Below are 139352 nucleotides of genomic sequence, written 5' to 3'. Positions count from 1 at the left end.
GCATAACAGTATTGCCTCATGAAGGATTTGTGACATTAGATAATCCACATAAAACATTTAGAGCCACTTCTGGCACAAAGGCTGTACGTGTGACAACGCTGATGACTGGCATTACTGTCACCTTTATCATTGTTGTTATCATTATCTGCATCCTGCAATTCTAGCAACTTGCTCCTAAGGAAATTTCTGAGGGACTGAGCCCTCCTGCACACTGTGGGTGTTGGCTTGAGGGCTACTACTGCCATTGTCCTTACCAATTATGCCCCAGCCCAGAGTGCACCTCGCATCTGCAGGGAGGAGCTTGGGCATGGTGGGTAGTTGGGACAGCCTTCCAGATTGTCCCACTCTGGGCAGGGCTTTTGGCATCCACAAGGTCTCAGGTGGCACAGGCCACCATCCTGGGCAGACGTCCTGGACTTACCTCAGAAAACATCCCTGTCCCTGGAGTTACCTGCAAAGAAGGTCAGGTTTAGAGGGTCCTCAGGCAAGGAGGAGTGGAAACATAGCCCCAGGCTAGTGTGATCTCCACTCAGTTCCCCAGCTAGAATACCCTGGTGGGTGGAAACAGCTTTTACCACATGTGGCTGTCGCATGTGGTTTTGGAATTTTCCAACACCCCCTACTATTGGCTGCCCCGCCCCTAACACCCTGCCCCAGGCCCAGATTGGCCACTTGGGGTGTCTGTCATCCTACCCGCTGCCCCCAGCGGGCAGGGTGAGGGGGTTGTCACTTGGCCACCTGTGTGGTGTGTAGCTTAAACCTCCCTGCCCAGAAGCACTGGGGGAGACCTAGGTGTGGAGCTTCAGGCTGAGGCACTGCTGAGAGGGCCTCATCCCACCTGCACCATCTGTGCCCCACTCCCGCACCACCCCTGCAGAGAAGGACTGGGAGCCAAGGCCAGCAAAGCCCAGGCTCAGTCATGAGAAGTAAGTGAAGGGGGCCATCTGGGTAGGGGGAGCTGGGATCCTGTCAATACGCCCGAGCCCTCTGGAAACCAGCATGTGCTGGGAACAATGTGAGCAAAACTGGGTGCTCCTCCCTGGCAGGGTGTGTCTGGTCCAGGTCCAGCAGGTGGGTGGGGTAGCTGGGTAGTCCTGCTCCCCAGGCAGGTCCTTACCCCAGCGATGGTGAAGGAACTGTTGAGAAACTGCTCTATCTTGAGTTCTGGAAAGAATCTCCAAAAGTACCTGAGATATCCACCCCACCCACCCCGATTTTACAAAAAGAGACTGCACCCAGGGAGGCTGAGCCCCTCACCCAAGATTACACAGCTGGGAGGTGATGAAGGCCAGTAATTACCCAGGGCCCAGAACTAACTCTCTGGCTGCCATTACAGTGTTTCCCTCTGTGCCTACAACCTGCCTATCAGTGGGGTGAAAAAGGGGGCCAGAGGAGTTGCTGTCCCTGGAGCAGTAGGACAATAAGAATGAACCGAGGTCAGCAGGCAGCAAGGCTCAGAATCGCAGCGTCCAGGCCTCAGGGGCGCTGTGCCTTCTGTCCAAGCCAGAACATGAGGGCTACATGGAATCCAGCTAGTGTTTCCCAAATGCACATGTGCACACGTGCGCACGCTCTTGTGTGGTCCTCCAGGTTCAGTCACCCCTTTGATGGCTTAGCTTCATGTACCAACAGCTGGTGGGCAGATGTCTGGTGTCCCTGTGCCTTCCAGCAGAGCAAGGGTGCCCTGCAAATCATACACCCCGCACTGTGTTAAGGAAGCCAAAGAACTCCTCAGAGCAGAGGGCAAAGGAGGGGAAGGGAAGCCCATGACCCTCTGGCTCGAGGTCTGAGGCAGCCTCAGCTTCAACCTAGAGTCTTCCCACAAACCACAGAAGGGAGGCCATACCGGGCCCTGGAAAGACCCAGAGATGGAGGGTCTGAAGACCAGCTCCTGGTGCCGCCTCTGTCACTGACTGGCCATGTAGTTGTAGACAAATCAAGTCACTGGGCTCTGGTCTACCATCCACAAAACCAGGGAGCTGAATTTTAAGATAAAACTACAAAACCAACCGTGGAGAATCTCCCAGTTCCAGGGATCCAGGACAAAAGAAAGAGCCCAGGTCCTAACCAGGTCCCTAACGGCAGCATCCCCCAAGGATGGTGAAGGAGGCACAGCTCACTCAGAGGACAGAGGGGAAAGGCAGCAGGGAAAGGAAAGAGCTCCTCTTCTGGAAAGGAAAGAGCTCCTCTTCTGGAAAGGAAAGAGCTCCTCTTCTGAAAGGAAAGAGCTCCTCTCCTCAGCCCAAGGGGAGTAATGGGGATGCACAGAGAGAGGTGGGGAAATGACCGAAAGCTTCCAAACAAAGGAGGGAGAGCCCCTTGGAACTACAGTCTCCTTTCCGGCTACTCCCCATTACCAAGCAAGGGTTGACAGGCCGATCTTCCCAGAAATGGCCCCAAACCAGCAAAATCAACCCAGGGAAGCAATGACTGGGTGTGCCTCATGCAGGAGTTTGGAGAATGGCTGATGGCCATGTGGGGGCAGCTGTCTATCATATCCCCCTGCACACACTCCACTCAGGCTGGCAGGAAGGAGAAGGGGTCTCCTCAATCTGGGCATCAGTGCCACTGCTCCTTCTCACTGGGACATTTCCAGGTATCTCATAGCCCCTGGTTATCTGACCGTGATGAGGAGAGTTAGAGGACCTGGGCCTTGGGATAGTACACCCAAAGACCATGGGCCAGACACACAGGAGCAGAAACAGCCCAAGGATGAGAGAGGCAGAGGCCAAACTCAAAAGTCAGATTTACAAGACTCGTGGGCTGAGGGAGGCACCCACAGGGAGGCATAGATGGAGAACTCCCAAGATAGCCAAAGACTTTGTGTGACGCCCAGAAGCAGTGGGAGTGTGGAGACCCCAGGCAGAGGTGCAGAGGGAGGGCCAGCTGTCCAGGGGAGACACAGAACTTGTCCTGACCGGCCTAATGAGCAGTTTGTGGGAAGGTTCTGACCAGGATGGCATGGGGTCCATGCTGTGATGGCTGCTGCTGTCAAGTAGGGAGGAAATGTCAGCCAGCCAGAGGGAAGGTGGCCCAGTCACCTCCCCCACCAAGGGATATGGCTGGTGTGGAGCAAGTGAGCGTGAAGCCCTGGCATTAGGCCTAGGTAGGGGTGGGAGGCCGAGGGGTACCCAGTCACTTGCCTGTCTTTGCTGTACCCTGATCTTTCTTAAGTCTGGTGGTAGTGATAACCGGAACAAATTCTAGATCCCCAGGGTGCCACAGATCTCAGTCTGAGAGCCCGGAGCCTCCTACAGACTCATCAAGGGCTTCCCCTTCCTTTCATGGCTCCTGTGCCCTTCTCTTTCCCTTTCCTCTTATTCCTAACAGAAAACCCCAAACAGCTAAAGCCCACAGCACTGGAATCTGAAGAGTCCCATCCTGTTCCGTCACAATGACGACATGTGCCTTGGTATTGCTGTCCTCCGCCCCTGCCTCTGTGCTGCTGGCCGAAACTGACCAGGGAACAAGGACTTCTAAGCCCTGGGTCTCTGGTCCCAAGTGGAGGGAGGACTAGTCTCCTCTCCTCCCGCTGCTGTAGTGCTCCCTTCCCTGGGGCTGTGAGGCTCAGAAAGGATGGGGGAGGGACAGTGACAGGGCAGTGAAGCAGCAGGGCCTAGGGTGAGGTCTTTCTCCTGCCCTCCTGGAGCAGAAAAGGCTGCTCAGGCTGTTGTCTGGGCTGCACTCCTCAGAGCTTCCTCTGGTGATTCATCCCCTCCCCCATCCACTGGTTGTTTTCACTCATTCTTTTGTTTCCCCTCCTTTCTCCTGTCCCAGACTGTGGGGGTGGCGGGGGCACCAGGAGGGGGTTTCGGGTGGCTGACTGTCTTTCGTGGCTTTTCAAAACCCCAGACTCTCCTTCGCCCACCTGAGTTTTAGCTTCACTATTTTCTCAGCCCCAGGATCTAGGTGTATCAGCAGAAAATTCTCCCCACAGCTGTGGGGAGGACCCTGGCCTGGGCTGGGGTAGTGTTCCTGGGTGGAACCGCTTCTCCCCTGGCGTCACCCAGCGCTTCCTCCCTCACTCCCCTGTGGTGGCATTGACCACCTTGGTTTCCAGATTTGCAGAAGCTGGGGGAACTGAAAGCTGAGAAAAGAGGGATGCTGGTGACAGGTGGGGGTGTGCAAGACCCCTGGCCAGGAGCTGTGGTCTCAGTGGGGAAGGGACTGAGAGTTCTGGCTGAGGAGAGAGGAGAAGCCTAAGCTAAGAAAAGAGACCATTTCTCTTTCTCATTCATTCGCTCTTTTCTGCAAGGAGATTGTGTTACCAGACTAAGAGGGTCCACGGCCTGTCACTGTCGGCCAATATGCATAGACGGAGATAGGCCCACCAAACTTTATTTGTCAGAAGGCCAGGATTCTGGGGAACGTTGACAGTAGCCTCTCCAAGACTGTTCTGTTCTTCCATTTCCAAAATCACAGTTCTATACATAAAAGTCCAAAGCAAAGACCACGCAAACCCCTATTCCAAATAATAGTCAGCATAACTCAGTGACCTAGTATAACATTCCAGTTCAAAATTAATCTCCTAAATCGATCCACCTAAACTACTCAAGATAGGCATCTCTAGGGTGGGAGCTAAATCTATAAAATTGTAAGAATGGGAGACGGTATGAAGGTCAGGCAGGACCTAAACTGACCAGACCAGCTGGGTCATGTCTGCCCCAGCCTGCCCAACTCCATCTCATTCTCATCACATTTTTTCATAGAAGAAAGCCCAGTTTACACCCTAAAGGGGCTGTAGTCTCCTGCAGGAAGTCTGCAGGATGGGCGTAGGGATGGATAAGTTGTCCTACCTTGGCCTTAGAGAAAGGAGGGGGGAGGGCAGAAAAAGCTGGGACCAGAGAGGAAGAGTTGGGATACAGGGAATCATAGCTCTCATGACTTTTATACAGACATGAGTCCTAGCTTTCGTTCTGTGAGTGTCCTCCCTGAATTCCATTCTTACTTCACCACACTCCCTTCATATGCTTTCCCTACCACCAATAACCTTGCACCCTACCCTTTGGGCAACTCATCCTCACAGGGTACAGAGCTTAGTGGTTGAGAGCGCTGGTTGCAGAGTTTCAGGGGTCTGGCTGTGCAGACTTACCCAGCCACTGTACTCTCACTAGTAGCATTTACTTCAGAAGGCTGTGATCATTAAATGAAAATGTATATAAAACCTGTCACAGAGTAAGAATTCAGCTATTACTTACGTCTATTATCATAACACCTCCTTAATCAATATCCCTTGGAGAAAAAGGAGAGAGACAGAGGAAAGGGCCCAGTCTAGACTGGCAAAGGAGATGAGGACTCCAGGCTTCTCTGTCTGAACCCATCCTCCACCAAACTAGGGGTTGTTCTGGGGTTTGAGGGGAGAGATCCCCTGGCTGCAGCCCCTCCTTTACCCCGACCACTTCCTCTCTGTGGACGGGGGCACCTGGACAGGGCCCAGAGTTGGTTTCCTAAGGTGGCACTGGGCCAGGCCCTGGCTGCATTGAAAAGGCGCTATCAATGAATCTTGCAGCTGTGCAGGTGTGCAAGAGAGGAGTTTGAAGGCAGAGGGACTACTTTGCCTCTACCATATTTCTCCTCATAGGGGTTCTTGTAGGATGCTCCTGGGGATACCTCAATTTCTGAAGCAATCCAGAGGAGGTCATCTTCTTTTCCTAGTACTTTATTGCAGTGAAGTTTTAGAGGTCCCTTTGAATAGCCAGGAAGATACAAGAATGAGCTCTGGGAGCCATCCAACCCTGCCTTCATCCCCTGGAATAAGCAGCATGGTGCAAGAGTGGGAAGAAGGGCTAAATCCCTGCTGCTCAAGCACAGGCTGAAGACAAGCAAGCTTAGGCACCAGCATCTAGACTGCACCTTAGATCCCATGGTTATCCTGTTTGGAGAGGCAAAAGGCAAGTCACTCAGTCACTCAGATGATTAAAGGAGCTAGCTTATGAGCTTGGCTGTTGCTCTCTCCTTTTGGACGCCTGTGAAATTAGAAGGTTTCTTTTGGTAAACCTCAGCAGAAAGTAGCAGGAGAGCTGCAAAGGTCTTCCTGACAGTGGGTGTGGGCAGAGCTAGGGCTGCCGCTGGAGCAGCAATTCAGGGGCTGGTGAGAGGTTCCTGACCTTGGCTTGGCTCTAGTTCCTGGCACCAGCAGACTCTTAGCTGGTAAGTTCCTGGCAGGCCAGGCTCTAGGGCAACAGTTTGAGTAATCCTGTGATTACTCAGTTCCCCCTCCCCAATCTGGGTTCCCACCACCTTCTGCTTCAGGGAGGTGGCTCCCAAGGGTAAATTTTGAAGGTGAGTTATCATCAGACTAGTCAGCTCCTCTCCCAGTTGGGCTCCTCTTGCTACACCCTCCTCTCTACCCAGTCCCCTTCTCGTTCTCCCTGCCCCTCCTCCACCAGCCGCACACACTAGCACCAGCACCTGCTCTCTGAGGCTCTGTAGAGCACTGGAGGGGTACAGGTGACAGGGGAAGGAGGGAGAGGTAGGACAAGAAGGCCTGACAGTGCTGAGGGCGCACTGGGTTGGGAGTGGGGCCAGGACACGAGTGTGGATTTTTCTGTTTGTGTCTCTATCCATCTCTGCTCTCTCCAGCTCAGAGAGGCTAGATTCCACACCCTGCGTGTGTCTGTCTGGGACTGAAGGTAGGAAGGACAAAGGAGGGCTGACTCCGTGACTGGGCTCCCAGGCTCTACCACCCCCCAGACGCAGGTCTGTGAAGGGGTCCTTGGCCGGCTGCATCTCCCAATGAGAAGGGCAGAGTTTTAGTAACACTGTTGTGAGGTTCTTAGGGCCAGCACCAGCAGGTCAGTCATGGGGCAGGGAGCTGTGTCTGGGGTCAGCTGTGGGGTCAGCCATGTGGTCAGCTTACACACGCACACGGATGTGGCTCTTGGAGAAGGGAAGAGGCAAGAGGCCTGTGGTTGGCTGCTGGGCCAGAGCCCAAGTTCCCACTGTGGCTTGGCCTAATCTCCCTCCAGCTTACATTTTTGGGTGACCCATGTTGGTTTCTCCCCTCTCCAGTCTTAGGGCCCCTGAAGAGAGAGACACCACAGCATGGGAGGAGAGGGTGTCAGCAGGACAGACACTGGGCCAGTGCTTCCGGGCCTCTCTAGGCTTTCCCCACTGCTCACCAGAGGCGAGCACACGTGTGCCTTCCTCAGCCAGTGTCACTCAACCCCTGCGCTACCTACAGCTACCCCAGGCACAGGCAATATTGTTTCTATCCTGGTCTTACTGACAGGGCATCTGAGGCACAGAGAGAGAAACTAAGTGATTAGAAATGTGAGAGCCCCACATTTCGCACCCTTCTTCCAGGCATCCAATCCCCTATCTTCCCCCCAACATGTGAAAATTGTTTCTTAATTTACTGGAAGAAATTTGAGAAACTCGCTGACCATCTCATCCTGTGTGACTGTGGCCAGTGAGCTGTGAGGCCTTGAAGCTGCTATTGCAGGCCAGTGCAGCTGGGGTGGGGTGAGAACCCAGTTCTGATGGAGAAACTCCAGACCCCAGGAGCCTGTCCCCATACAGCCACTTACTCCAACTCAGTTTTAGATTGGCCTGGTGGTTTAAGGACAATGGAAATCATATTTTGGAGAATGATGGGCAAGCTGTGGTCTCCTCCCGACCTCACGTCAGGGTCCCGGCCTGGGACCAGAGGGGAGCTCACTTCCCCTTTACCCCTTGGATGAGAGGCTTATCATAGATGAGAAGGGGCCTTAGCCCTAGATCACTTTTTGGACTCCTCCACCCCAGGACTCCCTCATCAGAGGGCAGGCAGCAGGTTAGTGATGAAGAGGGAAAAGATAATGTGCCGTGGAGGTGCTGCAAACACCTGGGGCAGCCAGGAACCCACCTCTGCCTAGCTGCCTCTCAGTGGTGTGCTGGGAGAAGTCCCCCTGTGGTCCCTGAAAACTCAGCAGAGTGTCTAGCATTGACGAGGACAGAGCAAAGCAGAGGAAATGACCTGGGGCCAGCAGCAAACTCCGGGGGGAGAAGGAGCAGGCACAGGTTACAGTGAGCTCAGTGGGAGAGAAAACCTGGGGGTCCTGGTGCCCCATGAGCAAATGCTAACTACCAATATGTACCAGTGACACCAGCTCTCACACACACCTGCTAGCTCACAAGTCACATGTGTGTTTCACACATACACACATGCAAGCACACCTTCAAACATGCCCACTGACATGCCTGCCCCGAAGCCAGGCCCACAGCATGGCATGCGGAAAGCTCAGGCAAACTAGCTCTGTGGACCTGGGCCAAGTGCCTTACCTACTCTGGCCTAGTCTTTCATCCGTGAAGTGAAGAGATTGAATGAGATGATCTCTAGTCTCAGCTAGTTTGGGGTTTTGTTGTTATTGTTTTGCTTTAAGAGACAAAGAGGTCTTGTTGTCTGCCCAGGCTGGACTCAAACTCCTGGGCTTAAGCAATCCTCCTGTCTCAGCCTCCTGAGCAGCTGCAACTACAGGTGTGAGCCACTGCACCTGGCTTAACCAGTTTTAACATTCGTGATTTGCATTCACACGGTTGGACATCGATGGCCTTGTACACGTAGGCATGCCGCTTTTACACACTGACAGAGACAGAGCCACCTTCCCTCTGCTTTGCAGTCAGGGGCCTAGGAGCCATGTCTGATTTCCTCCCTGGCTCTCAGGCACCTGGCAGAGCTGGGTTCTTTGTCCAGCCCCCTCTCCTGGGCTCTGTCTCTGGCTTCCCTGTGAGCTCTGCCCCTGGGCTACTGGTCTCTGTGCGCTCTGCCCCAGCCTTCACCTCCTGGCATCTCTGCCCAGCCCCAGGTGGCTCCCACCCAGTACCATGTCTTCCGGCCCCACACTCTGTCCATGGGAGCTGAACCCCGTGGGGGAGGGAGGCATAGAGGAAGCCCCTTGGGCGGGAAGCAGGTGTGGTGAGACAGTCAAGACTCCTACCTCCCAAGGCAGGAGGGAAGAAACTGGAGCTTTTCAACTTGAAGGGCTAAGCAGGTGGGCTCTCTGCAGCTGCTCTCTACCCCTGTAGAGCTGATACAACTCCCACCTGCCCCTCAACCCTCCTCTCCTTCTGTGAAACAAAAAACAGCTTCCTTAGATACTTTGCTGAGATGACTTTGGCACTTCACTTCCCCTTCCATTTTGCAAGAGGTTTAAAACAGCAAGCTGGAGCAGGCTGAGACGTGGGGGAGGCACCAGGCACCAGCACCTGCAGCCCAGGCTCCCGGTGGTGGGATACAGAGAAGGCTCCTGGGCTGACCTACTTCTCTCTTTCTTCCAGCACAAATTGAAGTGATCCCTTGCAAAATCTGTGGGGACAAGTCATCTGGGATCCACTACGGGGTTATCACCTGTGAGGGGTGCAAGGTGAGTTGTAGGCATATGTATGCTTGTGTGCGCGAGTGCACACACTCACACAGAGTCTCATTAGAAATGGAGAAGGGGCTGAAGCCCTTTGTTCTGACTCTAGGGAGGTCTCCACAGACGGCTGGGGAACTGCCTGGGCAGTGCCTCCCTGGAGGGCCCTGCACACAGGAAGGGCCTTGTCTTAAGCTAAGCAAGTGACTGCAGGAGGAGCAGGACAATTTGCAATTACACAAAGAGAAAGAAGAGAAAACTGTTAGGTCTCAGGATGTGGAAAAGCTGGGGTCAGAGGTGGGGCTGTAGGGGGCGGCAGGGGGTGGGTGGGTTGGAGGCCCTCAGGGGCAAGCTGGGCCTGGCCAGGACAAGCAGCCTTGGTTTCCACCTGCCTTCCCCAGGGTTTCTTCCGCCGAAGCCAGCACTGCAACGCGGCCTACTCCTGTACCCGCCAGCAGAACTGCCCCATCGACCGCACTAGCCGAAACCGGTGCCAGCACTGCCGCCTGCAGAAATGCCTGGCCCTGGGCATGTCCCGAGATGGTGAGGCCAAGCAGGCAGCTCCCTGGGGTTTTCCTGGAGTCTGTCGGAGAGGCCAGGCTGGCCTGCGGTGCTAGACAGGGGCCTGCTCTCTTCCTCCCTCCTCCTGACCACCCGTCTCTTCTACCCCTTTGTTGGGTCATCCCCATCAAAGCTCTTCCAAATTCCCATTAGGCTTTGCGAGAACCCACCTCCTTTGTCCAAGGTCCAGACCTCTTTGGCACTTCTTCCTTGGGACACCTTCCCACTCTGCTGCCCTCTGCCCAGCTCCACCAGTTACCACATTTTCCTTCCTTGTCCAATGGCTTCAGTCTCATTCCAACACTCATCCCAGACCCCCATTTCCATCCTGGGACATGGGGCCATGGCTAGCAGTGGAACCCTTTGAACCACCAGAAGGCGTGGGGTGGAGGCAGCTGGGGTTCCCGGGCCCTTATCCACCTTCCTCACCCACCACCTCCTCACTGGCCCCCCCTTCCCCCCCACAGAAGGAGCCAGGGCAGGGCTGAGGGAGGCATGAGGTGTCGAGGAGCCAGAAGGAGCCTGTCAGCACTTTCCAGTGCCCAAAATAACAAAGCAAAAGGAAGCACGCAGGGGTGCTGAGGGGCAGGCGGGGCAAGGGTCTGTGCCCCCACACTTGGGACGGGTGGGGGGAGTGAAAGGGCAGGAAAGAGAGAGCAGAAGAGGATGTTCAGAGACAAGCTGCGTAGCCTGGGTTGGGCTGTGGTGAGTATCTAGGTCACCAGGGAGCCTGTAGACCTGACCACAGGGAGACCTGTGTTCTCAGCCCTCCTCTTCCTCCGCCCCCCCAGTTAGGCGGGGTGACCCCAATACAGCTGAGGCCCTCTGCTCGACCACCCCAGCCCCAGCATCAGGAGGCCAGCATCCCCAGCCCAGACATAGTCCTTGGATTCTGTCACTGTTAGGAGCTGCTTTAGAACTTAGAAGAGTTTACGCAGGAGATGGAAACAGCATGCTGGACAGATCCCTGAAGCAAACAATAGTGACAGGTAGAGGGGACCCTGAACCTAAGTTCCCCACATGCTGGAGAAGCTGTACTTGGAGCCAGCTATTCAGGGAGCAGCAAGTTAGTCCTGTAATAACACAAATGCCTGCAGCCCCTACCCCAACCATGTTCTCTTGCCTCATAAACTCCTCACCCCTGCGCCTCTTTCAGCTGTCAAGTTCGGCCGCATGTCCAAGAAGCAGAGGGACAGCCTGCACGCAGAAGTGCAGAAACAACTGCAGCAGCAGCAGGAGCAGGCAGCCAAGACCCCTCCTGTGGGGGGCCAAGGCGCGGACACCCCCACCTGCACCCTGGGGCTCCCAGATGGGCAGCTGCCCCTAGACTCCTCACCTGACCTGCCTGAGGCCTCTGCCTGTCCCCCTGGCCTCCTGAGAGCCTCAGGCTCTGGGCCCTCCTATGCCAACAATTCAGCCAAAGCAGGGCTCAATGGGCCCTCATATCTCCTTGAATACAGCCCCCAGCGGGACAAGGCTGAGGGCAGGGGCAGCCTTTATAGTACCGGCAGCCAGCTGACCCTTGACAGATGTGGACTTCACTTTGAGGAATCCAGGCATCCCAGGCTTGGGGAGCCAGGACAGGGCCCAGACAGCTACTGCAGCCCCCGATTCCGCAGCATACCAGGGGCACCTTATGCCTCCTTGACAGAGATAGGTGAGCAGCTGGGGAGGGGTGGTGAGGACCAAGGAGAGGCTCCTGCCAGCACCCCATGTCAATCAAACATGATCCCAGGGGAGCAGATGGGTCCTGGACAAGAGTGGGAGGGACGAGGCATGCCCGCACATGGGTGAGAGAAGGAGCCAGCCGGGTCACCATGTCTGCCTCCTCCGGCCACAGAGCACCTGGTGCAGAACGTCTGTAAGTCCTACAGAGAAACGTGTCAGTTGCGGCTGGAGGACCTGCTACGGCAGCGGTCCAACATCTTCTCCCGGGAGGAGGTGACTGGCTACCAGAGGAAGGTGAGGCCAGGGGACCATGGTGAGGACATCCCCCACCACCAGGAGAGATGGCTACCTGTGCACGCACAGGGGCTGGGCACACAGGGCATCTCAGACAGGCTGGCTGTGTGCACCACTGTGAAGTATGGTTTTGAGTGTGTGCACACGCACCCACACCCTATTAGGCAGATGAGGACTTTTCCTTAGTCCTTGCCTATTGAAATTTTACCCAGCCTTCATCCCACCACGTCCACCACCCAGACTTGATGTACTTTCTTTCTTCCTCATCATCAATAGTAACAGTAGTCAGAACCCTGATGCCTATTTGTTAAACACCCCTTCTCTGCCAGGCATGGTACTAAATGCTTTATGGAAATTATCTTCAACCCTTACAACTACCAACCAATAAGAGTGACATTTATTCCTTTTTTTGTTTTGTTTCGTTTTTTGTTTTTGAGACAGAGTGTCACTCTATTGCCCAGGCTAGAGTGCTGTGGTGTCATCATAGGTCACAGCAACCTCAAACTCTTGACTTCAAGGGATCCTCCTTCCTCAGCCTCCCAGAGTGCTGGGATTACAGGCATGAGCCACCACCCCAGGCTTTTATTCCTACTTTTATTTTTCTTTTCTTTTCTTTTATGAGACAGAGTCTCACTCTGTTGCCCTGGGTAGAGTGCCGTGGTGTCATTATAGCTAACAGCAAACTGAAACTTTTGGGCTCAAGCAATCCTCCTGCCTCAGCTTCCCAAGTAGCTGGGTCTAGAGGTGCCCATCACAATGCTCAGATAGTTTTTCTACTTTTAGTAGAAACAGGGTCTCGCTCTTACTCAGGCTGGTCTCAAACTCTTTTTTTGGGGGGGGGGTTTTGCCAGGACTGGGTTTTGAACCCACCACCTCCGGCACATGGGACCAGCGCCCTACTCACTGAGCCATAGGCGCCGCCCTGGTCTCAAACTCTTGAGCTCAAGCAATCCTCCCACCTCGGCTTCCCCAAGTGCTAGGTATTACAGGCGTGAGCCACTGCACCCAGGCTTATTCCTATTTTTAACAGACTGGGAAACTGAGCTCGGAGGGGTAATAGACTTCCTCAAGGTCCCAGTATGGTGGAGCCAAAGTCAAATTCAGATCCATTGGCCCCCAAATTTATGCTATCTCTTCTGGCACACTCTGACAATACCACCTGCTCTAAAAACACTTCACATTTGCTTTTCTAGGTTATTAAGACCTTGGGCATGTCCTTAGTAGGGGGAAGGGAAGCAGCATGTCTTTTTCACCTCAAGATCAAATTGTTTGAGGGCAAAGCTTTCATTCCCCCACAACAGCTAATTCAGTGCCAGAAGCTAGTGGGTGTTCAGTGTGTGGGGACAACTGACAGGAATTGACATCTGAGTGCACTTGTGTGAAGAACAGGCTTTTACAAACACCAGTATTGAGAATGTGGGAGCTCAGAACCTATCCTGCAGTTTGTTACGCAGGGTCCCAGGGGCTTGGGAGGATCACAGGGCCATACAAAGGGCTGCAGTGAGACACCCCCTCCTTCCCCGCAGTCAATGTGGGAGATGTGGGAACGCTGTGCCCACCGCCTCACCGAGGCCATTCAGTACGTGGTGGAGTTCGCGAAGAGGCTGTCAGGCTTTATGGAACTCTGCCAGAATGACCAGATCGTACTTCTCAAAGCAGGTGCCCAGGGATATGTGGACAGGCCCTGGGGGCAGGGGCAGAGAGCATAGAATGGGATGGGGCCAAGTGGCGGGGGGTGGGGGGGTGGGGTTCGGCCAGGACACTGAAGGGGTCAGAGATGAATTCTAACTTGAACTAACACTGTCCCTGCGTCTTTTCTCCCACTCCCCAGGAGCAATGGAAGTGGTGCTGGTTAGGATGTGCCGGGCCTACAATGCTGACAACCACACAGTCTTTTTCGAAGGCAAATACGGTGGCATGGAGCTGTTCCGAGCCTTGGGTGAGGGGCACAGAGAAATGAGAGGGAGGATCCTGATCCAACCCCACATAAAGCTTCATGATCCAGGGCAGATTGCTCCCCTGCTCCAGACACCAAGGGGGTACATCTTCAGTTACTATGGTCTCACCCACTCATTCATTCTTCTCATTTCTGCTCCATCAGGCTGCAGTGAGCTTATCAGCTCCATCTTTGATTTCTCCCACTCTCTAAGTGCCTTGCGCTTTTCCGAGGATGAGATAGCCCTCTACACAGCCCTCGTTCTCATCAATGCCAGTGAGTATCACTGAGCTGGGGTAAAGGACATTCAGGTAGCAGAGTCATGGCAGATACTAAAGGGTCTGCAGGTTAAATCTGGGAAATTGCTTTAAATAGCAGAATGAGCCTGCTCATTTTATGGCAGAACATTGCCATAAAATAAAATGAGTTGAAGATTCAGAGAAGCCTCAGAGAGGGGTAGCCCAGAGTGGGATTGTAGAAGTGGAGAGCAGTGAGGTTGAGAGATGAGCCACCTCCCTGATGAAAATGTGTCTGGTTGGTAGTCTGTGTCAGTAATGCTGTTGTAGCAACACGTTGAACTCACCTGGAGAGCTTTAAAAACAATGGCAGGCTTGGCGCACACAGGTCAGCGCGGTGGTTAGGGCGCCAGCTAAACAACAATGACAACTACTACAACAACAACAACAAAAAACAGCCAGGCATTGTGATGGGCATCTGTAGTCCCAGCTACTTGGGAGGTTGAGGCAAGAGAATCGCTTAAGCCCTAGAGTTTGAGGTTGCTGTGAGCTGTGATGCCACAGTACTCTACCAAGGGCCATATAGTGAGACTCTGTCTCAAAAAAAAAAAAAGCTTTTTAAAAAAAGTTAAAAGGGTGGCGCCTGTGGCTCAAAAAAGTAGGGCCCAGCCCCATATACCAGAGGTGGGTTCAAACTCAGCCCCAGCCAAAAACTGCAAAAAAAAAAAAAAAAAAGAGTTAAAAACAATTGCAGCCTAGGTCCTGTTTCCAGACATTCTGAGGTGCAGAAGCTCCCCAACTACGGTAAGCCATTATAAACTGAAAAATATCGTATGCCAAAAATGCATTTAATACACCTGACCTACCAAACGTCATAGCTTAGCTTACCTTAAACATGCTCAGAACACTTACATTACCTATGGTTGGGTAAAATCATCTAACACAAAGCCTATTTTGTAATAAAGTGCTGAATATCTCATGTAATTTATCAAATACTGTACTAAAAGTGAAAAACAGAATGGTTGTTGTAGGCACTTAGAGTACAGTTTCTACTGAATTCGTATTGCCTTTGGACCATCATAAAGCCAAAAAATTGTTAAGTCAAATCATCACAAGTTGAGAACCATCTATAACTGAGCAGGGGCGCACTCAAATTTCTCAATTTTAACAGTCTCCTCCAGGCCACTGGATTGAGAGTCAGTGCTCTGTGTGAACTCATGTTAAGACTGCATGTCCAGAGTGTTGGCTCAAAGTGTAGGGCGCCAGCCCCATATGCTGGAGATGGCAGGTTCAAACCCAGCCCTGGCCAAAAACTGCAAAAAAAAAAGATTGCATGTCTAAAGCCAGGCACCGTGGTTGTCACCTGTAATCCCAGCGCTCTGGGAGGCTGAGGCAGGTGGATTGCTAGAGCTCAGGAGTTTGAGCCTGAGCAAGAGCAAGACCCTGTCTCTCAAAAAAAAAAAGCTGGGCATTGTGGTAGGCACTTATAGTCCCAGCTATTCAGGAGGCTGAGGCAAGGAGATTTCTTCAGCCCAAGAGTATGAGGTTGCTGTGAGCTATGACACCACGATACTCTACTGAGAGTGACAAAGTAAAACTCTGTCTCAAAAAAAAAAAAAAGACTGGGCAGCGCCTGTGGCTCAGTGAGTAGGGCGTTGGCCACATATACTGAGGGTGGCGGGTTCAAACCCAGCCCCGGCCAAACTGCAACAAAAAAATAGCCGGGCATTGTGGCGGGCGCCTGTAGTCCCAGCTGCTTGGGAGGCTGAGGCACGAGAATCACGGAAGCCCAAGAGCTGGAGGTTGCTGTGAGTCCTGTGACGTCATGGCACTCTACCGAGGGCGGTACAGTGAGACTCTGTCTCCACAAAAAAAAAAAAAAAAAAAGACTGTATGTCCACATAGCAGGGCCCTGGGTATCCACTCCACCAGAACAGAATGGGCTGGCCTGAGCCTGCTGATGCCAAGTAGTCAGAGAACCGGGTACAAAAAGTATCAGTTATGACTCTGCCAATTGAATAGAGACCTAAACATGCTCCTCGAAGTAGAAATAAAGACTTTTAAAGATGATGGCTAGGCATTTTGTGGAACCAGGGCAAATGGTGGGTTTTGTGTTGAAGTGAGACACAGAGCACCGCAAAGCCCCTGGTGCTGGCCTGGGTGGCTTCGGGAAGGCCACCTCCTATCAGGAACCATTTTGAATAGCTCTCTTCCAACTCCTTTGTTTCCCCAGGGCAGAATCCTAGTGCCTTGCATTGAATAGCTATATGAAATATCAGGTTACCTGGGAGAGGGTAGTTTAGAGTTAGGAGATTAGAAATTCTCTTCTCTTTCATCTGTCCCCAGTTTTCCTTATAGATAGCTAGCAACCTCCAAGGTCCCAAAGTTAGCCATCATCAAAACAAGACACATACACACTTAGCTGAGAAGGCCTCTATTCACTGCAGATCTCCAAAAAGATATACCCTTTAGTTGGAAGTTAACATCCTTGTTCCTTCTTCTCACCATGGTCCCACCCCCTCCTTCAGACCGGCCAGGGCTACAAGAGACAAGAAAAGTGGAACAGCTGCAGTACAATCTAGAGCTGGCCTTCCAGCACCATCTCTGCAAGACTCACCGCCAAGGACTCCTGGCAAAGGTAGGAACAGTCCCTAGGGAGAAAAGACTGGATCCAGTGCCAGGTCTGGGACAGCAAGGCTCCTGAGCAGGTGCAGGGCCACAGTAGCTCACAACAGCAGTGGGAACTGAGGGAATAAGCAGCTACTTTCCTGCACATAAAGGCTGGAAAGTTAGAAAGCCTGCAATTGGGAGGTGCCTCCAGGGAACAATTCAGTTTAATATAGCCAGCGCTCACCCAGAGCCTGCTTACACAAGGTACTGTGGAAAGATACAGAGGTTTGGGTATTGCCCCCACCAAGAGATCTTGGCATGAAGAAGAGATTGGTATACAATAACTCTAATATAGGATTGGAAATAGTATGTGATATAATAATACAGTAATTAATGAAGTGCTTTCATTGACGTGCTCTCAACTTCATGGCAACTCAGTCCATAGGACAGGTGTTAAAATCTCCCTGTAGCAGGGCAGCACCCGTGGCTCAGGGGGTAGGGCGCCAGCCCCATATACCAGGGGTGGTGGTTTCTCACCCGGCCCTGGCCAAACTGCAGCAAAAAATATCCGGGCATTGTGGCAGGCGCCTGTAGTCCCAGCTGCTCGGGAGGCTGAGAAACGAGAATTGCGGAAGCCCAAGAGCTGGAGGTTGCTCTGAGTCCTGTGACATCATGCTCCCAGCTACTCGGGAGGCTGAGGCAAGAGAATCGCCTAAGCCCAAGAGCTGGAGGTTGCTGTGGGCTGTGACGCCACAGCACTCTACGGAGGGCGACGAAGTAAACCTCTGTCTCTAAAATTAAAAAATAAACAAAATTCCCTGTAGCAATAAGGAGACTTCTATGACTTGTTTACATGATTCTTTATGTGATAAATGCAAGATTTAATCCCAGTGCTCTTTCCATCATATCACCACCCCCCTAATATATTAATATAATAAGAGACATTGGGAAAATGTTATGTGTTAAACAGACATTAAAAATAATTTTGGGGTGGCGGTGCCTGTGGCTCAAAGGAGTAGGGCACGGGCCCCATATGCCGGAGGTGGCGGGTTCAAACCCAGCCCCAGCTAAAAACTGAAAAAAAATAAAAATAATAATTTGGGGATAAAAGGGATGGATTGTGTTGGGCAGCACCTGTGTCAAAGGAGTAAGGCACTGGCCCCATATGCCGGAGGTGGTGGGTTCAAACCCAGCCCCGGCCAAAAACTGCAAAAAAAAAAAAAAAAGAAAAAAAGGGATGGATTGTGGATGCTTCCTAGAGAAGGTGGCATTTACTAGGCCATGAAAGATCTAAGGTTTTTTTTTTGAGACACAGCCTCAAGCTGCCACCGTGGGTAGAGTGCCGTGGCTGTGAGCTGTGACACAACTTCCAACTCTTGGGCCTAAGCAATTCTCTTGCCTCAGCCTCCCAAGTAGCTGGGACTACAGGTGCCCACCTCAATGCCTGGCTTTTTTGGGGGGTGGGGGGGTTGTAGTTATCATCATTGTTGATGGGCCTGGGCTGGATTCAAATCTGCCTGCTCTGGTGTATGTGACTGGCACTCTAGCCACTTGAGCTACAGGCGCCGAGCCAAAAGATGTAAGATTTTAACAGGCATTCATGGAGGTAGGGCAGGCCTTCCAGGCTTAGAGAACAATGCAAGCAAAAATAAGGAGGCAAAATGTATATACTTGGAAAACGACTCACAGAACATTCTGACTAAAGAGTAAGATCAAGAGCGGGATAGGTTGAAGGGGCAAAAGAGCAACAGTAGATAAAGCTGAAAATTAGGTTAGAGCAGATCAGAGAGGACAACCAATGCCATGTAAGAGTTAAGGCTTTGTTTCTAGAAATGGAGAGCCACAAAAGCTACAAAGATGATATAATTGGAGCTGTTATTTAGGCAATTTACTATGGAACCAGAGTAACGGAACCATTTATGTAATCATTCAAGCAGGCCTTTGCTGTGTGCCAGGTGTTAAGAATACAGGCATGGCTTAAACAGACTCTGCTCTAAGGAGCTTTTACTTTTATCTACTATGGGGTAAATGTGAAGGAGAGACTGGGTACAGCAATTGGAAAGCAAATCTGGTTGGACCCACTTTCCACATTGCCTCCTCTTCTGCCACCCACCAGCCCTCAGCTCTCACTTGGCCTGTAGGGCAGGCCTCCTCCACTCTGCCCTTGCCCACCCTGTGGCAGTCACACAGCATCTACGCAGTTTCCACCACGGCCCTTTTTAAAATAAGCAATCACATTGTGTCCAACTCCTGTTCCAAACCCTCCTATAATAGCTGACTACTGTCCTGGCAATCAAGTCCAGGGTCTGTGTCATGGCCAACCCCTGCCTTCTCCTCACCTGATCTTCCACTGCCCCCCATTCCAAGTACAGTGCTTTTCTTGCTGTTCCTTGGGCACATCAAGCCCAGTTGCATCTCAGGGTTTTGTACTTGCCCCTCCCCACCACTCCCAGGCTCTTCCCCAACTTTTCCAAATGTTTTGTTCCATCCCTTCAGTTCAGGAGAGGTTCACCCTCACATGCAAAAAGCCCTCTCCCCCTCACCTTGCTTTAGTTTTCTTTTCTTTTTTTTTTAGAGACAGAGTCTCACTTTATGGCCCTCGGTAGAGTGCCACGGCTCTCACACAGCTCACAGCAACCTCCAACTCCTGGGCTTAGGCGATTCTCTTGCTTCAGCCTCCTGAGCAGCTGGCACTATAGGCGGCCGCCACAACACCCAGCTATTTTTTCTTTCTTTTTTTTTTTTTTTTACAGTTTTTGGCCGGGGCTGGGTTTGAACCCACCATCTCTGGCATATGGGGCCGGCGCCCTACTCCTTTGAGCCAAGGCGCCACCCTCAACGCCCGGCTATTTTTTTGGTTGCAGTTTGGCCGGGGCTGGGTTTGAACCCACCACCCTCAGTACATGGGGCCAGCGCCCTACCCACTGAGCCATAGGCACCACCCTGCATTAGTTTTCTTTAAATAACTTACTGACATATTATATATTTATTTCCTGGCTCTCTCACTAGAATGTAAATTTAATAAAGATAGAGACTATATTTTACTGACGGATAAATCACCAGAGCCCATCACAGGGCCTAACCCAGATTCAGATAAATTTTCAGCAAGTATTTGTTGAGTGAATGAATGAATGAAGCTATTGCAGTAACCCAGACAACCTCAGAATAAAGCAGTTGAGATGGAGAGAGTGAGCCAGGAGACATGGCTGTTTCCATCCCGGTGAGGGAAAGGAGAAGGCATGCAACAGGATGGAGCAGACAGAATCGCAGCAGTTCCCTATAATAAAAGCATGAAGTGTGTGAGTCTGTATGACAAGGTTCCTTTCAGGAGGAGCAGGAACGTGATGTGGGGTTTCACCCAGAGCACCTTCAATCTGTGCCAGGTGGGCTTCCCTCACCCCCAGCGTCCTGAAGCATGCTTGTACCAATGGGACTAGGAGAATATGAAAGAGCCAAGTGTGTGCGTGGAAGTTGGTGGGGAGTGAGGAAGGCTCATCCTAGCCCAGGAGGGATAAGAGGGCCTCTTTGCTCTGGGGAGAGAGATGAAGTATTGACACCCTTTGCCATTATCCCATCTCCAGCTACCACCTAAGGGGATGCTCCGGAGCCTGTGCAGTCAGCACGTGGAGGAGCTGCACGTCTTCCAGCACCTCCACCCCATCGCCGTGCAAGCCGCTTTCCCCCCACTCTACAAGGAACTCTTCAGCACTGAAACCGAGTCACCTGAGGGGCTGTCCAAGTGATCTGAAGGAGGGACTCCTCTCCCTACAGCCTGCTAGCCCCTTCCATGGACCCGTCCCAGCCTCAGCCTTTGTCTTTCTCATAAACCCGGGAGGGCATCCCTGTCTGCTCCCTGGGAGTGAGCAGCTGCTGAAACTGCTTTTGTGCCCATAGGCTTGCCTGACAGTGGACAACAGCCAGGGGTGGGGTGAACACGTGTCCAGCCTCAGCTTTGTTCTGTCTCATTTCCCAGGGGTGGATGGGATACAAGGACCTCTAGGGGGACCAAATTGTCCTCAAGAAAATGGAGAGATCTGAGACACTCTGGATGAACAGAACTCATTGTGGGCTCAGAAGCTAAGAACAGGCCTTTGAAATACCTCATTGCATTTCCCTGTGGGCTTTGGCTGGGGGAGAAGCTCAGACACTGGAGACCGGAGCCAGAAAGACCTGTACATAACATGAACCTGAAGCTCTGGACTCCCTGCCTTCCCATTTTCTCCCAGCTCATCAAGCAAATGTCTGGGCACCCTGCCCTTTTCCTGGGGTCTAAAAAGACTGGATGGAGGGGGGTGAGGGGCCAGGGATAATTGTTTTATGGGATTCAGGTATAAGAATAGGGTACAATGAGGCCAAGGGCCTCCTAGACAGAGTTAGAACTCAAACTTCTTATGTGCACTTTAAAAATAGACTTTAGGAGTTAACAAATCTGATGAGACACACATTCATATACAGGTGAAACACACAGAGACACAACCTACAAGTATGCAGTTCTACAGACACATTTGATCTGACATGATCTCTCATCCTGGGGGTCACAGCTCAGAGAAGCCTAGTGGCCTCAGGGAAGAGTCCCAATCCTGAGGGACTCCAGAACATATCCATGGTGCTCCAGCCCACCAATCTTAGATCTGTGGTGGCCCAAACTTTATCTTGGCTGCAGCTGTCTTCTTCTCCACAAGAAGCCCCAAGAGAAGCAGAGATGGCTGGACACTGGTCAGTCAGGTCAAGGACAGATCCTGGGAGGACTTTCCTGGCCTGCCCTCCAGCCCTGGTTGTGTAGAGAAGGGAAGCAGGTGCTGCGGCACCGGGGCTCCAGTGTAGCGAGGCTGCTTCCCGGCTGCAATCTCGACCCAGCGCGTCTCTTGGCCTTATGAACACCTGTGAACCCTCCTCTGAGGGATAAGCGACAATGATAGGGAGGGAGAGGTCTAGCTGAGTAAACATAAACCCCAATTTGTGCCATTCTTCATTTTATAAAATGATTTTAAAGGCAAGAGGTTGCACGTTGGTGGGTGAGGGAGCCTTTAATAAGCCACCTACCTACACGCCTGCTCTCCAGCCCCATCCTGCAGCCATCAGCATGACACAGTTTCTATCCCACACTGGTCTCTCCCAGGGATGAGCTTCTCCAGTAAGGTTTGTGAACAGATCCTCAGGAACCCCCACGGAAGGAGAGCCAAACTCTGTTCCCAACGGGGCATTATGTGCTGAGAACGTTCCTATGAATGATGCCCACAGGAGGTGTTTAGATTTAGAGGCTGCACAGAATTGCCCTGCATCTGGAAGCCCTCAAAGACAATCCCCTGGAAGGTGGCTCGCCCAAGCTCCTGGGGGGGCTGGGGTGCACAGGACATCAGAGAGATCCGTTAGACCCCTCCCTGGCACCAGCGCCCCCTCTGACCTGCTCCCTCACTGACCATCCTGTAGTGGTGCTCGCTGCATCCCTTAGTTGCTTTATTTATTTATTTTGCACCAACAGGGTTGCGGCAGACTCATTCTCATCTGGTTTAAAAAGAGAGAGAGAGAGAAGGAGAAATGCTTTCTGGCGCTTTCCTCTGCCTCAGACTTGGCACCAGCTGCAGCAGCAGCAGTTGCGGGCAGGCAGGCAGCAGGAGGAGGCAGGGAGGCACACCGAGCGGATCCAGGGGCCGGAGGGCCAGCTCAGATGGGACAGGGCCCCCAGCCCCAGACAGATGCAGTGTCAAACTTTATATTTATTTTATTTTTTTTTTAGAGACAGAGTCTCACTTTATTGCCCTCGGTAGAGTGCCGTGGCGTCACACAGCTCACAGCAACCTGCAACTCCTGGGTTCAGGCGATTCTCCTGCCTCAGCCTCCCGAGTAGCTGGGACTACAGGCGCCCGCCACAAGGCCTGGCTATTTTGCAGTGTCAAACTTGATGCCACCCTCCAGCTTCTCTGGTAAGTACCCCTACCCGGTGTCCCAAAGCTGCACCTGCCTTTTCCCATAACATTCTCCAGTGTCCCTACCCAGGCAAGGGGGTTTGTGCCCCATCCCTACTCCCACCAACCATCAATCCACACCCCATAGGACTTTGATGGGAAAACTAAAATGTCCAAGTGCCCCTGAGTGGAAGGACTCTGAGGAGACCTCCCTCCATCCCCCCAGTCCTCCTTCTACCTCTGGGAAGGGTTTTTCCCCACAATCAGTGTGGATGTGCAAGAAATCTCTCCTCTAGGAGTTGCCCCCACCCCCACAGGTCCTACCCCTCAATCAGATATGTTTTAAGTGTCTATGTTCAAATGTGTCTTGGACTGCCACGCAGAGACAGAAACTGAGCTCCTTATCCTGAGGGAATGATGTCCCAGACCCCCCACTGAAGGGGAGAAAGAAGTGACTCCAACAGCTATCTCTTCCTGCAAAGTGGCCAGAAGCCAGCCCTATGGGCATGAGGGTTGGCAAGGGAAGTTCGCTATTATGTCAGACACCTTATAAATAAAAAAGGTTAGCCTCAGAGCCCCCTGACCCAGCAGGCTTTGGGGACCAAGAGGAAACTCACAGGAGCAGGAAGGAAGGAAGCTGGGTTACATGCTCCACTGCACTTGTGCTGAACGCAGAGCAGAAGGGTGAGCAGGAACTGCAGCGGCAGTGATGAAGAGCTAGCTGTCAGGTGGACTTCCCAGAACAGGCACAGGGAGTGACGAGGGCTGGGACACATCCCTGGCTGAAGAACTCTTAGCATGCCATGGAGACCTCTAGGTCAGGAGAAGGGCAAGAGGGGTCTGGCCAGCAGCCTTTGCCCCACATTTTTCTTTCTCGTCCCCAAGCCTCAGACTGGTTTCCTGCATTCCTCTGCTCTACTGGCCTCTTTCTTTCGTTTCCCAACTATGACATCCTCTAAAGTGCCTATAAGAGAGCTGTTGGAATGCTCCTCCTAGATGAGGGTATAGAGTGTGGAAAAGGGAGGAAGAAATAACTGTCTCTTAAAATGCCTCTCCCAAGCTCCAAATGGAAAAAAATAGGGCATATAATAGAAAGCTGAGCCTGCAGGGCTCACAGAGGCTGACTCTGGACCGCCCAAAGCAGACCAGGATTGCACTGCAGTTCAGAAGGAAACCAGGCACACCACCTCCAGGGAGTGTCTGTTGGCTCCTGCTCCAGTCTCCTTAGCCATTCTTTGCCAATTCCAATTACGTCCTCTGTCTTGGGGTCTCTGTTGGCATTAAGCGGGGTAAGTTGAGGGGCTCTCACCACGTAGAGGACCCCTTCTTTTTATCCTGGCAGCTGACTTGCAGCAGTCATCATAGTCTCCATCTTCCTGATACTGCCCAGACCCACTTTCAGAGCCCACTTTCAGTTGACAGGCTGTGTACCCTGTCAAGCCAAGGGCTCCCTTCCTCCCCACCCCACAAGCATCTGCTCAGATGGTCTCTCTCATCACTTATCTATGCCTTTCTAGTTCACAATGTGTCCCTTGAGAATTACCCCGGCAGCTCAGGTCAACGGGGTTGAGAACTCTCCCTCAGATTCACACACTAGACTAGAAACTAAACATTAAGGAGGGATATAGGAGAAGCATGAGACTGAGGACCAAAAAGCAGAACTCAGAACTTGGCCTCCCTGGCTACTGCATACACCCGTCTCATCTGTAGGGGAGCAGTGTTGCCCTTTGAGCACTTACGGGGCATTTCTCAGCTTCCCAGCAGGTGCCCCTGCCTCCTGGGCCATGGCTAATGTGGAGCCTTGCTGTCATCCACACAGGCATTCTGGAGACAGTGGGACTTGTTAGTGCAGGGCTCAGGCCCTGCGCCAGGCTGAAGGAGGGCAGAGAGCGGCAGAGCCGAGGCCAGCAGGCTTCCCGGCTGTGGGTGACTAGTCCAGGTGAAGACCTCCCTCCAATCAGGACAGAGAGCTCTGGACCAAGGAATGTGATCTTCCTGAGCCTTAGGCCCAGCTGTGATACAGAAAATGGGAGGATAAGGGTGGGTAGAGAGGGACTGAGGAGACCCCGAGGAGAGCAGATACCAGGGAAAAGGGTCCTGAGGTATCCTGCATCTCACAGACAGGGAAAAAATCCAATACAAGGAGACTCAGAGTTCCTTCTGGGATGACCTCTTTCCCCAGTCCCTTAAAAACTTTCCCCTCGGGCAGCGCCTGTGGCTCAGTGAGTAGGGCGCCGGCCCCATATGCCAAGGGTGGCGGGTTCAAACCCAGCCCCGGCCAAACTGCAATAAAAAAATAGCTGGGCGTTGTGGTGGGCGCCTGTAGTCCCAGCTGCTCGGGAAGCTGAGGCAAGAGAATTGCGTAGGCCCAAGAGTTAGAGGTTGCTCTGAGCCGTATGACACCACAGCACTCTACCCGAGGGCGGTACAGTCAGACTCTGTCTCTACAAAAAAAAAAAACTTTCCCCTCAGAAATCAGGTGTGACTGGGGTTCCATGAGCTAGTAAGCACTTGACCAGTTAGCCAAGGCTGGGAGGGGGAAGAAAGTAGATTGCCCAAAAAAGAGTCCCCGGAAGCCCCGGGAAGGTGGTGCATCAGAATTTTTCCTGGTTCTGTGTCCTATGTGTGGTAATGCTGAAACAGACCAATGAATTCCTCTCCCCTCTAAGGAAGTCCAGGAAGTCCAGGGTTACTGTCATCTAAAGCACTTTCCAAAAAGGCCCATGTCATCACCTGTTCCAGGACTGAAGGGAGAATGGAGGCACCTACAGCTCTGAAGCAGGCCTGGGTCCAATGGCCTCTCATCCTTTTCCTGCTCCTTCTGCTTGGAGGGAGCAGCGGCAGCTGCCCGGCTGTGTGTGACTGTGCATCCCAGCCCCAGGCAGTGCTCTGTGCCCACAGGCGACTGGAGGCTGTACCTGGGGGACTCCCATTGGACACGGAGCTCCTGGACTTGAGCAGAAACCGCCTGTGGGTCCTTCAGCGGGGGATGCTGTCCCGCCTGGGCCTGCTCCGGGAACTGGACCTCAGCTACAACCAGCTGTCCACCCTGGAGCCTGGGGCCTTCCACGGCCTGCAGCACTTACTCACCCTGAGACTGCAGAGCAATCGGCTCAGAATCTTAGGGCCGGGGGTCTTCTCAGGCCTGTCTGCCCTGACACTGCTGGACCTCCGTCTCAACCAGATTGTCCTCTTCCTCGATGGAGCTTTTAGGGAGCTAGGCAGCCTCCAGCAGCTGGAAGTTGGGGACAACCACCTGGTGTTTGTGGCTCCAGGAGCCTTTGCAGGGCTGGCCAAGCTGAGCGCCTTTACCCTGGAGCGCTGCAACCTCAGCACTGTGCCCGGCCCGGCCCTCACTCACCTCCCGGCCCTAGTGGCCCTTAGGCTGCGAGAACTGGACATCGGGAGGCTGCAGGCTGAAGCACTACGGGGGCTGGGGCAACTGAAGGAGCTGGAGATCCACCACTGGCCAACTCTGGAAGCCCTGGACCCTGGGAGCTTGATCGGGCTCAACCTCAGCAGTCTGGCCATTACCCGCTGCAACTTGAGCTCGGTGCCCTTCCAAGCACTGCACCACCTCAGCTTCCTCAGGGTCCTGGACCTATCTCAGAACCCCATCTCGGCCATTCCAGCCCATAGGCTCAGCCCCCTGGTGCGGCTCCAGGAGCTGCGACTGTCCAGGGCATGCCTCACCTCCATTGCCGCCCACGCCTTCCACGGCCTGACCGCCTTCCACCTCCTAGATGTGGCAGATAATGCCCTTCAGACACTGGAGGAAACAGCTTTCCCTTCTCCAAACAAGCTGGTCACCCTCAGGCTGTCTGGCAACCCTCTAACTTGTGACTGCCGCCTCCTCTGGCTGCTCAGGCTTCGCCACCACTTGGACTTTGGCGCATCCCCCCCAGCCTGTGCGGGCCCCCAGCATGTCCAGGGAAGGCGCCTGAGTGAGTTTTCAGACATCCTCCCTCCAGGACACTTCACTTGCAAACCAGCCCTGGTCCGTAAGTCAGGGCCTCGATGGGTCATTGTGGGGGAAGGGGGGCGTGCAGTTTTCTCTTGCTCTGGAGATGGAGATCCAGCCCCCACTGTCTCATGGATGAGGCCTCAAGGGGCTTGGCTGGGAAGGGCTGGGAGGGTAAGAGTCCTAGAGGATGGAGCACTGGAGATCCGCTCTGTGCAGCTGCGGGACAGAGGGGCCTATGTCTGTGTAGTCAGCAATGTAGCTGGGAATGACTCCCTGAGGACCTGGCTGGAAGTAATCCAAGTTGGACCACCAAATGGCACCCTCTCCAACCTCAACATGACCATGCCAGGGATCCCAGGGCCCTTCTTTCTGGATAACAGAGGCCTGGCCATGGTGCTGGCAGTTGGTTTCCTCCCCTTCCTCACCTCTGTGACTCTCTGCTTTGGCCTGATTGCCCTCTGGAGCAAAAGCAAGGGCCGGGTCAAACATCATGTGACCTTTGACTTTGTGGCACCTCGGCCTTCTGGGGATAAAAGCTCTGGGGGTAATCGGGTCACTGCCAAGCTTTTCTAACCTTTCCTTCCACACTAGTGCCCCAGCCAAGTCAGCTCCAGATAAAAAAGGGGCAAACAGAGACAAGGCTACTTGGACTATAGATCTCCCACACCTCTTGCCTACACAGTGCCAACAACTAGGGATCCCTCGTGCCAGAGAATCTGCCTTCCTCTTCCAGTCTGTTGTCTCTTCTCTGCGGGTCCCAGGGAGCTGCAGATGCAAACCCTCCTTTAGTCTAGCCCTCCTTCACTCCTCCAAATCCTCCCCACCCCAAACACACACACATAGAGCAAGAAACACAACCAAGACTCTAGGCTGCTAATCTAATACTGGGCTTTCCTCACACACACCTCTTTTAATAACCAAAACCAATTGCCAAACACAGTTATGAGATTATTTCAGAGGTAGGGCTGGGAAGTGCCATCTGCCTCTGGGATCTCTGTTCCTCAACCAGGTAGTCTCCCTTTTTTTATTACCCATCCCCAAGTCCCACTTGCCCCTTGCTCAAGGAACTAGAGCCAAGGATTCTCAGGCAACAGCAAAGGTGGAGACAGACCACACACTGGAACTGTGTCTGCATGAGCCTCCATCACCTTCCATTATCTGTCAGACTATTAAACCTGCTACCAGAGGCTACACCAGTAGCAACCAAAACTAAGCTTGATCTCTGGAGTTGTCTTTACGTCAGTCTATTTCCTCCCCTCATTTCTGTTTTTTTCCCCTTTCTGACTGCTCATCCACGTACCACGTATCCCAGGGGCTTGCCCAACACCCAGCCTGGCACACAGGGTAGGGAGGCCTGGCAGTGCTTTGGGGGAATAGCACTCCCAGCCCAGTTTTGTCTCTGTCCTCACCCTTTCACTCTCCATCTCTGAGCTGGAGAAGGAGATATCCTCCACATTCCTAGGGATTCCTGTGCAGAAATACCAACAAAGGACACCCAGCTCTTTCCCTTCTTCCTGTTTCTCCAATGGGATCTCCCTACCATCCCAGTGTCACAGATCCCTAATGCCCTGGAGGAGAGCCAGAAAGAAAATGTTTAGCAAAAGCAAAAAATGCAGTTGTCAAGGGAGAGAGACCCAGGACACAGCAGGGACTAAGCTTGGAGAGACTGGGGAGGAGGGCACTGCAGTGAGAGCTGGAGGGAAGGTGGGAGTAATGCACTGGTTCCTTTCCACCAGCCTCTGTGCTTCTCCTTGCTCTGTGCTTAGTGCAGCCCAGTGGGAAGCTGGCCCTGGATAGACTCACACTTACTGAGACCCCAGATGAGAAGTGAACTGCTGAGTGTGCTTCAAGTAGAGGGCGGAACAGAGCCCAAAAAGTAGAGATGTCAGGAGCTGGAGAGACAGGGCGACAGTCTCAGCATCTTGGAGGAGAGGAGTGACATGGGGAGGAGCAGGAGGTGGAGAGCACCAGGCCGGCCTGGTCTCTCGCCCTTCTCTCCGCAGCAGCGTCCGCCCAGCGTCCTTTGCTTCCCGCAATCTCTGGAGCTCCAACCCATCCCTACACCAAACCCTCCTCGAGAGCTCTCCAGCTGACTCCCGCTGCCATTGCCCTTTGTAAAGAGCCGCAACTCGTTAGAAGATTCCCTGACAGGGCAGCGGAGCCGGGGCCACTTAGGAGGCAAAGTCCGACTTCAGAGCCAGGCCAGCGCCCGCTGTGAACTTGGCAGAGTGAGGCTAGAGAACACGCTCCTGAGAAATTGGTCCCCTCGGGCACCGGCCCAGGATACTGATGGTGGTGGGTTCGAACCTGGCCTCGGCCAAACTGCAACAAAAAAATAGCAGGACGTTATGGCGGGCGCCTGTAGTCCCAGCTACTCGGGAGGCTGAGGCAAGAGAATCGCCTAATTCCTGTGAGCTGTGTGACGCCAAGGCACTCTACTCAGGGGGATAAGTGAGACTCTGTCTCTACAAAAAAAGAAGAAGAAGAAAAAAAAAAAGACCCAGAGGCCTGAGGGTCAATTAAAAAACAAACAAAAAACCAAAACAAAACAAGAAATTGGTACCCTGAGCCGCCAACCTCCCCACCCCCACACACTCACTACGCAATTAGCATCCCAGCCACCTCCCGGGTTATAATGTTCCAGAAGGCTTCCAGGGCACAGCCCTCCCCTCCGCCCCATAATGTCCCGCCACCGGTGCTGGAGAGTCGAGTTCTCCGCAATGCAGGTGCGGGCGGAAGCGGGGAGCTATCCCAAGAAATCTCGGGACACCCCGACACAGTCGGTAACCACGACTGGCTGGCGCTGGGAGATGCTGTTGCCCGGTCTCCTAAGCATCCCTGCTCTACAGAAATAGAATTCAAGTCATACATGTAATTTAAAACTTTCCAGTAGTCACATAAAAAAAAAATCAAAATTAAACAGATACAGTGAATTTATTATATTTTATTTAACTCCACATATCCAAACTATTACTATTTCAATGTTACTAAAATAAAAATCACTAGTGAGACGTTAACATTTTTTTTTCATACTAGGTCTTCAAAGTTCAGTGTATATTTTACATTTATAGCACCTTAATTCAGTCACTAGGGTGGCGCCTGTGGCTCAGTGAGTAGGGCGCTGGTCCCATATACCGAGGGTGGCGGGTTCGAACCTGACCCCGGCCGAACTGCAACCAATGGCAACGGACGCCTGTAGTCCCAGTTACTCGGAGGCTGAGGCAAGAGAATCGCCTAAGCCCAAGAGCTGGAGGTTGCTGTGAGCTGTGACGCCACGGCACTCGACCAAGCCACAAAGTGAGACTTTGTCTCCAAAAAAAAAGAAAGAAAGAAAAAATTCAGTCACTAAATTTTCACTGGAAAATCTATATTTAGAACTCACTGTTGAAAAATATTCACACATCCAAGTTGTTCCAAACATAAAACATTTCCAATAACGAAATCAAGTATTTTAATTTTTCATTGAATTAAAAGTAAGTATCTTTTTCAGGCGGCGCCTGTGGCTCAGTGGGTAGGGCGCCGGACCCATATACCGAGGGTGGCGGGCTCAAACCCAGCCCCGGCCAAACTGCAACAAAAAAATAGCCGGGCGTTGTGGCAGGTGCCTGTGGTCCCAGGTGCTCGGGAGGCTGAGGCAGGAGAATCGCCTGGGCCCTGGAGTTGGAGGTCGCTGTGAGCTGTGTGACGCCATGGCACTCTACCAAGGGCGATAAGGTGAGACTCTGTCTCTACAAAAAAAAAAAAAAATGAACTCTCTGGCAACTAGACCTTACATTAAAGCAGTGGTTCTCAACCTTCCTAATGCCACGGCTCTTTAATACAGTTCCTGTGGATCACAACCCACCGATTGAAAACTGCCACGTTAAAGCCTTTCACCTACTATCTCCTATAGCCCATGCAGAACACCCTTCAGGGAAAGAAAACAGACTCTTCGGAACTGGAGATGAAAATAAAGAAATTGCAATTCAGGCTTGGTGCCTGTGGCTCAAGCGGCTAAGGCACCAGCCACATACACCTGAGCTGGTGGGTTCGAATCCAGCCCGAGCCCACCAAACAACAATGACGGCTGCAACCAAAAAATAGCCAGGCGTTGTGGCGGGTGCCTGTGGTCCCAGCTACTTGGGAGGCAGAGGCAGGAGACTCACTTGAGCCCAGGAGTTGGAGGTTGCGAGCTGTGATACCACAGCACTCTACCCAGGGTGACAGGTTGAGGCTCTGTCTCAAAAAAGAAAAAAGAGAGAGAAAAAAAAAAAAGAAATTGCAATTCAGTTAATCCCAGCACCCCACAATACAATCTTTCAATGAGGCAATAAATCCCAAATGCACAGTGACTTGGAGTTTGGAATCACCTAAAGTTCTTCCTTTTACTCCCCAACTTCTCTACCTAGCCAATTAGAAGTCGATCTTCTTTTTAAAATTTTCCAGGAAAAATTATTCTACCTAGATTTTCACTGCTCTGATTAAGAAATTCTTCCTAAGGCCAGGTGTGATGGCTCATGCCTATAATCCCAGCACTCTGAGAGGCTGAGACAGGATTGCTTGAGCTCAGGAGTTCGAGACCAGCCTCAGCAAGAGAGACTATCTCTACTAAAAATACAAAAATGAGGGTGGTGCCTGTGGTTCAGAGTAGGGTGCTGGCCCTATATACCGAGGGTGGCAGGTTCAAACCTGGCCCTGCCAAACTGCAACAAAAAACCCAGCGTTGTGGTGGGCGCCTGAAGTCCCAGGTACTCGGGAGGCTGAGGCTAGAGAATCGCCTAAGCCCAGGAATTGGAGGTTGCTGTGAGCTGTGACACCACAGCACTCTACCAAGGGCAACAAAGTGAGACTCTGTCTCTAAAAAAAAAAAAAAAATTAAATTAAATTAAAATTAAAAATTAAAATACAAAAAATTAGCCCTGCACTGTGGTAGGAGCCTATAGTCACAGCTACTTGGGAGGATGAGGCAATAGGATCACTTGAGCCCAAGAGGTTGAGGTTGCTGTGAGCTGTGATAGCATAGCACTATACCCAGGGCACAAAGAGTGACACTCTGTCTCAAAAAAAAAAAAAGAATAAATTGTCCCTGTTATTTCATTTGTCCCTGTTATTGCATTTTTAACCCTTCTTTTTGGACTTAACACTTTCACCTGCATTTTCACTGATCTGATTAAGAAATCCTCCTGTTACCTAATTTTTAATGTGTAACTCATCTTTTTGGACTCATATTTCTCCTTTTTTGCACACTCTGAACCTCAATGGGAAGATGATGGGTCCATAAAAAAGTAGGTTTGTGCTTTTTATCACAACACTAGACATTCTTCATTGGACGTAAACTACTCTTTTACTTTTTTATTTTATTTATTTTTGAGACAGAGTTTAGCCTGTTGCTAGGGCTAGAGTACAGTTGTCATCCTAGCTCACTGTATCCTCCAACTCCTGGGCTCAAGTGGTCTCCTGCCTCAGACTCCCAAGTAGGCAGGACTACAGGCATGCAGTACCATGCCTGGCTAATTTTTTTTTTTTTTTTTTTTTTGTAGCCATGAGGTCTCACTATTGCCCAGGCTGAGTTCAAGTGATCCTCCCACCTCAGCATCCCAAAGTGCTAGGATTACAGGCATGAGTCACCACATTCTGCCATCTTTTACCTTTTCTTTGAGACAGAGGCTCAAGCTATTGCCCTGGGTAGAGTGCCACGTCATCATAGCTCACAACAACTCCAATTCTTGTGCTCAAGTGATCCTCTTGCCTCTATTTCTATTTTTCTATTTTTAGTAGAAACGGGGTCTTGCTTTTGCTGAAGTTGATCTCGAACTCGTGAGCTCAAGCAATCCACTCACCTCAGGCTCCTAGAGTGCTAGGATTACAGGCATGAGCCACCGCGCCCAGCCCATCTTTTACCTTTTCAAAAGTAAAAATAGGGCAGCACCTGTGGCTCAGTGAGTGGGGCACAGGCCCCATATACCTACCGAGGGTGGAGGGTTCGAACCTGCCCCGGCCAATTAAAACAACAGTGGCAACTGCAACAAAAATAGCTGGACATTGTGGCAGGCGCCTGTAGTCCCAGCTACTTGGGAGGCTGAGGCAAGAGAATCGCCTAAGCCCAAGAGCTGCAGGTTGCTGTGAGTTGTGATGCCACGGCACTCTACCTAGGGCAACAAAGTGAGACTCTGTCTCTAAAAATAAAAAAATAAATAAAAAGTAAAAATAACTATACCAACAAGGCACTCAAATATCTTGGAATAATATTAACAAGAAATGTGTAAATTCTACACAGTGAAAACTTGAAAATGCAACTGATGGGAATTTTCTATATGAGACATAAAATTCTTTATCATAAATATAATAATCCTCCTTTACATAATCTAAAAATATGTGATTCCAATCAAAATAACATTAGCAGAAGAACAGAAAAATAAATTATGGTATAGTTCCACAATATAATACTACACAGTAATGAGAAGGAATGAAGTTTTTTGTGACATTGAGCGATGTGGCTGAATCTCACAGAAAAAATCTGAAGGAAGCCAGACACAAAACAGTACACACTCTTGATTCTTAATACATATATATATATAAAAACAGGCAAAACTGGTTTATGACAATAGGACTCAGAAACTGGTTATCTTTGAGCAGATTAGTGACAGACAACATAAGGGTGGCTTTTGGGGCACTGGTAATGTTCTGTTTCTTGATCTACTGCTGGTTACAATAATGTATTCCATTTTTTTTTACTTCAAATTAATATGAGGTTACAGACAATTAAGTGACATTGATTGCATTTGTTAGGTAAAGTCTAAGTTCTAGTTGTATCCCTCACCCAGCAAGTCTGCCATATACCTGTGCCTGTTAGTTGAGAGCACACCAATCCCCCTTCCTCCTCCCCATTTATTCCATTTTTAAAAACTAAAAAAAAAAAAAAAAAAAAAACCACTTATTTGTGAATTTTTCTGCATGTATTATAATTTTTTTTTATTGCCCTCGGTAGAGTGCCACGGAGTCACAGCTCACAGCAACCTCCAACTCCTGGGCTCAGGCCCCAGAGTAGCTGGGACTACAGGTGCCCGCCACAATGCCCAGCTATTATTTTGTTGCAGTTTCGCCGTGGCTGGGTTTGAACCCGCCACCCTCCATATAGGGGGCCAGTGCCCTACCCACTGAGACACAGGGTCACCCTATACATTAATTTTTTTAATTGTAGTAAAAAACATTATATACATTAATTTAAAAAATCAATACAGGCTCAGCACCTATAGCTCAAGCGGCTAAGGCGCCAGCCATATACACCAGCCTGGGCCTGCCAAACAACAATGACAACTACAACCAAAAACAGCCGGGCACTGGCAGGTGCCTGGAGTCCCAGCTACTTGGGGAGGCTGAGACAAGAGAATTGCTTAAGCCCAGGACTTGGAGGTTGCTATGAACTGTGATGCCATGGCACTCTACCCAGGGCAACAGCTGGAGACTCTGTCTCACAAAATAAATTAATTAATTAATTAAATAATCAATATAGTACTAGAACATAAATAGATCAATGGAACAAAATGGAAAAAATCTAGAAATAGACCCAAATACATGCGGCAATTTGGGTATTATGCAGCTCACGCCTGTAATCCCACCACTTTGGAAGACTTGAGGCCAGGACTTTAAGACCAGCCCGAGGAAGAGCAGACTCTAAAAAAAAACAGAGAAATTATCAGGGTGTAGTGAAGCACACCAAAAGTCTTAGCTACTCAGAAGGCTGAGGCAGAAGGATCATTTGAGCCCATGAGTTTGAGGTTGCAGTGAGTTCTGATGACACCATTGCACTCTAATCCAGGAGACAGTGAGACCCGGTCTCAAAACAAACAAAAAAAGCTGACTGTCTACCTAAACACCTCTAAAATAAATTCCAGATGAATCAAACACTTATATATACAAAAATACACTACAAAAGTATTAAAAGAAAACAGGAGGCCGGCAGTGGCTCACACCTGTAATCCTAACTCTCTGGGAGGCCAAGGCAGGAAGATCCCCTGAGCTCAGGAGTTTGAGCCAGTCTTGAGCATGAGTGAGACCCATTTCTACTAAAAACAGAAAAATTAGCTGGGCATTGTGGCAGGCATCTGTAGTCCCAGCTACTCAGAAGGCTGAGGCAGGAAGATTGTTGAGTCCAAGAGTTTGAGGTTGCTGTGAGCTAGGCTGATGCCATGGCCCTCTAGCCTGGGCAACAGAGTGAGAATTTATCTAAAAAAAGAAAAAGAAAGAAAAGGGGCGGCGCCTGTGGCTCAGTGAGTAGAGCACCGGCCCCATATACTGAGGGTGGCGGGTTCAAACCCAGCCCCGGCCAAACTGCAAACAAAAAAATAGCCGGGGTGTTATGGCGGGCACCTGTAGTCCCAGCTGCTCGGGAGGCTGAGGCAAAAGACTCACTTAAGCCCAAGAGCTGGAGGTTGCTGGTGAGCCGTGTGACGCCTTGGTACTCTACTGAGGGCAATAAAGTGAGACTCTATCTCTACAAAAAAAAAAAAAAAAAAGAAAGAAAAGAAAAGAAAAGGGGCAGTGCCTGTGGCTCAAAGGGGTAGGGCACCAGTCCCATATGCCAGAGGTGGTGGGTTCAAACCCAGCTCCGACCAAAAACTGCAAATAAATAAAGAAAGAAAAAGAAAAGAAAAAAGAAAAAGAAAGAAAAACACAGGAGTTTTAAAACTAATTTTAAGTAGTGGGAAACTTTTCTAAATATATGGAACCCAAAAATATCAAAGAAAATGCTTATGGATGCAATCACATAAAAACTTAAAAAATATTTGCAAAGAATCACCATAAACAAAGTAAAAAGATACAGAACAAACTGGGAAAAGAGAAACTATTTTTTACCTATGTACAGAGAGCAAAAAAAAAAAAATTTTTTTTTGAGACAGAGTCTCACTTTGTCGCCCTCGGTAGACTGCTATCCCATCACAGTTCACAGCAACCTCAAACTCTTGGACTCAAGCGATTTTCTTGCCTCAGTCTCCCAAGTAGCTAGGACTACAGGTGCCCACCACAATGTCCAGCTATTTTTAGAGATGAGGTCTTGCTCTGGCCCAGGCTGGTCTTAAACTCTGTGAGCTCAGGCAATCTACCCCCCACCTCCCAGAGTGCTGGGATTACAGGTGTGAGCCACCAGGCTAGTCTCATTTCACTCTTATAATCAAATACAGTACTAGATTAAACAAGTGTGTACACTATTTTTTTTTATTTTGATAGATAAAGTTTTTTAAATTCTCTTCCTTCCACAAAGATTTTTCTAATTTTCTCTCTCTTTTTTTTTTTTGGAGACAGGCTAGAGTGCTGTGGTATCAGCCTAGCTCACAGCAACCCCAAATTTCTGGGCTCAAGCAATACTCCTGCCCCAGCCTCCTGAGTAAGTGGGACTACAGGTGCCTGCCATGACTCCTGGTTAATTTTTCTATTTTTAGTAGAGGTGAGGGTTTCCCTTTAGCTCAGGCTGGTCTTGAACTCAAACAATCCTCCTGCCTCAGCCTTCCAGAGTGCTAGAATTACAAGCATGAGCCACCAAGCCCAGCTGATTTTTCTTATTTTCATTCTACCAGCAATCTTTGAAAAGGATTTTTGTAGGTGTAGTATTGCCAAATTGCTTCCCATAGAAGTTTTACCAATTTTCTCTCCCATCAGCAATGTGTGAAAAGTACCTATTTGATAGCACACTTACACCATGTGTCATCAAACTTCTCAATTTTGATAATCTGATAGTGCAAGTAATATGTCATTGCAATTTAGATTTTTCACTTTTTATTATGAGTAAAGTTGAGCATGTTTTAATATGTTTAAGTGGTGATTTTTTTTGTAAATCATTCATATATTTTGTTTGCATGTTTGGGGTTTATTGGTTTTTTTTTTTTTTGAGACAGAGCCTCAAGCCGTTGCCTTGGGTAGAGTGCCGTGGCATCACAGCTCACAGCAACCTCCAATTGCTGGGCTCAAGCGATTCTCCTGCCTCTGCCTCCCAAGTAGCTGAGACAACAGGCACCAACCACAATGACCGGCTATTTTTTGTTTGCAGCCGTCATTGTTGTTTGGCGGGCCACCAGGGCTGGATTCTAACCTGCCAGCTCTGGTGTATGTGGCTGGCACCTTAGCTGCTTGAGCCACAGGTGCAGAGCCAAGGTTTTTTCTTATCAATAATATTTGCTCTTGGCCAGGCATGGTGGCTCACACCTGTAATCCTAGCACTCTAGGAGGCTGAGGCAGGTGGACTGCCTGTGTTCACAGGTAGTAGACAAGCCTTAGCCAGAGCAAGACCTCGTCTCTAAAAATAGCCGGGCATGGGTGGCGCCTGTGGCTCAAGGAGTAGGGTGCCAGTCTCATATGCCGGAGGTGGCAGGTTCAAGCTCAGCCCCGGCCAAAAACCACACACATACACACAAAAAAAATAGCCAGGCATTGTGGTGGGCGCCTCTAGTCCCAGCTATTCGGGAGGCTGAGCCAAGAGAATAGCTTGAGCCCAAGAGTTTGAGGTTGCTGTGAGCTGTGATGTCAAGGCACTCTACCAGGGGCAACAAAGTGAGACTCTCTCTCGCTCAAAAAAAAAAAAAAAAAGAGTGAAATGAAGTATGTCTGCATATCAACATGTTAAAGGACTAGTTAAATACATATATCTTAATATACCACTCAGGCATCGTATGAAGTTATCTCTATGAAGCAGATAGATGTGTGCAACTATGAAAAGATTCCAAGACTACATAAAAGTCAATTTCAAAATAGTATCAACTGGGTGATTATTTACACATATGTTAACTATAGAATATCTTGTGGAGGGCGGCGCCTGTGGCTCAGTCGGTAAGGCGCCGGCCCCATATACAGAGGGTGGCGGGTTCAAACCCAGCCCCGGCCAAACTGCAACCAAAAAATAGCCGGGCGTTGTGGCAGGCGCCTGTAGTCCCAGCTACTCGGGAGGCTGAGGCAAGAGAATCGCTTAAACCCAGGAGTTGGAGGTTGCTGTGAGCTGTGTGAGGCCATGGCACTCTACCGAGGGCGATAAAGTGAAACTCTGTCTCTACAAAAAAAAAAAAAAAAAGAATATCTTGTGGAAAAATTCACATAAAAAAACACTGGTTGCCTTGATGATTTATTTATTTATTTATTTATTTATTTATTTATTTATTTATTTATTTATTTTGAAACAGAGTCTCACTATGTCGCTCTCGGTAGAGTGCTATGCCGTCACAGCTCACAGCAACCTCAAACTCTTGGGCTTAAGCGATTCTCTTGCCTCAGCCTCCCGAGTAGCTGGGATCACAGGCGCCCGCCACAAGACCCAGCTATTTTTTGGTTGCAGTTGTCATTGTTGTTTACCTGGCTCGGGCTGAGCTTGAACCCGCTACCTTCGGTGTATGTGGCTGGCGCCCTACTCCCTGAGCTATGGGCGCCGAGCCTGCCTTGAAGATTATTCGCTTAGTTTCTCTTGAATTTTGTAGTATGCGTATTACTTATTCAAGACATATATATGATTTTTAAATTAATAGAAAACAAAAAACTGAGTTCCGACGGTATCTCCCTAAATGGGCAAAGATGCAATCTTGCGTTCATTCAACAGATGGTTGAGCGCTCATCACGTGCCAGGCAACTGAAGAATGGGGTAGATCTCTCAACAATTAGGAGTGCCACTCCCTTTGCCCCAGGACTAGGCCGAGTGCGGTTGGGGGGGAAGGGGGAAAGAATAGGGCGGACTCGGTAGGGCGTAGGGCGGGGGGTCATGAGGCCCCACCGAGCAGAGGTGGTAGCTGGGCCTTAACCGTTCTTAACGGTCCAAGGAGCAGAACAGCGACTGGAATTCAATTTTCCAAAGCCAACCGCGCCTGCACAGAAACGGCTCCCGGGCTTGAGTCTTCCCGCCCGGGGCCTCCACCTGGTTCCCTGAATCCCCAGGGAAGGGCAGACCCTTGGCTTCCCCACTGCAGGCAGCTCCCTTACCATTGCAGTCGGAACTCAGGTCTCTTCTCCACCTCTCCCACTGCCGTCTCAGTCCACATCATGTTGTCATAACTCAAAACAGGGATAGAAGAGTGGGTCCTCGCCCTTTGTGAGGCAATGTCTTCTCTTGATCTCTCCATCTACAAAGTCTATTTCACGTTTTACAAAAAAAAAAGTTTTCCAGGGCAGCGCCTGTGGCTCAAAGGGGTAGGGCACCGGCCTTATATGCTGGAGGTGGCGGGTTCAAACCCAGCCCCGGCCAAAAACTGCAAAAAAAAAAAAGTTTTCCAGGTTTCCTGAGCGGGTCACCAAACATGGGACCGATCGATGCAAAAGATCGCAACAGAAACAGTGATGGAGCATTGCCCACTATGAAACTGCTTTCCTGGTGACAGCAACGTGCGAACTATGACACCCATCAGCTATTCAACCCCCTCACACCTCGGTCCCCGCCTCGAGAGCACCAATTTTCCCCCAAAGCTTAAGAGATGGAAGCCTCAGGGTAATTGGCCTGAGGGTGATCTGGAAGGGCTCCGTAAGGTTCTAACTGGCTGTTTAATTCTCCTCAGACATGATCTCAATTAGCAACACCTGCTCTTCCTGGTTCTGATTGGCTGACAGGCTGAGCCGGCCTCTGGTCCCATCCGGGTAATTGGGCATGAGCGAGCTGCCACTGCGTCGCTCAAGAACAGTTCGTGGCAGGATTGGTTGTGGCAGGGGAAGACGATTGGTTGGACTGGGAGCAGGGTGTTGATTGGTGAGGGCGGGCTGCAAGGGCGGGGAGGCGGCAGCTGAAGCGCCACCCGCTGGGCTGCGAGTCCCGGTTCGGGAGAGAGGTGGCGGTCGCCAGGGTGAGGTGTAGTGGGTCGCTCTACTGCTGACTTGGAGGCGTGGTAATCGAGAGCCGTGGTTTGGGGAGCCGGGGAGGCTGGGCCGGTGGGCAGCCCTGGCAAATGGGGTAGGGAAATGTCGGGTGGAGTGAGAGAGGCGGACTCCACGCCCTGGAGCGAGGTGGGGGTGCGGGGCCAGGACGGGTTTCGGAGCCCAGGCTGTGAGCATTGCTTGGGGCAGCGTTACCCTCCCTAGGCTTAGTGACTTTACCCAAGGAAATGCTCTGGGCCCAAGTTGAGCCACAAGGACTGGGTGCGGGAGGGTTTGTTTTTGCCCTGAGTCAGTTTGCACTCTTTGATTGGGTCTTCAGACTGAGGACCACCATCAGTTTATCACCTTGTTTTTTATTGTACCCAGATTTTCTTTAGTTATCTTTAATAGGATTCTGAGCTATTTACAGTACTCAGAATAATACCTTGGAGTGTTTATTCCTTAGTCATAGGGATTGGCTGGAGACCCCCATTACAAAGCCTTATTTTTAGATCCTTAGCTTGAGAGAAATAAGTTGAGGCTCTTCTTTACTCATGATTTTAAAATAAACGTACCAAGATGAGGAAATTAAGCCTCAGCTTAACAAACATGTTACCATGTTTAGGTACTTTGTAGGTTTGAATTATCAAGATAATGGAAGGAGATGATCTTTCCCACCTGGAGCTTTGAATGTGCTTTTACTCTGAATGTTTTGGAAATGATAGTATAAATGTACACCATGGTTATGCTTATCAGATAGTTGTTGGCAACTATTTAATACAGATGTCAGGAAACTTCAAAGCTAACTTTTATTGAAAACCATTATCTCAAATGACCCTCATATGCCTCCTCTTCTTAGCTTCCCTTAGGACCTGTGGTCTTAAGTGCTAGTCTCTTCTCCCTTCCCATTCAATTTTAATTAATAAAATTAAACACAGCTAGCATTCAGTACTATACAATTATCCCCATTTCCATTATATTATTTGCCGCTTGTATTTCATTTTTTAAGAGAAACTTATAGCTGAAAAATAGGTAAATTGTAAACAAAACTATATTTGATCAAGTAGATTTTCTTTGCGACATCAGCTGATAACTCAGCACAAATTCATTTACATAAGATATCTAAAGAAGAGCTTGCAAAATTTAGCTTTTGGTTCAAACAGAAGTTGCCCAACAAATTTATCCTTGTCATGATAAAGGCTCTTCCTGCCACTGACTTGTTCAGCCACCAAATTGTCAATATTCTCTATCTCAAACACCAGCATCTACCAGCATGTACTCAAACCAGAAACCTTATAGCTAGCGCCTAGGCTCTACCCTGTACATTTCCATAAATTAATTGCTAGGTCTTATATAGTCTACTTACTAAAACTCTACAATCCATCAACTTCTCACATTCTCCATCACTGACACCTGGACTGATCTCTGATTGGTCTCCCTGCATCCACTGTTGGTGCCTTCAGTTCTTTCTTCTTACTACAGACAGCTATTAATCAAAATTACAAGCATGGCATGTATTATGAAGGGATCTTTGGGATACTATAGAAGCCCATTGCAATGAAACCCAACAAAGTGTAGGAGGTCAGGATTGAGAGGATTTGCTGGCAGAGCCAGAAGGATTATCAGATATCCTTTTACTTTGACTTTATTTCAGAATGGGAGAAAAAATGTTAGTCCTTTGGGCCTCTGTAAAAAGTTGTGATAATGACTGATCTTCAAAACAGACTTATTTAAATATTTCCCTGGCACACTGCATTGTGTAGAAGTGACCAATTAGCTGTGTAACCTTAGGGAGATCCTTTTATATCCCTGAGCTTCAGTTTTCCAAGTTGCACCATCATTAATGGAATCAAGTTTTGTGGTCCCTTCTAGTTCTAAAATTCCATGATTTCTGTGACCTGTAAACATGAATTATGGCCAGAAAGGTGGTGTTAAAAGCAGACAGTGTGAGATTATCAAAAAGTAAAGTAAAATAAAAAGCAAAAAAAAAAAAAAAAAGCAGACAGTGTAAGAGTACAGAGAAGTTTATTGCTCCTGGTCACAGGGCTAGATTTCTTTCAGTTTCCCAAAGCCTTTAATCCCTAAAGACTCCTGTCTTTCAAGACCTTTGCTGCCAGACAGGAAGCTCCATGATGGTAAATAAGTCTGTCTTGAGTATTGTATTCCCAGGGCAAAGCATTTTAGATAATATTAATTGGTTCGAATACAGAAGAAAATGAGGTTTTGTTTTTTGTTTTTTTTTTTTTGTAGAGACAGAGTCTCACTTTATGGCCCTCGGTAGAGTGCCGTGGCCTCACACAGCTCACAGCAACCTCCAACTCCTGGGTTTAAGCGATTCTCTTGCCTCAGCCTCCCGAGTAGCTGGGACTACAGGCGCCCGCCACAATGCCCGGCTATTTTTTGGTTGCAGTTTGGCCGGGGCTGGGCTTGAACCTACCACCCTCGGTATATGGGGCCAGCGCCCTACCGACTGCGCCACAGGCGCTGCCCCAGAAAATGAGTTTTATTTTGATGAGATTGTTTTCAACTATAAACCATCTAAGAAAGAAACCTTTTAAGTTCTAGTCTTAACTATTGCATTAACCAAAAATATATACAGTCGTCCCTCCCCTCAATAACTGCAGGGGATTGGTTCCAGGAACCCTGAAGAACCAAAATCCAAGGATGCTCAAGTCCTGTGTTTAAATTGCCATAGTATTTCCATATAACGTGCACTGTAAATCATCTCTAGTTTACTTATAATACCTAGTATAATGTAAGTGCCTTTTAAATAGCTGTGTTTTTTAATTGTATTACTTTTTACTGGTTTTTTCCCTTTACTCAGCAAATACGGAGGGCCAACTGCATTGTGTTTGCATTGCCATGTAATTTGTTGTTTTGATATTTATCCTTTCTGCTAGACTATCCCATAGCAGGAATTCTTTTCTTTTTTCTTTCTTTTTTTTTTTCGAGATGGAGTCTCACTTTGTCACCCTCCATAGAGTGCCGTGGCATTACAGCTCACAGCAATCTCTAACTGTTGGGCTTAAGCGATTCTCTTGCCTCAGCCTCCCAAGTAGCAGGGATTACAGGCGCCCGCCCCAACGTCCGGCTATTTTTTTGTTACAGTTGTCATTGTTTAGCAGGCCTGGGTTGGGTTTGAACCCGCCTGCCTCGGTGTATGTGGCTGGTGCCCTAATCACTGAGCTATGGGTGCCGAGCCATCTATAGCAGGAATTCTTATTTCTCCTGCTATCCCCAGCATGCTCGGCACATAAGAACTAGCACTGTTTAACTGAGGGACATTAATAATGAAGACAACTTTTGTGCTTTAGGGACCATATAAGGAAAATATATGAAGTAACCAAAAGATAAAAGAAGTCAGGAATTTTCTGGACACCCAGAATAAATCAGTGCTTAATGTAGGAAAGTAGCAGTTTGTGGGTTATATATTCAAGAATTATTTAAGCGGGCTTGGTACCTGTAGCTCAGTGGGTAGGGCACTGGCCACATACACTGGGGCAGAGGAGTTTGAACCCAGTCCAGACCTGCTAAACAATGACAACTATAACAAAAAAATAGGTAGGCATTGTGGCAGGCATTCATAGTCCCAGCTACTTGGGAGGCTGAAGCAAGAGAATTGCTTAAGCCCAAGAGTTTGAGGTTGTTGTAAGCTGTGACGCCACAGTACTCTACCAAGGGCAACATAATAAGACTCTGTCTCAAAGAAAAAGCAAAAATCTTTATGAAAGCAGGCTTGTTGCCTTTCCTATGGTGTATACAAACGTGTTTATGTGGTACCACCCATTCAGAGTGGTGACAGATTTTATTTGCAGCCTGTCTAAAAAGAGAAGCTGGCGGGCTGCCATGGCTCAGGCCTGTAATCCTAGCACTCTGGGAGGCTGAGGCAGGAGGATTGTTGGAGGATGGTAGTTAAAGACCAGCCTTAGCAAGTGAGACTTGTTCTCTACCAAAAAAAAAAGAAAAATTAGCGAGGTGTGGTAATGCATGCTTATAGTCCCAACTACTCAGAAGGCTGAGGTGGGAGGATTATTTGAGCCCAGAATTTTGAGGTTGTCGTGAGCAACGATCATGCCTCCATACTCTAGCCTGTGTGACAGAGTGAGAACCTATCTCAAAAGAAAAAAAAAAAAAAACTACAACTTGGACTTTACCTAACAAATTCAAACAGTGGAACCTAATCATTCGTACCTGTATAGTAATCTGAAATTTAAAAAAAAAAGATGCAAGCCACAAAACATGTTTATTCAGTGAGTTGGGGAATAATCCTCATAATTGATGCATCCTATAGTAGACTCAAGCTCAGCAATCTGAAGGACACAGACATAACAATAAACGGGATGAACAATTACATATGGCATGAACAAGCGTGGTCACGGAGGTGTCATTCACAGAGCAGTGTGATCTAAGGGGAGGCTCAGGCTCAGGAGGTGGCATTAAGGATGAGACTTGATGGGCGGCGCCTGTGGCTCAGTCGGTAGGGCGCCGGCCCCATATACCGAGGGTGGCGGGTTCAAACCCGGTCCCGGCCAAACTGCAACCAAAAAATAGCCGCGCGTTGTGGCAGGCGCCTGTAGTCCCAGCTACTCGGGAGGCTGAGGCAAGAGAATCCCTTAAGCCCAGGAGTTGGAGATTGCTGTGAGCTGTGTGAGGCCACGGCACTCTACCGAGGGCCATAAAGTGAAACTCTGTCTCTACAAAAAAAAAGGATGAGACTTGAAGAAATAGAATTTTGCCAGGCATCAGATTGGACTGAAAGGAGGAAGATGGAAGTGAAACATGTCAGAGCAAGGATACATAAGAAAGCACATCCTGGCCCCCTTCATAGAGGTGGGGAAGAATGTGAGACTATGAAGACAGGAGGCAGAGATCAGGTTATAAAAAAACTTTCATGCCATTAAGGAGTTTGTGTTTAGGCAACAGAGGGCCACTGACGTAGGAGGGCATATATTCAACAAATTGTTGTTAAAAAATGTCTGTATTTTCGGGAGGCTGAGGCAAGAGAATCGCTTAAGCCCAGGAGTTGGAGGTTGCTGTGAGCTGTGTGAGGCCACGGCACTCTACCGAGGGCCATAAAGTGAGACTCTGTCTCTACAAAAAAAAAAAAGTGTATTTTTTTGGGCGGCACCTGTGGCTCAAGGGGTAGGGCGCCGGTCCCATATGCTGGAGGTGGTGGGTTCAAACCCAGCCCTGGCCAAAAGAAAAAATGTCTGTATTTTTTCTTGCTGGCAGAGCTAGAGGAATATCATATCCTTTGACTAGTAGCTACTGTGTGCTAAGCACTGGGTAGGGAAACTGAATAGTTTCTGCCTTGCAGAGTTTACATTCTAATGCGTAGACAGTCAAGATAAACACCTACAGGCTGTTATAATGATTTTGACTTTTAATCATAGTGATATGAGAAACTACTGGGAAGTTTGAGCAGGTAAGTAATTGTGTTGGGAATAAACTGAATGGACAATGGCAGATCCAGAGTCATAATTGGAATTAGGCAAAAGAGAATGTGTTTTAGAGCAGGGTCATAGCAATGCAGAGGTAAAAGGTGGTCAGACTCTGCATAATTGGAAGATAGGGTGAATAAGATTTGCTGATAGGCTGGATGTGCAGTTTGTGAGAGGATTACTAAGGACTAGAAGAATGGAGCACTTACTGTGATGGCAAAGATGATGGGAAGGAGGTGCGTCAGGAGCTTTGTCTGTGCCTGTTTGTCTATTAGACATCAAACAGACACTGTGTAGGCAGTGAGACATACAAACCTGGAGTCCAGGACTAAAAGCCAGGCTGTGAATGAGACTTGATGGAATCACCAAGGAAGTGAAATGGAATAGAACACAGGGCAAAGGACTGATCCCTAGGGCACTAGAGTGTTTGAGGTTAGAAAAACTGGCTCAGCACCTGTAGCTCAGAGGCTAAGGTGCCGGCTACATACACCAGAGCTGGCAGGTTTGAACCCGGCCCAGGGCCTGCTAAACAACGACAACTGCAACAAAAAAATAGCTGGGTGTTGTAGCAGACCCCTGTAGTCCCAGCTACTAGTGAGGCTGAGGCAAAAGAATTGCTTAAGCCCAAGAGTTTGAGGTTGCTGTGAGCTGTAACACCACAGCACTCTACCAAGGGTGACATAGTGAGACTCTGTCTCCAAAAAGAAAAGGTTAGATAAACGAAAAGAACCTGCAAGTAAGAGTGAGGGCACAGCCAGAGAGGAGGGAAACCAGGAGGGTGTGCCTGGGGGGAAGCCAAGGAAATAAAGTGTTTCAGAGCAGAGGGAATCAGCAGCTGTGCCAGACACTCTGCGTGCTCTGGTAAGATGAGAACTGAGAAATGGTCTTCAGGGTTAGCAGTTGGTTACGGGTGACCTTGAGGAAAGTAGATAGTATAGATTCAAGAAGAGAAACTGAGGACAGAAATATAGATCTCTTGATTGTTTTTTTTTTTCCTGTAAAAGAAGGGAAAGAAGTGGGAAATAACTGAAGGAACAAGTAGGATAGAGAAAGGTTTTTCTTTAAGAAGGGGGGAGGGGGCTTAGCGCCTGTAGCTCAGCTGCTAGGGTGCCAGCCACGTACACCAGAGCTGGCAGGTTCGAATCCAGCCTGGGCCCGCCAAACAACAATGACAACTACAACCAAAAAATAGCCAGGCATTGTGGTGGGTGCCTGTAGTCCCAGCTACTTGGGAGGCTGAGGCAAGAGAATCACTTAAGCCCAAGAGTTGGAGGTTGCTCTGAGCTGTGACTCCACAGCACTCTACCCAGGATGACATAGTGAGACTCTCTTAAAAAAAAAAAAAAAAGAAGGGGGAATGTTTGTCTGCTAATGGCAAGATCCAGTAGGGAGGAAAACATTAACAGAACAAGAGAAGAAAAGAGCCCTGGTGGGCAGCACTTTATGAAAGACTAAACAATTGCTGACCAGTCATGAGTTACCCAGGAAGATGGGTAGTTTCTGCATAAAGTTGCTAATCAGCAATGTGTTAACATAGCAGCTGTTCCCCGATTTATTTCTCCCAGTCTCAGTTCCCAGTTGTCTGAAATTTAGCCTGTTTTATTCTTTCTCCCCTTCTTGTCTCTCAGCTGCTTATATTATAAAATCACTTCGTGTCTCTAGCATCTTAACACATCGTTGTTAAGAAATGTTAAGATTTCCTGGGCGGCGCCTGTGGCTCATCAGGCAGGGCGCCAGTCCCATATGCCGGAGGTGGTGGGTTCAAACCCAGCCCCGGCCAAAAAAAAAAAAAAAAAAAAAAGAAATGTTAAGATTTCCTGTAGTCCCAGCTGCTCTAGAGGCGGAAGCAAGAGAGAGAATCGCGTAAGCCCAAGAGTTAGAGATTGCTGTGAGCCGTCTGACGCCACGGCACTCTACCCAAGGGCAGTACAGTGAGACTCTGTCTCTACAGAAAAAAAAGAAATGTTAAGATTTGCTTGGTAGCAAAGTGAAGACTGTGTCAGTGAGACTAGAAATAGCAAGAAATAGCAAGAAAGCCTATGAGGCCATGGCAGTGGTCTGCAGGAGATTTGATGAGTTTCTGAATCAGATGGGGAGCTGTGTTGTTGGCATTGTTAACACAGGCAGTAATTGAAGCTGCAGGTGTGGATGAAATTGGCCAGAGAGCAGAGTGGCATTAACAACACATAAAGAGGACCCAGGAAGACAAGCCCCAAATTCAGAAGCATCCTCCAGGGAAACGGGAAAAAACAAAAGAAATTGGGCAAGATACCAAGGGAAGTTTTTTTTGTTTTGTTTTGTTTTGTTTTTGTAGAGACAGAGTTTCACTTTATGGCCCTCGGTAGAGTGCCGTGGCATCACACAGCTCACAGCAACCTCCAACTCCTGGGCTTAAGCGATTCTCCTGCCTCAGCCTCCCGAGTAGTTGGGACTACAGGCGCCCGCTGCAACTCCCGGCTATTTTTTTGTTGCAGTTCGGCCGGGGCCGGGTTTGAACCCGCCACCCTCGGTATATGGGGCCGGCGCCTTACCCTCTGAGTCACAAGGGAAGTTTTATGGAGGGAGAATCTGCCTCCCTGCTGCCATAGAGGCAAAGTGAGGTGAGGCTTTGTGCACACTCTCCAGGTGACTATCTGGGAAGTTAGAGTTTGGTGAAGGAGCAGGGCAGAGCCCATTTCTGCTGATAGCTGGTTGAGGAGTAAATAGAAACCTACCAGTAGGCTTAGGAGTTGAGTTTAGGTTTAGTTGAGGAGTAAAGAGAAACCTACCTCAACCAGTACCTGGTTGAGGAGTAAATAGAAACTTAAAGTAAAGGCAGTAAATGAAGATCGTACTTCCCAGAAAAGTAAGTAGCAAGGCCTTTACTAGGCTTGGAACAGCATTCCTTGCAGTCAACAGCTTCTGGAAAGACTTGGAAGCATAGAAAGATTTAGATAAGGAATTTTAAATAGTTTGATTTGAAATCTAACATATTTAAGTATTTGACTCATTTACTGTTTTTTTCTTTTGTCTTTTAAAACTGAGCAATGTATAGTTCTTTTTGAGGGGGAAACAGTGAAGTAAGCTTCTGTTCAGTTGTATCTATATGTGTACCTTAGCCATCTTTTAAAAACACCCCAAAGCCTTCCATGTGGGATAGATTTTGAAATTGCTGAAGCTCTTGAAATGGGAAGGGAGACAATAGCAGTCTTTTCAAGAATGTGTTCCCATGCTTCTCTCCTAGTCAACAGGTGTTGGATGAAAGCTTTCTTTTCCTCTGTTTGCTTATTTCAGAATGTAAGTGAGCGGAAATGTCCACTGAACAAAACTCTTGGACAAGCCTGTTCACAGCTCAGAAAATAGCCCTGGGGCTTGGGATCCCAGCCAGTGCCGCGGTCGCCTACATCCTGTACCGCAGGTACCGGGAGAGCAGAGGTACGGCTGTGCGTGCAGAGATGCCCAGGCCAGCTCCTGCCTTTTTAAATGAGGACGAAACTTCCCTTACCAGGCCAAGTATTGTTGGGGTGAATTGGCTTTCTGTGAAGACTCTTTTAGCGGAACTATATGGTTTCCTTTTTCCCATGTTCTTACTATGAAGCTAGTCTACCAAACTACAACTCCATTCATCTGTCCCTTTCAGCAAGATCAGGGTGGCAATAGGATTTTTTAAAATTTCTATACATATACATATATATACATATATATATGTTCCTTCTCACTAATTAGTTGTTAGAAGCTAGTTTCTTCAAAGTCTGAACCTAGAGAGAGGACTTGTGTACACATCAGTCAGGAGAGGTTCTGAGCCTATTGGATACCTTGGGCAACTTTTGGCCTTCATTCTTCTCCAGTAGTCATGTCTTGGGAGAAGTACTTTGCCCAAAACCCAGCTCCTCTTCTTTGGAGAGTCTACTTTTCATATTTTAGCATCTGAAATAGTATTTCAGAGAACATGCCCGTCTCGGGTTTGTTGAGAACCTCTGATTCTCCCCGGGAGGCTGCTTCTCCTTGTTACCACAGCTGAGGTGCTCAGTTCGTATTTTGGATTATGGTTTATTTGACAGGCAAATCTTGGGCAGAGCTGGTAGTATCAGAGTGGGTGGGTGTTATCTGAATTCAATCTGATGAGCCATGATCTGTGCAGAAGAGCGGCTGACGTTTGTTGGGGAAGATGACATTGAAATAGAGATGCGAGTTCCCCAGGAAGCTGTGAAGTTCATCATTGGCCAGCAAGGAGCCAATATTAAACAGGTGAGCGTGTGAGCAGGCAACAGGCTTTCCCAGAATTGAGTCTGTTTATCTCTTTTCTTCCTCTGACCCCGTATCACAAAACACACCCATGTGTATATTTTAAAAAGAACAAGTACAGGAACTTTTTAGGTAACTTTGCTATTTTCTTTCTAGAGAAGAGTACTTCTGCGTAGAGAATGGATGGCTTAGCTTGAAATAGGGGTTTCTGGTTGGATGATTGTCAGACTGAAATAGCTTGAACTATTCTGTGGAAGTAATGAATTCATTAATTGATAGTAAATATCGCTGCTTGTTCTATCATCCATTGCTGAAATGTCAAGAAAACAAAATATGATTCTTATTCTAAATAAAATTGGGGTGGGGAGAGCATTCTAAAACCAAAGAAAAAAAGAGTTTGGAATTAACTGCTATTTGGGGGTTACTTTTGTTACTAATCTCCTTCCCTAAGTATAAGTAATGAGGACTGATTATGGTCTTGATTTAGCTAAATCAAGCTAATGTGTTTGGCCAACTCTTTCTACTTCCAGGGTTTGCTTTAGAGTGTCCCTAGCTGGGCTCAAATGGGAACTCTTCCAGAACATATTGGAACATGTCATGTCCTTTTCTCTGCAGCTGCGGAAACAGACAGGTGCTCGTATTGATGTGGACACAGAGAATGTGGGCGATGAGCGTGTGCTGCTTATCAGTGGTTTTCCTGTCCAGGTGTGCAAGGCCAAAGCGGCGATCCATCAGATGCTGGTAGAGAACACCCCAGTGTCTGAGCAGCTCTCAGTCCCCCAGAGATCTGTGGGCAGAATCATAGGTACACTGGATGGCTTTCCCTGGGTCCTCTATTCTTTACTTTTGCCTTTCTTTTACAATCTCCCAAGGGTTCTTTTGGCCTATTCTCCTTTTTTTTTTTTTTTTTTTTTTTTTTGCAGTTTTTGGCCGGGGCTGGCTTTGAACCTGCCACCTCTGGCATATGGGGCCAGTGCCCTACTCCTTTGAGCCACAGGCACTGCCCAGGCCTATTCTCCTTTTACCTTGCTGAAGAAAAAAGACAGGGACATTTTTTTTTTTTCTTTGAGACAGTCTCCCTTTGTCACCCTTGGTAGAGTGCCGGGGTGTCACAGCTCACAGCAATCTCAAACTCTTGGGCACGAGAGATCCTCTTGCCTTAGCCTCCCAAGTAGCTGGGATTACAGGCGCCTGTCCCAACACCCGGCTACTTTTTAGAGATGAGGTCTTGTTCTTGCTCAGGCTGGTCTCAAACTCATGAGCTTAGGCAATCCACTTGCCTCAGCCTCCAAAGTGCTGGGATTACAGGCGTGGGCCACCACACCTGGCCCTAGTTTTACTTTTTTAAAAGAATTGTTGGTAAAGCAAAACCCATTACCTCAAGAAGTTTTATGATCTGAACCTTAGGCTCCAGAAGGGTTCTGGTAAATGTATTTGCCTTGTAATTTTTAAAGGGTTGCTAGGGATCCTCATATTATCCAGAATCTTTTAAAATGGGGCTCTAGACAGTACCTATTATGCTTTCCCCCAGAGCATCCCTTCATGCTGCTGTTAGAGGCAGTGAAACGTCCTGTCCTTGGCCCAGTGTTCTGACACACCCTGCAGCATATCCTCTTACAACCTGGGATGTAAAGTGTGACCTTGCTAAGTGGTCGAAAAAAATGAAAATGACATGAAGCTAATCTAGCCTAAGTATAGAATTTAAAATGGATAAAGCAAAGAATCCCATGTTCTCCTTCCTACAGTAATTGCAGCAGTTTCCTTCTTTCCATTCGACACCTTACATTTTGTTCAACTCGGAAATGAGAATGTCTGCCTTCTCCTCATATACACAAAATAATGATTTCTCTAGTAGTGAGGTTGGCCAGGAGGAAAGGATGGGTTTTTATGTATTGTTCAATGTAGGAAGAGGCGGTGAGACGATTCGTTCTATCTGTAAGGCCTCTGGAGCCAAAATTACCTGTGACAAAGAATCAGAGGGGACATTACTACTATCAAGACGTATAAAAATCTCAGGAACACAGAAGGAAGTGGCAGCAGCTAAGGCAAGTAGACCGACTGATAGACCAGAATCAGACTTGAAAAGGAGAAGAGCCCTTTCCTCCATCCTGGGTCAGAATATCATCCTTTCTCTTGTTGTTCACAGCATTTGATACTGGAGAAAGTTTCAGAAGATGAAGAACTTCGGAAGAGAATTGCACATTCTGCAGAAACCAGAGTTCCACGCAAGCAACCAATCAGTGTGAGAAGAGAGGAAATGACAGAGCCGGACGGAGCTGGAGAGCCAACAGTAGGGAAAAACACAAGTTCTAGCATGGGGCAGCCTGCTCCCCGGGCAGTTACTCCCCACAAAGGAGGAGGTGACGTGGCTGCTGTGGGGCCAAAGGAAAGCTCCGGGGAGAAACCTAACGATGACAGCCTTCAGAAGTCTGGTGCCCAGGCCATTCCGGAGACATCCATATACGAAAGTATGTAACAAAGAGGAAAGTCCATACCCAACATGGAAGGTAGAAATACTGGCTTACATAACCCAAAATTAGCAATAAAAAATCATTTCTGTTTTTGTGACTACATTTATAAGTTTTTCATCACAGATAAGCCTTTCTGGTAATACGTTACTTGGATTAATGCTAAAATGTTTTTCTGAATATAAACCAACTATTGATAAAGGAAAATGAGAGAAATACACTGACACAGGGAACTAGTCTGTGAGTAAATACATCAAATAACAGAAATTACATCATATTCTGTCTCTAGACCTACTTTTTTTTTAAATTTCAGGTTAGGCTCAGCACCTGTGGCTCAAGCAGCTAAGGTGCCAGCCACATACACCTGAGCTGACGGGTTTGAATCCAGCCCGGGCCACCAAATAACAACCGGTTGCAACCAAAAAATAGCCAGGTGTTGTGGCAGGCGCCTGTGGTCCCAGCTACTTGGGAGGCGGAGACAGGAGAATCACTTGAGGCCAGGAGTTGGAGGTTGCTGTGAGCTGTGACGCCACGGCACTCTACCCAGGGTCACAGCTTGAGGCTCTGTCTCTAAATAAATAAATAAATAAAAATTTCAGGTTAATGTGAGGACATAAATACTAGGTTACAATGTTTGTTTGTTAGGTAAAGTCCCTCTTATAGTTATGTCCAGCCACCAGATGTGCCCATTAAGTGAGAGCACATCAAGCCCCTCCCGCAGGCCCCCTCCCCCAACTTGAATTGAGTTTTTCTCTTATGTGGGCATGAATTAAATCGTCAGCTGGCTTCCTATTAGTATTGAGTACACTGGATACTTGCTTTTCCATTCTTGTGATACTTTACTAAGAAGAATATGCATCAACTCCAAGTTAATACAAAAGATGTAAAGTCTCTATCTTTTTTATGGCTGAATAGTATTCTGGGATGTACATATACCACAGCTTGTATATGGTATATGTACAATCCATTCCTGAGTTGGTGGGCATTTATGTTGTTTTCCACATCTTGGCAATTGTAAATTGAGCTGTGATAAACAATCTAGAGTGCAAATGTCCTTATGATAAAATGATTTGGGGGAGTTGGACATGGTGGCTTACGCCTGTAATCTTAGCACTCTGGGAGGCTGAGGTGGGTGGATTGCCTGAGCTCATGGGTTCGAGACCAGCCTGAGCCAGAGTGAGACCTCATCTCTAAAAAATAGCTGGGTGTTGTGTTGTGGCGGGTGCCTGTAGTCTCAGCTACTTGGGAGGCTGAGACAAGAGAATCACTTAAGCCCAGGAGTTTGAGGTTGCTGTGACCTGTGACGCCACAGTACTCTACCAAGGGTGATAAAGTGAAGCTCTGTCTCAAAAAAAAAAAAAAAATTTTTTTTCTTCTGGGTAGATGCTTAGTAATGGGGTTGTGGGATCAAATGGAAGGTCTAGACTTACTTTTTTTTTTTTTTTTAGACTTTTTATACAAGTAAAATTCTCAGATTTTTTTTGCCTATCTCATTACTGTTTTGAAAATCATCACTGTTCAAGAATGAAAAGGCTGTGAGCTTTCTTTCCTGTACATAAGTATTGGTGTAGGAAGAGAGGGCCAGGCACCGGGCTGGCAGAGTCAGTGGTAGAGTGGGGTCTGGGACAACCCATGTGTTTTGCTGTCCACATACTTTTGTACTAATCCACGCCACAGCTAGCCACAGTCACCATCATTATGATTGACTGATTTGAATACATGACACATAACTAAACAAGTGAACTGTTACTACATGGGGGATACAGAGAGTAGCTTAGTGTGGTTCTTTAGGATGTTGTGGTATGATTCATCCAGTTGTCCTTTCAGCCATTTTAAAATAGTGACAGCCATTCAGTATTTATAACTCTTGCTCCCCTGATGCAGCCTCTATTCCAACCAGAGATTGGTTCTGATCCCATCCCTATCCCTGTGTTCAGTCCCTAGCCCTGACTTCAGTTTCCATGCTGATGAGTACCTAGAAGTCTATGTCTCTGCCTCTGAACACCCTAACCACTTCTGGATCCAGATCATTGGCTCCCGCAGCCTGCAGTTGGATAAGCTTGTCAATGAGATGACCCAGCACTATGAAAATAGCCTGGTGAGTTGCCACAGGGACAGGACTGGGGTGCGATAAGGAGTTGCATCTTCTTCATTGTAGTACTTCGTCTTTCCCTTTTCCTGCGGGGCATCTACTTCATTCATCTCCTGCCATTCCCTGTTTGTTAGCCTACTGCTTTGTAACTCTGTCCCTTCCTGACATGCCCATGTTTAGCCTGAAGATTTGACTGTGCAAATAGGAGACATTGTAGCAGCACCTTTACTTACAAATGGTTCCTGGTATCGAGCCCAGATCCTTGGCACATTGGAAAATGGGAACTATGACCTCTACTATGTTGACTTTGGAGATAATGGAGATTGTCCACTGAACGACCTCAGGGCTCTCAGGTCAGTGCAGAGGCCAAGATGGAGTCAGCTAGAATCTCACCTGTTGACCGGTCCTGGCCATAGAGTTGTGAGCTGTTGAAATTCATCACCAGGGGATTTGGAAGGCAACTTACTTACAGAGACCTGGGTTAGGTAGTTCTGTCTGAAAGTAAGTGATATCAGACCCAAAAGGGTCAGGTGTGGTGGCTCACATCTGCAATCCCAGCATTCTGGGAGGCCCAGATGGTGGATCCTTTGAGCTCAGGAGTTTGAGACCAGCCTGAACAAGAGCAAGACCCATGTCTAATGAAAGTAGAAAAATTAGGGCAGTGCTTGTGGCTCAGTAAGTAGGACGCCGGCCCCATATACCAAGGTTGGCGGGTTCGAACCCAGCCCCAGCCAAACTGCAACAAAAAAATAGTCAGGTGTTGTGGCAGGCACCTGGAGTCCCAGCTACTCAGGAGGCTGAGGCAAGAGAATTGCCTAAGCTCAAGAGCTGGAGGTTGCTGTGAGCTGTGATGCCACGGTACTCTACCAAGGGTGACAAAGTGAGGCTTTGTTTCCTAAAAAAAAAAAAAAAGTAGAAAATTTAGCCAGTTTTGTGGCAGGCACCTGTCATCTCAGCTACTCAGGAGGCTAAGGCAAGAGGATCACTTGAACCTAAGAGTTTGAGGTTGCCATGAGCTAGGCTGAGGCCATAGCACTCTATCCACGGTGACAGAGTAAAACTCTGTCTCAAAAAGAAAAAAAAGGCTCGGCACCCATAGCTCAGTGATTAGGGTGCTAGCCACATACACCAGGGTTGGCGGGTTGGAACCCAGCCCAAGTCTGCCAAACAACAGTGACAACTACGACAAAAAAATTGGCATTGTGGAGGGCACCTGTAGTCCCAGCTAACTGGGAGGGTGAGGCAAGAGACTCACTTAAGCCCAAGAGTTTGAGGTTGCTGTGAGCTATAACACCATGGCACTCTACCAACGGGGACATAGTGAGACTCTGTCAAAAAAAAAAAAAAAAAAAAAAGGGCTCTTCTGGCCCTAGAATTCTCATCTCAGTTTCTTTCAATTTAGGAGCGACTTCCTAAGCCTTCCTTTTCAAGCAATAGAGTGCAGTCTGGCACAGATCGCCCCATCAGGTAAGTCAGCTGCACCACCTATTGACTGTGCCTCTTAATAGGAAAACTTCCACACCACACATGGGTGGGATTCTTACATTCCCAGGCTTTGCGAATTCTGGAGACTTTTCTGCACCAGCACTAGAGAGTGGCAGCCAGAAACCTGGCTGTCAGACCCATTGCCACCAGAGAATACATAGGTGCCTTCCTGAGTAGAGAGGGATAGTTCCAACTTCCTCCAGGTATAATCCCCACCTTGTCAGCACTGGCCACTTCTGAGGTTTGCTCCTACAATCTTTTGCCAGGTGAACAGTGGGAAGAGGAAGCATTGGATGAATTTGACAGACTCACTCACTGTGCTGACTGGAAGCCCCTTATGGCCAGGATCTCTAGCTATGTCCACACTGGGGTCTCAACGTGGCCAAAGATCTACTTATATGACACTAGCAGTGGGGAGGTAGGACTGGAGTTAACTCCTTGATCACTGCATCTTCAGTATATTTACAGCCACCTTTACTTCCCAGAAACCCTTATCTCCTACTCACCATCCCTCTGAAGGAATGTATTTAAAGTGTCATTCCTAGCTCTTCTGCCTTGCCGCCTCAGATTTACATCTCAGATTCACAGAGAGAACATTATTCTCTCTTCATTTCTCTTCTCAGAAACTTGATATTGGGCTAGAATTAGTTCGTAAAGGATACGCAGTTGAGATTCCTGAAGACATGGAAGAAAACGGAGGTGTCCCAGACATGTTGAAGGATGTGGTGAGTGAGCCGTCATCGCCATTCAGGGTGCTTTCTCTGGACAAATACAGTGCCTGGGAGACAGTGAGGGCTTCTAGGCATGACAGTTTGTTAGCTTTCCTAAGCACTCTGAGCTGGTCCCCTAATTCAGCCAAGGAGGCACTGTCCCCCACCTCAGCAGCCAAACCTGAGTGCCTTAACCAGGTCCTGTAGAAAATGACAGGATGGTGCCTCCTTTTCCAACATCCAACATGTTCTTTCTTTTATTCCCTTAGGCCGCAGACACAGATGCCTCTCTCATCTCTGTGTTCACTGAGACCGAAAAGAGCCCTGGAGAGATGACATATACCCTATCCTCCCCAAGCCTGTCGGGTACAAACAGCATTTCCTCCCTAGAGCATCTTTGGGGGTTACCTTTTCTCAATCTTTCTAAACTAGGGAGGTTAAGGTATGGTTCTTAGTCATGTCATTGAGCACCAAGAGGCCCATTTTTCTCCTGAGCCTTGCTGGTAGCACCTTATAGAATTGGGTGGTATCTAACTTTTTCCTCCCCACTACTCAATAGAAGCTGCCTCTGTGTCTGGTCATAACCCTGCAGACGACTTCTCACTCTCAAGTCAGGACTCAGCTTGCACAGTCACCTGCTTTGCTGTGAGTGGACCCATCTGTCTGTAGCAACAGGAAAGTAATGAGGGTGACAACAGGGGCCTTGCTTGACGACTTCTCTCCCATTCCCTATCTTAATATGCTTCTGTGCAGCTTCTCTGTTACAGTTTAACTTGCTGTCAGATTAAGCCCTTTCAAGCTTTTGTGTTTTTGTGTGTTTGGCAGGATTTGGTGCCTGGAGAGAGAAGTCTTTGCTAGAGACCCATGCCACTCTTCATTACATATGCTGCCTGGCTTGCTGTGGACCACATCGGTTTTCTCCTTCTATTGGACAACCAAAAAGTGTGGGGCAAAGGGAAACAGATACACTCCCCTACTCCGCCTCTGATTTCTCCCCCACCCTCCAGTGTCTGCATACTGCTGTCACTTCCAGGCTGTTCTCATCAGGCTTGGTCCCCTCTGCCCATCACAATGCACACTGCTTCTAGGCTCTGTTCTTTTTGAGGCTGGGAAACAGCCAGAGTTTGTCATTGAAAGTGATGATGCAGCAGCCTGACTCACATTTTGTTTTTGTTTTGTTTTTTAAGACAGAATTTCACTTGATCACCCTCGGTAGAGTGCTATGGCGTCTTAGCTCACAGCAACCCTAAACTGGGGCTCAGGAGATTCTCTTGTCTCAGCCTCCTGAGTAGCTGGGACTATAGGGTCTCACCACTGCTGGACTCACCTTGTCAGGTGACTGTAGCTAAAGGAAGTTTTTGAGTGGTAAGCTCAAGGACTAGGGGCTTGAACACTGCGTTTGAGTCAGGAGGCAAAGGCAAAAATGGGCAAAATTTATTTAATAATCTTGAGAAGTGAAGAGAATGCTACCTCCTAGCCTCAGTTGCTGATGTTACTGGAGACAGGTTTTTGAAACTCTGCTCCAGCTATTTCTCTGTGAACTTTAGGTAAAATTCTAAGAGAGAGGGAGCTCAGGAAGTACTCTAAATTGCTAACATAGTACCCATATGTGTACACACACACACCCATGGAGAACATACATAGTTACATTTGAGTCATTTGGGGTGATTCTTTGCTGAATAAAGTTCTCGAGAAAATCTAAACCCAGATGCTGATTGAATCACAAGGTGGAAGCAGCCTATAGGGAAAGTGTCTTCTGAGCACAAATCTGGTAAAAACCGCCACCTCACACAAAGGGGTGCCTCTGTGAAAAAGTGTCCCCCCATGTATACGTCTGTATTTGTTTTCTAAAGTTACTTTAAAAGTTGCCCTTCACTAAGAACTCGCGCAGGTTTAGGCTGTGTGAGTAACAGCCCACACAGACTGCAGCAGGACCTCCCAGTCATTCCCCTGCCTCACTGGCCACCTTCAATTGACCTGATCCTCATAGAGGGGACATGCTCCACATGTGTCAGTGCAGCAGGCCCAGTTCCTCATGCTGAGCAGTTTTTCACAGTTCCTTGGGTGGTCAAGTTACAGAGGTTCTACCGTATTTGGAAGACAAAGCCTCGATTAGGTTCTAGAACCCTGGATTCTAGGAATAGACCCCACTGTCAACTTCTCAGTGTAGGCAGCCCATTTCCTTATTGCATCTTTCATTTCTGATGGTATTGGGAGGGTGAGAACTTTGAAAGCGCTTGAAAAAAGTATAAATGTTTAGTAATAGGAGTGGTAGAAAAAATGGGAAATAAACTGGGTAACCTGGAAGGCATCCTACGCAATAATTTTTTTTTTAATCTAGGGATTAGTGAGTTCTACCAATATATTACATGGCAACTATATTTTCCCACAACCACAATTTTCAAAATCTATTTTCTCAGAAAAGTCTGCAGCAACTAGTAGAAAGCCCTAGTGAAGCAGCAGTTCCTGTTACCTTGGAAGAATCCTTGAGGGGACTTCCTCTCTTCCCCCTCCCGCCCCCCCGCCCCACCACCCAACATTAAGGTCGTTGGCTGCAGAGAACTCACTGAGGCACATTCAGCCTTGCTAGTCCCTGTTCCTTATTCCTCAGGGCATCTTTTAAGGATAGAGGTCCCTGATACAATCATGACTTCTTACTCTGGAGAATGAGTAGTGTCTTGTTTCTACCCATAACTTATTACTAATGTCTAAAAATCTGTTCCTTTAATACGGCTCTTAGTTCCCTATCAGTTCACATTGCATTTTGATCAGTTCCTTGTCATTCTCTAATGCAGTCCAGTACTTGGCCTGTCTGGAATGCATCTTCTACGCTTATTTCATGTGTTGATCTTCCCAATGAGCCAAAGCCCAGGGATCCATGTGCCTTCTGGTTTTCTCCACATTTAGGAGTTAGTACTTGTCTCCAATTTGAACTGAAATATACCTATCAAGGTCTAGTTTTTCTGGACTTCCTGTCCCTTGACAAGCACTAGGTTAGTGGTTCTCAACCTTCCTAATGCCACAATGTATTTTCATTGTTAAAAAGGGGTCACAACCCACTGGTTGAGAACCACTGTGCTAGGTAATTGGTTAGAATAAATGGGAAATGATTTGGGGCAGGAAGGCAAATCCTTGGGTCCCTTCTCTGGTTCATGTTCCTCTGATCTTTTCAGTCATGAGAAGTTTATCCTAGTCAATTCTGCTCCGAAAGTTTCATGTTCCATGCCAGCCAACTCTACTATCCCCCCAAGAAAGAGTGAACACTTGGTGATTGCACTACCCTTTATTCCTAGGATGGAGGAAGGTGTCCCGAATCACATCCCAGGCCCCTGGTTCCCGTGTGTCAGGGCTTCCAGCCCCTCAGAGTTGGAGTAAGCATGTTCAGGGAGGCTCACTGGGCAGGTGGCCAGGGTCCCTTTCAAGGGGGTACATCATAAAGATGACATTGTCCCAGGGAGGGAGGGCAGGGTGATCTGGTCTGACCACCTCAAAGCCCATGTAGCTGAAGGCCCTCAGCAGGGCACCTGCAAAAGGGTAGAACACATGATAAGAATTCTCTTTGAAATGATACACATATTCCCCAGAGACCTGGTGTCTCCCACCTGGCCCTGGGAAGCAGTGCAGTGCAGGCGGAAGGATGTCAAACACGTACTTTAACCTTTAACACTTGGCATATAACATGCTATGAGTTAACCCTTCTGAACTTCAGTTCTTTCTACAGATTCTTCCTTGTAAATTTTAAGATTAGATGAGATGTTTATGAAATGCTTAACATATGATGGCATAATAAGCTCTGAAATGGTATCTATGAGTAGTTATTGACCATCTTTTTGTCTTGAGAGAAGAGGTTATAGTTTCTGTAACATATATTGCAGGCATCTGGTTAAATATATTCTTGTGCTAAGTACATTTGTTTACGATGCTTTCTGTCCTGCTGTCACATCCCCACATGGATTCTGTGTGATCTCACCAGCACTCCCTTCAGTCTGCCTCTACCACCACTGCAGGGGACCCCTGACTGAGCAGAATGCCAGATGCCTTAATTTCCTTTGTGATGGAAGGCAAAAAAGAAGGAAGAGGGTCTCCTACAAAGGAAAAGGAACTTTCCAGCTGCCTTGGCATGAAGGGGAAGAGAGGATAGCCAATCCCCACCTCTATCATTCCGATCATTTTGGAAGTTTACAAACACGGAGTCCACGTTGGTCTTCTCCTCCACATACTCCAGTGTTGCGGTCAAACTAGGGCCAGACAGAAAAACACAGTTAATGAAATGTTCAGCCAGCTCAATCCAGGACATCTAGTTGGAGCAGAAGAAAGCTTATTGGTCAGTTTTTGCCCTCACTCAAGCCAGAAAATGAAAGTTGTTAAGCTAGTTTTGGTAGATTTTTCTACAAAGCCAAAGAATTGCACACTACTAGACTGAGGTATAAACAGAATGGGTCTAAGGACAAGGAACTGCTCTATTAACATGAGCAGCTAGGAATGACTTCCTGTCATTCAACTATTTCTGGATCTCCACTTCTGTGTTTCTGAGTCCAGCAACTTCCCATGGACTTATGATCCTGGCTCAGCTCATAGGCTTGTCTGTGCCAGTGGAGGGGGTTGCCTGTGTCTAGCTCCTGAATCAGCCCTCAACCGAGTATGACACAATGGAAGGGTGAAATCCCTACTTTCCTCCCTACACTCCCATACAGGCTCACTCACCTTTCCCGGTTGCCTTGATCCAAGGCCCGATACGGGATGTCCAGGAAGAGTTGGTGGTCACAGAGAAGGCCGTGCCAGTGGGCAGAGGTCTGGGGGGTGAGGCGGAAGTGGAAGTCTAACTGTATTGGGGTCTGGTGGAACAGGGGGTCAGTAGCTAGCACCGTCAGGTTCCCAGCCTAGAAAAGGAGAAACGAAAGTAACAGTCTCCTGCCTCTGTCCATCTAGTACTCAAATCAAATCCCAGGCAGATTTGTGTCTGTGGAAGAAAGGAAGGAGCACATGGGGACAACCCAGGAAAATTGGAGCCCAGGTCTTATAGATATATATCCTAGGAAGAAGTTGTCCTGAGTCAAACAGTCTGAAAGCTGGAGTTGAGGCAGTGTTACTGCTAGCTGACCTCACCCCAGGAGTACAACAGCCATTTAGAAGCTTACAGATGTTGGTTAGATGCCTGTAGCTCAAGCGCTAAGATCAAAGCTGGTGGGTTCAAATCCAGCCTGGGCCTGCCAAACAACGACAACTACAACCAAAAAAAAAAAAAAAAAAAATAGCTGGGCATTGTGGCAGGCGCCTGTAGTCCCAACTACTTGGGAGTCTAAGGCAAGAGAATCGCTTAAGCCCAAGAGTTTGAGGTTGCTGTGAACTGTGACACCACGGCACTCTACCCAGGGTGACAGCTTGAGACTCTGTCTCAAAAAAAATAATAAAATAAAAAATGGAAACTTACAGACGTTTAGAGAGCTCATTGTTTAAGCAAAGCTCTTCTATCCATGGCCTTTCTCGCTAATAATACACTTCCACCTTTTCGTCATACTGGTTATCTCTACATTCTTCCATTTCTCCCTTAAAATGCAGAAGTCACAACCAGCATGTTATTGTAGCACAAGGTCGTGTGCAGGAGTTCCAGATTCCAGACCCGGCCTAGCATCAAAACAGCTTTATGTCCCAGAAGTCCTAACCCCATCTGCTCTACCTTTGTCCCCACTTTTCACATCCTGCTTTTCACTGCCAGCTGTATGGCCTTGATTTACCATCTCTGGGCCAGAATCCTTGTCTATAAAAACAAGTAGCTTTGACACATGAACACCAAGGTCTCATCTACCTCTTAGCTTTCTATGATTCATTTCCCAACTTGCTATTGCCCCTCTCTGCCAGGTCTCATTACAGCAAGCAAAGGACAGCCCTGTCACAGTCCACTCACCGAATACAGTTCTTGAAGCTGGTTGTGATTACCCTGTTCGGTGCTTCTGCCCACCTGGAGGCCTGCTAGGGACTCAGGAGCACTGGAGGCAGTAACGGGGCCGGAGGGTCAAGTCCTCCTGTTCCTTATAAGTGATGCTGGTTGGGAAAGAGACCAAAATTAGTTATCTCAGAATCTGTGGGGAGAGATTCATAACATGCAGATATACAGGACTAGGCTCTGACACTATCTTCTGTGGACCAGCCTGTTTCCATGTTCCCAGACCAGCCAGATGAAAAAAATCTATTCAAGTTCCATGTCAGCCACCCACCCTATTTTGCTATTATCACTTCTTACTATGTGGGAATTTCTTCCAATTTCTTTTATTTTTCCTTATAATTTATGTAAACAATTATAAATAGAGAGGAAAACAAGTACCTCTTATAACAACAAGGCAGCATCTTCTCCCGGAGGGTGATCCGGTATTTGTAACAGTAAAGGTAATAGGCGTATGGTGACCAGATTGGGTAGAGGTAGTTCCGTGTTTTTCCCCTCTTGATATAAGAAAGGGAGTAGGCAGAGGGGCGCCACCTGTTACAAGGCAGTTTTTCAGTTCAGTGCCTCCCTGCGGCAAAGTGAGGTTCAGAGATGAGCAGCAGAGTTTTAGGCAAACTGGTGTCATTGTGACCTGGCAGGCACTATGACACGGATAGGGGTCATCCCTTATGTCACTTTAGGACACTACTCTGCTACTCCCCACTCTCTTAACCCAGACTCATATTCAACTAGTATGCACGTCCCAGCTATATGAGTGGTTGAAATATAGTACTTTAAAACTTCTGTACTAGTTGGCAAACAGTCCTGCGTTAAGCACTTGTTGTGCCTACCTGCTCTAGCTCTGGGGAGACCCCCCTTCCTCTAAAATCTAGCAATGAGAGTTGGTGTCTGACACTGCAAGAGGCTTCCAAGGCACTGACTCAGCGTTGACCTAATTAGTTGGTTACCAGTTCCTAACCAGTTCAATATTTTTATTATCATCCCTACCCTTAATAACCCAGGAGTGCTACAGATTGTTGAACTTTCTCCATTGCCTTATAGGTAGCAGTAGTTTACAAACTAAAGGCCTTCCGGGAGCTGTTGGGGGGCCGGCAGTAGCAAAATGGAAATCTTACATCCTGTCTAAAGCCAACACAACTCAGCCTATCCAGTTGGCATGCATGAATGCAGACTTGGTGCCTGATTATAAGATTTTTCAACAAAAACTGGAAAGAGTTTTGTAAATTTCTCCTATTTTTAAAAAAAAAATTGGCTGCTAACTCAAAAATAAAAACATGATTTAAAAAATCAACATTGTGAGCAAAATTCGGTTCTGGAGCTCACCAGTTCAAGGCCTCATTCATTTATTCATTCGTTCAACAAACATTTATTGAGGGCCTACTGTGATGATCCAGGCACTATTCTAGATGCTTGAACAACAAATAAAACAGGTCCCTGCCCACCTGGGACTTATTCTTTAAAAGTGAGACAACACACCTAGAAAATAAACATTTAAATTATTTGGTATGTTAGGCGATAACTGTTACAGGATAAAAATGAGGGAGGATCAGGAGTGTGAAGGGGATGGGGCAGGGTTGCGGTAATGAATAGGGTGACCAGTGGGCCTAACTGAAAAAGTGACATTTAATCAAAGACTTGGAGGAGATGAGGCCGTTGACCAGACTGGCATCTGGAGATAAGGGGTTTCCATGTAAAGCCCAAAGGAGGGAATGGTGCTCTCAAACAGCAAAGGGGCCACTTTGGGTGGTGCAGTGTAAACTATAGTGAGGAACTAACCTGGAAGATTATAGAGGGCCATGTAGACCACTGAATGGCTTTTTTCTTTTTGAGTAAAGGATGACATCATTGCAAGGTTTTGGGTAAAAGAATGACATGATCTGATTTTGCTTTTAAAAAGATCATTCTGGGGTGGCGCCTGTGACTCAGTGAGTGGGGCGCCGGCCCCATATGCCAAGGGTGGCGGGTTCATACCCAGCCCTGGCCAAACTGCAACAGAAAAATGGCCAGGCATTGTGGCGGGCGCCTGTGGTCCCAGCTGCTCGGGAGGCTGAGGCAGGAGAATCATGGAAGCCCAAGAGCTGGAGGTTGCTGTGAGTCCTGTGACGTCATGGCACTCTACCAAGGGCAGTACAGTGAGACTCTGTCTCTACAAAAAAAAAAAAAAAAAAGATCATTCTGGGTTTGACACGCATAACACAGTGGTTACAGCACCAGCCGCAAACACTGAGGCTGGCAGGTTTGAACCCGGCCCAGACCTGCTAAACAACAATGACGACTGCAACAACAACAACAAAAAAAATAGCCAGGTGTTGGCTCAGCACCTGTAGCTCAAGTGGCTAAGGCGCCAGCCACATACACCTGAGCTGGCAGGTTCGAATCCAGCCCAGGCCTGCCAAACAATAATGACAGCTGCAACCAAAAAAATAGCCGGGCGTTGTGGCCGGTCCCTGTAATCCCAGCTACTTGGGAAGCAGAGGCAGAAGAATTGCTTGAGCCCAGGAGTTGGAGGTTGCTGTGAGCTGTGATGCCACAGCACTCTACCCAGGGTGACAGCTTGAGGCTCTGTCTCAAAAAAAAAAATAGCCAGGTGTTGTGGTGGGCGCCTATAGTCCCAGTTACTTGGGAGGCTGAGACAAGAGAATCACTAAAGCCCAGGAGTTTGAGGTTGCTGTGAGCTGTGATGCCACAGCACTCTACCGAGGGTGACATAGCAAGACTCTGTCTCAAAAAAAAAAAAAAATCATTCTAGCTATGGTATAAATAAGCTGTAGAGAATTATAATCTATAGACAATTAAGAGAGATTTGTTAGGAGACTATTGTAGTAAGTCAAGAGAAAGATATATTCCAGGATGGAGCATTGAGGGTGCAAGTGGTTGGATTCTGGAAATACAGATGCTCCTTGAGTATGCTATTTCATGTGACTTGACCTTCTACAGAATGTGTATTACTTTCTCTCCATTGTAAAGTCGAAATATTGTAAGTCAAGACATTGTAAGGATTTCCTTACAATGTGTATGAGAGGAGTTAAGGTGAGTCCAGGCACTGGAAGAATGGAATTTCCACTAACTGAGATAGGAAAGGATGAAGGTGGGGCAGGTTGGGGGAAGGATGGTTTAGATTAGTTTAGTTTGGGATACCCTAACTTTGAGATGTCCCTTGTAAAGGACATTATAAGAGGATGATGACAAACAAGCAGTTGAGTCTCGAGTTTAGGAGAAATCCACTATGGAGATAGAAATTTGGAAGTCATTGGTGTATAAATAGTATAAGTCTATACTAAGAAGAGTAAAGATCCAAAGACTGAGTCATGGGGGCACTCTAAAAAGGGGAGAGAAATGAGAAATCCATGAAGAAGACTGTGAAGCAGACTAACGAAGTAGGAAGAATCCTAAACTGGTGTCCTGGAAGCCAAGTGTATTTAGGAAGGATGATTGATCAGTCATCTGTTTAGGGGGCAAATATGATGCATGGAGCCTCTTTGCACAACTCTGCTAAACAGACCCTCTTTCCTCTGGTTTTCATAGCGTTCTCTCCAATATTGAGAAACTCCACAGAGGGAACCGTCTGGGACCTACCACCATTTGTTTTCTATGGCTATCTCCCTTGTGATTTAGAACTCTTTAAATGTTAGCTTAAGTATCTCCGTGTAATGATTGAGGGGTAGGCATCTCCAGGAGTTGGCAGTTTTCCAAAGGATCCCATCCTTCTGATACAGGGCTCCCCCATTCAAGGCTGGACAGGGGACCCCAATTTTCCTAGGCCTGGGCAATTTCATGATGGGAATGCCCTGACCGTTTTCCCTGAGCTGGAAGGACTGCATTCATTCATTTGTAGATAACACTCACTAATGTTGAAAACTTGTTTCCATCTACTAAGTCTGGCCAAGTGTAATTCTCAAGATCTAATACACCTAGACAAAGAGCCATGTAGAAACTTCCCACTTGGTTCTTTCCTTCTGCCAGAAGCTCTGGTGCTTTTCGCTCTAATTCCTTTCTAATAAAATCTTATCTTACCACTGATCTGTGGCCCGTGGGTTCACTCTTTAAATCCCTGAGGCCAAGGACCTACTGAAGAAAGAGATTCCAGTAACATTTTTTTATTTTGTTTTTTAAGACAGAGTCTCACTATGTTGCCCTGGGTAGAGTGCCGTAGTTTCAGAGCTCACAGCAACCTCAAACTCTTTGGCTTAAGGGATTCTCTTGCCTCAGCCTACAGGCACCTGCCAGAATGCCTGACTATTTTTTTGTTGTCGTTGTTTAGCTGGCCTGGACCGGATTTGAATCCGCCACCTCGGTGTATGTGGCTGGCATCATAACCACTGTGCTACAGGCTCCAAGCCCCAGTAACATATTTTGGACCATTGTCCAAGATTGAAGATCTGTGGTAAGCAATGGGACCACTTACCTCTACACTGTTTTTCTCTTTAATCATAACAATGGAGACTAGTAATACAGATACCTGTCAGCCCCTGAAAGTGCATGGTGTCACTGCTAACCTCCAGGTCACAGGCAAGAGGCTGTTGGGGCGCAAACTTTCTGATTCCCCTTGGCTCTGAAGGAGGGGAGCCGAGGGGATATGTTGGAAGGCTTCTGAACCTATTCTGTATCCACTCCTTTTCTCTGGTTGAGAGCCAAGCAAACAGCAGTAGCACCCAGAGGTTCTGGGGTCTCCATAACGGTTCTGACCTCCAGGCACTGGAGAGCCTTCTGAAAAAAGAGCTCTCCCACCTCTTTTACTATCTGCTAATGTCTTCCTGGGTCCCAAACTTCTACTGATCTCTACAGACCCCTGCCACTTTCTCCCTCTCCTTATAGTTTGCATGCTTTGTTTTAAAGTCAGAAAAGGATTGCTTTATATATTTAGTTAAGTTTCTACTAACTCTTTCTGGTATTTTTCAGATATATATGCATGTTTCAAAAGGGTCCTTTTCATTGCCTGTCACTGCAAAATTAAATTCAATTGGCTTTTCTGTGTGTTTGAGAAAAAAACTATGTTAATAGTTAGAGGCCAAGAAGTTGGCTCCAAACAAAGGGCAAAATAACTCCTCTAAACAGCTTCTCTGGGCAACCAGGAGCCTAAGAAGGGAAGCCTGGGCCAATCCCTGAGGCATGAATTGTCCTAAACCCTAGGCTACAGTTCGTTCTCTTCTTTACAAGAAAAAAGAAAGAAAGCCTTTAAAAATGAAGAAAAGTGAAGAAAATGGCCCTGGGTATTTGATTTTTTTCTGGTCTATTAGTGTAAATGGAAAGGTTCAAAGTCATTCCAGGTTTTTCTAAGACTCCGGTTAGCTGTAATTTTTTTTTTTTTTTATAGAGACAGAGTCTCACTTTATTGCCCTCTGTAGAGGGCTGTGACATCACACAGCTCACAGCAACCTCCAAATCCTGGGTTTAGGCGATTCTCCTGCCTCAGCCTCCTGAGTTGCTGGGATTACAGGCACCCACCACAACGCCCAACTATTTTTTTTGTTGAAGTTTGGCCAGGGCTGGGTTCGAACCTGCCACCCTTGGTATATGGGGCCGGCGCTGCACTCACTGAGCCAGAGGTGCCACCCTTAGCTGTAATTCTAATGCAAAAATTTTAAAGTCTCTCTCAACTCTGATTTATTTACTGAGTTTAATTATTGTTGCCTTGCTAATTTGGGGGAAAGAAAGGAAGGAGGAAAACATAGTAGTTCAGACCTGCTCATGATAAAAAGCCTGTTTTCCTTTGTTAATGACAATTTAGAAAAAGCTTGTAAAAATTATAAAGTTACATGTGCAACTGTGCAGCCGTTTTCTCCAGGGCGGGGCTCATCACCACTTTGATTGACAGGTATATACTCCATGGCAGGAGGGACAGAGCTTGCATTTGCATTAGGTGGGACCAGGCTCCCAGATACCTGATTTCTCAGGCTGTGCTGCTGCAGTAATAAGCACAGGAGAGCCCAGGGGTACAAAGCTCTACATTGGTAATTGTGGTTAAATCCAGACAAGGCAGGGGGCTGGGGAGGCCACTCTCCTCAGGGATTCTTCCCCAAGCATTGGAAGGATGCTTCCTTTTGTTTGGCTTGAGTTGATCAGAGGACATTTTGATGACCTGGGAAAACAGAGGGTAGGATTGATTAAAGTGCTGGTTCCCTCAGATGGGTAACGATCTCTAAGACAGCGGTTCTCAACCTGTGGGTCGCAACCCCTTTGTAACAATGAAAATACATCCTGCATATCAGATTCATAACAGTAGCAAAATTACAGTTATGAAGTAGCAACGAAAATAATTTTATGGTTGGGGGTCACCACAACATGAGGAACTATATCAAAGGGTCATGGCATTAGGAAGGTTGAGAACCACTGCTCTAGGAGAACACCCTGTAACATGTTCTTTTGCCAAGAGAACTTTCATCAGGTAGGAATGACTATAGCTCCTGGCTACTTGATTTTTTGTACTGTGCTGCTGGAACACCTCACTGGGCTATATTCTGAAACATTGCGACATACTTAATCCCCAGACCCTTGGAAGAGAATGTATGTTTTTCTTCTGCACCCAGGCCTGGCCTCAGTATCAGTTCTCCAATGGTGAAAAATGGCCACCATTTTTCAGTTAGATCTTTTTTGTAAACAAGAAGGGAAGTGATCTGAAGTGCCCTCTGTGCAAGCTTTCCTTTTTTTCAGAGACAAACCTTTCAGATAGATCCCCTGGCTGTAGTCACTTCCCCAAATGACAAGGGATCCCTGAGAGAGATGCTGTCACTACATAGTTCAAATCCACCATCTACTTCTCCTGCACTTTCCTCCATGCCCTTAGAAAACCCCAAGGAGTGTTTCAAGAGCTTCTTGTGTTCCTGTTGGGACCTCCAGAAAGCAACTGTATCCTGCTTTGTTTCCCTTAGTCAAGACTGCAGATAGTGAAAGGGGCAATGCTCCAGTATTCTATTTTCTCTGGCACATTTAAAACAAATTAAGGGTGATTTAGGAAAATTTTCTGATGACCCAGATAGGTATATAGATGTTCTCCAAGGGTTAGGACAAAGCTTCAACCTCTCTTGGAGTGATGTAATGCTACTACTAGATAAAACTTTAACTTTGAACGAGAAAAATGAAGTCTTAGATGAAGCTAGAAAGTGGGGTGATTTGTAGTTCATGTCCAATACTGATGGTTGTATGTCTCCTGAGGAAAGGGACAGATACTCCATGGGAAGACAGGCAGTTCCCTTTGAGGATCCTGAATGGGACCCTGAGAAACAAGGTGACTCGTGGCGTAAACATTTTTTAACATGTATACTGGAAGGTTTACATTGATCCAAGAAAAAGCCTGTGAATTATTTTAAATTGTCTGCTATTAACCAGGAGCAAAATGAAAGTACCTTGGTCTTTCTTGAGCGGCTTAGGAAGGTGGTGAGAAAACACACTCAATTGACACCTGACCCCTTAGAGGGCCAAATTATTTTAAAAGATAAAAATTTATCATTCAGATGGCCCCAGACATTTGAAGAAAATGCCAGAAATCGGCACTAGGCCCATATCATAACCTAGAGAATCTTCTTAAAATGGCCACAGTGGTCTTCTATAATCGAGATCAGGAGGAAGAGGAGAAAAAAGAAAGAAGGGATAAAAAAGGAATGTCAGCTCTAGTAATGACACAAACAGGTACCATTCAGGGGCAGAGGGAAGCCAGAGGAGCTAAGGGCAAGTGCTTCCAATGTGATGCAATCTCTCTTGAGGAGAGATTGCCCAGGACAGCACCACCTGTCGGGCAAGCCACCAGGCCCCTGTCCAGAATGCAAGGGTGACCACTGGAGGGTAAGGCCTCCTGGGACAGTGATCCCATCAGCCCCCAAACAGGACTGAGGGTGTCCGGGGCAGATTCTTATGGCTCCGTTTGTGTCATCACCCCTCAAGAGCCTTGGGTCTGCCTCATAGTGGAGAACCAGGAGACAGAATTTTTTCTGGACACTGGAGCTACCTTTTCTGTATTCCACTCTAACTGTAGTCTTCTATCCCCCCAATCTGTAACTATACAGGGGTGTCTGGAAAGACAGTTACCAAATTCTTCTCTCACCCTTTAAGCTGCAATTAGGGCAACTGGCTGTTCTCTCATGCCTTCCTAATCATGCCTGAAAGTCCTGCTCCCCTTTTGGGAAGGGACATACTAACTAAAGCGAGAATAACAATTTATATTAATATGGAGCAAGAACCTATACTATGCTTTCCCTTATTACAGACAGAAATTAACCCCGAAGTGTGGGCTACTGAGGGACAGGTGGGAAGAGCAAGATACACTCAACCAGTCCAGATTAAGTTTAAAAATCACACCATCTATCCCAATCAAAAGCAATACCCTCTAAAAGCAGAAGCTAGGAATGGGTTACTATCCATAATACAGAACCTAAAGCGACAGAAATTATTAGTACCCAAAGCCCAACGGAACTTGGAGACTAGTACAGGACCTCTGCATTATAAATGAAGCAGTCATTCCTCTCCATCCTGTAGTTTGCAATCCACATACTTCATTATCTCAAATCCCTGAAGAAGCTGCCTGTTTCAGTCCTAGATGTAGAAGATACCTTTTTCTGCATTCCCCTTCATGAAAATTCCCAATACCTTTTTGCTTTTGAAGACCCTTCTGACTCCATTACAGGGGCTATGTTACCTCAGGGATTTAGGGACAGCCCTCACTTGTTTGGACAAGCCTTAGCCCAAGACTTGAGTCGTTTCTCCAATCCCACAGCAACTCTTTTAGTTGATTTTCTTTTTTTTTTTTTTTTTGTAGAGACAGAGTCTCACTTTATGGCCCTCGGTAGAGTGCCATGGCCTCACACAGCTCACAGCAACCTCCAACGCCTGGGCCCAAGCGATTCTCTTGCCTCAGCCTCCCGAGTAGCTGGGACTACAGGCGCCCGCCACAACGCCCAGTTATTTTTTGGTTGCAGTTTGGCTGGGGCCGGGCTTGAACCCGCCACCCTCCGTATATGGGGCCGGCGCCTTACCAACTGAGCCACAGGTGCCGCCCCCCACAGCAACTCTTATTCAGTATATTAAGGACATTCTTTTGGGAGCACCAGATATGCAAGGAATGCCACAAAGCTACCCAAGATCTATTAAACTTTCTAGCTGAGGGTGGCACCTGTGGCTCAGTGAATAGGGCACTGGCCCCATATACCGAGGGTGTCAAGTTCGAATCCGAGGATTCGACAGGATTAAACATCATACTTACTACAACAGCCACCAATATCATAACTCATCTGAGGAATTACTGAGAACAAGACATTCTCCTGGCAAGCCTGGACACAATCCTGGACAAACTGTAACAAAAAATAGCCGGGCATTGTGGCAGGAGCCTGTAGTCCCAGCTACTCGGGAGGCTGAGGCTACAGAATCGCCTAAGCCCAAGAGCTGGAGGTTGCTGTGATCTGTGACTCCATGGCACCCTACCAGGGGCGACAAAGTGAGACTCTGTCTCTAAAAAATAAAAGTAAAAATAAAAACTTTCTAGCTGATTGTGGGTACAAAGTTTCCAAGGCTAAAGCCCAATTATGCGTACCTGAAGTGAACTATTTGGGTCTCCAACTTTCACAGGGAAAGAGCTTTGGGTAAGGAAAGAATAGAACCAATATTAGGTCACCCTAAACCTCAAACTGTCAGCTTCGAGGCTGCTTAGGAATTACAGGCTTTTGCAGACTGAATTTCTGGTATAGTGAAATAACTAGACCACTCTATTCTTGAATTAAAAATGCACAAAAGGAGTGCCTGGTCACTCTAGAATGGGAACCATAAAACAGATGATAAGGACTTGTGATGTATGTCAGAGAAACAATCCTTTAAATCACCATCTAGCTCCCCCAGGTATACAAAACAAGGTAAATATCCAGGTGAAGATTGGCAAATTGATCTCACTCATCTCCCTAAGGTACACGGTGTACAATATTTACTGCTATTTGTAAATACTTTTACCAATTGGGTTGAAGCATTCCCTTGCAGGACAGAAAAGGCTCAGGAAGTTGTAAAGGCTTTAGTACATGAGATTATTCCCTGGTTGGACTCCCTTGAAGTTTGCAAAGTGATAATGGGCCGGCCTTCAAAGCAGCTATTACACAGGGAATATCTAAAGCCCTGAGCATAATATATCGTATCATCTACACTGTTCTTAAAGGCTCCAATCCTCTGGAAAGGTGGAAAAAATGAATGATAAAATCAAAAGACAGTTACGAAAACTAACTCCAGAGACTCAATTCCCTTGTACTAAATTACTTTCCATTGTTCTCCTCAGAATAAGAAATTTATAGCCGGGCATTGTGGCAGGCGCCTATAGTCCCAGCTGCTCAGGAGGCTGAGGCAAGAGAATCGCCTAAGCCCAAGAGCTGGAGGTTGCTGCGAGTTGTGACGCCACCACACTCTACGGAGGGTGACAATGTAAGAGTCTGTCTCTAAAAATAAAGAAAGAAATTGGGCGGCGCCTGTGGCTCAGTGGGCAGGGCACCGGCCACATATGCCGAGAGTGGCAGGTTCAAACCTGGCCCCAGCCAAACTGCAACAACAACAACAAAATAAATAAACAAAAACAGCTTATTCGGGGAAACTTGATATGCAATAAAATGCACAAAGGTACACAATTTGCTACATTAAAAAAAGAAAAAAGAAAGAAAGAAATTTACCTCAGAGACTTAGTTGTAGCCCATTTGAGTTATTATGGAGGGCCTTTTAACTAATGACTTATTATTAAATCAAGTCACTACCAAATAAGTAAAACATATTACTTCTTTAGCTAAATTTTAACAAATCCTTAAAAACCTCCCAACTACATTTTCACATTTAACACTAAAAGAACTTTTCTCTCCTGGAGATCTAGTTATGATAAAAACTCTTCCCACCCATTCACCTTCCCTAACCCCAAGTTGGGAGGGTCCCTTTCCTGTCATCTTGCCTTCTTCTACAGCTGTTAAAGTTACGGAAATAGATTGCTGGATATATCACTCACAAGTAAAATCCTGGAACCCACCTACAGAAGCAGACCAAGAAGAGAATCAACCACAGTCCACCTACGCTTGTAAGCCTCAAGAAAAGCTGAAGTTATTATTTAGAAACAAGCAAGGAAAGTGTTGATATAGTTTTCTTTAGAAATCACTGACTTTTGGGCGGCGCCTGTGGCTCAGCGAGTAGGGCGCCAGCCCCATATGCCGAGGGTGGCGGGTTCAAACCCAGCCCCGGCCAAACTGCAACCAAAAAATAGCCGGGCGTTGTGGCGGGCGCCTGTAGTCCCAGCTGCTCAGGAGGCTGAGGCAAGAGAATCGCGTAAGCCCAAGAGTTAAGAGGTTGCTGTGAGCGGTGTGACGCCACGGCACTCTACCCGAGGGCGGTACAGTGAGACTCTGTCTCTACCAAAAAAAAAAAAAAAAAAAAAAAATGGTAAAAAAAAAAAAAAGAAATCACTGACTTTTGTCATTTCCAACCTGATGCCAATAGCCCCTCCTCTCACTGTTCTACCCTTGCCTTTTAATAGATGAGTCTTTCAGAAATGATGTCATCAGGCCCCTAACAGTAAAGATGGTCCAAGGCCCATTCTATTGCAGACCCCTGGATCACCCTCCCTCAGGAGAAACCCTAACTGTCTCCTCCTGTCATCACTCAATTCAGCAGGAAGCAGTTAGATCTAGACGTCCTTGCTCGGTAACAGCAGTTAGAATTTCTACTCAGAGTGAGATTGATACAGGGCTCTCCCATTCAAGGCTGAACAGGGGACCCCAGTTTTCCTAGGTCTGGGCAATTTCATGAAGGGAACACCCTGACCTTTTCCCCTAACCTAGAGATACTACATTCATCCGCTTGCGGATTACACTCAATAATGTTGAAAATGTGTTTCCATTTGCCAAATCCTGGCCAAGTGTAAATCTCAAGACCTAATACCCCTAGACTAAGAGCACACATAGAGACTCCCCACTTGGGTCTTTCCTTCTGTCCAGAAGCTCTGGTGCTATTTACTCTTTTTGTATTCCTTTCTGTCTAATAAAAATCTTATCTTACCACTTATCTGTGGTCTGTGGGTTCATTCTTTGAATCCCTGAGAACAAGGACCTACTGAAAAAAGAAATTCCGTTAACATTTCTACCTCTTTTAGGTAGATTTGAACCAAAGAAAAATGAAAGCAGCATTCTTCCTCCTTCAGTATCCTGTTACAGAATGTCCGAATTAAAAATTACCTCAGACAACCATAGAAAAATCAAAGCCCCCACCTTAAAGATAAAATTAAGAGAAAGAAAAAATCAAATTAGATACAAGCGTCAGCAGGCCCGGCGGCTAGCGCCTGCAATCCCAACGCCCTGGGAGGCCGAGGCCGGTGGATCGCCTGAGGTCACAGATTCGAGACCAGCCTGAGCCAGAGCGACACCCCGTCTCCAAAAATAGCCGGGCGTTGTGGCGGGCGCCTGTAGTCCCAGTACCCTGGGAGGCTGAGGCAAGAGAATCGCTAAAGCCCAGGAGCTGGAGGTTGCTGTGAGCTGTGACGCCACAGCGCTCTACCCAGGGCGACAAAATGAGACTCTGTCTCAAATAAAAAAAGAAAGAAAAAAAAAAAAAAGGAAAGGAAGATACAAGCGTCGGTCCACCTAACACGCACTCCATAATCAGTCAATAATTATGGGCGTCCCTTTCCCTGCCCCTCCCCCCAGCGCGAGAGTAGTGAGGAAAACGTGAAATGAGGGAGCGGGAAGCGTCTGTCTGGGCTCTCCTGTGGTGCGGCGACGCCAGCGACGCCGTGAAGCCGCCGCCGCGCCGCCCAGCTCTGCCCAGACCAAAGCCGCGCCGGCTGGGGCGCGCCGCGGGCAGGCCTGGGGGCCTTTCCTGCCGCCGGACGCCGGGGTCCTTCCTCGGGTCTCCCGCTGTGCGCGGGAACATGGCGGCGGCCGTGGTCGCTCCGGCAGGCCGAGCTCTCCTGTGGGCGGGCGCTGAGCTGCTGCGACGAGACAGAGTCCGGGAGCTGCTCCGGCCGCGACTGGAAGTGGGCACCCCCGGCCCGCAGCGCGACTTCAGCCTCTCTCAAAACTGGGGGAGGGTTGGTTTTGGCTTATGGGGCTGTTACGCCCGACGTTCGTTTCTGGGAGTGCCCTGAATCCAGACTGGAGTGGCCAGGTCTGGGGGTGGCGGGAGCGGGTGTGCCCTGTGCTTAACCTCACCTTTCTGGCCGCCAGGGCACGGTCATCGTGGAGCGCTGGTGGAAGGTGCCGCTGGCTGGAGAGGGCCGAAAGCCGCGCTTGCACCGGCGACACCGCGTCTATAAGTTAGTGGAGGACACTAAACATCGACCCAAAGAAAACCTGGAGCTCATCCTTACGCAGTCTGTGGAGGGTAAGGCCCCGCCGAGCTACTTCTCGGGTTGGTTCTCTTCCGCATCAACTTTTTCCTGCCCTTCGTCAGTTCTTTGCTTTTTATACTTTGGAAATAGTGAGCTGTTTGTACAGGGTGTCCATAAAGCAACAAATTGCACACGAACTTTATGGATGCCCTGTATAAAAAGAGGAAGCCTTAAAAGTACTGCGATTGTGATACTGGGCTCTGGCATGCAAGGTTAAGACATGGAGGCAGGAACACCGTTAACAATGTGTGGGGAAAGAGATCTGCCAGTTTGTGCCACAGATACTGAAATCTTCTGAACGGACAACTCCTCACTCCCATGTAGGGAATGCTAAATTTCTACATCAAGTCTTAAAGAAACTAAGTGTTCCTGTTGAATATGAATTAACATAAGAATAAACACTGTGAGAAAATAAGTGCTTCTTGCTTTGATCATCTTTTCTTTTGGGCAGAACTTGGAGTCCGGGGTGACCTGGTCTCAGGGAAGAAATCTGTGGGTCGTAATCGCCTCCTTCCTCAGGGACTAGCTGTATATGCATCCCCTGAAAACAAGAAGCTGTTTGAAGAGGAGAAATTGGTGAGCTTAACGGAAGGGCAGAGTAACTTGGAGGAATAAAACTTTAAGATTTCCTTTGCCAACGTTTTTCCATTTGATATTTAATTTGAGAATAAAGTAGAATGGCTCAATGCCAGCCACATACACCAGGGCCAGCTAAACAATGATAATGGCAACAAAAAATAGTCGGGTGTTGTGGCCAGCACCTGTAATCCCAGTTACTTGGGAGGCTGAGGCAAGAGAATTGCTTAAGCTCAAGAGTGTGAGGTTGCTGTGAGCTGTGACGCATGGCACTCTACCACGGGCAACATAATAAGATTCTGTCTCAAAAAAGAAAGAAAAGAAAATAGGAACTATAAGAACAGGAATCCAGAAGCTCAGCTGATGCTCAGCACATTAAGAGTCTGATACTACTGCTTGGTGCCTGTGGCTCAAGCAGCTAAGGTGCCAGCCACATACACCTGAGCTGGCAGTTCGAATCCAGCCCGGCCCGCCAAACAACAGTGATGGCTGCAACCAAAAAATAGCCGGGCGTTGTGGCAGGCGCCTGTAGTCTCAGCTACTTGGGAGGAGGAGGCAGGAGAATTGCTTGAGCCCAGGAGTTGGAGGTTGCTGTGAGCTGTGATGCCATGGCACTCTACCCAGGGTGACAGCTTGAGGCTCTGTCTCAGAAAAAAAAAAGTCTGATACTACTTAACATGAACTCTTTTTCCTTATACTTCTTTTCGTTTTTTTTTTTTGTAAAGACAGAGTCTCACTGTACCGCCCTTGGGTAGAGTGCCATGGTGTCACACGGCTCACAGCAACCTCTAACTCTTGGGCTTACGCAATTCTCTTGCCTCAGCCTCCCGAGCAGCTGGGACTACAGGCGCTCAGCTATTTTTTTTTTTGTTGCAGTTTGGCCGGGGCTGAGTTTGAACTCGCCACCCTCGGCATATGGGGCCGGTGCCCTACTCACTGAGCCACAGGCGCCGCCCTTCTTTTCGTTTTTTTGAAACAGAGTCTATGTCACCCTCAGGAGAGTACCGTGGTACTCTAACTCTTGGGCTCAAGTGATTCTCTTGCCTCAGCCTCCCAAGTAGCTGGGACTACAGGCCACAATGTTTGGCTATTTTTTGTTGTAGTTGTCATTGTTTGGCAGGTCTGGGCTGGGTTTGAACCCACCAGTCCTGGTGTATGTTGCTGGTGCCCTACCCACTGAGCTACGGGCACCAAGCCCTTATACTTATTTTCATCTTTTAACTTTCTATTCAGCTGAGACAAGAAGGAAAATTACAGAAGATCCAGACCAAGGCAGGTGAGGCGGTGAGTAGACATAGGGAATGTCTTTATTTATTGGTACTTATAGGAATTACTGACTACTTCCTTAGCATCTCTGTGAGTTCCTGGAAGTTTTCTGATTGTAGACACAAAGATGTGAGAAAGGGGCAGTGTTGTGGCTGCCCTACACAACTGGTATGGAGACTTATTGAGAATCCTGACATGTTCAGTGAGGTGCCCTGGTACATTGAAGGAGGCCCCAGTCTGGGAATCACGGGACTCAACACATAGAAAAGTTTGAAATTGCTGGGTGCATTGGTTCATGTCTGTAATCCCAGCACTCTGGGGGCCCAGGCAGGTTTGAGACCAGCCTAGGCCAGAGCAAAACCCCATCTCTAAAAATAGCCCGGTGTTGTGGCAGGTGCCTGTAGCCCAGCTACTTGAGAGGCTGAGGCAAGAGAATAACTTGAGCCCAAGAATTTGAGGTTGCTGTGAGCTAAGCACCATGGCACTCTATGGAGGGCAACAAAGTGAAACTCTGTCTTAAAAAAAAAGTTTGAGATAGGGCTGTGCCTTCGAGAATATTTACAGACAAATTAGAGAGAACATAGATATATGAGAAAGTGATCAGTAAACTTATGAGGGTAAATTGTAAGAGTGCCAGGGACTGTGATGGGTTTTGGGTGATTGGGGAGGGCTTTCTTTCACACATAATTAAATTAGGCCTCATGGGATTAGGTTTGGGATAGGTCAGGAGGGTGGGGAAAATGTTCTTAAGGAAAGGTATAAGTAAAAATTTCAAGCATGTTTTAACATAGAAAATGCACTATCTAGCGAAAGCAGAGGATTAGGTAGTATACATTGGCTGGAAAGGGGATTGGTGTGAGATTTGTAACATCTTGAATTCTCAGCTAATGAATTTATCCTTCATTCTGTACACAGGGAGGAACCATTAGTGGGGTATGGGTAGAGTTGAAGGGCTGGAGATGGTGAGTTAAAACAGTCTATTGAGATATAATAGTGAGACCCCTATTGTGATCCTAACTTTGACATACCCTATTTCTCCTTGCTTAGGAAACAGCAAGGTAGGTGACATCTCCCTACAACATATTGCCAAAATATCTTTTAACGACATTAGTCTTGAGACTGTTGCAGGACCGGCAAATTGAAAGCAACAGACATAGGTGAAGGAATTTTATTGCCAGCCAGAACTCAGGTGCCTGAAGGTGTAAAACACTGACTTCTATTCTCACAAAGCTCTTTTGTACAATTCTTAGCTCATTTACAGTTACAGGGTTGTAGTTTCAGATGTTTAGGTCATGGGAAAAGTTTTTAGCTAGCAGTCAAAAAAATCACAAAGAGTTTAATGATTATATTTCTCAAGAAACCAGGGTGCTATTATTTATCACAGTCTGTAGTGTGATAAATAATAAACACCTGAAAAGGAACGCCTTGGTAATAAGGGAATGGGGAAAGGATTGGTCTCTCGCTAAAAAGCATGCGAGCACAAGATGAGAACACAGACATTGTTGCTTGGCAGTCTCCACACCTGTGGTGTATCACTTCTATAAATAGCCCGGGCGAACTTAGTCAAGGCTACTCCTATTAAGACTGCTGCACCTTTGAGGCGCTCCGGCGCCTCTAACCTGAACCAGACTGAGACAACAGGCTCCACCAGATGGGAAGTCTAACCAGGCTGAGACAGTGGGCTCCCTGGCATTTAGGGGAAGCCTTTCCACGAACAAGCAGGTACCTTGTAGCTTGGTCCATGTCCTGGCAGTTTCTAGGGCTGGAGCCGGCGGCCTGGCGTCCCAGCTCCCACAGCAGTCTCTTTCAAGGTTACATCTGCTTAGTTCTTTCTTATCTTTGAAAGTGGAGCTTTTCTGCAGCTGTCTGCTGCATTCTCAGGACCACTAAAAAGTGTAAGATTCATTTCTGTTTGCTCAAGACAAGAATGTTCTGTCTTCCCCTCTGATCTTCTCATCTATCTTGGCTGTAAAGCAGAAAGCCCCTTTTCTCCTGAGCTCTCAGACCTTATGACTCTTGCTAACATGTTTCCTCTCTCTTGATTCCCAATTCCAATTCAAGTTCAGTCCCTACTTAAAATTTCAGATGGTGAAATTTCTAAGAAGCTGTCACCTCAAGGTGGGAATGAAGAACAATGTCAAATGGGAGCTGAACCCTGAAATAGTTGCCCACCACTTTTTCAAGAATGTGAGTGTTCCCCTAAATCAGTATACCCCTGAGATTGGAAGCTACCTCTGGAAAGTAGACCCAAGATCGACCCCTTTCTTAGGAAAGGATGTGGTCATCCAGCTGAAGTTAAGGAAAGTATTCTGGATTGGTTTTCAGGGGTATGGAAGGGAAATGGCTACAGACTAACAATGGTCACACAGAATTTAAAGACTGATATGAAAAGGTGATGATGGTTTCCACTATTTCCTACCAAGGGAAAGCTGGGGGATTTGTGACTTGCTGGAGAATTGCTACTTTTGCAGCTGAAGTGATTCTCAAGCGGTTTCTCTTTGTGAATCAAGCTCCCTTTCTGAGAAAGGAGGACTGAGTTTCCCCACTATCTGTGAAGATCTGTGCCCTCTCATGGGATCAGCCAGAGTAGACTCTCCAGTTTTATTCATCCCTATACAGGAAATTCTAGAACCCACTTTATGAAGTTACTTAGAATGGTACTCGAGGAAACAGTTCATTTCAGCTGTGATTTTTTTTTGCAGCTTGGTGTGGTGGTTGCCCCATGTACATTAAAGTTACTGGAAAAGCCTATCATGCAGTGGGGCGAGCACTGGTGTGAAGTGACTGTGAGTATTCCACATTCTTCTTTTTCTGATTGGGTGAAAAGCTGGGATTAGCTCTTTTCTGCCTGACTGATCTCTGAAGATTCCTGTTTTGTGTACAGGTAAACGGGCTTGACACTGTGAGTACCTATGTCTGTGGTGAACTTTGAGAAGCCCAAGACCAAAAAATACAAGTACTGGTTGGCTCAGCAAGCTGCCAAGGGCATGGGACCCACCAGCTCCAAGGTGAGCTGATCCTACTGTCCCTCCAAGGCATCAAAGCAGTGGAACAAAAACAGGCTCTGGTCTCACTCCCAGCTCTCATCAAATATGGAATTTTAGAGAACGTGTAAAGACATCAGACTGAACTACATGAACATGTTGAATTCTATTTGTCATCTTTATCTTTAACTTACACGACATCCAGCCTCATTGGGGTGGTCTTGCTCAAGAGGTACCAGGCTGTAGATTGGATAAGCTAGATGTCAGTGGACTGCAACAGCCCAGGTCCTGTTTGGCTTCTTCCTCCATGGCAGTTCACTGGAACAAACAGAAGAGGTGCCCATTGTCTTTAGTACTTGATTTACTCTCAGTCATCCAAAATGAGCATTGTATCTCAGGCAGAAATAAAAAGGTTGCATTCTTTTTAGGTGATGTTTACTGGTCTTAAGTAGACTGGGGACAAGACATCCAAGTGGGAAGTTCTCTTGAGTAGCTGAAGTCTGTTGCTTAAAGGGAGAGAAGAGGAGAAAACATGAGCACGCTACATCCCACTGTTTTGTGAGATTGCTCTGAACAAGCTGTGTGTGTCTTTGGTCTTAAAACTTACTCTCACTAGATACACTGATAAAATTGTCAATGTGAATAAGCACAATGGATTCTATTTCTCTAAGGGAGATCTTCAGGGTAACTGTTGGAGAAAATGGAGCTGGGATGAAAGAAGCTTAAAAAGGGAACTTCTGTATCGTTTCCTGAAACGGCTCCTGAAATTCTGAACAAGAAGATAGATACCCTGACTTCCAGAACAAGGTTAAGATGTGGAGATAGTCATGAGGTAATCTTGGAGTAGATGTCTTGATGGGAGATAAGGGAAGTGTAAATGTTCAGAATTCCATTTTCAGTTGGATTGTGCCAGGGTCGCTCAAGTACCCCTGAGGCAAGAGAATCGCTCAAGCCCAAGAGTTGGATGTTTCTGTGAACTATGACTCCACAGCACTCTACCAAGGGTGACATAGATTCTGTGTCAAAAAAAAAAAACTCCTGGGGATTCTCCTGCCTCAATCTCCTGAGTAGCTGGGACTAGAGACACCTGGCACACGTGTAGCTAATTTTTTCTATTTTTTTAGTAGCTGGCTAATTTTTTCTTTTTTTTTAGAGACAGAGTCTCACTTTGTCACCCTCAGTAGAGTGCTGTGGCATCACAGCTCACAGCAACCTCCAACTCCTGGGTTTAGGTGATTCTCCTGCCTCAGCCTCCTGAGCAGCTGGGACTACAGGCACCCCACAATGCCCAGCTATTTTTTTGTTGCAGTTTGGCCAGGGCTGGGTTTGAACCCATAACCCTTGGTATATGGGGCCGGCACCCTACTCACTGAGCCACAGGCGCTGCCCTAATTTTTTCTATTTTTTAGTAGAGATGGGGTCTTGCTCTTGCTCATGCTGGTCTCAAACTCCTTCCTCAAGCAGTCCTCCCTTTAGCCTCCCAGAGTACTAGGATTATAGGTGTGAGCCACTACATCCGGCAAGTGAATAGCCCATCTCTGTTGTTTTTTTTTTTTTTTTTTTTAAGAGACAAAGTCTCACTTTGTTTCCCTTGGTAGAGTGCCATGGCATCATCACTCACAGCAACCTCCAACTCCTGGGCTTAGCTGATTCTCTTGCCTCAGCCTCCCGAGTAGCTGGGACTACAGGTGCCCGCCACAATGCCCGGCTATTTTTTTTTTTGTTGCAGTTTGGCCGGGGCCAGGTTCGAACCCACCACTCTTGGTGCCATGGGGCAGGCACCCTACCCACTGAACCACAGGCACTGCCCAATAGCCCATCTCTTAAGTTGTCTATTCAGCTTCCACCTACTGAGACAACCCATACATTAACCAGGTTCATCCTTTTCCCATTTCTGTCACTTGGTCTTGAGGGATTCCTCCAATCCATGTGGCACTGTAGATAAAAAATTGGGGAAGAGGGCGGTGCCTGTGGCTCAGTGAGTAGGGCGCCAGCCCCATATACTGAGGGTGGCAGGTTCAAACCCGGCCCCTGCCAAACTGCAACAAAAAAATAGCCAGGTGCTGTGGCAGGTACCTGTAGTCCCAGCTACTCTAGAGGCTGAGGCAAGAGAATCACCTAAATCCAGGAGTTGGAGGTTGTTGTGAGCTGTGTGACGCCACAGCATTCTATTGAGGGCGATAAAGTGAAACTCTGTCGCTACAAAAAAAAAAAGCTGAGGAAGAAACACCGGAGGTGTGTGACAGAGTCTGGTCACCTGCCTGTGCAGCTTGCTGTTGCCTTGCAGCCCTACTTGTGCCCAATTCATGTGATGAAATGGAACGTGCATTTCATCATACGAAGGATCACTAGTGGACCCAGCCTTATGACTTGTGGTATGAGGGAACCCAGGTTGTAATAAATCATGTGTCATCTCAACTAGGGCTTAGCATGCCAGAGTTCGAGGGAGTCTATATGTGACTTCTGTTGGAACTTGCTGCAAACAGTGTGCTGTTCTGTCACCAGAATATGGTGTCTTGTGGACAAGCAGCAGGGACGCTGTTCCACAGCCTTGACCTGCTACAGCCTTTTCCTGCTCGGGCCCCACTCAGTGTTGGCAGCCTTTTGTGTCACCTGATAATGGGTCAGAGCGATATTCCCTGGTGTGAATATGCTGTCTGTAGACCCCAAAGAGGTTTACTGGGCATTGTGCTCCCTTGGTGAGACCAATGCCCGGTAAACCTCTTTGGGGTCTACAGACCACTGGGTTTCTAAAATCTTCACTGTTATGGCAAGATCTTGGATATTTGTGGGGTTTGTACACTGCCACTTGAACATCTGTCCTACCAAAGTCTCCGGTGTACTTATCATTACTTGCTAATCCTATGTAATTACCATGATGCCACCCATATAATAATGTGATGTCCTATGAAATGTACAGATGACCCCGCTCCCTTCAGACTATACTGTGATGGAGGTGAGAAGCATTTACATGGTCCAGGGGCAAAACTGTAAATGTACGTGACTGCACACCTCAGTCGTGAGAGCAAATGTTATTTTCCTTTTTTATAGAGAGTTGGGGGATGCATCGTTTAGATCAAACCATACCCTGTACCCGAGGCTGTGTTAAATCTTCCCCAGCAAAGATACCACATTTGGGACAGTACATAGAGTCAATATTACCTGCTGACTGAGGCTGAAGTAATCCACTGTCATTCTCCAGGGCATCTGTCTGGTTTTAACAGAGCCAGACTGGGGCGGCACCTGTGCTCAGTGGGTAGGGCCCCGGCCCCATATACTGAGGGTGGCGGGTTCAAACCCAGCCCTGGCCAAACTGCAACAAAGCTACTTGGGAGGCTGAGGCAAGAGAATTGCCTAAGCCCAGGAGTTGGAGGTTGCTGTGAGCTAAGATGCCACAGTACTCCAGGGCGATAAAGTGAGACTCTGTCTCTACAAAAAAAAAAAAAAAAAAAAAACAGTGCCAGACTGGTGAATTAAATGGTAGTGTGATGGGGACCACCACCCATGCATTGAGGTCTTCATGAAGGGCACTAATGTGGCATTTTAAATTTATTACGTTGGTCTAGAATGGTGGAGCTTTCAGGGGCTTTTAAGATGGCTTTGCTTACTGATATCTCCTACCTCACAGATCGAAAGTCCAGTGCCCACTATGAAATAGATCCATTCCATCTGTCCATTAAGGACTGGTGAAGTAACCTCCAGATGGGTCTGTAAACCTAGCAGACGCACTGCAAGCCAGATGTGGGCCTGGAACACCTTGGTCACCTGGTCCCCACACTGCCAGCCTAACAGGGGCCGGTGATGGAGCTTTAGATACTGGGCTAGCAATGCTTGAAATATTTGGATTTTCTTCTTTCTCCAACATCTGTTATGAAAATAAAAGGTCACATGGGCGGCGCCTGTGGCTCAGTGAGTAGGGCGCCGGCCCCATATGCCGAGGGTGGCGGGTTCAAACCCAGCCCCGGCCAAACCGCAACAAAAAAATAGCCGTGCGTTGTGGCGGGCGCCTGTAGTCCCAGCTGCTTGGGAGGCTGAGGCAAGAGAATCGCGTGAGCCCAAGAGTTGGAGGTTGCTGTGAGCCGTGTGACGTCACAGCACTCTACCCCAGGGCGGTACAGTGAGACTCTGTCTCTACAAAAAAAAAAAAAAAAAGGTCACAAGCCCCTTTGGGTTAGGACTCGGAAATTATTACACCTTTATCGTACTGGTTCAGGATCCTTTCTCCCAGGGATGTAGCCTCTTTAATACTTGACTTCCGGGCGGCGCCTGTGGCTCAGTGAGTAGGGCGCCGGCCCCATATGCCGAGGGTGGTGGGTTCAAGCCCAGCCCCGGCCAAACTGCAACAACAAAATAGCCGGGCGTTGTGGCGGGCGCCTGTAGTCCCAGCTGCTCGGGAGGCTGAGGCAGGAGAATCGCGTAAGCCCAAGAGCTGGAGGTTGCTGTGAGCCGTGTGACGCCACGGCACTCTACCGAGGGCGTGACAGTGAGACTCTGTCTCTACAAAAAAAAAAAAATACTTCCACTTCTACCCATGAAGGAATTACAGCTATAGAAATTGCCGTCACACTGGGGGCGGCGCCTGTGGCTTAGTGAGTAGGGCGCCGGCCCCATATGCTGAGGGTGGCGGGTTCGGACCCAGCCCCGGCCAAACTGCAACCAAAAAATAGCCGGGCGTTGTGGCGGGCACCTGTAGTCCCAGCTGCTCGGGAGGCTGAGGCGAGAGAATCGCATAAGCCCAAGAGTTAAGAGGTTGCTGTGAGCCGTGTGACGCCACGGCACTCTACCTCAGGGCGGTACAGTGAGACTCTGTCTCTACAAAAAAAAAAAAAAAAGAAAAGAAATTGCCGTCACACAATCAACAAGTATAAAGCCAATGTTTATCGACACTGAAAGGCAGGTAATGCAGAACTTTACTGGAGGAAAGGGAAACAGATGGGGTGAGCAATGGTCTGGCTCAACGCCCAGCTTAGAGGAGCCTCCTGCACTGCAGTGTGATCAGCACTGAGGGGAGGAGAAACCAGGAGGAGGCAGCAGTCTCACTGAGTGTGGGAGCAGTTATCAGAGACCAGAATTGGTAGAGGATGGGTTGGCTAGAAATTGAGAAGCAGAACACTGGAGATAAGGGAATAGCATAGCTTTGGAGATCTGGATTTGGAATACTGATATGTAGATGTGTAAGGTGAAATTTCACAAGTCTGGGAGTTAAAAACAAAAAACACCACTCCCAGAGCTCACATAAGACTGGGAATATTTCATTTGTGTTCCTGACAGCCTGTATGAATAGATGGCGTGATGCATGAAGCATCAGACAGACTTCAGAAGGACTCAGTCATGAACACTCCAATAAAGACTTGAAAGGATCAATTTGATAACAATGGTGCTAGAACCAAGCCCAACACTCATTAGAGAAATGCAACAAAATCTAGCACTAAACAAAGTAAAATTTCGATGTCTAACATTCAATTAAATATTATCAAACAGTTGGGTGTGGTGGCATGTGCCTGTATTCCCAGCTACTTGGGAGGATAAGGTGGGAGGATCACTTGAGCCCAGGAGATCGAGGCTATGATGTGATCACACCCACGAATATACCTGCCTGGGCTGAGCACGGTGGCTCATGCCTGTAATCCTAACACTTTGGGAGGCCAGGAGGGTGGATTGCCTGAGCTCACAGGTTCAAGACCAGCCTGAGCAAAAGAGAGACCCTGTCTCTAAAAATAGCTTGGCGTTGTGGAGAGTGCCTGTAGTCCCAGCTACTTGGGAGGCTGAGGCAAGAGAATTGCTTGAGCCCAAGAGGCTGTGAGCTGTGATGCCATGGGACTCTTCTGAGGGCAACAAAGTGAGACTGTCTTGAAAAAAAACAAACACCTGCTTCCAGCCTGGCCAACATAGTGAGACACTGTCTCTTAAAAATTACCACAAAAAGAGATAGGAAAATGTTATCCAGAACCAAAAGTAACAGTCTCAGAAATGTCAGTTATAGTGGAATTAGAATATTTTAAAAACTATAAATATGCTTCATATCCTTATGAGTGTAAAAGAAATGAAATTAGACCTTTATCTCATACTGTATATAAACATCGACTCAAATGTTTTACATACCTTTGAAATGTAAAACCCGAAGCTGTGGAATTACTAGAAGAAAATGAAGAAAGATTTATGCCATTGGTCAGGGCAATGATTGTCTTGGATGTGACCCAAAAAGCAAAAATAGACAAATGGGATTACATCAGGCTAAAAAGTTTCTACACAGCAAACAATCCGCAGAAAGACAAGACAACCTACTGAGCGGGAGAAAATATTTGCAAACTCCACACCTGATAAGGAGTTAATATCCAAAACATATAAGGAACACAAACAATTCAGTAGCAAGAAAACAAATAACCCAATTTAAAAATAGGCAAAGGAGATATGGAGGGAGGGGGAGGGGAAAGAAAGAGCAGAGAGAGGGAAGGAGGGAGGGGGTGGGGTCCCAGTGTGTGACACACCTTTTGGGAGCAAGACACAATTGTAAGAGGGACTTTACCTAACAAATGCAATCAGGGTAACCTGGTTGTACCCGCAATGAATCCGCGGTGCCTGTGGCTCAGTTGGTGGGGCGCCGGCCCCATATGCCGAGGGTGATGGGTTCAAACCCGGCCCCTGCCAAACTGCAACCAAAAAATAGCTGGGCGTTGTGGCGGGCGCCTGTAGTCCCAGCTGCTCGGGAGGCTGAGGCAAGAGAATTGCTGAAGCCCAGGAGTTGGAGGTTGATGGTTGCTGTGAGCTGTGTGAGGCCTCACGGCACTCTACTGAGGGCCATAGAGTGAGACTGTCTCTACAAAAATAAATAAATAAATAAATAAAAATAGGGCGGCGCCTGTGGTTCAGTGAGTAGGGCGCCGGTCCCATATACCGAGGATGGCGGGTTTAAGCCCAGCCCCGGCCAAACTGCAACAAAAAAATAGCTGAGCGTTGTGGCGGGCGCCTGTAGTCCCAGCTGCTGGGGAGGCTGAGGCAGGAGAATTGCGGAAGCCCAAGAGCTGGAGGTTGCTGTGAGTCCTGTGACATCATGGTACTCTACCGAAGGCGGTAAAGTGAGACTCTGTCTCTACAAAAAAAATACATAAAAATAGGCAAAGGACCTAAATAGACACTTCTCAAAATAAGACATACAAATGCACCAGAGTAAGCAGAGGGCAGCATCAGCTCCCAGGGAGACAGCGTCTCCAGTCTGACGTAAACACTCATCAGGGTTGTAACAAATAGAATGCCCTTGGCACCCGAGAACACAAGTTCAGCTTCTGGATAAGAGTTAAAACAGCCCTTCCTGCAGAGATGAAACACCCCACTTGCTGCATTAGCCCGTCCATCGTGCAATTGTGGAGACAAACAACGTGGAAAGTAATTAAAAGAGCTGCCAAATACCCATTTTTCCTCTTTTTCCATTTGCTCCTTTTTCGCCTTTCGGGCCCTGGGGACCAGGTTGTCCGTCTGATCCATTGTGTCCTGGAAAGCCATCAACTGGAGGTCCTGCATTGAAACATGGAAACAAGAACATTTAAAAAAATCTTCCCTGGGCGGCGCCTGTGGCTCAGTGAGCAGGGCGCCAGCCCCATATACCGAGGGTGGCGGGTTCAAACCCAGCCCCGGCCAAACAGCAACAAAAAATAGCCGAGCGTTGTGGCGGGCGCCTGTAGTCCCAGCTACTCGGGAGGCTGAGGCAGGAGAATCGCCTAAGCCCAGGAGTTGGAGGTTGCTGTGAGCTGTGTGATGCCACGGCACTCTACCGAGGGCAATAAAGTGAAACTCTGTCTCTACAAAAAAAAAAATCTTCCCTGAAGTTACTGTGATTACCTTCAGCTAATAAAACCAAGAAGTGCCTTTAAAAAAAAGACATACAAATGGACAAGGATATGAAAAAATGTTTAACTTCATTGATCAACAAGGAAAAGTAGAGGGGCCTGGTAAGGTGGTTCACGCCTGTAATCCCAGCCCTCTGGGAGTCTGAGGGAGGCGGATAGCCTGAGCTCAGGAGTTCAAGTGAGACTCCTTCTCTAAAAAATATGTGGGCTTGGTACCCATAGCTCAATGGTTAAGGTGCTGGCCACGTACACCGGGGCATGGGCCTGCTAAACAATGATAACAGCAACCAAAAAAATAGCAGGGCATTGTGGCAGGCATCTGTAGTCTCAGCTACTCTGGAGGCTGAGGCAAGAGAATTGCTTAAGCCCAAGAGTTTGAGATTGCTGTGAGCTGTTTGCTACTGAGGGCAACATAGTGAGACTGTCTCAAATAAATAAATAAATTGTTATGGGGCGAGATAAGGACCACCGACTCAAATTAGAATTTCAAAAAGGAGTCTTTTATTAACTGTGGGGCTGTCTCAGCAAAGTCTAAAGCAGACTGAGAGAGCATTGAGGGGTCTGAAGTAGGAGTTTTTCTTGTGTGAAAGTTGGCAAAGGAACAAACAGGTGGGCTGAAAGTTGGCAATTAGAAGCAAAAACAAAATTGTTAAAAGAAGCAAAAAGCAAGCGCGGGGTCCTGATGACCCCTTTTACAGAAGCAAACTTTGCAATTTTAGCGGATTAGCAGATAGGTAACATGAAGGTCACGTAAAGCAGACCTGGCAATTATCAAATAAGTAAAACAATTTGTCACAGCACTTAGCTTGTTAACTCTCATCGTGACAGTACTTGGCTCATTAGTTCTTTTCTTGTTCTGTTCTGGCCCCATCCAGACCAAACTAAGAGTAATGGTACTTGGCATGGTTTAATTTACCTCTTTTTCCCTTCCTCCTATGCAGGGGGTGGTGTGAGGCCGTCATTAGACTGCAGCATCCATCAAAGGGGGGTGATGAGGCAGCTGGCACCCATGAGGCTGCTGGCACTCATCTCAAAATAATATCTGGGATGGCTTGGCACCTGTTGCTCAGTAGTTAGGGCGCCAGCCACATACACTGAGGTTGGAAGGTTTGAACCCAGCCCTGGCCTGCTAAACAATGACAACTAAAACAAACAAAAAATAGCTGGGCGTTGTGGCAGGCGCCTGTAGTCCCAGGTACTTGGGAGACTGAGGCAAAAGGTTCACTTAAGTCCAAGAGTTTGAGGTTGCTGGAGGAGCAAGACGGCGGCTGATGAACAGCTTCTTTGCAACCGGGCACGGTGAGATTGGGGAGAGAAGACTCCAGGCATCTCTAGCTTATTGGCTCTGCCCAGACACATCCCTTTGGGGATGCAGGGAGACAGCGAGAGACTTCTGGACTCCAGGAGGAGGACAAAAGCAGTGGAGAAGTGGCAAGTGGATGCGTTCATTTGGTCTGAGGCTGTGGCTGCCACAGCTGTAACTACAACAGCAGTGAGATTACAAACAGGAAAGGCCTTTCCTGTGGGTTGTTTTGTTTTTTTGGACTTGGGCACTCGGTTTAACTGCCTTGGGAGAACTTGGGTGAGAGTGCAGATGACTTTAAGTATTGTCTAGGGCCCTGGACTGAGCCACTGAACCAGAACAGAGCTAATATTTTTCAACTGTGGGCTGTGAGCAGCCATTGTGGGAGAAGTGCCCCTGCAGGCTCCGCCCTCAGGGTGGCAGAGCAAGGCTTGGGCTGGGAGACCTTGGGCAAGTCATCTAGTGACTGAGCAGCGCCAAAGGCCAGGAATGAGATGCTGGGTAAGAGCAGTGTTTAGTATTTGGCGGTAGGAGGGCTGCCTTATAATCTCAGCCCTCAGGGGCATAGAGTGAAACCAGTTTTGGTGCACCGGATAAGCAGGCAGCCACGTCAGGAGAGATCCCAGCGATAAGTGCTTTCTTGGGAAAGCTGCTTAGCCAAGGTTAACAATTTGAAGTGTCTTTTAAGCAGGTTGAGGAGAGATTAAGGTTCTCAACCCTGTGGGGTTTGAGAAATCAGCAGAGGCCTCCAGTCTCCATCTCATACAGCTGTATCAGCATTGGGATTAACAACTCATACCCCAGAAGATCACCTGTTGCCCAGACAATATTCAGCAAGATATACATACTGCTTTGGTTTTGGAATTTTTTTTTTTTAATATTCAACATTTTCCCTCTAGATTTTCCTTTTTTTTTTTTTTACCTTTTCTTTCTTGATTTTTCTAGTTTAAATATAATGTTCCATTGTTGCCCTCAAGAACTTCATTTTTGCTAGTGTTTCTGTCCTATTATTTGGTTTTTCCCCCAATTTTATCCCATAAGGTTTTTGTTGGTTTGTTTTGGTTTGATGTATAGTATTTTTGTCTTTCCTCTCTATTTGGTGGAGGTGGGGTACTGTGTCTGTTCAGGCTGGCAAAGAGTTGCTGACCTCAAGGGAACCACCCAACCCAGCACCCCCAGAGGTTAAGGGTTTTTAAGGTTGGGTCAAAGTACCCTACTGTACACATTTATTACTCCTATCTCCCTCTTTCTGTGCCTCTCTTCTTTTTGTCAATATTCCCTTTTACTCACTCCCTCTCTCTTTCTTCTTTTTTTTTTTTAGATAGACTCTCACTATGTGGCTCACTAGAGTGCCATGGTGTCATAACTCATAGCAACCTCAAACTCTTAGGCTTAAGCAATTCTCTTGTCTCAGCCAAGCAAGTAGCTGGGACTCTAGGCGCCCATCACAATGCCTGGCTATTTTTTATTGCAGTTGTCATTGTTGTTTTAGCTGGCCCAGGCTGGTTTTGAACCCGCTAGCCCTTGGTGTATATGGTTGGTGCTGTAACCACTGTGCTACGGGCACCAAGCCTCTTTTTTCTTTTATTTTCTATTTTTAAAATCTTTTTTTCCCTTCTTGCTCTTCAATCGTCTCATCCTTTTGGTCATGTACCAAAAGGACTCATCGAAATCTTAGGCCAGAGGCATGGTAACTTAAAGAGCAAGAGGAAGTGAAAGGAAAATTAGGGCAAGAAAACAGATAAAAGAATGAGGAAGAATCAGCAAAAAAATCCTGGCAACATGAAAAACTAGTACAGACCAACTAACCTCCCCTCCTCCCCCGCCACCAAGGGACCATGAGGTAGCTACTGCAGAGGATTCCACCTATAAAGAAATGTTAGAAATGACAGAAGGGGAATTTAAAATACAGATGATGAAAACAATGAAGGAAATTGCTGAGAAAGTGGAAAATAACCAAAAGGAAATCCAAAAACAGAATCAAATAAGAGATGAATGATATGAACAATATAGAAAGGATATAGCAGAACTGAAGGAATTGAAGCAGTTAATTAGGGAACTTAAAGATGCAATAGGAAGTATCAACAACAGATTAGACCATGCAGAAGAAAGAATCTCAGAGGTAGAGGACAAAGCTCTTGAGATAACTCAGTTAAAGACGCAGAAAAAAAGAGAGAGAAAGCAAAATGTTCACTGACAGAATTATGGGATTCTATGAAGCATTCAAACATACGAGTTATAGGTAACCCAGAAAAGGAAGAATACCCCAAAGGAAAAGAAGCCATACTAAAGAATATTATAAATGAAAATTTCCCAAATATAACCAAAGATTCTGACACATTCCTTTCAGAGGGATATCGGACCCCAGGTTGCCTCAACTCTAATAGAGCTTCTCCAAGACACACTGTGATGAATCTGTCCAAAGTCAAGACAAAAGAAAAGATTCTTCAAGCTGCCAGGAGTAAGCACCAATTGACCTACAGGGGCAAATCCATCAGGGTAACTGCAGACTGTTTTTTTTTTTTTTTGTAGAGACAGAGTCTCACTTTGTGGCCTCACACAGCTCACAGCAACCTCCAATGCCTGGGCTTAAGCAATTCTCTTGCCTCAGCCTCCCGAGTAGCTGGGATACAGGCGCCCACCACAACGCCCGGCTATGTTTTGATTGCAGTTTGGCCGGGGCCGGGTTTGAACCCACCACCCTCGGTATATGGGGCTGGCGCCCTACCGACTGAGCCACAGGCGCCGCCCAACTGCAGACTTTTTTAATGAAACTTTTCAAGCCAGAAGACAATGGTCATCTACCTTTAATCTACTTAAACAGAAAAATTTCTAGCCCAGAATTCTGTATGCTGCTAAGCTAAGCTTTAAAATTGACAGAGAAATCAAATCTTTTACTGATATGCAAACATTGAGGATATTTGCCTCAACAAGACCAGCTCTACAGGAAATATTTCAACCTGTTCTACACACTGACTGTCGCAATGGACCACCAGCAAAGTAAGCACCTGGAAATTTTTTTTTTTTTTTTTTTGTGCAGACAGAGTCTCACTTTATGGCCCTTGGTAGAGTGCCGTGGCATCACACAGCTCACAGCAACCTCCAGCTCCTGGGCTTAAGCGATTCTTTTGCCTCAGCCTCCCGAGTAGCTGGGACTACAGGTGCCTGCCACAGCACCCAGCTATTTTTTTGTTGCAGTTTGGCCGGGGCTGGGTTTGAACCCACCACCCTCAGCATAGGGGGCCGGTGCCCTACTCACTGAGCCACAGGTGCCGCCCAAGTTTTTTTTTGTTTGTTTGTTTGTTTGTTTTTCTTGTAGAGACAGAGTCTCACTGTACCGCCGTTGGTAGAGTGCCGTGGCGTTACACGGCTCACAGCAACCTCTAACTCTTGGGCTTACGCGATTCTCTTGCCTCAGCCTCCCGAGTAGCTGGGACTACAGGCGCCCCCCACAACACCTGGCTATTTTTTTGTTGCAGTTTGGCCGGGGCTGGGTTTGAACCCGCCACCCTCGGCATATGGGGCCGGTGCCCTACTCACTGAGCCACAGGCGCCGCCCTAAGCACCTGGAAATTAAAGGACAGAACCTAGCTTGCACAATGATGCAAAAGATAAAATTAAGCAATGGACTTTTACAAAATAAGGTGAACAGAACGCTACCACACTTATCAATTACCTCAATAAATGTTAATGGCTTGAATTCCCCACTGAAGAGGCATATTGCATTAAAAAATCCAAGCCACCCATTTGCTGTCTACAGGAAACACACCTATCCTCAAAAGACAAATTAAAACTCAGAGTTAAGGGTTGGAAGACAATTTTTCAGGCAAATGGAATTCAGAAGAAAAGAGGAGTTGCAATCTTATTTTCAGATACATGTGGACTTAAAGCAACTAAAATCAAAAAAGACAAAGATGGTCACTTTATGTTGGTCAAGGGCAAAATACAACAAGAAGACATTTCAATTCTAAATATTTATGCACCCAAATTAAATGCACTCAGATTCTTGAAACAGACCTTAATTAGTCTGAGCAATATGATATCCTATAACACCATAATAACAGGGGAATTTGACACTCTTCTTACAGAGCTGGACAGATCCTTTAACTAGAAATTAAACAAAGATATAAGGGACTTAAATGAGATCCTAGAACAACTGTGCTTGATAGATGCATATAGAACACTCCATCCCAAAGCTAAAGAATATACATTCTTCTCATCGCCCCATGGAACATTCTCCAAAATTGATCATATCCTAGGACACAAAACAAACCTCAACAGAATCAAAAGAATTGAAATTTTACCTTGTATCTTCTCAGCCCACAAGGCATTAAAGGTGGGAACTCAACACCAACAAAAACGTTCAACCCCAAACAAAGACATGGAAATTAAACAACCTTATTCTGAATGACGGGTGCAGGAAGAAATAAAAGCGGAAATCATTAACTTCCTTAAATAGAACAACAATGAAGACACAAGCTACCCAAACCTGTGGGATACAGCAAAAACAGTCCTGAGAGGAAAATTTATCACTTTAGATGCCTACATCTAAAAAACAGAAAGAGAGTGCATCTTTTGTGCTTGTGAGCGCAACTCACAAGCCATCTTATGGAATTGGAAAAAGAACTAAGCCTAAATCCAGCAGAAGAAAATAAATATCCAAAATTAAATCAGAGATTAATGAAATTAAAAACAAAAGAATCATTCAGAAAATTAATGAAACAAGGAGTTGTTTTTTTGTAAAAATAAATAAAATAGATAAACCTTTGGCCAGACTAACTAGAAATAGAAAAATAAAATCTCTAGTAACCTCAATCAGAAATGATAAAGGGGAAATAACCACTGATGCCACAGAGACACAAGAGATTATCTCTAAATACTACCAGAAAGTCTATGTTGAGAAATTTGACAATGTGAAGGAAATGGATCAAAATTTAGAATCATACCGTCTCCCTATTCTTAGCCAGGAAGAAATAGAGCTTCTGAACAGACAAATTTCAAGCACTGAGATCAAAGAAATAATAAAAAAAATCTTCTGGGCGGCACCTGTGGCTCAAGGAGTAGGGCGCCAGTCCCATATGCCGGAGGTGGCGGGTTCAAACCCAGCCCCGGCCAAAAACCCAAAAAAAAAAAAAAAATTTCCAACAAAAAAATGCTCTGGTCCAGATGGCTTTACACCCGAATTTTATTAAACCTTCAAAGAAGACCTTATTCCCATACTGCATAAATTATTCCAAAAAATTGAGGAGAAAGAAATCTCCCTAACACACTCTATGAAGCAAACATCACCCTGATACCAAAACCAGGAAAAGACCCAACTAAAAAAGAAAACTTTAGACCAATTTCACTAATGAATATTGATGTAAACATTCTCAACAAAATCCTAGCCAATAGATTACAACTTATCATCAAAAAAGTCATACATAGGCTCGGCGCCTGTGGCTCAAGTGGCTAAGGTGCCAGCCACATAATACCCGAGCTGGTGGGTTTGAATCCAGCCCAGGTCCGCCAAACAACAATGACGGCTGCAACCAAAAAATAGCTGGGCGTTGTGGCGGGTGCCTGTAGTCCCAGCTACTTGGGAGGCAGAGGCAGAAGAATCGCTTGAGCCCAGGAGGTGGGGGTTGCTGTGAGCTGTGATGCCATAGCACTCTACCCAGGGCAACAGCTTGAGGCTCTGTCTCCAAAAAAAACAAAAAAAGTCATACATAATGATCAAGTAGGTTTCATCCCAGGGATGCAAGTCCATAACCGTTATTCACCATATCAACAAAAGCAAAAACAAAGACCATATGATCCTCTCAATAGATGCAGAAAAGGCATATGCAAGTCCATAACATTATTCACCATATCAACAGAAGTAAAAACAAAGACCATATGATCCTCTCAATAGATGCAGAAAAGGCATTCGATAAAATCCAGCATCCTTTTCCTTTTTTTTTGCAGTTTTTTGTCCGGGGCGGGTTTGAACCCACCACCTCCGCATATGGGGCCATATGCCGGCGCCCTACTCCTTTCAGCCCCAGGCACCGCCCAATCCAGCATCCTTTTCTAATTACAACACTGAAGAGTATAGGCATAGGTGGCACATTTCTAAAACTGATTGAAGCTATCTTGTATACAGCTACATTTAGCTATATTTTACTGAATGGAGTAAAACTGAAAGCTTTTCCACTTAGAACTAGAACCAGACAAGGTTGTCCTCTGTCACCATTACTATTCAACATAGTGCTAGAAGTTCTAGCCAATACAATTAGGCAAGAGAAGGAAATAAAGGGCATCCAAATGGGAGCAGAGGAGGTCAAACTCTCCCTCTTTGCTGATGATATGATCTTATACTTTAGAGAACCTGAAAAACTCAACCACAAACTCCTGGAAGTCATCAAAAAATACAGTAATGTCTCAGGATAGAAAATCGATGTCCACAAGTCAGTTGCCTTTGTATACGCCAATAACAGTCAAGATGAGAGGCTAATTAAGGACACAACTCCCTTCACCATAGCTTCAAAGAAAATGAAATACCTAGGAATATACATAACAAAGGAGGTGAAGGACCTCTATAAAGAAAATTATGAAACCCTAAGAAAATAAATAGCAGAGGATCTTAACAAATGGAAGAACATACCATGCTCATGGCTAGGAAGAATCAACATTGTTAAAATGTCTATACTTCCCAAAGCAATCTACCTATTCAATGCCATCCCTATTAAAATACCAACTTTCAAGACTTGGAAAAAAATAATTCTTCATTTTGTTTTGAACCAGAAAAAATCCTGTACAGCTAAGGCAGTTCTTAGTAATAAAAACAAAGCTGGAGGCATCAGCCTACCAGACTTTAGGCTATACTACAAGGCCATAGTGGTCATAGTGGCACAAAAATAGAGACACAGACATTTGGAATCAAATAGAAAACCAGGAAATGAACTAACATCTTACAACCACCTAATAAACTAAACAAGAACATACCTTGGGGGAATGAATCCCTATTCAATAAATGGTGCTGGGAGAACTGGATATCCACATGTAAAAGACTGAAACTGGAACCACACCTTTCTCCTCTCATAAAAATTGATTCAAGATGGATAAAAGACTTAAATTTAAGGCAAGAAATGATAAAAAATCCTTAAAGCATAGGAAAAACACTGGAAGATATTGGCCTGGGGAAAGACTTCATGAGGAAGACTGCCATGGCAATTGCAACAACAACGAAAATAAACATATGGGACTTAATTAAACTGAAATGCTTCTGTACAGCTAAGGAGACAACAACCAAAGCAAATAGACAGCCTACACAATGGGAAAGGATATTTGCATATTTTGAATCAGACAAAAGCTTGATAACTAGGATCTATAGCGAACTCAAATTAATCCATGTGAAAAAAGCCAACAATCCCATATATCAACGGGTAAGAGAGATGAATAGAACCTTCTCTAAAGAAGACAGATGAATGGCTAACAACATATGAAAAAATGCTCATCGTCCCTAATTATTAGAGAAATGCAAAGCAAAACCACCCTGAGATATCATCTAACCCCAGTGAGAATGGCCCATCACAAAATCTCAAAACTGCAGATGCTGGTGTGGATATGGAGAGAAGGGAACACTTTTACACTGCTGGTGGGACTGCAAACTAATACAACCTTTTTGGAAGGAAGTATGGAGAACTCTCAAGGAATTCAAATTAGACCTCCCATTTCATCCTGCAATCCCATTACTGGGCATCTACCTTTTATATTAAGGACGCTTGAACTAAACTGTTTATTGCAGCTTAATTTACAATCCCCAAAATGTGGAACCAGCAGCCTAAATGCCCACCTATCCAGGAATGGATTAACAAGCTGTGGTATATGTACACCATGGAATACTATTCAGCCATTAAAAAAATGGAGACTTTACATCCTTTGTATTAACCTGGATGGAAGTGGAACACAGTATTCTTAGTAAAGCATCACAAGAATGGAGAAGCATGAATCCTATGTACTCAATTTTGATGTGAGGGCAATTAATGACCTAGTACACGGTGAGGAGTTGGGGAGGGGACAGCAGAGAGAGAGAGAAGGAGGGGAGGTGGGGGAAACAAAGAGCAGAGAGAGGGGAAAGAAGAAAGGGGGGTGGGAGAAGGGAAGAGCAGACAGAGGGAAGAAAGGAGGGGGTGGGGTCTCCGTGTATGACACACCTTTTGGGGGCAAGACATAATTATAAGAGGGATATATAATTATTTGTTACCTAACAAATGCAATCAGTGTAACTTGGTATCTTGTATCCTCAATGAATCCCCAACAATTAAAACAAAACAAAAAAAAGGCTCAACGCCTATAGATCAAGCAGGTAAGGTGCCAGCCATATACACTGGAGTTGGTGGGTTTGAATCCAGCCTGGGCCTGCCAAACAACAATGACAACTACAACCTAAAAATAGCCAGGCATTGTGGTGGGTGCCTGTAGTCCCACCTACTTGGGAGGCTGAGGCAAGAGAATCACTTAAGCCCAAGAGTTTGAGGTTGCTGTGAGCTATGACACCAGAACATTCTACTGAGGGTGACATAGTGAGACTCTTGTCTCAAAAAAAAAAAAAGAGTTTGAGGTTGCTGTGAGCTGTGATGCCATGGCATTCTGCCAAGGGTGACATGGTGAGACACTGTCTCAAAAAATAAATAAAAAATATCTGGGCATTGTGGTAGGTGCCTGTAGTCCCAGCTACTAGGGAAGCTGAAGCAAAACAATCACTTGAGCCCAAGAGTTAGAGGTTGCTGTGAGCTAAGAAGCCATAGCATTCTACCGAGGGTGACCAAGTGAGACTGTTTCAAAAAGAAAAAAAATTACAACACCATCTGATTTCATTTTAAAAATATGTAAAGGTGGGCGGCGCCTGTGGCTCAGTGAGTAGGGCGCCGGCCCCATATGCCGAGGGTGGCGGGTTCAAACCCAGCCCCAGCCAAACTGCAATAAAAAAATAGCCGGGTGTTGTGGCGGGCGCCTGTAGTCCCAGCTGCTGGGGAGGCTGAGGCAAGAGAATCGCGTAAGCCCAAGGGTAGAGGTTGCTGTGAGCCGTGTGACGCCACGGCACTCTACCCGAGGGCAGTACAGTGAGACTCTGTCTCTACAAAAAAAAAAAAAAAGTATGTAAAGGAAACTTTTTTCATTTAAGAAAAGTTCAGTTTAATTGTTTTTGTTTTTGTTTTTGTTTTAAGACAGAGCCTCAAGCTGTCGCCCTGGGTCGAGTGATGTGGCATCACAGCTCACAGCAACCTCCAACTCCTGGCTTAAGCGATTCTCTTGCCTCAGTCTCCCAAGTAGTTGGGACTATGACACCTGCCACAATGCTTGGCTGTTTTTTGGTTATGGTTGTCATTGTTTCGCAGGCCCAGGCTGGATTTGAACTTGCCAGCTCTGGTGTATGTGGCTGGCAACTTAGCCGCTTGGGCTACAGGCGCCGAGCCCAGTTTAATTCTTTTGAAGTAATTAGCCAGTTTGGCTCAGCGTCCGTAGCTCAGTGAGAAAGGGCACCGGCCATATACACCACGGGTGAAGGGTTAGAGCCCCGCCCGGGCCTGCTAAACAATGACAACTGCAACCCAAAAATAGCCAGGCATTGTGGCAGGCGCCTGTAGTTCCAGCTACTCAGGAGGCTGAGACAGGAGAATCGCTTAAGCCCAAGAATTGGAGTTTGCTGTGAGCTGAGACTTCACGGCTCTCTACTGAGGGCAACAGAGTGAGACTCTGTCTCAAAAAAAAAAAAAACAACAAAACTTTGCATCTTGAGTACATATGCCCTAATATTTGTCAATTAAATGAGTGAACAAGTGAATGAATAAATGAATGAATAACCAACCTTGCAAGCTTTCTCTCTTCAGACACTTTGGGGAAAGAAACATCCTGCGCGGTGCCTGTGGCTCTGAGTAGGGTGCTGGCCCCATATACGGAGGGGGGCGGGTTCGAACCTGAACCCAAACCTGGCCAAATTGCAACCAAAAAAAAAAAAGAAAGAAAGAAAGAAACATCTGCCAGGTGCGGTGGCTCATGCCTGTAATCCTAGCACTCTGGGAAACAGAGGCAGGTGGATTGCTTGAGCTCAGGAGTTTGAGACCAGCCTGAGCAAGAGTGAGACCACTTCTCTAAAAAACCCAGGTATTGGGGTGGCATCTGCGACTCAGTGAGTAGGGCGCCAGCCCCACATACCAAGGGTGGACGGTTCAAACCCAGCCCCGCCGAACTGCAACAAAAAAATACCCTGCAGTCCCAGCTGCTCGGGAGACTGAAACAGGAGAATCACGAAAGCCCAAGAGTTGGAGGTTGCTGTGAGTCACGTGACATCATGGCACTCTATCGAGGGCAGTAAAGTGAGACTCTGTCTCTACAAAAAAAAAAAAAAAACAGGCATTGTGGTGGGTGCCTGTAGTCCCAGCTACTTGGGAAACTGAGGCAAGAGAATTGCTTAAGCCCAAGAGTGTCAGTTTGCTGTGAGCTGTGACACCACAGCACTCCCCCCAGGGCACCAAAGCGAGACTCTGTGTCAAAAAGAAAAAGAAAGAAAGAAAGAAAAGAAACATTCAAGGTATTCATTGAAACAGCACTGCCTGGAGCTAGGGCTCTGGACTATGTAACTTCTGAAGGAACTTTATTCCAGGGATCTGTAAATCTGTGACAATTTTCCCACTCCTAGGTCTGGCTCCACTGGAGTCACGTGCCAATTCTGCAGCCATGCCCAGGAGAGGGCAGCAGAGGCCAGGCCAGCTAGGCTGAGAGCAGCCGGCTCTCCAGACACAGCCAAACTGCGGAGACCCTTATGGCAGGCCTATGTGAGAGCACCTGCTCCAGCTGTGAGGACCAGGTTGCTGTAGGACACCAGGTAACAAAGCTGGGCCTGCCTGTAGCCCCCTGTTGCCTCAGGTCTTGCTCTCTGGATATCAGATCCAATCTAAGCAGCAATTCCAAGAAGCTCCTAACTTTTTAGCCTAAAAGTAAAATAGATCAGACAAGATGAAAATGTCAGATCAGTGGATACTCAAGCATCTCTCATTATAAATGAGACCACCTTTGACCCTGCTTCCCCTTCCAGCAACGCCCTTCCTCCTCTTCTTCTCACAGCAGTGCTCCTACAAAACGGTCTCTGTAGGCAGCAGCATCCATTTCTCAACCTTATCGCACAAAGAATGCCAGCTCACTGTGGTTGGACTCCTGCCCACCCCACTGAAGCTATGAATATCAATATTACCCATGACCCATATTTGCTGGAAACCTTTTGGTCTAAATTCATCTCCTCATTTTCCCTGCCCCTACCCACTTCCCCTCGGTATTATTCAATGATTCCATCATCCCTCACCTCGCCCATGCAAGAAACTCGGAAGCCATTCTAGAAACTCTGCTTTCTGTTATAACTTCACCCCTCTCAAATCACAAGTCCTGTCCATTCCCCTTCCTAACTAAGTCTAGAATTCTGATGTTGTCATGTCCCTGCACAGATCAAAACCTCATCCTACAATTCAGGCTTCCAGCTGCCAGCCTAAGCCATCACTCTGCAAGTGTGGGCTTTGCAGCTCAGCGCCAAACCTCCCCACGGGCACTGGCCATAGAGGCAGGAAAGGCTTGTTCTTGTTCGAGTTTGCGTTCTTAGGGCCACAGACACTAACAACAAAATAAGCAAAACATCACACAGAGATAGGTGCTGTGAAGAAAACAAGACAGGGTGAGTTGGCTCAGCACCCGTAGCACAATGGTTAGGGCACCAGCCACATACACCAAGGGTGGTGGGTTCGAACCCAGCCTGGGCCAACTAAACAACTGCAACAAAAAAGTAGCCGGGCATTGTGGCGGGCACCTGTAATCCCAGCTGCTCAGGAGGGCGAGGCAAGAGAATCACTTAAGCCCAAGAGTTGGAGGTTGCTGTGTGCTGTGACGCCACAGCATTCTACCGAGGGCAACATAGTGAGACTCTGTCTCAAAAAAAAAGGGGGGGTGGCACCTGTGGCTCAAAGGGGTAGGGCACCAGACCCAGATGCCAGAGGTGGCAGGTTCAAACTCTGCCTCGGCCAAAAAAAACCAGGGTGAGGTGAGGAAAATGACTGGGAAGAGCATTTTTTATTAAATATTGAAATATGCTTGGGGGAGGCTGCTTTCATGTGTCACTTAGGGAAGTACTCTCTGAAGCAGTGACTAGAAGCTATCTAGAACACTGCTGGCTGCCTAAATATGCCACTCCTGAGCCTTTTTTTTGGAGACAGAATCTCAAGCTGTCACCCTGGGTAGAGTGCTGTGGCATCACAGCTCATGGCAACCTCTAACTCTTGGGCTTAAGCGATTCTGTTGCCTCAGCCTCCCAAGTAGCTGGGACTATAGGCACCTGCCACAACACCCAGCTGTTTTTTAGTTGTCATTGTTGTTGGGTGGCCCAGGTTGGATTCGAATCTGCCAGCTCCGGTGTATGTGGCTGATGCCCCACCCACTTGAGCCACAGGGACTGAGACTTTCTTTTTTTTTTGGCCGGGGCTAGGTTTGAACCTGCCATCTCCGGCATATGGGACTGGTGCCCTACTCCTTGAGCCACAGGCACCGCCCGACTGAGACTTTCTTAAGAGGGGGCATGTACACAGCTCTAGTCAAAGAGATGTCGGTGAAAGTCAGCTGGGAAGAAGGGAGTATTCTGAGGAAGTTTTCCCTTTTCTGCAAAGAAAGATAAGTATCCCTGGTAGCACCCCTTCTGGGTCCTCCTGCTCTTCCTCTGAGCCCGAAGCAGTGAAGGAAACACAGAGGTGCAGGCTCTGCCCAGGGTCAGCACCACCGCCTCCAGACTTGCTGTGGGGGAAAGGCAAGCCTTGGGGCTTTGGGCCACTCCTGGTGGGGTTTTCTCTTTCTTTCAGCCTGGCATTCCAACTTGGACCACTGGACATGTGAAGATGCAGGGAAGAGAAATTGGGCAGAATTCAAAGGCCCTACAGTGGGAACTACCCTGACATGTTTGAGGCACAGAAAAAAAATCTGTGTGGCTGGAGCGTAGTGAAGGAAAGAGGCAGAGTCCGAGAGGTGAAGTGTCTCCCAAAGCCTTGTGTCCCAGGAGAGTTGTCTGCATTCTGCGTCCATGGGAGACCGCGGAAGGGCTTGAGGCAGGAGGGTGACATCCTCTGATTTCGTTTCTCAAAAGCTCACTCTAGCTACATGGAAAATGAATCAGGCAGGCAGGCAGGACAGATGCCGCTTTGGGGCTGACCCCACCGCCATTTCCCATTGCTTCTGCCCTTTTTCATGTCCCATTGAGCTTGAGTAGGCCACATGACCCTGGTCAGGCCTGAGAGACACAGGTAGGGAAGACTTCCAAGAAAGCTTTTCATTCCTGATAAAAAAGAAGAGAGTCACCAGTGTAGCTCCCTGCCCAGCTCCTCCCTGGAGTGAAATGACTCCTGGGAGTGCAGGAGGTCTCCTGCAACTAGGAGGCAACAGGCTACAGTAGCAGAATGAAAAGACAGGAAAGACCCGGTCTGGGTACTTGTCAACTTACAAATCTTGCCTATGGCCAGACTTCTTATTGGGTAAGAAAAATAACCCCGTATTTAAGACACTACAAGTTGAATTTTCTGTTACTTGCAGCTAAATCCATTCACAACAGATAGAGTGGACAGGACAGTCAGCAGAGACCAGGTGAGGAGTGACTGAAAGTGGGAAGCTACATGGTGTCTCAGACAAAGGTCATCTCCCTACAGGTCTTCCCACTTCTAGTCTTAGCTTCCCCTGACCTGTCTTCCATACTGTCTCGTACACTGCACCCTTTGTGGAACACAGAGATTGTCTGCTTTCTTACCCAGCATCCTCTCACTACTCCCACATCTGCACTTTACACACTTCCCAGGAGCCACACCCCTACTGGACACCAACCAGGTGCCAGGCATTGTCCATTCTTTACCTCTAATCCAAACCCTGCAAGGTGTGTATCCCAAGTCTTGTTTTATAGATGGGAAACCTAATGCTCAAGGAACTCATCTAGTAAGTAGTACATTAGGATTTAAACTCCGATTTCAAAATGAAAGAGATCTACCATTCTCACTTGCCAAAATGTTCCAAGGTAAGTGATGGCTATGCTGTTTAAGTGCTCAAAGATGTCAGCAGGGTCCTGGGGACTTCCAGTCTTCCCACTCTGGGGCTTTAGAGGACAGGCTTTCATGCCCACTTCATGGCTGCTAATTTCTAGACACAGCATTCAGGTCTAAATCAGAAAAAAAGGGCAGGGTGACACCAGCTCACTCTGGCCCCTCCCAACTTTTTCTGTTATCTGTAGCTCATGGACACATGACTCCCTTAGCTGCAAGGAAGGCTGAGAAATCAGGCAATGTCACTGTTACGGCTGGCCTAGATGAAATTCAATCTGAGCCCACTGTTGCCCTTAGCAAACCCACTGTTCTGTTAGCAAGGAAGAAAGCAGTAAGGACAACGGTGACAAGAAGGCCGCCTGAGGGGCCCTGACTAAGCCCACACCTCTTCCCAGGGCTGCCTAGCAAACCTTTCCTTATTCATCACATGCCAATTTCTATGAGGCTTCCCTCACTCTCCCAGGCAAACCCAGTGCTTTTTCTTCTACCTCCTCTGATATCATGTACATGGTTCCGTCGTAGGCATCTAACTGCCAGTGTGGCCCTTCATGTGATGTGATGGCACACTCCATCATGCACGCACTCTCTCTGCGGATGCTTACTGAGCACTATTTGCCAGACGCTGCTAGAGGCCAGGAGGGCTGCAGTGAGTGAGGTTTGGTCACTGCCTCATGGAGCTCTCGGTCTGAGAGGTGAGATATGACCATATACAACTGTATGGCGGGCCCTTTTGCTCCCAGGATCCAGGATAGCATCTCACACAAACTAATAACATCATGAAATTTTTATTCAGGAAGGCTTCAAGATGCATTTTAAATGTTATTTTAAAATAAATGAATTGGGCAGCGCCCATAGCACAGTGGGTAGGATGCCAGCCACATGCACCAGGGCTGGTGGGTTTGAACCCAGCCTGGGCCTGCTAAAAAAAAAAAAAAAAAGCCAGGCACACTCAAGAGGCTGAGGTAAAAGAATCACTTGAGCCCAAGAGTTTCAGGTTGCTGTGAGCTGTGACGTCATGCCACTCTACCGAGGGCAACATAGTGAAACTGTCTCAATTAAAAATAAAATAAAATAAATGAAAAAACATTTTTTGAGACAGTCTCATTCTGTTGCCCAGGCGAAAATGCCGTGGCGTCACAGCTCACAGCAACCTCAAACTCTCAGGCTCAGGCGATCCCGCTGTCTCAGCCTCCCAAGTAGCTAGGACTACAGGTGCCCGCCACAATGCCTGGCTATTTATTGTTTTTAGTAGAGATGGGGGTCTTACTCTTGCTCAGGCCGGTCATTTCGAACTCCTGAGCTCATGCAATCCACCCACCTCAACTTCCCAGAGTGCTTAAGATTACAGGTGTGAGCCACTGCATTCTGCCTAGAAATGAATTTATTTCTACCAGTAACCCCCCTAGACTGAGCCATTGTATCCTCCCAGTACTGAGTCATGCACTCAGGCAACTTGAAAACCATTTAGCCCCCACATGCATCATCGCAGGTCTCTTCTCCCAGGAAATTCTGACAGTGGCTGACAGAACACTTCATAGCAGAGGTCTTTAGTAGATGTGCGTTTTTGCTGAAGGCATCATTTGGACATTCTAAAGGATATCTCATTGTCAGTGCCATAGCTGCTGAAGTGTGATTCTGAACACCTAAAATAACTCCTCAGGTTCCTATTCCATAGCTTATTATGTGTACTTTTAATAGTTCTTTAAATGCCCTGTTTGGCTGCCCTTTCTACTACCACAGGTGATGCCAGCTGAGAATAAGGCAGGAGAGACAAGGGAAATAAAAATACAACCCCTGCTTTGGTCTGTGCTTCTGTTGCCATGGTGATGTGGACAAGTGGAGGGGTTCTTTCTACAAGTGGAGCCAGTGGATTGTGGCAGCCAGAAAGGTAGGACATAACATGAGAGACCTGAGCCTCCCAGGCCTGGAAAGGACATCATGGGCTACCTGGTCCACTCCCTTGTCTCTTACTTGAAAGTCAAATGAATGGGCAGACTCTTCCTAGAAGTCCTCAAGCATGACCCCCATAACCTTCCCTGTCACCTGTCAGGCTATTTCACAATATTCATGACCCTGAATGGGCTTTCTAATCTCATGTTCTCTTGATGTCCTTCCAGCCCAATTCCTCTTACTATTGCTTCTACGGAAATAAAAGTTAAGCATTACCTTATACCCTATATAGTAACCCAGGAGGTAAAGAAAAAAAGCAAATCCCAGCTGAAGCATGGACTCGTTTGTTTCTGTGCTACCACAACCAGCTGTGGTCCTCTCAGAATCACCACTGGTTCTTTGCACCAGTCTTGGCCTTGGGAGTGAGTGGCTGGAGGGAAAAGTATACAGACCCAGAGGCCCCTGGCTGCCACTGAGAGGGAAACAGGCTTGCTGCCCAGCACATCAGAGTGGGGCAGAGCAGCCTTCCCATGAAGGAGGTCTTCCTCCTTCTGAGTGAAATAAAGCAGAGAGAGCAGAAGGTCTGTTTTTAACAAGTCTCTTTAAAAGCCTTCACGATGGCAGACGAGCCCAGGGCAGCTGGGAAACCCACCCTGATGGCAACAAGGGGCTCATGCTTCCAGGTGACCCTGCAAAACACAAATGGTTTCACTAAATTAGGACTATGGCCTTTTCCCTCTTCCCATTAAAAACAAAAAAAATCTCAGCTTTCAAAATAATTTCAGTAATCATTCTGCCTGAAAAAACTCATGATGGCCTTAACATCACAGCCTGGCTCTAAGGTGAGCTGGAAGGCGCCCATTCCAAAATTCCAGGAAGAAACTGCTTCCAGAAGCAACAGGAACCCCACCACCACCACCATCTCAAGACACTAATGGCCCCTCCCCATTTTCCCGACAACTCTTCACCCTTGAACTACTCTCATTTCCATTCTCTTAATCCATTTCACTAGATTAAGATTCCTGCTCCTGACAAGCTAGATCAACCCTGGGTCTCTCCTCACAGTCCCTAATATCCCCAGTGTCATGGAAACTAAACATATGCGTTAAACTTCTCTTTAGTTTCTCTACTGAGTTCTTTCACACCCTGGACCAGTAAGCTAGTGCTTATTTTCACAAGAGTGAAAAAGCCTGTCTGTAAGTGAGGTTAACACCCACCCTGAAGCTGGATTCAGGCTGGTCTCTCCCAACAGCTGAGCATCATGATTTTGCTAATTAAGCCGCTTTTTTGTCTTTAATTAGCTGCATATGAATCTTGCTGGGAAGTCTTGGATCCGTGAAATAGTCTGGGATAAAAATCAAAAAGAAGAAATCATCTACACACAAGGTGTAAAGACTCTGGGAGGAGAAAGCTTACTGTGCTAAAAGCCAGGAGGGGTTGGCTGGTCCTAGCAGGACTGTTATAGATGGCCCCAATTTGCAATGCGATATGGTAATATGAGATGTCACAGCAAATCCCAAGGTCACTGCCCCCAAGGGGCAGCTCACACATCCCCAGGCAGGGCTCACCCAGGATGCTCCCTCTTCCTCTACACTGTGTGGCTTATTCCTTTGGTTTGCTGACGCACAGGAGCCATCAGAGGGCTCAGAAACTCTCTGGGTTTTCTGCTCCCAGCCTAACCTTAGGTCCAAATAAATGCCAAGTATTTATTCTTGTCTCAACTTGGGTTTGCCAGCTCCTGTCTGAGATATCACGCCTGTTCTGAGAATACCTCTCAGAGGAGAGCCAGGCTCTTGCAGGATGACAACAGACTAAGGTTTTTATACACCCAGCATAATGTGAATCAGGGCAGCATCTGCTATGGTAGCAAAGGCATACTTAGATTCAGTCAGAAATGGTCTGAGGCTTAAGGACACAACCAACTACCAACTCCCAGACCTAACAGGACCCAAGAAATCATACGACCCCACCCACTCCCTCTAAATACCATTGACCATAAGTTACCTTGGGCAGCTAGTCCATTAGAATCACCTGGGGAGCCTTTAAAACTATCAGCTCGGCTCCTGTAGCTCAAGTGGCTAAGGCGCCAGCCACATACACCAGAGCTAGATGCTTTGATTCCAGCCCGGGCCTGCCAAACAACAACAACTACAACCAAAAAATAGCCGGGTGTAGTGGCGGGTGCCTGTAGTCCCAGCTACTCAGAAGGCTGAGGCAAGAGAATCGCTTAAGCCCAAGAGTTGAAGGTTGCTGTGAACTGTGACGCCACAGCACTCTACCCAGGGTGACAGTATGAGGCTCTGTGTCCAAAAATTAAAAATAAATAAAACTATGGGGTGGCGCCTGTGGCTCAGTGAGTAGGGCACCAGCCCCATATACTGAGGGTGGCAGGTTCTAACCCGGCCCTGAGCAAACAGCAACAAAAATTAGCCAGGCGTTGTGGTGGGCGCCTGTAGTCCCAGCTACTCAGGAGGCTAAGGCAGGAGAATCGCCTAAGCCCAAGAGCTGGAAGTTGCTCTGAGCTGTGTGACATCATGGCACTCTTCCACGGGCGATAAAGTGAGACTGTCTCTACAAAAAAATAAAACTATGGATGCTGGGCCCCACCCCAGGCTAATTAAATAAAAATCTCTGGAGGTGGGGCCTGAGCATTGTTTTTTTTTTGCAGTTTTTGGCCAGGGTTGGGTTTGAATCCACCACCTCCAGCATATGGGGCCGGTGCCCTACTCCTTTGAGCCACAGGCGCCACCAGCATTGGTATTTTTTGAAAGTCCCCAGAAGATTCTAATGTGCAGGCAATGTTGACAACATCCTGCTTTAAGATTCCCAGGGAAAAAGCAGCCAATAAGAGCCTTTGGGAATCTCAAAATTCTTAACTATCCTGAGAGGAAATTCTGCCTCATTTCTTATCTGTCCTTATTTTGAGGAAATGACAAGGGAGGAAAGATCCTCCTGAGAAAAGCTCCCCTGAGGGACAACAGGTCAAGGAGTAGCCCAGATTCTGCAGGGACAATACCATACTTGTCCAAGTCTAAATTCACAACATGGCACCTTCCACTGGCTTTGTCAGTACCTAAAATGGATTCGCCTTTACGCACCTGCAGCAAATTCCGGGATGTTGTCTGGTCTTTTCAAAAACATTTCTCTGGAAAACATAAAAGCCCAGGGTAAGAGGTGAAGCAGGCTGTAGGCTACAGCTACTGCCTCAGGTCCTAGCTGTCCAAGCAGATTAACCTGAGACACACCCATCCTGGGAGTCAATAAACCACAGGATTTCTGACAAAGACCCTTTCGTTCCTGATTTTCCTTCAACTAAGATGGAAGGCAAAGAGCAAAGCATCTAAATGGCACAAACCTGGGATATCGCCCACTTCACAAAAGACATGTGCTACAGCCAGGTGGGGCTTGTCATTATTCAATAGCCATTTCCACAGAACCAGATACCAGCCAGGGCCGGTCACGGAGATGAAAGGCATGTTGCCAGGTCCACAGGGACTCACGTGTGGCGGGACAGATGTTCTGAGCATGAAGCTCTGAGCAAGTTTATCTATGAATTCCCCAATGTGGGGAATGCAATAAACAAAGCTGAAAGTGGACTTCAGATGGTAGTTGGCCTTGCAGTACAGCACACAGACTACAAACGCTCACAGCAGTGTCAGGCGAGCTGAAAATATCTTATATAACATAGAGTTTTACGGTTCATGAAGTATAGTTACAAATATTACCTCTCTTTACAACAACCCTCTGAAACAGCAATTGTTATGCCCCCATTTCAAACATGAAGAAACCAAGCCTTCGCAAGGCTAGTCATTTGCCCAAGTTCACAAAGCAGGTAACAAAGGACAGAGGCCAGGCCTTGTAACTTGTACCTTTTTTTTGTTTGTTTGTTTTTGGCTGGGGTGGGTTTGAATCTGCCACCTCCGGTATATGGGGCTGGAGCCCTACTCCTTGAGCCACAGGTGCAACCCGTGACTTGTACTCTTTACAACAGTGCCTTTCCACCTTTTTTACCCCATAGCACACTCGAACCTATAGTTAAACTTCCATGACACCCTTATGTTGATCAAAAAACACAGTAAAAAAAGAATATACCTACTGTGTTTTGAACTTCTTTCAAAAATAATTATTAGTCTTTAATAATCACTGCTCTATAATACACTGTCTTGGCCCTGGGCTGCCCTGCCTACCAGGCCTGCCTCCAGCCCATATTCTCCTGCCCAGGAAGACCCTCCCTCCCAAGCATCAAGAATTTGCTCCCTTCTGCCTCGGCGACTATAGATCAGCAGATAGGGCTCCAGCCACATACACGGGGGCTGGCAGGTTCGAACCCAACCCGGGCCTGCCAAACAACCACAGCAACTATAGCAAAAAAATAGCCAGGCATTGTGGGAGGTGCCCATAGCCCCATCTACTTGGGAGGCTGAGGCAAGAAAATCGCTTAAGCCCAAGAGTTTGAGGTTGCTGTGAGCTGTGATGCCATAGCACCTACAGAGACCAATATAGTGAGATTCTGTCTCAAAAAGAAAAAAAAAAAAAAAAAGGGCGGCGCCTGTGGCTCAAAGGAGTAGGGTGCTGGCCCCATATATCAGAGGTGGGGGGTTCAAACCCAGCCCTGGCCCAAAAAAAAAAAAAAGAATTTGCCCCCTTCTCCTTCAATTCAATTTGGTAACTTGAGTGCAAATTATGTGTAAGTATTGCACTAGATATGCAGGATTGATTTTTTCTTTTTGAGACAGAGTCTCACATTTTTTTTTTTTTTTCTTTTTTTTTTTGTGGTTTTTGGCCGGGGCTGGGTTTGAACCCGCCACCTCCTGCATATGGGACCAGCGCCCTACCCCTTTGAGCCACAGGCGCTGCCCGACATTTTTTTTTTTTAAGACAGAGCCTCAAGCTGTCGCCCTGGGTAGAGTGCTGTGACATCACAGCACACAGCAACCTCCATCTCCTGGGCTCAAGCAATTCTCCTGCCTCTGCCTCCCAAATAGCTGGGAACACAGGCGCCCGCCACAATACCTGGCTATTTTTTGTTGTAGCCATCATTGTTGTTTGGTGGGCCCAGGCTGGATTCGAACCTACCAGCTCAGGTGTATGTGGCTGGCGCCTTAGCCGGTTGAGCCATAGGCACAGAGTGCTGTGAGACTCAGTAGAGTGCTGTGGCATCAGTAGAGTGCTGTGGCATCACAACTCACAGCAACCTCAAACTCCTGGGCTTAGGCGATTCTCTTGCCTCAGCCTCCCGAGTAGCTGGGGCTATAGGCGCCCGCCACAACACCCGGCTATTTTTTGTTGCAGTTTGGCCAGGGCCAGGTTTGAACCCGTCAAACTCGGTATATGGGGCTGGCGCCCTACACACTAAGCCACAGGCGCGGCCAGGATTGATTTTTTAAAAGATAAAATATAGGGCGGTGCCTGTGGCTCAGTCAGTAAGGCACCGGCCCCATATACTGAGGGTGGCAGGTTCAAACCCGGCCCCGGCTGAACTGCAAACCAAAAAATAGCCGTGTGTTGTGACGGGCGCCTGTAGTCCCAGCTACTCGGGAGGCTGAGGCAAGGGAATCACTTGAGCCCAGGAGTTGGAGGTTGCTGTGAGCTGTGTGAGGCCACGGCACTCTACCGAGGGCCATAAAGTGAGACTCTGTCTCCACAAAAAAAAAAAAAAAAAAGATAAAATATAGCTCCACCTCAAAGAACTTATAGTCAAGTAAAGGAATAGGTAAGTTTCCAAATATCCAAAACCTGAGGTTTCTGGGGGCCTAAAGTTAGATCCCTGCTTTTTCCATTTTTCAGGTCCAAAATTCAAGATATTAAGAGTTTTGTATATAGTATTTATGAGAGTAGACTAGAGAGCTACGACTGAATGACCATAAATCATTACAATAAAAAAAAACTCCAGTGGAGAGTTCACTTCCCCACACAAACTCTTCAGGTCTTCTTCTGGATTTGAGTGAGTCAAAAGCAAACCACTGCAGAAGAGATGAGGGCAGGCACACTGCTCAGGATTCTACCCTCTCTTCTCCCTTTCCTCTTTTCTCGCAGGACAGACTATATGAAGAATCCAGCACTGATGAAGGTATAATCTGGTTCATCGTGGTACCACTCAAAGGAAGTAACACCAACCAACCCAACAAAAGTGAACCCTTAAACTTCAAACACAAAACCCCTTTGCATCCTTCACCCAGAAAAGAGAAAGGCCTAAAGAGGCCGGGAAGACTTAAGCAGCTTTAGAGACACCAAAGGAAAAGTCAGGTGGCCTATCTGGTCTTGGAGGCTGATGATAAGAAGGGGAAAGGGAGGGCGGCGCCTGTGGCTCAGTGAGTAGGGCAACGGCCCCATATGCCGAGGGTGGCGGGTTCAGACCCGGCCTCGGCCAAACTGCAACAAAAAAATAGCCTGGCGTTGAGGCGGGCGCCTGTAGTCCCAGCTGCTCGGGAGGCTGAGGCAGGAGAATGGCTTAAGCCTAGGAGCTGGAGGTTGCTGTGAGCTGTGTGATGCCACGGCACTCTACTGAGGGCCATAAAGTGAGACTCTGTCTCTACAAAAAAAAAAAAGAAGGGGAAGGAGAAATGTCTAGGACTGTCCCCACAGCAGCCAGGCCCAAACACCCAGCCCCCTCCTGGAAACTGTTTCTGAACAAACAGAAGCATAGCCATCCCTGACACATAACTGAGATAGTGCTCTCTCGTTCAGCACTACCAGATGTTCTAATCCTGTTGTTTGTGAACAATGCAAATGTTGATTTAATTCAGGCTTAAAGTCTATTTCCAAATCTTTCTGCTGGAACTATTCCTAATGTGGATTACAAGCTCCCCAGGATAGGAACAAGGTTATCTTTATTTCCCTTTAGAAGAAAAGGCACAAAAAGTGATGGCTTGATCCTCAGGTCTGATAGTGACAGAGGACTAAACTATCTTTTGCCCAACCTTACCACTGGCCCAAATAAACCCGACCTTCATGGAGTAATTGGACAGGTTTCAGTTTTCCCTCTTTCCCTTATCTCCCACTCTGAGAGTCTACTGCCACTTGGAGAAATGGCTAAAATATGAATAGTGAGATCCAAGAAAAAAGGTACATCTACTTCTGAGAAGATAAAGGAGACCCCCACCTATGGCTATAAGTACACAGTCCACAGGCTGGAGAGCTGGGGACCATGTGTTTACAGCATGATATAGTGGCAGAATCAGGGGTTTAAATCCTAATTCAGCAACTTGGGAAACATACTTTACTATTCTGAGCTTAACTTTTCTCACCTGTAAAACGAAAATGAGAACCAGCTATCTTGGGCAGCGCCTGTGGCATAGTAGGTAGGGCACAGGCACCATATACCAAGTGTGGCGGGTTCAAACCCAGCCCCGGCCAAACTGCAACAAAAAAATAGCGGGATGTTCTGGCGGGCGCCTGTAGTGCTAGCTACTCGGGAGGCTGAGCCAAGAGAATCGCCTAAGCCCAGGAGTTGGAGGTTGCTGTGAGCTGTGTGAGGGACGCCATGGCACTCTACCGAGGGCGATAAAGTGAGACTCTGTCTTTACAAAAAAAAAAAAAAGAACCAGCTTATCTTCTGTAGAGTTGCTAGGAGGCTCAGCAAGTGTGCCAAGAGGCCACCCACTGCACAGGCATGGGACACAAACATGGCTTCATCTTGGAGCTTTGGACCAGTAACAGAAACAGAAGATTGACAAGGCAATTACAATACCATGTGATAACTGCTACTAGGGAAATAACACAGTGCTTGGAAATGGAAGCCATTAGTGCTATTTAAACCTGGACTATCTTATCTATTGCCAAACAGTATTTGAGATAGCTCTTTTGTTTTCATCCATTGCTGCTCTGTGATTTTTTTTTTTTTTATTGTTGGGGATTCATTGAGGGTACAATAAGCCAGGTTACACTGATTGCAATTGTTAGGTAAAGTCCCTCTTGCAATCATGTCTTGCCCCCATAAAGTGTGACACACACCAAGGCCCCACCCCCCTCCCTCCGTCCCTCTTTCTGCTTCCCCCCCATAACCATAATTGGCATTAATTGTCCTCATATCAAAATTGAGTACATAGGATTCATGCTTCTCCATTCTTGTGATGCTTTACTAAGAATAATATCTTCCACGTCCATCCAGGTTAATACGAAGGATGTAAAGTCTCCATTTTTTTTAATGGCTGAATAGTATTCCATGGTATACATATACCACAGCTTGTTAATCCATTCCTGGGTTGGTGGGCATTTAGGCTATTTCCACATTTTGGCGATTGTAAATTGAGCTGCAATAAACAGTCTAGTACAAGCGTCCTTATGATAAAAGGATTTTTTTCCTTCTGGGTAGATGCCCAGTAATGGGATTGCAGGATCAAATGGGAGGTCTAGCTTGAGTGCTTTGAGGTTTCTCCATACTTCCTTCCAGAAAGGTTGTACTAGTTTGCAGTCCCACCAGCAGTGTAAAAGTGTTCCCTTCTCTCCACATCCACGCCAGCATCTGCAGTTTTGAGATTTTGTGATGTGGGCCATTCTCACTGGGGTTAGATGATATCTCAGAGAACCCCAAAGACTCAACCACAAGACTCCTAGAAGTCATCAAAAAATACAGTAATGTTTCAGGATATAAAATCAATGTCCACAAGTCAGTAGCCTTTGTATACACCAGTAACAGTCAAGATGAGAAGCTAATTAAGGACACAACTCCCTTCACCATAGTTTCAAAGAAAATGAAATACCTAGGAATATACCTAACGAAGGAGGTGAAGGACCTCTATAAAGAAAACTATGAAATCCTCAGAAAGGAAATAGCAGAGGATATTAACAAATGGAAGAACATACCATGCTCATGGATGGGAAGAATCAACATTGTTAAAATGTCTATACTTCCCAAAGCAATCTACCTATTCAATGCCATTCCTATCAAAATACCAACATCGTACTTTCAAGATTTGGAAACAATGATTCTGCGTTTTGTATGGAACTGGAAAAAATCCCATATAGCTAAGGCAGTTCTCTGTAACAAAAATAAAGCTGGAGGCATCAGCATACCAGATTTTAGTCTGTACTACAAAGCCATAGTGCTCAAGACAGCATGGTACTGGCACAAAAATAGAGTCATAGACACTTGGAATCGAATTGAAAACCAAGAAATGAAATTAACATTTTACAACCAGCTAATCTTCGATAAACCAAACAAGAACGTACCTTGGGGGAAAGACTCCCTATTCAATAAATGGTGTTGGGAGAACTGGATGTCTACATGTGAAAGACTGAAACTGGACCCACACCTTTCCCCACTCACAAAAATTGATTCAAGATGGATAAAGGACTTAAACTTAAGGCATGAAACAATAAAAATCCTCCAAGAAAGCTTAGGAAAAACACTGGAAGATATTGGCCTGGGGAAAGACTTTATGAAAAAGACTGCCATGGCAATTGCAACAACAACAAAAATAAACAAATGGGACTTCATTAAACTGAAAAGCTTCTGTACAGCTAAGGAGACAATAACCAAAGCAAAGAGACAACCTACACAATGGGAAAGGATATTTGCATATTTTCAATCAGACAAAAGCTTCATAACTAGGATCTATAGAGAACTCAAATTAATCTACATGAAAAAAGCCAACAATCCCATATATCAATGGGCAAGAGACATGAATAGAACTTTCTCTGAAGACGACAGACGAATGGCTAACAAACACATGAAAAAATGTTCATCATCTCTATATATTAGAGAAATGCTCTGTGATTTTTTTTCCTCAGTTCTTTGCCTTTCATCCCATTAGGAGATTTTTTCTTTTCTTTTTTTTTTTTTTTTTTTGTAGAGACAGGGTCTCACTTTATGGCCCTCGGTAGAGTGCCATGGCATCACACAGCTTACAGCAACCTCCAACTCCCGGGCTTAAGCGATTCTCTTGCCTCAGCCTCCCGAGTAGCTGGGACTACAGGCGCCAGCCACAACCCCCAGCTATTTTTTTTGGTTGTAGTTCAGCTGGGGCCGGGTTTGAACCCGCCACCCTCGGTATATGGGGCCGGCGCCCTACCGACTGAGCCACAGGCGCCGCCCAGGAGATTTTTTCATTCAAGCAAATGCTAAGCCAAAAGGTAGTGGTGTAGAGGAAAGAATATGTTCCAAAACACACTGGAAAATCGTTTTTTCCCCCAAGACTGGCTTCCCACCATTGGAATTTTTCTACAACATTATTCTCCTGTAGGGAAGGGCCAGACATCTGATTTTTTTTGAAAAGTTCTATTAGTGATCTTGTTAAAATCCTCTGGTTGAGAATAGTGACCTACACCCAATGGCTGCCTGGTGGGTTTCTCAATGTCAAATTCCCTCTTACAAGTATCCTAAGGTTTTCATTAATCCTTTCAGTTAAAGTGAATAAATATTGTTATTTTTAAGAATTTAGAGATAATTGAAGAAAACCCTGCATACCACAAATCCCAGAATAAGAAAAAAAATCACTCTTGGGATATTTTCTAAGTAAAAGCAGTAAGGCCTTCACCAATTAGATGTTTCAAGAAAGAGAACATTTGTATTCATCTGTCCCCAACAAGGTTTGGTAAAAATTTTCCACTAGTTTCCCAAGGCCAGTCTGGAAAACCACCTACCTGAAAAAACCACTTATGAGCAATTCTACTTCTTTGTGGGTCCTTAGATACTTTTCATTAGCAATCCGAGTCTGAATCTGGGAAACAAAAGCAAAGCATCACGCTCGCTCCGTGAAGAGCCAGATTTGGGAATCAAGCCCCAGAGGTGTGAAGGGCTGGAGGGGCTGCAGGCCTGAGCGGGTGTTTTCTTGGGATGCTGGAACTTGGAGCCGCCCCTCTACTTATAGAGTCAGCATCTCTCTAAGGCCTCCTGCTCAGGTCTAGGGGCCTTAACTGAGGTGGGATCCCGACCGTCGGTACGTTCTTGTCTGTATCTAACTTGATGTATCTGGCAGTAATTTCCGCCCATTGCTCTGGCCTGACCCCAGGGCTTCAGTTCTTCCGGCACTTTCAGAAGCCGGTCCAGCCCTGCTTAGACCCAGCAGCCGGCTGGGGGTGGGGGAGGCTTGTATCCTTTTTATCTGATCTCCTTCTCTCGGCGGACCTCTAAGTCTGGGACCCCTGTCCTGGACGTAAGGGCTGCACTTGGATGGAGGCGGGCGCACCCACCTTGAAGTCTCGCAGCTGCTCCAGCTGCGCGGGACTCAGCGTCCCAGGGTCTGGCTCCAGCAGCTCGCTTGGCGGCGTCGCCATCTTGCGGCGGTCGTCAAGGCGACGGTCCAGTGGCTGGGGAGGTCCCGCCCCAACCCCGCCCCTGGCCCACTTCGGGCCCCGCCCCCGGCCTAGTCACGGCCCCGCCCCCGGAGTCCGGGCCCTATCCCTAGTCAGTGAGCGAGCGAAACTCGGGCAGTCGTTCAGTAAGGCTCTCCTTTCCCAGATTTGGGGACTGATTTCTGGGCTTAATTGTGTATTGAATGAGCCCTTGCTTTTTACCCCACTCAACCCCACGTAGTTTTTTCTTGGTTCTAGAACAAAACAGGAAAAGGGGTTCCTAATAAAGAGTCTCCCAGAATCAAGATCCTGACTCTCCCACTTGGGCAGTAAGTAGTGAAAGGAAACCTAGTGTTGGGAGAATCCAGGCTTCCTTCTTTTCCACCAGCGCAGAAGCCAACCTTTCCACCTGTCCTGTAGTCTCTCAATGGACTGCCTCTATCCTTCCCAACAAAGACTGAGGAAAATAAGTATTAAAACAACATGAAAGCACCCCAGAGCACTCAGAGTAAACTGAGTTTTACTAAGAAAGAAACTTTTTCAGACTAAAGATGCTGGAAAGGACCTGGGGACATCCTGCCAGTATTTCCCCTTTTTGACTGAATTTCTTGTGTGTATTAATTTTCTCTTCACCCTAGGCTCCTCATCAATTATAAATTATTTTCTCCCACTTCCAATTGAATAGGAGAGAAGAAAGGGAATTGGTTTTCAAGATTGTTCTTCTAGTATTTAATTAATGGAAAATGAAACATAAAGCCAGAAAGCTGAAAATAGTCGCTGGCTAAGGGCAGAAGGCTGTCTGTCAATATACACATGCAGAGATTCTACCCTACAGAGACAGTGCCCAGCAGAGGCCTTCTGAGAAGCAGACGAGGAGAACCCAAAACAAAAGAGCCTGTCTTTTCAGATTTGTGAACCACTGCCCCCAGGAGCAAAGAAATAGCATGAGAAACAAGCTCAGCATTAGGCCATGGCCTTGGAGGTGTTTCTCAATGGACTGCCTCTATCCTTCCCAACAAAGACTGAGGAAAATAAGTGAAAACATTGGCAGTTTCCAAACCAGGTAAGACCACAAGAGGTTAATTAGGTAGGAGACGGCAAGCTTCTGCACATCCCTGCCATTTATAGTTTGGGTTCTTTGTCAGTTTTTTAGGAGGGAGTTAATAGAGTGAGAGGTAGATAAGCTGGATATCTGTCAGAAGTAGTTTTTGGGTTTTTTTTTTTCTGGTAGGAGCAGAGGTTAACCAGAGATGATAGTTCCTCTTAGCCAAGACCTGTCTCTCCCCACCTCACACCTCCAAGAGAAGCTAGTGGTGGAACTTCTAGAGCTGCACCAGAAGATATGGTTACCTTGGGCCATCTGCGCCACTTGAAATGTGGCTGTGGGTGGCACCTGTGGCTCAAGGAGTAGGGCACCGGCCCCATATACTGGAGGTGGTGGGTTCAAACTCAGCCCTGGCCAAAAACTGCAAAAAAAAAAAAAAAAAAAAATATATATATATATGAAATGTGGCTGTGTTAATGTACTGGAAATGTAAAATACTCACTGGATTTTGAGGACTTCATGTAAAAAAATAGCATCAAATATTTCATTAATAATCTTTATATTGGCTCGGTGGCGGCTATGGCTCAAGTGGCTAAGGCGCCAGCCACATACACCTGAGCTGGTGGGTTTGAATCCAACAGGGGCCTGCCAAACAACAATGACAATTATAACCAAAAAATATCCGGGCTTTGTGGCCATCTCCTGTAGTCCCAGCTACTTGGGAGGCAGAGGCAGGAGAATCGCTTAAGCCCAGGAGTTGGAGGTTGCTGTGAGCTGTGATGCACTCTACCCAGGGGGACAGCTTGAGGCTCTGTCTCAAAAAAAAAAAAAAATAATAATAATCTTTATAATGATTACATGTTCAAACAGTATTGTATTAAATTTATTGTAATGAAATCCATTAGTAAAAGTAATTTCCTGTTTCTTTTTACTTTTGTAATGTGGCTATTAGAAATTTAAAAATTGGACTTGGCACCTGTAACTCAGTGGTTAGGGTGCCAGTCACATACAAAGGGGCTGGGAGGTTTGAACCTGACCTGGGCCTGCTAAAAACAACAATGACAACTACAACAACCAAAAAAATTAGCCAGGTGTTGTGATGGGCACCTGTAGTCTCAGCTACTTGGGAAACTGAAGCAAGAGAATCATTTAAGCCCAAGAGTTTGAGGTTGCTGTAAGCTGTGAAACCAGGGCACTTTACCAAGGGCAACATAGTGAGACTCTGTCTCAAAAAAAAAAAAAAAAGCCGAGCATTGTGGGGGGCGCCTATAGTCCTAGCTACTTGGCAGGTTGAGGCAAAAGAATTGCTTGAGCCCGAGTTTGAGGATGCTGTGAGCTATGACACCATGGCACTCTACTGAGGGCAACAAATTGAGACTCTTGTCTCAAAAAAAAAAAAGAAATGTAAAAATTATATATGTGGCTTGTATTATATTGGACAGCGCTGGAATCTGCATCCCCAAACCTACACATAACATAAAATAATTGATTTCCTCCTTTTGCTAGTCTGCGATCTTTTCATGCTTTAAGAAACAGCAGGGTGGCACCTGTGGCTCAGTGAGTAGGGCGCCCACCCCATATACCGAGGGTGGCGGGTTCAAATCCGGCCCCGGCCAAACTGCAACAACAACAAAAAAAATAGCCGGGCATTGTGGCGGGTGCCTGTAGTCCCAGCTACTCGGGAGGCTGAGGCAAGAGAATTCGCCTAAGCCCAGGAATTAGAGGTTGCTGTGAGCTGTGTGACGCCACGAAACCTCTACCGAGGGTGACAAAGTGAGACTGTCTCTAAAAAAAGAAAAAAAGAAAGAAACAGTAAGTTCTTCCTGACTGATCACATCCTGTGGCCTGAATACCCGTGTGTAAGAGAGACTGTTTTTATTTTCTGATGGCATTTAAGTACTATTACATATTGTGTTGGTCCATGGTACTCTCCCCTTGAGGTGGAAAATACTAAAGGGCAGGAAGTTTATATAATTAATTCTTATAAATCCTGCTGCATGTCTTTACTCCCTATTCAGTCAGTGAAGGCAGCAGGGTAGAGTTAACTATGCTCATACATTCCACTGCATTTTGCCCTTTCTGAAAAATATCCCAATTATCCAGCATTTCTCATTTCCTAAGAATCTAAAACCAGGATCAGGGGTGGCGCCTGTGGCTCAGTTGGTAAGCCGCCGGCCCCATATACCGAGGGTGGCAGGTTCAAACCTGGCCCCGGCCTAACTGCAACCAAAAAATAGCCGGGCGTTGTGGCGGGCGCCTGTAGTCCCAGCTACTCGGGAGGCCGAGGCAAGAGAATCACTAAAGCCCAGGAGTTGGAGGTTGCTATGAGCTGTGTGAGGCCACGGCACTCTACGGAGGGCCATAAAGTGAGACCCTGTCTCTACAAAAAAAAAAAATAAATAAATAAAACCAGGATCAGAGCTGTCTCTTTCAGGAATGAAATAATCTCTTTATGTAGGGCTATGTAGCCTTGACTGCAGGGAAATAAGAACAAGAGTGAGCTTGGGGTTGGTGGGCAGAGAAAGTGTTTTGAAGGAATTAGGGCTTGGAAACCTCATTCTTACCTGGAAAGAAACTCCACAGAATGAGCATTTGACTCATTGGGTATTTTTCCCTGGTCTTTTAAAAATAGTCTTTTATATTTATTCTTTTTTTTTTTTTTTTTGAGATGGAGTCTCACTCTGTTGCCCTGTGTTGAGTGCTGTGGCATCATCATAGCTCACAGCAACCTCAAACTCTTGGGCTCAAGTGATCCTCTTGTCTCAGCCTCTGGAGTAACTGGGAACACAGGTGCCTGCCACAACATCCAGCTAATTTCTCTGTTTTTAGTAGAGACTGGATCTCACTCTTTCTCAGGCTGATCTTGAACTCCTGAGCTCAATCTACCCATCTTGGCCTCCCAAAGTGCTGGGATTATAGGCATGAGCCACAGCATCCAGCCTTTTCCCCCTAATCTTTACTTCACAAGGCTCCTATCCCCCATGGCCTGAAAATATCAGACAAGTGCCCACAGTCACTCAGCAAGGAGGATCTGATGAGAGCTCCCACCTCTTCTCCACTAAACCCTACATCTCTCAGACTGATGCCTTCAATCCGGGGACCACAAACTAAGGGTCTGATTGGAGGCATTTTGCTTCCTGCAGCTGTCTCCCCAATACTGATTGGGAGGAGGAGTGAGGGGAGTTCATTGTAATTTGTCTTTGCAAATGTTTAATATTTCAATTAATATGATTAGCCCCAAGCTGGAATGAGTGGCAGGGCGGCAGATCTGCTGAGAAGACGCAGAGTAATGTAATCAACCAGGCCATAGGGTCTTTCCCTTCTGTACCCTCAGAGAGTGTGATCTGTTTAGCATCTCCATAAATACCAAGATCAGATTAGAAGGCAAGAAAAGGGGGGGAATGGGGTGGTGTGTGGAAAGTTACTTTCAGAATGTACTTGCCCTTCTTGATTCCCTGGCACTGCCATCACATCTTCTAAGCACCTCCCCCCAGCCCATCCCGGCTTAGGGGACCCCACTGGAAGGATCTGGGCATCCACATGATGAAGTATAATCAAGTTTACACACACACACACACACACACACACAAACTTTACTCAAAGATACACACCCGCCACAGCTTGGCTCCAGGCTCCGGAAACCCAGACTAAGGAAGGAAGGTGGTCAACAAAGAATTAAGCAATGGAGAGAAGGACCCTTTCCTGGGGTTTAAATGAAGACAGAAGAGGAAAGAAGGCTGGGCTTAATCATCGCCCCCATCCCCAAGAGGAGTGTTTGACATGAGAGTTACCCCTGTGGACTGAGCCAGGCAGCCCCAGCTAGACCTCTTTCTGTCTGTGTGGCTTTGCGCAAATTATTTAATCTCTCTGTAGTCTTGATTTCTTCATCTCTACTTGGCAATTATGATAGAATCCACTATCATTACAGGGGGATGATGAGGGCTTATGGGGTAAGTAAATACAAAGTACTTGAAACAATGCCCGAGACACTTCAAGAGCCACATAAGCACTATTACTATTATTTCTCTTCCAGAAAGACAGCCTGCCTGCTGTGATAGTTTAGGAGTGGAGGCCACTGGGATTCTGTTGGGACACATTTGAGAGAACCCCATTGCCACTGTGGAGTCATCGGCCCCACTCCGGGGTGAAGAAGGGAATGGCAGGAAGGTCACGACCCCTCCTCCCGCTATAGAAAGAGAGGGTTGCCTCCTCCACGGAGGTGCCACGTCAGAGGACACTGCCGGCCTCGAGGAGGCGCTCGGAGCCTGCCCAGGCATGGAGGGATCCAGAGAAGTATAGTTGTTTAGGGGAGGAATGGCCCCCAAATGTGCTTCTCCCACTCCTATCTGACTCAATTAGAGAGTCTCACTCAAGTAACCCAACTGAAAAGAAAAGTCAAGGAAGGAGTGACTGGGTTCCTGTGTCCTAACGGGGAATGACAGCTGTGGTTCTTCTAACTGCAGGAATCCGTCATCGGCTCTCATCAGAGGTTCTTTGCATGAAGCGTGGTAAGCACCTACTATACACGAGCAAGACACGGTGCTAGACGCCATGCACAGAAGAAAACTGAATTAAACGCTGTCCTGATCTTCAAGGAGCTTCCAAGCGAGAGCTCCCACCGCGGCCGCCCGCGCCTGCCCACGCGTCCGTACAAGCTAACCCCCCCAGAGGGACAGAAGGGGGCGTCAGCAAATGCCAGAGAGCTATAGTTTTTTCCTGGTTCCTTTTCTGGAAATTTTACAGTTCTCTTTTTGCACTCATCTTACCCTGCTCTGCTTTGCCCAACCTCCTTTTCCATTTTCCCTCTCGGGGTCTTTTCCTCTCTTTCCATCCCAGACTGTGACCTGCTCCCTTCTACATCTCCCACCTCCCTCTTCAACCTGTCCAACTGTCCCACTCCCATTTTCCTTTCCCATATTTCTTTCCCTGACTCCCTCCCTACTCTCGGACTCTCGGGCTCCCCAGATGTCGGGCTCTCCAGATGCCGAGCTCCCCTCTCCCCACCCCCGCCCCCATCTCCTGAGGCTTCTCTTCCAGCACCAGGGACAGCTCTAGCCCCCGGAACAATGGACCCCACTTTAGGGCTCCTCTGTAAATTCTCCATCTTAGTGCCTTGCCCAACTCCTGATTGGGGAGTCAGATAGGGGAAGGCTTGTTATCAACAGGACGAGCTGATCTTCTGGGGGCGGGAAGGGAGTCGGAGGGGATGGAGATAGAAAGAGGGCGTGACTCCTGCCTGTATTGTGCGTCCCTCTCCAGGGTAGAGAATTTGTATTCCACCCCTGAGACTGACATCACCGAAGTCAAGGGAAAGGAGGTGGGAGTGTGGAGGGGGGTGTGGAGGGGGGAGGTTTTTGTTGAGGAGAGCGCGGCCGGAGAGCAGAGCTCCGGGACCCAGGTGACCGGGAAAGCAGGCAGCCCCGCGGCAGGAGCAGCCAGCAACAACCCAGGCCCGGGGACCGGGGTGGGGTGGGAGGGGGGCTAAGGGGAGGACCTGCAGGGGGCCGGCAGGGCAAAAGGGACCCCCGGAGCTCTGCCGCCATCAGAGATCAAGCACCTGGCATCAGGGATCTTCAGACCCAGGAGAAGGATCAGCCACAGGGGAGGTGTCCTCCCCAGGGAAGTCAAGGAGAGAGCCACCTGCCCCCCGCCAGGAGTGGGCCCCTCACTGACGCTGCTGGCAACAACATCAGGCCCCTTAACCCCTTAGTCTCCTTCCTATCACCCTCCTTAAGCCCCTTCCTCGCCTCCAGCACTGGCCTCAGTCCCCAGTTCCCAGCCCTCTGAGCTCTCACGCCCTGCCAACACCTAACCCTCCAGGTCTTGGCCACACCGACCCCCATCCTAGGGTATTTGCCACATCTCCAGGAGGGAGATCGTTTGTTTGGGCTATGCCTCCTGGTGGCATGACAGTGTCTGCCTAGACCCCTGACCCCTGGCCTCAACTCCCTGGGCCTCCTTTGTGCAAACAGCTCCCTCTTCTCAGCAGTGTGGCTGGGGGCCACAGAGAAAGCCAGCCCCGGCTGGGCCCCCAGCCCCCACCACTTGCCTCCTTGTTGAGCAGCTCCCCTTGGCTTTTGGGCCTTTCCCTGCTCCCCTCGGCCCCTCCTTCTGGGCCGCCCCAATGAAGGAGCCAGATGCCATCAAGCTGTTTGTGGGGCAGATCCCGAGACATCTGGAGGAAAAGGACCTGAAGCCCATCTTCGAACAGTTTGGTCGGATCTTCGAGCTGACTGTCATCAAGGACAAGTACACAGGGCTGCACAAGGGTGAGGGTCAGGCAGGCTGGGGAGACTGGGAGGAGGGGAGCCAGAATGGAGGGGTAGAGGGGCTGGTGAGGGTTGATATGCATGGAGAAGAGCTAAGGGTTAGGAAGTGTGGATGAAGGAGCTGGAAGGGAACTCACTGGGGTGGTCAGGGAGCTCCAGGGCAGAGGAGTGAGGAGGCCTCTTCTGGGTGAAGAGTTGTCAAATGGGTTGCAAAGATGTGGATCCCAGACATAGGAGGGGGTTGTTGATGTCATGAGAAGAACTCAAGAAAAAACATAGCAACAAGAGAGCTGGTTTGGGAGATAAGGAGCTGGGCAGACGTGTGTGAGAGTGTGAGAGCATATGTGTGTGCATGTTGGGCGAGAATGAGACTCTGACATAATATTGGGGTGGGGATCAGGACATAGAATCAGGTGCTCGACCTGGAAAAGAGTAGAGAAGGACTGGGCAGGTCAGGCCCAGGACTAAAGAGAGGGACCTCAGAAGCCGGGTGTGAAGGATACAGATTAGTAAAGCTCTGGGAACTGTGGGGGACTTGGAAAGTTCAGAGAGCCGAGGGAGGAGGGAGAATGCGCCTTAGGCCTATCCAAGCTGGGATGCTGGGAGCCAGGACTTGGAGAGCTCCAAGCACTGGGGTCTGAGGGGCCACACTGCCTCCCAGAGAAAAAGCTTCTCCGGCTACCTGCTCTTCCCTTTCCTTCTCTGTTTCACTCTCCACCCTCCACTTGCCTCTAGTGGAGCTGACTGGGAGATGAGGAAATGGGGAAAATGGAAGAGAAAGGTGCTGGTGACCAAGATGGAGGGAAGTGGAGGTGCAGGAGAAAGGGGAAAGGGAGCAGCTAGGGAAGAGAGGGAGCTGCTGCCTGAGCTTGTCTGGAGATCACATGCCTCTTCTCCTCTCCCCACACAAGGCCCCAGCTCCCTCTTCCCTTATCACCAGCCTTAGGGACCTCCAGGTGTATGCCCCACTTCTGGGGTAGAATGTCTACTCCCTCGCCACCCCAAAAGGCAGAGGATGGCAAGAACAGGCTGCGGTCTGGTGGGGGACTCACCTCGCACCCTGTATTTCTGTCCCTGCTCCACTTCAGGATGTGCCTTTCTGACATACTGTGCCCGCGATTCAGCCCTGAAGGCCCAGAGTGCCCTGCACGAACAGAAGACGCTTCCAGGGGTGAGTCCTGTCCTTTGCAGAGCCTGGAGGCTGAGAAGAGCCATAGAAATGGCAGGGAGCTCAACACCTTCCCAAGACTCTGAGCACATTTTCCACCTCCTCTCAGAACCAGGAAGTCCCTCTCTTGGTCTAGCATCCATCTTTCTTGCTGTAGGTGCATGCACTTCTTACCTGGAGAGAAGGAAAACAGCCATCGGCAGGATAAACATGGCCTTTACAAGGAACCCCTTCCCCACTGCCCAACTTGCTATGGGCAATACTGGGTGGGAGTGTGGGGGAAAGACTCTGGGTCACCAAGTGTGAGTCAGGGTGAGCAGGAGGCAACCAAGCACTCTTCTGGCTCCGGAGCGGAAGTGTAGAAATGCAGTCTGGGTGGCTGTGCCTACTGGCCTGAGAACAGGCAGCTGGCTTGCTAGACTGGCATCTCCGTGCTGGTTCTGAGCTCAAAGAGGCTCCCCACATCTCCCAAAAGGGCCCTGGAGAAGAGCCACAGGGCATCAGCAAAGAGCAAGGCAAGTCTAGACTGGAAGTGAGCCTGGGGCAGTGAGCAAGGGCAGGCACTGTGAGGGGGCTTAGGGCAGCCTCTGACATGGCCTCCCTCCTGCAAGGTCAGATAGATCTCTTTGTTTCTTCTTCTCTTATGAACTGTTCCAAGCCTGGGCTGGCAAATGAAGGCGGGAATGAAAAATCTTAGACTGCCCCTTATCATGGAAGCTGGGGCGAGGACATTCCACTCCCCTTTATTATCTTCTGCTTCTATTTTCCCCCAGACAATACTTCCTGAGACCTACCTCCATCCCCACCTTTGGCAAACATTTGCTCAGTAGGGTCTGGGTGCTAGACCCACATCAGGCCTCTGCTCCGACTCCCCTGTGGGAAGTGGAGAATGATGTGGATCATCCATCTCTCCTCTTCTGGGGAGAGAAACAGACAAAACAGATGGGAAGAGAGAGGAATCTAGGAAAATCAGAGCTACTTGGGCCACCGGCAACTTCCAACCCTTCATATAGCCCTGATCCAGCCCTCCTCCTTGCCCTCAACCTTCGAGTACCACTAGGAAGCAAAACCACTGACCCCACACAATTATCTTATCCCAGGGGGTGGCAAAAAAGTCACTGCCCATCACAGCCCTAGGTAAGGGCCTGTGCACATGTGTGAGCAGGGGTCCGAGGCCAGTGTGCATGCCCAATGTGAGTTCCTGACAGGCCAGATGGGGGCATGGGAACACACATGCTTGGGAAGCCTGGGCCCCAAAGAGTCCCAACTTTCTCTTCTCTCCTTTTCTCTGTGGAGGCTCTTCTCAAATGGACAATTTCATCCCCAGTGCTATCTGTCTTTTTCTGTTCGTTGTCTCCTACCTCAGAGCCCTGCAGAAACTAGAGGGGTTGAGGGAACTTGGATGAAAGAGACACCCTGGGGATGCCAGCTGGGTGTCTCCTTCCGGTCTGTGTCCCTCTAGCTGCCTGGCAGCTTGGGCAGAGCTTATCCTGGGTGCGAAGAGGCACTGCCTGCCCTTCCTGGGGAAGCAGCCCAGGATGGGGTGAGGAAAAAGGCACCAGGTTAATGATTGTCTAGCCCTCCTCCAGAGCTCCCAGGTGACCTGAATTGTCCACTTTGCTGTGACCCCAGGGAATAGAATCTAGAGGGATCTGCCAGGGTTTCCACTAGGAAATGAAGGTTTCAGCCTCCAAGGAGACCCCCATACTAGAGGTTTGAGGGAGCAGCCCCAGGGCAGTTGAGGGGAGCAGATGTCTGAGACTAAGTCCTGCCCGACCCTTTGTCACTCCCAGATCTTCTCCTGCCACCTGTCTTCCACCCCCAGTGTGTGTACAGTGCGTACGTGTGTGTACAGTATGTATGTGGTGTGTGTCTGTGTGTGTAGAGTGTGGGTACTGTGTGTGTATGGTGTGTGTACCTGTGCATGTACAGTGTGTGTGTACAGTATGTGTATATACAGTGTGTACAGTGCATGTGCATACAAAGTGTGTGTGGTGTGATTATGGTGTGTGCGTAAAGTGTGTGTGCAGTGTATTTCACTGCATGTGTGTATACAGTATGTTCAGAGTGTGTGTATAGTGTGCAGTATGTGTACAGCATGTGCAGTGTGTGTAGCATGTGTAAAGTGTGTGCGTACGGTGTGCAGTGTGTGTGTGTGTTAGCCTGTGTGTTGTGTGCCGTGTGTGCAGTGTGTGTACAGCACGTGCAGTATGTGTGTAGCGTGTGCAGTGTGTGTACAATGTGTGTGTTGTGTGTACACTGTGTGTGTACAGTGTGTGCAGTGCATGTATAGCATGTGCAGTATGTGTACAATGTGCAGTGTGTATATAGCATGTGTGGTGTGTAGCTTGTGTGTGTAGTGTGTGCAGTGTGTACAGTGTGCAGTGTGTGTAGCATGTACAGTGTGTATACAGTGTACAGTGTGTATATAGCATTTGTAGTGTGTGTATAGTGTGCAGTGTGTATATAGCATGTGCGGTGTGTGTAGCGTGTGTAGTGTGTGTATCATGTGCAGTGTGTGTAGCGTGTGTAGTGTGTGTACAGTGTGCAGTGTGTATATAGCATGTGCAGTGTGTGTAGTGTGTGTATAGTGTGTAGTGTGTGTAGTGTGTGCAGTGTGTGTATAGTGTGTAGCATGTGTAGTGTGTATAGTGTGTAGTGTGTATATAGCATGTATGGTGTGTGTAGCGTGTGCGGTGTGTGTAGCGTGTGTAGTGTGTGTATAGTGTGCAGTGTGTATATAACATGTGCGGTGTGTGTAGCGTGTGTAGTGTGTATAGTGTGCAGTGTGTATATAGTATGTGTGGTGTGTGTAGCGTGTGTAGTGTGTGTACGGTGTGCAGTGTGTGTATAACATGTGTGGTGTGTGTAGCGTGTGTAGTGTGTATAGTGTGCAGTGTGTATATAGTATGTGTGGTGTGTGTAGCGTGTGTAGTGTGTGTACAGTGTGCAGTGTGTGTAGTGTGCAATGTGTGCACAGTGTGCAGTGTGTATATAGCATGGGCGGTGTGTGTAGCGTGTGCATAATGTGCAGTGGGTGTAGCGTGTGTAGTGTATGTATACTGTATAGTGTGTGTATAGTGTGCAGTGTGTGTAGCATGTACAGTGTGTGTGCAGTGTATGCAGTGCATGTGTAGCGTGCAATGTGTGCACAGCATGTACAGTGTGTGTACAGCATGTTGGCTCCTGCATGATTGTGTTGGAAAGTTCTTCTCGTTGTCTAACAACCTCCAGGCCATCCTGCTGCTTCCAGGCTTCTCTCTTTGTTCCCCATCTTTATCACTTGGAATCTACAAGGTGCAGCCGTCTTAAGGTGATGTGTTGGGCTGCAGAGGGAAAAAATGGGGCTGGGCCTATGGCCCATTGAGCAGCATTTCCTCTTCTTTCCCCTAAGAGTTCTAGGGAGTGGCTCTGTCACAGATGCCTGGATTTGTCCTGTTAGCAAGGAGTGTCCTGCTGGAGGCAGTGGTGTGAGGGATGTAGTCTATCTGGCCTACCTTTCCCCCTTCACTCTGGACCAAAACTCCTCTGGGGACGTGGGCCTTCACTGCTAACTTGCAGCTGGGAAGATGGATTCTGGTCTCCTGGAGGGACATGAGTATGGTGTAAGACTCCAGAAACAAGGGTAGAGCCAGGAGTGGCAGGGCCCCAGGCCTGTGCCTTAAAGAGAGTTAGATTTTGTATGAACTCTTCTTGGAAATGGGGTGTTTGCTATTGGTGAGAAGGACAAGGACCTTAAAAGCAATCACACTGGCAGAGGTTGCTCAGCCACACTGGGTTGGGGTATAAATAGCCCCTTCTTCTTTGGGAGGCCCTAGGGAGGGCTTGCCACCTTGTGGGTGGTAGCTAGGGAAGAGAGGTGCCAGCGCCTGGTTGCCAGGTAAACAGGGCACAGCTGGACTCAGGGGAGGGGGCAGGTGTGCCCAGCAGAGCTAACAAAGCCTGAGCTTCCCACAGGAAGTGCTAGGCCAAGAAGGTGGCCAGGGACAAGCACTGGGGCACCAAGAGGGCCTGTCTATGAGGGCAGGGAGAGTGTCCTTTCAACATAGTCCTTGCTGTGCTCTGTACACTGGTGTGTGTTTTTGTGCAAACCCACTTCAGCTGTGGGTATTTATTGATATGCTATTTTTGTGCATGGGAGCCTGAGCAGGGAGGAAACCTCATCCTTTCTCTCTGGGTCTCTCATCTCCAACTGGAGCAGCAAATCCCCCAAGGGACTTTTGGTGGGGGTGGGGGTTAGCACCAAGCATAAGAATTCCCATGACGGGTGGCGCCTGTGGCTCAGTGAGCAGGGCGCCGGCCCCATATACCGAGGGTGGCGGGTTCAAACCCGGCCCCGGCCAAACTGCAACAAAAAAAATAGCAGGGCGTTGTGGCGGGCGCCTGTAGTCCCAGCTACTCGGGAGGCTGAGGCAGGAGAATCACCTAGGCCCAGGAGTTGGAGGTTGCTGTGAGCTGTGTGACGCCATGGCACTTTACCGAGGGCCATAAAGTGAAACTCTGTCTCTACAAAAAAAAAAAAAAAAAAAAGAATTCCCATGACACTGGGACCCTGGTTCTAATTCTACCTCTCCTGGAGGTGGGTGTCTGGCTGCTGAGGCGCCTACAAGGGAATTTCCTGACAACTGTGGCTGCAGTCTACAGTATAGGAGAAAAGGGCTGAGCGGCCACTCACCCAGAAATGGCTGACCCCTGTGCTGTGCCTTGCACACACACATACACACACACTCCTAAGGAGATTGAGCCTTGGAGTGGATAATCCCAGATTGGTGGGCGATAAAGTGGGGGTGGGGGGATTGGCTGGAGGATTTGTGTGACTGTTACCCTCCCTCCCCACCAGCTGCTCTCAGATCCAGATACCAGGGAAGTGCAGCCCTGGGCAAAGAGCACCAGTTAAAGTGGGGCTTAGATCTGACCCATGCTGGGACTGGCAGAGCTGGCCTGCCCTGACTGGCATGATGGGAAACCTGGGAAGAGGGTCCAGTGTGAGGAGGGCAGGGGCCACTGTTACTCTGCACCCTTCTGCGTTGAGGAATGCCACAAGACTTTCAAATGCTGCAGTGCGAGGGCACTGGCAACCCCCTCACCAGACCACCCCCTTGTCTCAAAGATGAGGAATTTGCCTCCCAATGGATACAAGTAGTACCCAAGTCTGAGGTCACCAGCTAGTGAGGGGCAGGGGAGGGCCAGTCCTTGAACCCAGGTCTCCTGACTCCCAGTCCAGTGCCTTTCCTGAGGGCGCCTCAGGACAGAAGTGAATGGCGTGACTTTGACGGTAGTAGGACTGCCTTGCCACCAGAAGAGCAGGGCACCCAGATGAGGCCCTCTAGCAGTCAAAGTCTTCAATAGTAGAATACTTTCTGTTTCTAGAGACTAAGTTCTTCTCCTTTTCCAGTTCCCTTAGTGCTGTCTGCCCTGGTTAAGGAAGTCAACCTGCAGGAGGAATTTCCAAGTCCTCTCCCGGGACAAGAATGTGGAGAGTGGTACTAGGAACTTGGTAGGGGTTAGGGAGAGAGGTTAGAGCTCTGGAGGGTTTCTGTGCACAGGACAAATTCTGAGGGAGTATGGGGACAGCGTCTCTACCTTTAGAGCTCTCCAGACATCAAGGATTTGCTCTGGAGGAGAGAGGCAGAAGACCAGTATGGCCTCTGCAGGCCTCTGCAAGCATCTCTCAGGAACCGGGAAGCTTTCTCAGCCCCTCCCCCACCTCCCAGCCCCCACCAAATCCTCTATCCCCCCCAGCCCCCGGCATACCCTGTTCCCACTCCCCCCCAACTCCTTCTCCGGTTGTGTGGAGCAGCAGAAGTGATAACGTCACCACGGTCGCCAGGGAGACAGGGAGGGATAAATCAGGCTGAGTGGGCGGTTGCCATGGTGCGCATTCTCCTGTTGCCACGGAGACTGGGCATCTGCTCCCTTTGTGCTGCCCAAGTGCCTTCCCCCTGGGGTCAAGGGGTATAGGGGGCAGAAAGAGAGGCAGACACAGCACTAGGGTCAGAAGAAAGTCCAGGCCTCTGCAGAGTCTCCCCCAGTCTAGAGTCCACTGGGGCTTCTTCATGGGGTGGCCTCTGTGCTCCCACTTTGTAGCATTGAGGCAGCTCTTACTAAACAGCCCCTTGGTTGGGCTGTCTCAGGCGCTGAGTCTTGTGAGCAGTCCTCTGCTCCCCCAGGAGAGCAGCACGTATCCCTGGCCGAGTTGCCTGGGGCCTGATCTGAGCCTGGAGCTGAGCCCCGTGAGCATCTCCCCTACATCCTCTCTGCCTGCTGCCTCTGGTCCCCTCAGGCTTTAACCCCAAAGCATGGCGGGCCCATTCCTTCCTTCCCAATAGAAACTTAGAGGCATCCAAAGGAGACCCCAGCAGCCACCTTCGCTTCTCTCTTTTAGATGAACAGGCCGATCCAGGTCAAGCCTGCGGACAGCGAGAGCCGAGGAGGTAGGTTCTGTACCTCTAGACTCAGTCTCTCTCCTTCCCATCTCAGGCCCAGGGCTTCAAGTAGCTGAGGGGAAGTCTTTCTTGCAGAAGAAAATCTGACAATTCTGAAGAGCTCCCAGATAAGGTGGGGAAAGGAGTCAGTGATAGAGATGGTGTGAGATCAGTACCAATGTAGAGACAGCAAAACTGAGGCTCTCAAGTGCAAGTCCTTCAGCGCTGAGAGGAGCACTCTGCAACTGTACCCATTCCCCAGCCATCGCCCCCTCACACCCGGGAGCTAGGGGCCCCCAGGGTGGGGAAGCAGAGTCAGAGGCTCCCAGAGGAGTGGCCACTGTGGGCTGTGAGAGCAGTCGGCCGGCCCTGAGCACACTCTGGTCCCGTGCCTCTCCCCAGAAGACCGGAAGCTCTTTGTAGGGATGCTTGGGAAGCAGCAGACAGATGAGGACGTCCGGAAGATGTTCGAGCCTTTTGGCACCATAGACGAGTGCACTGTGCTCCGGGGGCCGGATGGCACCAGCAAAGGTAGTGGCCCACAGCCCTCTCCCCCGGGGACGCTCCTTACCAGCCCCCGAGGCCCTGGGTGCCCCTGTGAAGCCCTGGGAATGGGGACTCACCCTTCCTCTTCCACCTCCACCTCTCCAGGCTGTGCCTTTGTGAAGTTCCAGACCCACGCAGAGGCCCAGGCAGCCATCAACACCCTTCACAGCAGCCGGACCCTGCCGGTGAGCCCTGCCCCTGCCTCTCAGGCCTCTCCTTACCCTTGCCCAGCACCAGTCATGGCACAGAGGGGCATTTTACTCAGGATAAGGTCTTGGAATTTACTGAAAAGAAATGTCCCGGCAGAAGAAAAAAACTGCTCAGGGACATCCTCCTTTTCCAAGTACCATTCTCCAGCCCTCATTCCCATATGTGTCCTTCATTGCCAGGACAAATTCCCAGACCTCTGCTCCTGCCTCCTCCACTCCTCTGCCTTCCCTTCACCCCCGACCCTACCTCCCTATATCCCCATCTCATTTGCTGGGCCATCAGGACACTTACTTAAGGCTTCCTATGTTTATTCTGTTTCCCTGTATGTTAGCATGGGTTCAGTGACTGCACGCCTGGGGGGTCCCCAAAAAAGCCAGCCTCTAAATTGGAACTAGCTGGCTCAGGAGGTCCACTCCCTGTCACTCGATGTTCTCTAGCAAACGCCCTTATCTAGAAAACTGTGTTGGCCGCCCTAGGCCCCTTCCAGCTTCGAGATTTGGAGATTCTATGATAATCCTTACAAAAGTTCCAGTTTGGTTTTTATTCAGCTCAGGCTGGTATTAAAATTTGAGGCTGTGTCCCCTGAGTACATCATGGTGACTAGGGGGTGGGGCAGGAGTCATGGTGAGTGAGGTCAGGGAACTTCAAGGCAAGACCAGCCCGACACGAAGCATTTGCTGTGGCTGAGACTGTGGCGACAGTCTCCAGCTCAGCATCCTCATGGAGAAGCGACTGATGTCCTTCCTTCCCATGCTGGTAGGCCTTCCATTTCTCAAGCACGTGCCTTCACAGCCCTGTTTCTTCTAGCTTGTATGTGTGCCAGAAGGAGGAAAGGGTGGGATTAAAATCTCCCCATCTGACATAGGCAAAATGATGGCCGCCCTCCCAAAGAGGCCAAGCTGTGCCATATTCTGAGGGCTCTGGGGAGCAGCCACCCTGACTCTACCTCTGACCTGCGTGTGGGGCCTGTGCCCAGGGTGCCTCGTCCAGTCTGGTGGTGAAGTTCGCTGACACGGAGAAGGAGCGAGGTCTCCGCCGGATGCAGCAAGTGGCCACCCAGTTGGGCATGTTCAGCCCTATCGCCCTCCAGTTTGGAGCCTACAGCGCCTACACCCAGGCTGTGAGCACCACCTACCCTGTGTCCCTTCCTGCAGGGCCTGCCGTGTCCTGCCCCCACCTTCAACTGTCAAGGGCCAGGGCTGGGGGGAAGACAGGCAGGTTGGTGGGGGCCTAGTCCCATCTCCTCTCTCCCTGCCCAGCTGATGCAGCAGCAGGCAGCCCTGGTGGCGGCTCACAGTGCCTACCTCAGCCCCATGGCCACCATGGCCGCTGTGCAGATGCAGCACATGGCTGCCATCAATGCCAATGGCCTCATCACCACCCCCATCACTCCATCCTCAGGTAAGGCCAGGAGGCAGGGCAGGGCACTATAGCGGGTGGGGGTGGGACAGGCCCAGCCAATGTCAGGGAAGCAGTTGGGGGCCAGGAGGGGCTGGGAGTGCAGAGTGGCCTGGTTCCTCCCTGCTGCCTCTGACTTGCTGACTGGCTCTCTGCACCTGTGTATGTCCATTTTTCTGCTGTCCCTGTTGCTTTCTCCTGCCCAGGAACCAGCACCCCTCCTGCCATCGCTGCCACGCCTGTCTCTGCCATCCCTGCTGCCCTGGGTGTCAACGGCTACAGCCCGGTGCCCACCCAGCCCACTGGGCAGCCTGCCCCTGATGCTTTGTATCCCAACGGGGTTCACCCCTACCCAGGTGGGGCTCTCTGCTTATCCTACCCTGCCCCAGCTACCAGCCAGGACTCACCTTCCCTCCCCAGCTTTCAGGGCTACAGGTGCCTTTTCCTACCCTGTTGCTCTGGCAGGGATGCTCCTTCTCATTCTCCTGACTGGGCACACTGACACTTGCCCAGGGTTGCATGCCAGCCACAGATCCCAGTCTTCGCAACACCTCTCCCCTTCTTCTTCCCACTGCTTTATGCATTTCCACCTTCTCACTTCATGCCCTGTGCCCAAAGAGTCTGTCCTTCCCCTTTGCCTAGCCTCTGCTCAGAGAGGTACCAGGGGGGCTCCCACTGTGTCCCAGGCCCACCCTCACGCTCTGTGCTGCTCTTCCCAGCCCAGAGCCCCGCAGCCCCCGTGGACCCCCTGCAGCAGGCCTACGCAGGGATGCAGCACTACGCAGGTGAGGAAGTGGGCCCTGCTCGGGGGGAAGGGATGGCAAGAGGGAAAGACAGCTAGAAACTGGGTCTGGACTTCTTGGCTCCCTACAAGCACCCACTCTAGCAGGCTTTGCTGATAGGCCATACCTGTGAGGATGGTGAGGATGGACCATAGGGGCAGTGCTCCTGGGGCTGGGAGACAGCTCCCTCCTGGCCTGGGCTGAGGGAAGGGAGACAGGGTTGGCTGGGAGGGCCCTGGAGTTGGGGAAACCCGAGCGGCTTGCTCTGCTCTTCCTGCCCACCAGCGTACCCCACAGCCTACAGCCTGGTGGCACCTGCGTTCCCGCAGTCTCCCGCCCTGGTTGCCCAGCAGCCCCCACCACCCCCGCAGCAGCAGCAGCAGCAGCAGCAGCAGCAGCAGCAACAACAACAACAACAACAACAGCAGCAAAGAGAAGGTGCTGGTCTGGGACAGGGTCAGAGCCGAGGCCTTCAGGGATGGGAAGGCCCCTGGTGTGAGATCAGGGACCTCTTATTGCCCTGCATGAAGCCCAGCTCTTGCCTGTGTGTGGGGATGAAGACAAGTGGGGAGGTGTCACATTGCTGGGGACTGCCCTGGAGATCCCCCCAGGATCTCCTTTCCCTGGGACCTCTGCTCTTTGAGTTTGCCTATTGCCATGCTGAGCTCTTCCTTCTGCCTCTGCTGCTACCAGGCCCTGACGGCTGCAACATCTTCATCTACCACCTGCCCCAGGAATTTACGGACTCAGAGATCCTTCAGATGTTTGTCCCCTTTGGCCACGTCATCTCAGCCAAGGTCTTTGTGGACCGGGCTACCAATCAGAGCAAATGTTTTGGTAAGAATAAGAAGAAACATGGGTGGCACCTGTGGCTCAGTGAGTAAGGCGCCAGCCCTATATACCGAGGGTGGTGGGTTCGAACCCTGCCCCTGCCAAACTGCAACAACAACTAAAAATAGCCAGGCGTTGTGGCGGGCACCTGTAGTCCCAGCTACTTGGGAGGCTGAGGCAAGAGAATCACCTAAGCCTAAGAGCTGGAGGTTGCTGTGAGCTGTGACACTAAGGAACTCTACTGAGGGTGACAAAGTAAGACTGTGTTTCTGGAAAAAAAAAAAGAATACTATGAACCAAAAGACAAAATACTGCACATCTTTTTGCCAAATTCCAAATTAGGACAAGGTCTAATACATTCGAGGGCATCTGTGGTCACAATGAGCCCAGTACTTGAAATCCTGATTGTCTAACAGTATGAAAGAACCACCTTTGATATCCCAACACCCCATCCTACTTTCTGCCCAGGATTTCTCTTCCTCCAGCTTCAGTTTTCGTCCCTAAGAACTGGCGAAATTCATTCTCCATGGGGTCTGAAATAGTCTCACCATCTGGAGATGTTTGGGAGGTTTTGGCTCCTTTCACATCTTTGAAAAGCTTCTTCAGGGGAGAAAGGAAACATTCTTATCTGCCCTGCTTCAGAAGCCATTTAGAGTGCGCAAATGGCAGTTTTCAAAAGACAGGTTCAGAGTTAGCCAGACCGAGGAAGTAGCCACGCTGCAAAGAAGTCCTAGTCTGCATGAGAAGCTGGCCTGGGTCCGCCACTCGCTCTGCCGGTCACCAAATCCTCACCGAGTGCCCACTATGTGCAAGGCGGCCACCAGGGCACGTGGGACTCCTGGAGGAATCGGGGTAGTGCTCTGACACCAGAGCACAGGTCCTGGCTGTGTATAGGAAGGCGGGGAGGGCCGAGCCAAGCCCTGTGCTCCTCTCACCGCAGGCTTTGTGAGTTTTGACAATCCGGCCAGCGCCCAGGCTGCCATCCAGGCCATGAATGGTTTCCAGATTGGCATGAAGCGCCTCAAAGTCCAGTTAAAACGGCCTAAGGATGCCAACCGGCCCTACTGAGGGCTCCCAGGTGGGTCCTGCTCTTGACTCGTGCCCTCCTCTCCAGTCCCTGAACACTACACCTCAGTTGCTCTGCCCTGCCATCTTCTGCCACGTCAGGGCTGCCCCCCAACTCTGGACACTTGGAGCAGGAATCTGGGGCAGATTTTCAGTCATCCAAGTCATTTGCTTTCACTCTTGCTCTAGTGTGCACACACATGTGTGCACACATGCACACACACGCACACACGTACACAAATGTACACATACGCATGCACACATGCACACACATGCACACGCACGCACACACGCTGACCCTAGAAAAAGCCAAGTGTGTATCTCGGTGCACTCCCCAGATTTCCTCACCATCTGGTCTGTTTGTCTGGTCAGTGTCCATGTGTCTGTCTCCTTCTGGTTTTCCTTTGGGTTGGAGTGGAGTTAGGGGAGTAGAGTGTTAGGGATAAGGGGACTGGGTTAGGATACTGGCGGGTTGTATGATCTCCAGCTCCAGGAATCCCTGCTTTCCTGAGAAGTGGAGTGGTCAGGCCTTTGCTGCCTGGACGTCAGGTGATCTTTCTTACATTGCAGTGGACCCACAGGACAGCCTGGGGGATGCCCAAACTCCAGGCCTCTTGAGAATCGCTTTAACTAGAAGAGGTTGAAATCTTGCACTCCCTGTAAATTTACGTATCAGGTTCCCTCCACCCTGCTGCCTGACACCATTTCAACCTCCTGGCCACAGAGCTGTGAGCCTTGGTTCGCATTATTTAATTTCCTTTGGACCAAACCCTTGAAAGAACACAACCCAAGAAAAATACCCACATGTTCTGTTTTTCCCCTTTCCCCCCAATCCTGGCTGCTTAACTCCCCCCACCTTGGGGGGGCCCCCCCAGCCCAGGGCCCGTGTCCATTGTCGGCCGAAGCCCCCATCCCTGGACCCCTGTAAGTTGCATGGATCGAGCGTGTTGTCTTTGGAGCTGATTGTTTGTTATTTGGGGAGGGGGCTGCAGAGGGAAGCGCCCCCCAAGCCCAAGGTCAGGGCTGGGGGCAGCTTGAGGGATGTGTTTGGTCAACAGTGGTTGGTGACTGTGGTCTGTGTTCTGTGCACTTCTCTCTTGCTTTCTCTGTTCTTTTCCAAAAAGGAATGAGGGCACAACCTGGGGGCTGGGGGCGGTTTCACCACAGGAGACTCCATCCCCAAGTCCATGTCTGGGCTCCACCCGCCTTCTCTGCAGACGCCCCTCCTTTCCAGGTGTCTGCCTCCTCACACCTGCTCCCTGCTCCCAGACCCCTCTGCCTGCTCCTGTCTCAGTTCTGTCTCTGCCTCCAGGTCCCTGTCTCTTCCAGTCTTTGTTTTTCTCAAGGGACTATTTATGTCCTTCCTGACATCCTTTGGTTTCCTGTATCGTCTGACCTTTTCTCCTGTGTCCTCTCTCCCTGCCCCTTACTCTCATGGCTTGGGGTGGAGGGTGCCAATGGGTCTGTTGGGACTCCGGCCTTTCTGATGATCTGTCTTCCCATCCTAGACACTCCCTTTGCTCCCTCACAAAGCCCAAAAGGGCACCTAGGAGGTAATAGGCCCTTGGGCCAGGGAAACATAGCCATGGCCCTGCAAAGAGGCAGGGTGCTGGTAGTGGGCCAGGGTCCTGTGCCCCCAGACACTGTCGCCCACCCCAGGTGCTCCCCCTCCCCCAGGGCCTGTAACCCTCACCACTGTCCTCTTCCCTGTGCTTCATCCAGATTTCCTTCCTTTGCAGGTCTGGAGACCCCAGAGGAAGAGGCACCTTATACCCTCTTCCCACAACTGGCCCCAGCCCTCTCTGCACATCTGCCCTAGGCTTTGATTGGGCTCTGGGGCAAAAGCTGCTTCATGGCCCTGGGGGCACAGGACACTGGCCAACTCGCAGCACCCTGCCTCTCTGAAGGGCTGTGGCTATGCTTCCCTGGCTCCAAGGACCTGTTTCCTCCCAAGGTGCCCTTTTGGCCTTTGTGAAGGAGCAAGGAACAGGCTTGCAGGTTCTGGGGTATCTGCCTTCTGCTAGGGCTCCTGTGATGGGCCTTCTGCACCCAGTGTTTGTACTTGCCTCCCCCACCAGCCAGCCTGTTCTACCTGTACAGGCCCTGGGAGGGCAGTGGAAGCCTCCACACACTCCCTGCCCCTTGCCCCCTCTTGCCCCCAAGAGGGCTGCCAGAGGCTGGCTCTCACATTCCCCTCCACCTTCAGCTAGAGGTAGGATATCCCTGAATCCCCGGGCTGCTAGCCCTAAAACTCACTGCCCCCTCCAAGTGCCCCCTCTAAAGAGGGTTTGGGAGAGCCCTGAGGGCTGCCTTTCCACCAGTCAGCCACAGAGACCCTCCTTCTTTCATGAGGAAAAGACCTCCTCCTGAACCCCTAAAAATGTTTACAGTCTCTGCTGGTCCCCTCTGTGTAAATGCCACTGCCGCCCATGTGCTATCCAGCCCACCCACCCAGCCGGAAGCTGCCGTCTCTCTTTCTGGGAGTTTAGACAATGTTGTCCTTCGATTTTTTTCTCTCTCTCTTGATTTCTCCCTTTCCTTTGGGGGCTAATTGCGCATTTGGGAGGAGGGATGTGGGGAGGGCTAAAGGGGTTTATTACCTGATCTAGAGGTTTTAGGGAAAAGAAAATGGGGTGGGGGTGGGAGCGGTACGGGAAGACTGGGGAGTCAGTTTGAGACAGTTCTTTATGCTTAACTTATTTATTTATTGTATTTTACTTTTAAAGAGTTGGTCTTTTCTGTCTAAATAAAGAGTTTTAAAGCATTAAATAAGAGTCTCGGAAGGTCGAGTGTAGGGGATTGTTCCCTACCCACACTGGGCAAAGGGAGGGAGGAAAAAAAGAATGAGGTCTGGGAAAGAAAACTCTATCAGGGAAGGCCTGGCCTTTGCTTTTGAGCAGCATCCAGGTCTTGCTTGTGGTTTCATGATATGGTCTTCAGTCTTTGGGGCTTAATTCTGGAACATTCTGCAGAGCTGAGCACAGGAAGAAGGGAGTGGGTGAGCCAATCCTCTCCCCTGGATCCGCCCTCTCCCTCTGGCGGCTGGGGACTTGTGTCTCATACTGCAGACCTGTATTTGCACTGAGGCAAGCTCTCTGCAAGCCGCTGTTACCACCAGTTCTGTGCGTGGCTCTATCCTAGGCCCTCATTGTGCATTTCCTCATTTAACCTCCCAACAACCCTGTGAGGCAGAATACAATTTTATAGTCAGGGAAAAGGATGTTTAAAGGTTAATTAACTTACCTGGAATCACAAAGCCAGTAAGGCACAGCCATAGGAGTCGAACCAGTTTGTCAAACACCAAAGCCCATGCCACTGTCTTCTCATCTGCTCTTTGACTTGAGGCAAAGATTCCAAGAAGTCAAGCAGAAGCCATAGCAGTGCCCGCTGCAGGCAGGAGGTGGACTGCCTGTGCCCTGAGATCCCCAGTTCCTGCTTCCTCTGTGT

General features: G+C 48.2%; 7 protein-coding genes and 1 long non-coding RNA gene across 14 annotated transcripts in view; 5 read left to right on the top strand and 3 right to left on the bottom strand.

The window, feature by feature from the left end:
• Positions 1-20545, top strand: part of RORC (RAR related orphan receptor C) — a 24878-nt gene extending 4333 nt beyond the window's left edge. Inside the window, exons 3-11 of the mRNA XM_053591560.1 lie at positions 9259-9344; positions 9737-9878; positions 11053-11553; positions 11737-11858; positions 13385-13517; positions 13690-13797; positions 13960-14070; positions 16559-16668; positions 20222-20545. Coding sequence (XP_053447535.1) covers positions 9259-9344; positions 9737-9878; positions 11053-11553; positions 11737-11858; positions 13385-13517; positions 13690-13797; positions 13960-14070; positions 16559-16668; positions 20222-20383 — 1475 coding nt within the window. The 3' untranslated portion in view covers positions 20384-20545. The remainder of the gene's footprint in view (positions 1-9258; positions 9345-9736; positions 9879-11052; positions 11554-11736; positions 11859-13384; positions 13518-13689; positions 13798-13959; positions 14071-16558; positions 16669-20221) is intronic.
• Positions 20546-22166: 1621 nt separating this feature from the next.
• Positions 22167-27809, top strand: LINGO4 (leucine rich repeat and Ig domain containing 4). 4 transcript variants are annotated; one of them, XM_053591557.1, is made up of 3 exons: positions 22448-22564; positions 22930-23108; positions 25216-27807. In XM_053591557.1, the coding sequence occupies exon 3, from the start codon at positions 25302-25304 to the stop codon at positions 27081-27083; it is 1782 nt and encodes a 593-aa protein (XP_053447532.1). In that variant the 5' UTR covers positions 22448-22564; positions 22930-23108; positions 25216-25301; the 3' UTR covers positions 27084-27807. The 4 variants fall into 4 exon arrangements, with proteins under 4 accessions (XP_053447529.1, XP_053447528.1, XP_053447531.1 ...); XM_053591554.1 differs by lacking the exon at positions 22930-23108 and having other exon boundaries at positions 22167-22564; positions 25289-27809; XM_053591553.1 differs by lacking the exon at positions 22930-23108 and having other exon boundaries at positions 22167-22564; positions 25220-27808.
• A 2135-nt stretch (positions 27810-29944) lies between these two features.
• Positions 29945-38977, bottom strand: LOC128586050 (uncharacterized). Its single transcript, XR_008380171.1, has 3 exons — positions 38445-38977; positions 34095-34163; positions 29945-30236 (listed from the first exon to the last, which is right to left on the bottom strand). It is a non-coding gene; the product is annotated as an uncharacterized LOC128586050 (long non-coding RNA).
• Positions 38978-39232: 255 nt separating this feature from the next.
• Positions 39233-57428, top strand: TDRKH (tudor and KH domain containing). Its single transcript, XM_053591558.1, has 14 exons — positions 39233-39337; positions 48020-48160; positions 48867-48973; positions 49586-49775; positions 50876-51015; positions 51117-51438; positions 53376-53536; positions 53711-53883; positions 54933-54997; positions 55282-55433; positions 55639-55740; positions 55995-56091; positions 56285-56370; positions 56551-57428. The coding sequence occupies exons 2-14, from the start codon at positions 48037-48039 to the stop codon at positions 56581-56583; spliced, it is 1752 nt and encodes a 583-aa protein (XP_053447533.1). The 5' UTR covers positions 39233-39337; positions 48020-48036; the 3' UTR covers positions 56584-57428.
• A 1565-nt stretch (positions 57429-58993) lies between these two features.
• Positions 58994-68823, bottom strand: OAZ3 (ornithine decarboxylase antizyme 3). The gene is given in 7 exon segments (XM_053591567.1): positions 58994-59249; positions 59878-59963; positions 60430-60605; positions 61631-61705; positions 61707-61767; positions 62048-62200; positions 67423-68823. Coding segments are annotated over 7 exon segments (795 nt in total). The 5' UTR covers positions 67524-68823; the 3' UTR covers positions 58994-59106.
• Positions 68824-73667: 4844 nt separating this feature from the next.
• MRPL9 (mitochondrial ribosomal protein L9) lies at positions 73668-80243 on the top strand. Its single transcript, XM_053591574.1, is given in 8 exon segments — positions 73668-74690; positions 74827-74983; positions 75442-75566; positions 76800-76850; positions 78918-79019; positions 79535-79618; positions 79717-79736; positions 79738-80243. Coding segments are annotated over 8 exon segments (1008 nt in total). The 5' UTR covers positions 73668-74333; the 3' UTR covers positions 79850-80243.
• A 6535-nt stretch (positions 80244-86778) lies between these two features.
• RIIAD1 (regulatory subunit of type II PKA R-subunit domain containing 1) lies at positions 86779-116165 on the bottom strand. 2 transcript variants are annotated; one of them, XM_053591573.1, is made up of 7 exons: positions 116065-116152; positions 115516-115592; positions 108030-108076; positions 106149-106276; positions 105584-105620; positions 87224-87328; positions 86779-86906 (listed from the first exon to the last, which is right to left on the bottom strand). In XM_053591573.1, exons 1-4 carry the CDS (start codon positions 116146-116148, stop codon positions 106206-106208), a joined length of 279 nt encoding a protein of 92 aa, XP_053447548.1. In that variant the 5' UTR covers positions 116149-116152; the 3' UTR covers positions 86779-86906; positions 87224-87328; positions 105584-105620; positions 106149-106205. The 2 variants fall into 2 exon arrangements, with proteins under 2 accessions (XP_053447548.1, XP_053447547.1); XM_053591572.1 differs by lacking the exons at positions 86779-86906; positions 87224-87328 and having other exon boundaries at positions 105504-105620; positions 116065-116165.
• A 6384-nt stretch (positions 116166-122549) lies between these two features.
• On the top strand, positions 122550-138669 carry CELF3 (CUGBP Elav-like family member 3). Of its 3 annotated transcripts, XM_053591563.1 has the most exons (14): positions 122550-122609; positions 123375-123480; positions 124569-124651; positions 131034-131082; positions 131476-131604; positions 131725-131804; positions 132806-132949; positions 133089-133230; positions 133434-133583; positions 133947-134012; positions 134295-134447; positions 134703-134846; positions 135781-135918; positions 137645-138007. In XM_053591563.1, exons 4-13 carry the CDS (start codon positions 131034-131036, stop codon positions 135906-135908), a joined length of 1185 nt encoding a protein of 394 aa, XP_053447538.1. In that variant the 5' UTR covers positions 122550-122609; positions 123375-123480; positions 124569-124651; the 3' UTR covers positions 135909-135918; positions 137645-138007. The 3 variants fall into 3 exon arrangements, with proteins under 3 accessions (XP_053447538.1, XP_053447536.1, XP_053447537.1); XM_053591561.1 differs by having other exon boundaries at positions 122569-123480; positions 137645-138669; XM_053591562.1 differs by lacking the exons at positions 122550-122609; positions 123375-123480; positions 124569-124651 and adding an exon at positions 129185-130881.
• The last annotated feature ends 683 nt before the right edge of the window (positions 138670-139352 follow it).

This window comes from Nycticebus coucang, chromosome 5 (genome assembly GCF_027406575.1).
Source record: "Nycticebus coucang isolate mNycCou1 chromosome 5, mNycCou1.pri, whole genome shotgun sequence".
Lineage (NCBI taxonomy): Eukaryota > Metazoa > Chordata > Mammalia > Primates > Lorisidae > Nycticebus > Nycticebus coucang.
The sequence above is the reverse complement of the archived record's forward strand: the minus strand, read 5'-3'. Positions and strand labels throughout refer to the sequence as shown.

Excerpts from the sequence above, each read along its gene's own strand:
- LINGO4 (XM_053591553.1), top strand. The coding sequence starts at position 22,179 with ATGCTTTCTGGCGCTTTCCTCTGCCTCAGACTTGGCACCAGCTGCAGC. Across the intron at positions 22,565-25,219 it reads GCCACCCTCCAGCTTCTCTG|TCCAGGAAGTCCAGGGTTAC; the intron begins GTAAGTACCCCT and ends CCTCTAAGGAAG.
- TDRKH (XM_053591558.1), top strand. The coding sequence starts at position 48,037 with ATGTCCACTGAACAAAACTCTTGGACAAGCCTGTTCACAGCTCAGAAA. Across the intron at positions 55,434-55,638 it reads ATGACACTAGCAGTGGGGAG|AAACTTGATATTGGGCTAGA; the intron begins GTAGGACTGGAG and ends TTCTCTTCTCAG. Across the intron at positions 56,092-56,284 it reads ATCCTCCCCAAGCCTGTCGG|AAGCTGCCTCTGTGTCTGGT; the intron begins GTACAAACAGCA and ends ACTACTCAATAG.
- RIIAD1 (XM_053591572.1), bottom strand. The coding sequence starts at position 116,148 with ATGGCGACGCCGCCAAGCGAGCTGCTGGAGCCAGACCCTGGGACGCTG. Across the intron at positions 115,593-116,064 it reads AGCAGCTGCGAGACTTCAAG|ATTCAGACTCGGATTGCTAA; the intron begins GTGGGTGCGCCC and ends TTTGTTTCCCAG. Across the intron at positions 106,277-108,029 it reads CATCCCGGAATTTGCTGCAG|ACTATTTCACGGATCCAAGA; the intron begins GTGCGTAAAGGC and ends TTTTTATCCCAG.
- CELF3 (XM_053591561.1), top strand. The coding sequence starts at position 123,336 with ATGAAGGAGCCAGATGCCATCAAGCTGTTTGTGGGGCAGATCCCGAGA. Across the intron at positions 133,584-133,946 it reads CGGGGTTCACCCCTACCCAG|CCCAGAGCCCCGCAGCCCCC; the intron begins GTGGGGCTCTCT and ends TGCTCTTCCCAG. Across the intron at positions 134,013-134,294 it reads AGGGATGCAGCACTACGCAG|CGTACCCCACAGCCTACAGC; the intron begins GTGAGGAAGTGG and ends CCTGCCCACCAG.